The following is a 123,935-nucleotide window of genomic DNA, read 5'->3' as shown; positions in this document are numbered from 1 at the left end:
AAACGTCAAACTCCGTGACACATCGACCATGTATATAAGTACTCGTACTTCTTCTTTATAAAAATCATCTAGTTGCTATACTTTACTAGTTACCACATGCACATGTGTAACACTGCGTGAGATATGGACTACGAAAGAGCCTTTTGGTAGCTAGCACCCAAGTGTGTCAATTGGAAATGAGAGGAAATCCAATACTTTGTCGATCATGTTCTTTTTCTTTAACCGTGTAGCATGAGGTTCATGTATTCAAAGTCTGCGATCATTAAGAACTTTAGCATGGGCCTCTATATGGACAACCTGTGGAAACAACTTTGACAGTGTACATATGCTAATTTTTTATTAATATGAAAATATAGTCTTCGTTCAATTTAATTAAGGATCATAACAGTATAGTGCATGCCAGCATTTACAATCCATAATCAACAGACTTTTTATTTTTGGCCAAACTCCAACTAATGTAAACGGGCTCTACAAATATGTATCTCAGTGTGAGTTTCATTTGCATTTAGTACCTATGACATGTCAGCAAAAATGATAACTTGACAGGTTAATTATGAAGAAAGATATATGGATCTAGTTTCATCTAGATGAAACCCGTTGACATGGTTATCAACACAAATTCTGATGTGACAGTCTTAATAACTGTAATATGGAATTCTTAACTGAGACTAACCTAATCGTTGACAATGAGTATCTAATTCATGTCTTCGGTTGTTCGGAGCACAAGGACACATCCTGATGAATGCATGGCCGGCATTTGTTCTTTCAATGTTAATTTTCTTTTTGAATTAATACGTACGATCTAAACTTGCATTAAACGATTTTGTAACGTACATGGTTTGAAAAGCGAAAATTATAGTAGCTAGCATATGTGCTACAATGATCTGGCGATCAGGCGATACGGCAACAATGGCGGGCGGACGGTACCACGTTGTTGAACAAAAAATACGGTGAATGATTTCTAACCCGCCGTACTGTAGTCTGTTACGAACAGCCATACTCCGTGTGCAAAAGCTGTGTGGTGGCAGCGGTGGACACATGCTCCACGGGAACCGGAGGACTTTGCGATGCATTTTTTTTTTTTGCGCGATTCCTTTGCGATGCATACATGGCAGCTCTCTGCGTACGTACGAGCACGGCCACAGCCACAAATTAACACGATGCATGTCAGGTGGAGTAGACCACGATTCACACGAGAGGAGTAGTGTACCAGTACCGCACCTGCCGGCCGGCTTTGCTAGCCTGGCACGGCTGCAATAAACAAACAAACCGCCCGGGCGGGCTCGGCTGGTCTTCCAGAAAAACTGGCGAGTGGAGTGATCGTCAGTTGTGACGGTGATAAGCGGACTTTGTTGCGCCGCGCCCGTTGATAGCTGGTGGGTCGGCGGCAGATAGTAGCCGTATCCGGGTTCCAGGTGCGGACGCCGAGGAGGGCCGGCCGGCAGTTGCCGACTTGCTGTACTCCTACAGTAGATGCGCGCCGATGCTTCCAGAAAAAGGCAAAGCGGCAGCAGAAAGATCTCTCAAAGCTGACGCGACGCGTGGGGGTGTTGCTGTTGCTGCCACGTGACGGCGGGCGGGCGGCCAGCCAGTGGGGCTCCATCCAACCGACCCGCGTTCCGACTCCCGCGCGACTCGGCAGTTTCACAGGACTTGTTTCGTTACGAAAAAGTTTTAGGAAATCGACACCGTAGCACTTTCGTTTGTATTTGACAAATCTATACCTACTACTAAATTGTGAAAATTTCAGTCTGCCTAAAAGTTTTCTGCCTGCCTCCGTCTGTCTCGGCCCAACTCCGTCCGGAACCGGTGGAAGAGCCAATCTGAAATCAAATAGTTTTTCTCAGATCTCCCAATATAAAATCAAATAGGTTTTCTCAGATCTCCCAATATAACATCAAATAGGTTTTCTCAGATCTTCAAGATTTTCTCAAGTTAGGCGCGGGCAGGGACATACCTCATGGCTGGAGGAGGAGAGCGCGGCGGAGGAGGCCCTATCGCCGTCCTTAACCCCATCGCCGGGCGCCACCAGCGACTCGGACACACCGCGAGACGGAGAGCATGCTGGAGGCGCCGGAGACGACGTAGGAGATGACGATGGCGAGGCCGACGTCCTCCTTGGCCTCCCGACCCGTGAGCACGAAGATCCCGACACCGATGACGGTGCCGACGCCGAACCATGCGAGGTCCCACCATGTGAGGTCGCGCTTCATGTCGGCGCCGCTGCGAGCGCGCACCTCCTGCAGCTCCATCGTCTCCAGGGACAGATCTTGCTGCTGGCGCGGGGTGTGCGAAGGGGTCGGAGGGCCGTCCGCTCGGCGCTCGCACAGATGAGGCTCGCAGTGGGGGAACGGATGAGCTCGCGTGGGAACAGATGAGCTTGCGGTGGGGAACAGATGAATGAGTGATGGCTTTTTTTTTTTCTGCCCGCTCCTACCTGTCCATCTTCGATCCGAAATCGAATAGATCACGACCTAGGAACGGGTCGGTCGTGAACGGGTCGCACCCGCCCACGCGACCCCATCGACACCTCTAGAACGGGCGCCGCAGATCAAGAAGAAGCCGTGGCCCGAGGTTGGTTCTGTTTGGAAAAAGCTGAAAGATTCTTGAATGAGGTGTAGCCTGTGGCCTGTGGGCGCTGGCCGAATTCCTCCTTGGTGCTTGAGCTCCAACAATAGCTTTGAGCTCCCTGTGGCTGGCTGCAGGACGGCAGCAGCAGAGCACTACTGTACACAACACACGATGAGAGAGAGATGTGGAAGGGTAGAGGCGGGGCGGTGTGCCGCTTGTGCTTGCTTGCTGAAGTTACTTTTCCGTGGAGCTGCTGTCACTCGAGTGCAGCTGCGTTCCACTTCCCCCACTGGGCGCTCGCTCATGCCGGTTTTTAGGCCTCGTTTACTTCTAAAAATTTATGTAAAATAGAAAAATTATCACTTTCATTGGTAGTCTAACTATGATCAAAAGATTTGTCTCGTAAATTACAGATAAATTGTGTAATTAGTTATTTCTTTTATCTATATTTAGTGCTCTATGCATGTGCTGCAGGATTCGATGTGATGTGAAATGTTGTTCTTCATTTTATGATGAATGTGATACTCATAATATAGATTAAGTCCGTACCGTATTAAAAATCATTTTTTTCATAGTCTTTTTCTTCTGTTATAAAACAAAAGTTTAAGACCCACTAAAAGAAGCTCATAGAATTCTATAGACATATATGTATATATTATATGTAAAATTTGATATATTTTTTCTCCCGTTGCAACGCACGGGCATGTTTTGCTAGTATTATTTAATTATAGACTAATTAGTTTCAAAAAAATTATCTCATTAATTCCGACCAAACTGTATAATTAGTTTTTATTTTCATCTATATTTAATACTTCATGCATGCATCTAAAGATTCGATGTGATGGAGAATGTGAAAAATTTTACAAAATTTTGTAGGAACTAAACAAGACCTGAACGTTACGGGTACTCCTAGCGGAACACACGTGACAGCGGACCAAGTGCTTCGACAAGTCCTAGGAGTACAGTACACCGCGTGGGGCTGGCAACTGTGTTGGGTGAACCTGGTCGTGCTGGTGAATGCGCTGGCACTGGCAGGCGAGATCCCTGTGGGGAGGATCCATCTCTCACGGCCGGCGTCGTCGACGGTTCCGGTCGAGAACGTCCTAGATCTTGACTGCTGTCATGCACGGGAGGAGTGTGACTTTGTAAGCTGTGAAGATCGCCGATCGGTTGAGCAGTGATTAGTGAATCGTGCATTCCCTGTCGCTGCCAAGTGCCAATAATAGCAGCGTCACCGGCCAGTCACAGCTAATCACGGGGTCAAAGCGAAGGAGAGCACCGAGTCCGACTTGCGCTGAGCTATCCAGGAAAGTGTTTAGTTCCCCATAAAATACAAAATAATATTTATTTTAAATAATAAAATGTCACCATGAGGATTTTAAAATATGGAATTTATTGTCACCATGAGGATTTATTAAGGCTCTTTTGAAGTTGTTTTTGGCATCTAGAGATCAAATTCCAAAATAAAAAAATAATTATTTTTTACCAAAAAATTTGTATGTTATTTAGTTTTATTATGTAAAATGATAAACTAAGACTAAATCTTTTTAAATAGAAAGAGAACTAAACACCCTCTTACACTCCTCGTTTTCGCGAGACCAAAAAGGGCGTGCATTATTAGTGCATAATAGGCGCCATTAAAAGCCAGACGTGCGCTGTTTCGCTTTACAGACGGCGGCTCGCCGGGGGTGGTCGGGTCCGGCCGGCGGATGAGGGATGCATGATGTTACATGATCGACGAAGAAAAGGCGCGTCCAACACACACGAATACGAACGGAGCACGGGACCAGCACGATTGCATACATGCACTCCAATGTTCCTTTTCCGAACGAGACAGGCCAGTGACGTTGGATCCCGGTGAATTTACAAATCTGGACAAAAAAAAAAATAGGAGTACTCCCTCAATCCCACAAATAATTATATTTCTTTGATTTTCTATGATTCATGTTTGACCGTTCGTCTTATTCAAAAAAGTTTAATTAATATTATTTATTTTTTCATGACTTATTTTATTGTTATATATATTTTTATAATAATTTTATTTATTTTATTATTTATAAAAAAATTTAAATAAGACAAATGGTTATGAATCATAGCCGTCAAAGAAATACATTTTTATAATTTTTTTAGAATTAAACAATGCCTAGTTAGTAGAGGAGACCAGGAGGAACCGAACTGTACGCGCACACTAGATTCGTAATCTGGCACGGCTACTTTGAATTTGAATAAAATAAAGCGTGAGTAGTCTTCCAGATTCCCCGTGATGCCGGACCCGCTGTGCCGATGATAAGCGGACTTTTTTTTTGCGCGCGAAGGCTGATAGGCCCAGCGGACACGCTGAGCGGCGAGCTGGCGGCAGATATTCGGTAGCGTGGCCGGATGCCCCGACCCCAAGCAGACAGCTGCCGCGCACCCACCGGTGCTCCGGCCGCGCAGCGCACTCGCATCGCGCATGCAACGGAGCAGGCAAAGGTCACCACCGCCGCGACGGCAACGTCAGTGCTGGCGTGACGCGGTGGGCTGGGCGGCTCCCGTCCCGTGAGGCCGTGACCACGGCCACGAAGGCAGGCAGATTCGCCGATGGGGCTCCAGCCGACCCGCGCGAATCCGCTGCATTTTGCGTTGCGTTCCAGCAGCCGGTTTTGCGGCTCCAGGGGCCCGCTGAGCACAATGCAACTTGGCCACGATCTCTTTTTGCCACCGGATATCATCGGCATTACGGCAGCGTGGTTTTCCCCAGCTGACGACTTGTCGTGCTCCGTGACCGTGTGCGGGCGCGAGACCGGCTGCGAGTCGGAGTCAGCAGCTGGACGTGTTCGCCGAACCGAACCCAACGTGCACGGAGTGCGACGGTATCCGATCCAGAAAGTGCTAGAACATGAGTTGCTGGGAGTTGTACTTATCACGGCTCACGGGGACTCGGGGAGGTGCCACCACGGCCGTCCTCCCGGCCACCTGTGCCCACCACGACCGAGTGGGCGCGTTACGCGTGTCGCCTCCGGCAGGCGTCGGTGCGCCGGCCGGCCGGTCGCCGCTCACGAGTCCGACGAGGAATGCGGCTCGATCTGTGGGCCGCTGTGGCAGACTTTTTATTTTGCCCGTTGCGTGTGGGGAACGCCGGCTGTGGACAGGAGAACGACGTTCCCTGCTGCTGTGCTGTGCGCGCGACGGCGAGAGCGCTCGCAGTCGCAGGGTGGCTCACACAGGCTCAGCACAGCCTACAGAATACGAGTATTTCTGATCTTTTTGGTCGACTCATGAGTTGGTGCGGCGAGGAGACGAAAGCGACTGCCTGGTCTGCTGCATCCAAACGTGTGTTCGGATCGGACCGTTCCCTGGGCAAGCGTGTCATTACAGGAGAAACGGCATCATCCCTGGGCTGGACATCAGGACATTGGCCTTTTACTTACAGCTTACGGAAATCAGGTCGGAACGTAGTAGTACAGTGGAGTGACCTGCGCGCGCTAGCTGCACGTCTTCGACGAGGCCGGCTGGGCCGTGACGGCCGCACGTACAACTGATGCCGTGCACTCGCGACTATTCCGACTTCCCAACGCAATGATCCCTGGCCGCAGGTCCACTCCACCACCTTATCCGTGTGCCGTGGACGAGCAGTAGAAATGTGGTGTGGCACCGGCATGCACGTTACGGGTAACTGATTGCGTCTACTTGATGCGGACACCACCATTCACCAGTCAGCAGGCGTTGGCCGAACTGATGAAACGAGGAATATACGTAGTAAGTACTCTTCTTCGTTGTTTTAAAAGGAATGGTATATCTATCGATTGTATTAAAACAAAAGCCTACTTGTGTTTTTAGATTCATCTATGAGACATATTTTTTCTAACATACTATTAAAATGTTGTGAAATTAATACTTATACAACTGTTGATCGGCTCTAGAAAAAAAAAATGGCTGTAAAAGAAAGAATTCTTGAAAAGTGCCCCCTCTTGTTTGGGTTTCTTCTCCCACCACGTTCTTAGGGCACTCACAATACAGACTCTATCATAGAGTCTAAAGTTATTTATTACCTCGAATAATGTGGACTTAGAGTCTAAATAAGACTTGAAGTCTTGTTTTCTATATCTCTTTCTTCAATAAATATGCTGCCACATCAGCAAAATACAATAAATAATATGTAATTAATTGTCTTGAACTCTGTGATGGAGTCTTACATTGTGAGTGTCCTTACATAAAATCCGTTGGTAGTTTGAAACACAGATAACAAACGTGCGTGGTAGTAGCGACGGCCGACTTGACCAGCAACCACACCATAACAGCGCCACATGGCCGTATTCAACGAAATTTGACGGTCACTCACTGTAGAACCTATTGCTGGTACGCACGAGTCGCTAGGACGGCGGTGCAAGGTGCGGTGTACGTATGGTGGTAACAACTAACGGTGGACAACATAGCCTCTACAGGTGGCATAGCGAAAAAAAAGATCCAAAAACGTGTCAGGTTGTTAATCTTGGCATCTAGCACTACTAGTACACGGCAATGGCCAATCATCCATCAAAGTACTGCACACCCCGCGAAGTCTTGCATACTCCGGCCGGTAACTCCGGCGCAGCTCGCAGCTGCGATGATAAGCGGACTTTTTGGCGCGCCACCTTGATAGGTTGTTGTGCACCCAGGAGTACTCGTGGACACGTGTGTCGAGGCGGGCCCGGGGTACGTGGCCGAGTGGACAGGTGCTGCATGCCGATGGATGGCCGCTGCAACGAACGTCAAAGCTGACGCGACCGGGAGACATTGCCCCGTGACGACTGCCCTGGCGTGAGCGAGTCGCCGGCCGGTGGCTGTGGTGGGGGTCCAGCCGGATCCGGTCTCGCTGCACGGAGAGGAGACACACAACTTGGCATTGGCCATTGGGTGCGAGTGCGACGAGTATTCTACAGCTGGGCACCGTGTCCGTGTGCAGTGCGAGTGCGAATGCCTTCGCCGAACCTGATCGATCCAGCGCGGTTGCCCGCAGGGGGGCCGGCCGGGCTAACCAACCAGCCGTACCGGGTCGGTGAAGACCACACGGACAGCGACGGTTCGGTCGAGAAAGTCTCCCCGGGTTCGACCGCTATCACGGGGAGGCGCAACCAGCCTGCCCCTACTCGGCGGACTGCCATGTTTCTCAAAAAAAAAAAAAAAAGCTCGACGGACTGCCGATTGCTCCGGAGCAGAACTCTGACCGCGTCGCTCCCAACAAACGACAGACGGTCGCAGCTCACGAGTTCTAGGAATGGGGCACACTGTGCGTGCCGGTCGCCAGCGAGCGCAGAGGGCGACGCCGACGGCACGGCGGTGTGGACATCGCAACGTTCTGAGCACCTGCACGGCGGCGGAGAGCCAGAACGGAGAACCCAGGGAACGCACTAGTAATACTACTCGTTGGTCAATTGTCGTCGATAAAGTTTTATCTGCATCGTGTAGCTATTGCGACATCGAGCAGACGATGGAGGAAAAGTCTTGCACAGGTTCTCACAACAAGCAACTTATTGGGCAAGTTCTGTCCACTGATTTGTTAAGAAAAAAAATATTATTAAATAACTAACAGATTTAGTAGATAAACCCAATCGTGAGGAAAAAGCTGCGTCCGTCGAGAACATGGTATCTGGAAAGATAAGGTCCACAACAACGACATGCGCTGCACTGCAGCGTCTGCACGGCATCGACGAGACCGACAGATCCAAGCTTTGAAGGTTAGTCAGACACCTCCACTGACCCAGGCACTCAGGCAGAGTGACCTGTGGCGGCCACTTGATCTTGATGCGAATGGCGAACAGCACCAATCAGCAGTAGGTGAGTTGGAAGCCTATTCAGAACAACACGGTCCAACATGGCAAGGGAGATGATTGTCAGGGAACCAAAATTTCCATGAGAATTCCTGTTCATGGACCACGAACGCAACGCATCAGGAGCATACAGCAAGGGTAAATGATCACATGCGGGAAGAAAGTTCAGCTCCTGGAAGTGAAACGGTACCATTTGTAACACAGCATGCCTGAACAAAAATGTAGCAGCTCAAAACAGACATCAGACGCAAACTACAAATACCCCATTACTACTTGATAGAATTTTCACTCCGATTCTGATTCTGACTGGCAAGCAGGGAGGTAGTAGGTATCCAGTTGCCAGTATTTCTGCTTCACGCCCTTCCAAACTTCTTCCGCTAGGCAATCTTTGACCGGCAGAGGGATGAACTGTGTGGAATACCCCAGATTCGCGAGCTCTAATGCGACAAGCTGGCAGTACACAGCGTGGAAGAATGCATTGTCGCCACAGAGGCCATTGAAGTATGAGTAGATGCCTCCAGGTTTCAGTAGCTTAGGAAGGTGTTGGTGGAACTCTCTCATGTCCTCGTAGTATTCCCCATATGTGTCGAAAAATATGCCTGCACATGTAAGAAAACAATGGCATTATAGAAGATTCCCCTACAATGGTTTTCATTGTACTCAAGGAAAGTCAAGTTATTTTATGGTAGTATCCATTCTGAGCGTGAATTCATACTTGTCTCTGACGGTAAATCGATGATAATTTTTGCTTGATTATAAAATCAAAAGGAGGTTATCACATTGGCAGTTAGTCAGTTACATATCGATTTCAGCTATCATAGCAAATACTGTAGCATAGTTGGTTGCGGGTTCCTTCCTTCCTTTGATATTTCCAAAGGAAAAAAAAAGTAAATGGTCTATGTGGCATGTGCAGTCCAAAGTCTCAGAAATGGCAAACTGCACATGGTTTGACATATCCTAAACTAGATTATAGACATATATGCCCATAATTCAACAATTTATCCACAGAGGATGGTGACTAGGGTTTGAAATCAATCAATTGTCATGCACTGGTCTACTTCTATTTAAACATATATCAATCATCACTCAAGCAACCATAACAATAATTGACAAGCAAGATTTACATCTTCCATGGCATTGTTATCTATGCTCATAAACAAAGTATGAAAAAAAACATGATGTTGAAATATGCATCCACATCGTAGAATGGACCAAGAAGATGCAAATCACTTATTTAGAACAGGCCTGCTACACTTGAACAAATAAATCACTGTATGACACTTGAAGAAAGGATTAAAAACACGGTGAAGACAAAGGGTTTTGATTATTATAAGGAATGCTTGGGTGTTGACGGGTTGAGTTGTTTTGTAGGAAGCAATGCTGGTCCAGATGCTTGTGCTCTTAATATAGAAGAGCAACAAGGAAAAAGGAGGAGAAAGAGACATGGACAAAGCATAGACAGATTTCCAGGTTTTGTTTTCACAGTTTCCCATTGCATGTTGACTAAAATGTATATACAATTATACATCACATTTGTTTATAAGTATTGCAGTCTCTTCTAAGTTCCTATGTTTTCTCAACTACCAATTGCAGCGTTTTTGTATTCTTTTTGGCCTAAACACTAACCAATTACTTTCCTTATTTGGACTAGCACAACCACCACCACCACCATGCCAAAAAACAAAATGGTTACTTCAATGGATGAAGAAAGATGAAAATAAGAGTTAGATATTGCTAAAATAAACGAAGGTTCACCTTAAATAAATTTCATTAAAAGAAAACAGTAGCTGTGTGCATACTGTTGCAAATTGCCCCACCTGAGTGAAGCTAAACAAGGTTTCCAAGTGCCACACAGAGCCACGAAATGACTGTTTGCAACATAATACTCATGTGGTAAGTGGTAAGCATTTCCATAGACGCCTTCCAATGTAAACATGTATTCAGAAACTATCTAGAGATTCTAGACGTACACTTTTCCTGACAAAAGGTCCAAAATTACCTACTCCGAACACTTTTAGAAGCACTAGCTTGAAAACTTTGAATATACTCCCTCCAGTCAATATAGCTGATGTTTGTGAGATTCTAGAAAAGTGCACCAATACTTGTCACTGGATAAAATTTGGCCTAATTAAACGCATCAGATCCATTCATGCCCTGCGTCCCTATTACCTAGCAACAATAATGGTGGAGGAGCAGAGGCACCCCCATGAGCTCCATGTCCCATCCTGTGACAGCCACCATCTCCACGGCTGGCAGCGGAGTCCCTCTCCTCCGAACATGCTCCTCTCAGTATCCTCAGGTACAGCTCAGAATGAGCAGTAGTTGGCTAGCGCAGCCTGTGGGGTTCACACAAAGATTGCCTGGATGAGGCCGCTTGTGGACACAGCTGAATATTGTCACCCAGAATGTCCTGCTTCCATCTCAGGTATAAGCTTACTGGTGGAAGCCTTTATCTTGAGTATCCCACTCTTCATTAATTCGTCTTTCCTCCTCTCCTTTCAGATCTGAGGTCCAGCCATGATGGAGGTCCGAGCTTCAGTGAGGGCATCGATGGAGGCCAAGGTGTAGGTGTTCTTAACGGTGGTGAACATGAGAGTCATCCAGAAAGGATCCATGGTCTCCGCAACTCAGTAACTCTCTCAAATCAACGTTAGATGGCCATCCCTTTGGCTGAGCACAACAGCATCAGCGGAGGAGGCGAACACTGGGAACCAGCAACATTAGTGGATGCGGTCACTGGGCAGTGGGCACCAGTACTGGTGGAGTCATGAGGGTTGATGGCGGGAACAGCGATGTGAGAAGTAACATTCAACGGGGAAGATCAGGGAGAGTAATTGCGGAACGGTCAGATGAACAGGGTACACTGATTGATTGCTTTCTCGTCAGCAGTTAGCAGGGGTAAAAGAGTAAATTTACCAATTCTTTTTCCAGTCCTGTCATCTACTCCCTCTGTTTCAAATTATATTATATGCCACTTTGACTTTTTTGGTACATAGAAATTTTCTATGTATCTAGACATACATTATATCTAGATACATAACAAAATGGTGACTTATAATTTAGAATGGAGGGAGTACTATTGTAGTTCTCTGAATTTTTTCAATCCTGCCATCTACTATTGATGACCAGAGGGTTAGTATTGTAGATCTCTGAACACCTGTGTACTCAAGTTCTGACTAACTTGTATGCAAACTAAGCAATAGAACCAACTGGAAAACTAAAGCTTCTTTATCATCCATTGAAAACATTGAATCTTAACATGACCAAATCCTATGTCATTCCACAGAACATTACTCCAGGAAGGTCACAACCCACAAACACAGACAAAACTATTGTTAGGCCAGTCTCAATGCATAGTTTCATGGCACAGTTACCAAGACTATAAACTAGGTAACCGAGCCACATGAGTTTCATGGAGATGAAACTCCTCTCTCATCTGATGAAACTCCTTCATTTAATGACCCTGCCAACTCAGCAATTTTGCTTATGTGGTATCCTATTTAATGTGCATGACACTGTCATGAAACATGCATTGAGACTAGCCTTAGATACTACCAACAATTTTGTATCCTTCAGCTGTTGCCCAACTTCTTCATGCTCCTGAATTCCTGCTAGAGCATGCCAAGGATAATGCAACCTATGGAAATTTCACCAGAGACATACTCCAGAAATTTTCTATCTTCAGCATTTCCCAACTTCTCCATGCTCCTGAATCTCTACTAGGGCATGCCAAGGATAATATAACCTATGAAATTTCACCTGAGACATACTTCAATCCCCCCCCTCCCCCACCCCCCACCCCCACTATATCCATCAGCGTTTGCACAACTTGTCCGTACTCCAGAATACCTACTAGGGCATGCCAAGGATAATGCAACCTACAGAAATTTCACCTAGGACACACCTAGAACTAAGACATTTCCCAACAGAAAACTTACCCCCGAGACAAGGAAGCATTTAGCATTACAACATCGATAACCAAATATGACAACAATGAAATGAACAAGCAAAGCTAAAAGCTAAGTTATTATACCGTCATAAGATCCGAGCTGTGGCATCACGTCCTGCCATCGCCCGAACACGATTCTGACGTTCTTCTTCTCGCCCCACCCGAGCTTGAGCATCCGCTCGTACACCTGTGGGTGGGCCTCGACGATGGTGTGCTCCTCGGGCTCGTACCTCTGTATCGCCTCGTCCACCAGCCCCATCCCGAACCCCACGTTGAGCACCTTACCACCGCCTTGGCACACCGCCCGCGCGTGCGCCTCCATCAGCGGCCGCTCCCACGCCATCATCACTGCCTTGCTCTCCGCGTCCATCACCCTCTCCTCGCTGAACGAGACTCTGGATTCGAGGTAGCTCTCGGCCGGGGCACCGTCCGAGGCGTTCGCGGGGGCCGCTTGCCGCCGCGCGACGGTGCCAAGGACGAGCTCGGAGCGGAGGGCGTGGTCGAGGAGGAGGTCGTAGGTGTCGGGGTCGGAGGTTAAGTCCCCTGCTGAGAGGCCCGAGGGGGAGAGCGCGTTCCAGGGCGCACCGCAGTCGAGGAGGAGGCGCGCAACGGCGGCGTGCCCCCCCGCGGCCGCGTGCATGAGCGGGGTCAAGCCGTCGGCATCGAAGTGGGTCGCATCAGCTCCTGAGGCAAGGAGTTTAGCGACTTCCTCCTCTTCACCGGACTTCGCCGCCGCGCAGAGCAGCTCCTCCGGCGACTTGCTCTCCGGCGCCGCCGCCATTTTTTTGGGTCGAGCAGTGGAGTCTCCCCTTTTCTCGCTTTCTGAGGTTTTAGCTCACCAGTATTGGGCCTTATGATTTCTCATTAAATCTATGTAGGCCCAATCAGTTCACCAGGCTTAAAGCCCATATGCCTCTCTGCCTTGTCTTCGAGGTCACCACCCCACGAAACGGACCGGATCGCACTCACACAGGCACAGTCGCGCCTGTTCCTCTCTTCCATTTAGCGGTAGCTGCATAGCGCCGCTCAGTCGCTGCCGATCACGGCGAAGCAATTACGCCTTCGCCTCGCCTGTGTGTCCGGATTCAGCGAGGCCTCGACTGGCTAAGCTTAGCAACAATCTCGGCTACAGCGGTCTCGGTCGGTGCCGGAAGAGAAATGGGTGACCTCCACCACACCTGGTTGAAGGCACGCAAGGTGTTTGTAAGAATGCTTAGTAGTGGAGGCGGGGCCAGTGTGGGCTGTGATACCCTGCTGGACGCCTCAGACCTCGCCAAGCGCCTCTGCAAGCTCATCATCTCCTGCCGAAAGGCCTCAGCCGTCGAGCATGAGCTCGACCATAGCGGCGTCCGCGTCACGCCGGAGGTCGCAGAGCGCGTCCTCGAGCGCCTCGACAACGCCGGCATGCTCGCGTACCGCTTCTTTGAGTGGGCGCGCAGGCAGAAGCGCGGCGGGTGTGCCCATACCGTGCGCTCCTACCACACGGTGGTCGCGTCCCTAGCCAAGATCAGGCAGTACCAACTCATGTGGGACGTCGTGGCCGTCATGCGCAAGGAGGGCGTGGCCAATGTTGAGACGTTCAGCATCATCATGCGCAAATATGCCCGGGCACAGAAGTTTGATGAGGCAGTTTACACGTTCAACATCATGGAGAGGTATGGTGTTGCCCACAACCTAGCTGCCTTTAACAGCTTGCTCGGTGCACTGTGCAAGTCTAAGAACGTGCGTAAGGCGCAGGAGATCTTTGACAAGATGAATAATCGGTTCAGTCCTGATGCCAAGACCTATAGCATCTTGCTTGAGGGTTGGGGGAGAGCACCCAACCTCCCAAAGATGCGAGAGGTTTATAGTGATATGCTTGCCGCTGGTTGCCAACCTGACATTGTCACATATGGTATCATGGTTGATGCACTCTGCAAGACAGGCCGAGTCGAAGAGGCTGTCTGTGTCGTGCAGGACATGAGCTCCAGGGGATGCCAACCGACAACCTTCATATACAGCGTCTTAGTGCATACTTATGGAGTTGATATGAGGATTGAGGATGCTGTTGCAACATTTTTGGATATGGAGAAGGATGGGATTGTGCCTGATGTTGTTGTGTACAATGCGCTCGTCACTGCCTTCTGCAAAGTGAAGAAGTTTGACAATGCCTTCAGAGTCATGGATGACATGGAAGGCCATGGAATCTCCCCGAATTCAAGGACCTGGAACATCATCCTAAATACTTTGATTAGCCTTGGAAAGGATGATGAGGCATATAGGGTCTTCCGCAACATGATTAAGCGCTGCAAACCAGATTCTGATACTTACACCATGATGATAAAGATGTTCTGTGAGAATGATAAGATAGAGATGGCACTGAAGGTATGGAAGTATATGCGGTTGAAGCAGTTCTTGCCGAGCATGCACACATTCTCTGTGCTGATCAATGGTCTCTGTGACAAGGGTGAGGTTAGCCAAGCTTGTGTCCTGCTTGAAGATATGATAGAGAAGGGCATTAGACCTCCTGGTTCAACTTTTGGCAAGCTGAGGCAGCTACTTTTGAAAGAAGGAAGGAAGGATGTGCTTGACTTCCTTGTCGAGAAAATGAAGATGCTCATTCAAGAACCTTTGTTTGATTGACCCTTCACTCCTCCATTGGTATGAATGCTTACTCCTGTCATCTATTTGGATATACGTGGTTAACATGGAGTGGATGCTCCAAATGTCTGATCTTATTTCTTCATTCTTAATTTGCAGTGCTATTTATGAATCTTTATCTGAGTTTCTGTTGGTGATACTCTTCATGGTTCATGTGCCACTCCAGCTGCTGAGTATATGCAGTTATCGTTTAGGTTTTATGAACAGATGCTCCCAGTTCAAGGATGAATGGATGCCCAACCAAGCTATGGCTGTGTTATTAACGTCTCACTCAACCATTACTACTATCAATTATCAAACATCTCATGGCCAAAATGCTTAACTGCTGATATATTAGCTCACCAGAAACTTTTGTGTTGTAAGACTCAGACTTGAGTCCTCCAAAAGCAATGAACTACATGTGGTCAATCGATCAAGAGGAGCTGTTCAGCGCAAGAATCCTACAAGGACTGGTGTCAGTCACAAGTGTCCATGTTCTAAACTCGAGAACTTTGAGCCAAACTGCCAATTTGTTCAGGCACAAGTCACTACTATATTGAAATTGATACTGGTTTGAGCATTTGATCTATGAAAAGGGGCACCACATTTCTCGAGGATTTAAAACGATGGCTGGAATTGCTCTTACCTGCAGTACAACTAGCTCCATGCTTTACTTTCGAAAGGATAAGTTGTGATGTTCAAGAAAAGTACCAAGGAAATTACTGAGCTCAAGAAGACTTGATAAGAAAGGTAACATAAACGACTTGCTAATGTTTTTTCCCTGCTGAACTGTATTTTTCCTGTTACATGTGATAGACAATACTTTTTTTTTCTCTTCTCTTTTGTCAAACCAATTGGCAATGCCCTGTGCCCCTGTGTGAAGCTACATAACAGGCATGAAAAGGTGAATAACGCTTTGGTGTCGTACAAGTAGCCAAGTAGTTGATCTTAGACTCTTAGCATTAGATGTGCCGCTATCGAGTGGCCTTGTATCTCTGTACTTATATATAGAATTTAACAGCTCTTTCGATCCAGTAGGGTTGTACATCATATATAGCTATATTAAATTCAGAGGATGTGAAGATGCTATTTCAACTCAAAGGATTGGAGAAGCACCTTTTTCGTACAATCAATAACTCTATGATATTGTGGTCATTAAACAGAATTAATGTTACACAAGCCTCTTAAAGTCTTAAGTACTCCCTCCGTGTAGGATTTAGAAGTCGTTAGGACAGCGACACAATCTCCAAAACACAATTGTTACCTCTTATTCTTATAAAAATATTTAGAAAAAATGATATATGTATACTTTTATGAAAATATTTTTCAAGATAAAACTATTCATATAATTTTCACATTTGTAAACTCAACAATTTAAAGTTATTGATTTACATTTTAAATGTTTGACCCAAACTTTTCTAAAACGATTTCTAAATCGGAAGTACCTGGCTACAGTAACGCTCTGACTATAAGAAAAATTAGTGGTCAAAAGAAACAGGGAAGGCAGTCAACATAAAATACTAGCTAATCGTCACATCACAAGAAAGGGCACAAAAAGGTTGCTACACTACTTAGTCGTGGACGTGTTTAACGACAAGCCCTATCACAGCAAATTACCACCACTAACAAAAGGTTACGGTCGAGGATGTCCCTCTAAATAGATATCCGCAGTTTTTCTCTAATATAATTAAATAAACTAAATATACAATTTCTTTTTTTATTTTTTTATCTAGTTATACTAGAGAAGAACTGCGGTGCCCATTTAGAGCACCGTCCCCATCCTTAACCGTTACGGAGGAAAGGAACTAGATGCCAAAAGTCACTGTAAACATGAACTGTCCAGGGCTTAGATATTACATCCTAATCTAAGCGCTGGAGAGTTCATGTTTATGTCTTTTATCCAGCGGAAGCGTAAGCAAAGTGCGCACGAAGATTCATGACTGAAGCCATTGTTCTTCCCATCAGGGATCAGGGCAGGTCAATTTCACCCTTTCGTCCATGAATCTAGGCCAGACTATTAATACAAAAAAAAAAGGGACAAACCTGGCAACCTGCTGACAACTATAGTAGAATACATCAAACGTTCCCAGTTGCCACCATCTGAATCTGAATGCCAATGCCACCATAAAATGCATGTGGTGGATAGCCGGACTTGAAAAAAAATACTAGTGACATAACTTAGCAGCACAGCATACATAACTGGAATATGTTACGAATACATGCAGTAACTGACTAAACTACAACCTGCATTACATTCGTGAACTCTGCAAAACATCCCTAGTTGTACAACAGCGTAGAATAATAAAACCCAGAGCCTATGCATTTCCTCTCTACACAAACAAGGATATCTCTGGTGGTTGGACAAAGGAGAAGATGGCTTCACCGAAGACCTCATACAGAGACCCCAAGAGATGACCAGTGTCCTGATCCTCCTTCCAAGCTTGCCTAAGCACTGCAGAAACTCTCTGTGCGAGATCACTTCCCTGATCTCTCCGGATTGCAGCTGATGGGATGCTCTCCACCATCTGCCCAGAGGACGAGGCCTGCATCATGCCAGGGTTGGCTAACTGGTTGGAAAAGCCATCCATGGCACCTTGCATGTTTCCTCCCATGGAAGCTGAGGCCATGGAGTTGGCTGTTGCGTCTGTTGCCATCTTCTTCAGAGGTGGCTGAGTTGCAGAGAGATCTGTGCTAGATCTTCGCTTATCTGAAATTTGCAGCGCAACATACTCTTTACTTTCGAACTCTACTAATTCAACTGCTGACAGCAAGGGCCATTTGGCACTTAATTGCCAGTCAACATGTGTCTAGTGGCATATTTCAACTGATAGTGTGCTTATATTCAACACTTACTTGGGTTGTTGGTTAAGACCCTTTTGTTGCTCCGTAAAAGAGGCCGCTTCGATGGAGAAAGCAAACCAGGAAATAATTTCAACCGATCATACAAGCATTTTCCTGCAGCACACTAAAAAATGTATCCCACTGGTAAGAAACCTAGCTTGGTATTAGTTGGTGAACCAAAATACAGTTAACATTATTGTCTGAGGACTCTAAACTGACCAGCAAGGCACCATAAACACGCCAAGCTTCCTTCCTTTTCATCTCGTTTTTCTGCTCCTCAAGGTGTAGTTCCGGCTCCAGAAGTTGCATATATGTCACAAGGTTGGGCAAAAGAAGAAGTCTAATCTGGTAAGCAGAAAAACAATCAGCCAGTGCACAACTAAAACAAAAAATGAGTTTCGAATGGGATCTACCGCGCTGGGCCCCAATGCAGATATCCCTTGAACAGCACCATAATGTTGTGTCAATGATTTGGCAGGATCAAGAAATGCATGGATCAATGTTTTAGTTAACCGATTCTGAAGGTTGTGATAGACATGACAAAACCTGAAACCATCATCTTCAGTTGATCAACAATATCATGAGAAAATTATTAAGGCAATTAGCCAATTACTACATACAGAAAAGACCAATTAGCAAAGAGAGCTAGAGATCATCATTCAGAAAAGGACTCACGCTCCATGAGCAGAGTATGCAAAAGGTTATGGATCTATCAATTCCAAAAGAAAAATGGATTTATGGGGAATACACAAGACACGAACAAGTCATGACCCACCCAACAAATGCATGAAGATAGAACTAAAATAAAACCTCTGTCCACACACAGCATATATAGTGAAAATATTTATTTACCAGTTGGTCTCTAAAAGGAACACAATATGTAGTGTACTCAGTAGCAGAGCCATGCAATGGTTTATTGGTATGTTTTCCGCTAAACAAGATGTAAACTGCCATGAAACTGATCATGTCACATATAACATGATCCCACAAAATAGTAAAATCTTATATATATGAAAGAAAGAGTATGAAATAGTGATCAAACTATTATTGACTTGACCTTCATCTTAAAACTGTTGAAAAGATAGCATATTAGCATAACTCAGATAAAACACTTTCATGAGCACATTTTGTATGAACTGCTCTTTAAGATCATAATATGGGAATCGAGTTGAAATCATAAATGTAATTGAATTAATTTTTTGTAATTATACAAAGGACTTGCTGACACCCTTCAAATATCACTCACCTCCGACATAAGGAAGCAACCAAATTGGCAGAGAAGTCTCTAAGTTCCCAGTGGTTATCTGAGAGCCTATGCCCTAACCTTTTTGCAACAATGCAAGTGATCATTGATGGCATCAGCTGGTGCAACTACAAATCAAAACAAATATTGCTAATTTAGGACTAAAATGATGAAAGGAATATACAAAATGACTAAAAAAACAAGCCACACATATGAACTATCAAAACTTTATGGTTTACCACTTACATAAGGTTCAATATGAATATGTGGATTACGGAGAAGACTTTGGACTACTCTCATTAGAGCAAATAAAACAGGAAGATCACCCAAACTCTGGGTAACCTGAAATTCAGATGGATACACACTTTAAGTAATGCCATCTCAAAAAAATAACACCAAAAGAAAGGTATTGTACAACCTCATCTACAATGAAGTAGGAAAAATAAGGAACCAAAGGATGAAGACCAGAATCTTTTGCCAGGCTCACTAAAGCTTCTTTAAAAAGGGACGTATCAGATCTACTCATAGTAAGCTCAGCTATTTTATCAAAGTACATCTGCAAAACAACAGCGAAGAGGTGTATAAGTTTCTTGGAAATATATGACTAATATACAATGCACGGTATCATAATCAAAGTACCTGTAATTCTCTAGATAATACATGCTTAACAGGAAGCTTGACATCAATTGTAAGTCCATCATCCTTCCCATGCTCAGACCTTTTATTTTCAGTTGATGGTACAATTGCTGAAATAAAAATGCTATTTGTCACAACTCACAACAAGTGTTTTTTCTCTCAATATTAGAGAAGAATGTGACTACATCTTGCCAAGGAGAAAAGTAAGGACTATAAATGTCTGGACAAAAAGAGCGAACCGTCAATAGCAGGATTCTCTGGTATTGCAGGCTGTACCCCCTCAATCGCTAGCCAATGGGCTACAACTGATGTGTCCAGGGGGGCTTTAGGCAGAGGAGCTTCAATAATCTGCATGACACCAACCAGGAAGAAACATTTCAAATGAATGGTTTTGAAATAAGTGGTACGAAAATTTAATTATCATTAATGTTGCCCCTACCTCTTTGAAGTCTACCTCCCGATCATCAAGATAGAAGAGATCCTTATGCCCAACAGCTCTCTTAAAACGCAATGGATCACCAGAAGCAAATCCATACACAGGCTGATTGAGAACCCATAGTAATGAAACAGCAGAGTTAGTTCAAACAAAATAAGGTGTAACAAAGGATTTAGACACTCTTCAATATAAAAGTATGACGAAAGATTGCATAAGGCAGGCAGTCTCACACAAACAGAAGCTAATCAAAGAGCTTCACATGCTGAGAAAATACTAGTCAGAAAATCACATCTATGAACTGAGGAACCAATATTCTACAACTGTAGTAAAAACAACTATGTACCAGTAAACCAAACCATTTTTCGCTAAAGATTTCAGAAATGGAATTTCGAGATAACAAATATATGGAATCATCCTTCAAAAACTACTTGTTCGATTGTTTACTGAATCAAATATGCAAGTGGAGAGCGTAAGTTGAATATTCATTTACATATCATAAAGACACTAATCAAAATCTAAAAGTTGATTGTAGTTACACGTTTTGGAAGTTCTGAACATGATTCGGAAAAACAATACGACGAAAAAAGGATCCTAAATTTATTAGCTACCGATTCACAAGTGCATAGTGGACCTACAAACATACATTGCAGGTATCCAGAAATTTTAGCATAGGAAAGGTAATTCACCTCAACATTCCTGAGGCCCAGGGCACTGTCAACATCATCCGCCGTCAGAACAGTCCGCTTTGCATGCCGCATACATTTAATGGATTCCTGAGGCAAAAAACAGAAAATGGGGTCATCACAATGGCAAAAGAAGTAGTAAAACTGCAAGGTTTCATGAAGACTTGTGTGCTTATAATTTAGCATAAATTAGCGCAAGTGGCAGAAGGGGAACAGACAGTATCCACAAGAAGTGAATTATGAAAAACAGTAGCTAATGAAATATCTGGGCGTAGGACACTCTTCTATTATCAAACCCCACTAGTAATTTGACAAAATTTTGATATCTATCTAAGTTCTACATCCCTAAAGGGAAATAATGGACCACAGTTATCAATTCCATTCCAGTACCGGCCGGAATGACTAGAACGCCCCATTTCAGCAGACAAAACGAGATGCAAAGAGCTCCATCCTGTATCGGTAATAATGCCGGCCGTTCCGGCCACTCTAGTTTGTACTGGCTGGAATTCACGTTCCATTTGTTCCGGTACCGGCCTGTAAGGAGCTGTGCACGTGATGATTGACTGTCTGCTTCCTTCTGTCTATAGTCTATACTGAGTACTACTACTATCTCTCTCCTTGACATTAAAGCCACTGTAGAAAACGTTTTCCTCTCTCCTCTTAATGCATGCAGACACTGCAAAATCATCAAATAATTAATTGACTCGATTTGTTTTTTGCCAATTCGTGGTCAGGCTTGTATCATGTACCGTATTATGTTGCATTTTTGTTCTTTTGCGCTATGCAACTATAATAAATGTTTATTAGATGTTAACAATTGTAAGAATTCTAAAAATGGCAATATATTTATCTTTAATTTTATTTTTATAACAATCCGAGATGGTACACTGGTATGACCCGGTACCGAAACATTGTGTTTCAATGACCAAACCGGAATGAGCTCCGGAATGGAATTAACAAGTATGGTATGGACTCAACTAATTAAGCAGCATAACTCGAATTATCAGTTGAAAGAAAATAAAAAATGACTTTTCCAGCAGTTGTACCAGTGGAAAAACAAACACCATCTCACTTGACAAGTTTATCCCATTATGCAGCCCTCAAAATTCATACTCACATCATAAACAAGCACACCCTAGAACTAAAGGTACTGATTTCATACAGTTGCTCAGGAGATGGACCCAAACAAATAGCATGTGCTTAGTTGGGACAACGGTGACAATCCAAGCAATCTTGATGAGAACCTACGGAAAAAGGGATGCTTCTATTGCCCTACACCATTACACAACCAGTAAATTTTGGATAACTGGGAGCAATTCCAGCCCACAGACTCGTAGCATCCCCCAAAAGCAAATGATGCACACCGCATACACTCATTAATTTGGCCAAAGCACACAACCTGCACTTAGCTCAGATGTAGCAAATCAGCAAAACTATGAGGCCCCAAAAATATCGCTTACTGAGCCCCAAATCAACCGCGACTGATAACGATTCCAAGGACATCCCTAGGGCCACGGAACAGAATTCAACCCTCCCAATTCCTGAAAAATAGCGCCGGAATCAAACAAAACCTAGGCAGAGGGGGGAGGGTCTGACCTGCATGATCTCGCGGAGGCGGTATTCGACGTCAGGGGCGAGCGCGACGGCGACATCGGCGCCGAGGCTGGGGATGCCGACGCTCTGAGCGATGACCTCAATCGTCTCCTTGGGCACAATGCTCATCGCTCCTCTCGGCCCCGAATTCCCTGAACCCTAGTTTAGCTCTCTCCCCCTCGCTTCTTCTACACCCAAAAATTTCCCCCGAGAGGAAAGCACTGTCAGTCTCTGGCTGTTTGAATTTGAATTCCGTAAGGGGCTCAAGCGGCTCTCCGAAACCAGCTAGGGTTTCGGTGGGTTCTCTTCCACAAACCTCCCGCAAATCTCCACAAATCCAATGCGTTCCTGAGCTCCCCCGCGCTCTAGGTCGGCAGTGTGCAGGGCTGGGTGAGGCGGGCGCTGCTGTGGTTGCGCGAGAGCGGGTACAAGGAGCTTGGCGGGTGGTGAGGGCCCGAGTGGAGGTGGGGGGCGGCGGTGGTGTAGTTTCCGGTGTTGTGTCGGGCCCACCACTCCGATTCTGTAAAAATCAGCTGACCACAGGACTCGGATGCCCCGCCCCCAGCACCACCGGCCGCCGCCCGCCCGCCCCACTGCTGCACAGCCGCGAGCTCCGAGACTCCGCGCCTCCACCAGTCGTCCAGTCCGCCGGCGGCCGTCCGCCCGTCCCCGGTCCAGTCCCCGTGCGCCGCCCTGGTGGCCTGTTGACTACTTGACTGGTGAGTGCATCTGAGTATGACTTCTCAGCTTGGACTATAAATAGGGATTGGAGAAAATACTACTGGACTGGATTTTGACATTGGAGAATAGAGATTGGACTATAAATTGGACTCGTGTACATGTGACGTCGTGTTCATGTTCTGAAGTTCTGAACTCGTGAACTTCGTGCCAAACTGCCAACATGTCCGGGCACAGGTCACTACTTGGCCTTGTTTGGCACAGCTCAACTTCACTAGTAAAGCTGTTTTTTTAGAAAATAGCTTTATGAGTGACTTTCTAGATAAAGCTGAGCTGTTTTGGAAAAAGTGTTTGGCAAAATAGCTTCACCAACTACTTCATGCATAGTTGAGAGACAGAGAAATGGGAGAAGCTGCAATAAGCTACTTTTTTTCCAGCTTCATCCAACTTATGTCTTTGTGAGAGGAGGGAAAAACAGCTTCACCCATGAAGCTGTTTTGGAAATAAGGGTTTGGCAAAAAAAAAAGCTCATAACAGCTCATGAAGCTATTGTGAGCTGTAACAGACGCTTGATATATGAAAGGGCGCACCACATTTCTAGAGTATTAAAAGCGATGGGACTTGATCTTACCTGCAGTACAACTAGCTTCATGCTTTTCTTCCGAAAGAGCAAGTTGCGATGTTCAAGAAGAATACCAAGGAACTGAGCTCAAGAAGACGGTGGATTGTGTGTTTGGTGCCCCTGTGCTGATAAGAAAGGTAGCATAGACGACCTGCTCATGTTTTTCCCTGCTGAACTTAAATTTTCCTGACAGACATCTTTTTTTTCTCTCTTTTGCCAAACCAATTGGCATTGCCATGTGTCAAGCTACTAGATAACAGGCATGAAAAGGTGAATATCGTTTTGGAGTTGTACAAGTAGTCAAGTAGTTGATCTTGATATGGCATTAGATGTGCAACTACCGAGTGGTCTTGTATCTGTACTTGTGTTATAAAATTCGACAGCTCTTTTGGTCTAGTAAGGCTGTACATCATCTGAGCCTTATAGAAATACAGCTAATATAGCATTGGAGAAGCATTTTGTTTTTCGCAAATATGTGTGCAGTCCATCTATTTCAGTTCTGATAGTCAGTACTCTATGATATTGTGGTCATTAAACAGCACTAATGTGAGAAGCCTAAAGCACTTCTGCTACAATGTGACTCTTATGTTCTACTGTTAGCTTCTACAAGTACCCAAAAGTCAAAAACAACACTTTCATTGGGACGGAGGGAAGCTGCACCAATCATTGAGTGTATAATGGCTATGAAAATATACACTCAGTGATTCAGAAGTGTGATTTTTTTTAAGCTTGCTAGAAGTTCACTAGAAGTGACTCTGGTGTGAAGTTACTTCCTGATTGTCATAGTTTAGTAGTGGTGGTAATTGATGATTCAGAAGAACAGGCTGTTGATGGTTAATGCTTTTGAAGCTTGAAATTTGGTTTAACCGTATACATCTGTATGGCATAGGTGAACAAACTCTTCCTTCTGAGACTTGGTTCTAACTTATTATTTATGTTCAACAATTTTGAGACTTACAGTTGCACTGTGTTTATCTTGTGCCTAGACAGTACCGTTGGCACAAAAACGTGGTGAAAGTGTGAACATCTATTGATGGCACTCACAGGGTACTGTAGGTTGGTTGTGATCATCTGAACCATCATGTATTTTCTAATAAACATTTAAAATTGCTGCACAACTGGAGTGTAGCAATCTGTCTCATTTTTTTTCTTTAAAGTATGGTGGACATGCATACTCTGCAGTACTAAATCTTTGCACGCCTTACTACTGCAGTAAAAAAAATATGAAATTTTCATTTTTACTCTGAAGTACTTCGATCCATTCTTACATCTCCACATCTTCCCTTATATTGTGCCTGGTAGGATAAGATAACATTGTGAAGGTATTCGGTTGCTGTTCTTAGGGGAAGATAATGATTCCTTGTGTATGAATATGTGTGCTGGAGGATTTTGCATAAATGGTGGGGTGCCATACACAGCACTCTTATATGTTTCCTATGGATCCTTTAATTATATGAATTGATAAGATTTAGCTACTTGATCATAATCAATTATGAAGACAATCAAGAAAAAACATTGTAGCCTTGGCAACAATACTAGCTATTCAACTAATCAGCAAGGCAACTTTGGATACGATTACTTGCTTAGGCTATTAGGCATGTCTGTATTTATACACTTCCAACATTTCATGGAAGATATGACTGCATTGCCTATTGAGCTCTAACAAGTAAGGCATGTCCTCACCAGTGGCGGATATAAACCTAGGGCCAATATGGCCATGGCCCTAGGCGTGGGAAAAAAATACTAGAGTATTTTTTTTGTTTTTTTTCAGCTAAATCTATATATTAGCATTACTTTTATTCATTAGCATGTGATCGATGTTGGTGATTCATAGTATTGGCCCTAGTCGTGAAAGTTTCTCAGCTCTGCCACTGGTCCTCACCAAGTTTGTTTATATATATGAATACGCATGAACATTTTGTTTCCTCGTACTTAACTGTCAAATAAATTATGCTGCAGTGTTGTCTAGGAGGCAAAAATAAGCTCGAATTGCGCTGTTGTGGCATACTTGCAGGGAGATTGAACATGGGTATCAACATCTTTCTGCTGAGGCAAGTCAGTTCCAGGAGATTTGTTTTTCTTTTCCTGTTGCATTATTTGAATGAACAAGAAATAAATAACCTATGGTTTATTGGAGTATCTTATTTATCAAAATTACAATTTGGCGCTGCAGATTGACCATTGTGGGCTTGTGCGGCTTATGCCATTCAGAGATTGTGCAATATTCAGTTGCCTTGCTTCTCTGCACACTGCACTGTAAGCATATCCGTGCATTAATCCCTATCTAACCGAACAAGTTTTGGAGGAAGGGAATTAGAGAAATTAAACCCCACAGGGATTGAGTGATAGCAAGGGGTTCCACTCAACCCCTGTCTGGATTAATCCATGTCTGGAAAAATTCCTCTCCAACCGAACATAGCCTTAAAGATCAAAACAATGCGGCATTTGTTTCTCTTGCGTAGCTGGGCCAGGTTGGGTGGAAGTATTTCACCGTAATATGGATGAATTGTAGAATTCGTGTAAAATATATGTGTATTGACTATTGAGGGTTTGTTTGAGCTCTAGGCCTCCATCCAAGGACCTCATATGGAGTTATGGACAACAGAAATTAAATTGACATTAATTTGAAATACCAAAAGAACCGGTTGCAAAGGATAATGTGGTTTATTTATGGTAATTTTCAATGGTGCACATGTTTAATTCACAGAGTATCCATGATACAACTCTAAAAATACACATACTCTCCACAGCAAACTAGAAACACACATCATCCAAAGTAACAATGCAAGCTTGTTTGCTTGAGCTTATCTTCCGAATCTGTTAGTCATTGAGCAGTGCTTTTCTCTGACAACAAATCAGCGAACAGTATTTTTCAGACAAGCGAATTACAAATGTTTCTGCAGCCATCTAGAAAGTGAAATACAATATGTATCTCTACTATCATCACAAGAATGAACTAGTTGCTGCGCTGCAATAGTTCACACCAAGAACCAGGACAGGACTATAGGGACTGGGGGTGGGTGATTACGAATACTACTACCATTTCGTGTATGCCAGCAGCTAAAGCAGGACAGTCCTACCATTTCGAGTATGATGACCACGGCTGTCCTTGCCTCCTTTGGGAGCTAACAATAACACCGCAGCATTTAAGTACATGGCCGTTGCTTAGATTTCAGGCAAAGACGATTGAACGGGTAGAACAATGGCGCCGCGTCATGGGCGCACGGTAGTGCAGTAGAGCCTGGGCGGTACGAGATCGCCGGACGCCGCGCCCCTACCGAGCTGCGAGCTCGCCGCATTAAATTCCGCGCCCGGGAGACGGGATTGGTTGCCCGCTAGGTGGTGGCAGCGGCGGCGGCCCACGCCACCGGCCTGCCGCCCAGTCGCTCACCACGACATGCCCGACCCGAGTACTCATCGGTTTGTTTACCCACCGATCACGCATCACGCTTGCCAATGCGGCAATGCCCCAACGGCTAGTCTGTTCGCGGCACTGCGGACAGGGCGGGGCATAGTGCTCGCGTCTACTCACTGGTCATATTAGACAAGTGAGCCCCGCCATTTGCTGTAGTCACATTTAGGATGATCGTATTCTCTAAAATTTTTAAAATGACTTATAATTTAAAATAGAATGAGCATAATTTTATATTATCTAGAGGATACTCTGTGAGTTTAGAGATACTTTGATTCTTCAAAATTATTAGAATGATTTAGACCTTGTTTAGTTCCCATCAAAAACCAAAAAGTTTTCAAGATTTCCTGTCACATCGAATCTTGCGGCACATGCATGAAGCATTAAATATAGACGAAAACAAAAACTAATTACACAGTTTGTCTGTAAATCACGAGACGAATCTTTTGATCCTAGTTAGTCCATGATTGAACAATATTTACCACAAACAAACAAAAGTGCTACAGTAGCGAAATCCAAAAACATTTCACATCTAAACACTGCCTTATAATTTGGGGTGGAGGGAATACAAAACATAATTAAATAATACTATGAAGCATCTTAGAAAAATTGAGACGTATCTCTCAAGCTGGTTTACGAAATCATCTCAAACATACTAAAATACATATAGAAAATATGAGTACCTATGTCAAATCATGAATTAAGCTAAGTTAGATTTTTTGTTAACCCCCCTATATATAACTGGCTCCGCCATTGCACCCACCGATGGATCACGCCCGTCGAATAGCTGAAGCAAGTCCACGCCACACCATCAGTACGGCGCACCACGCGACTAGACCGTGGAGACGCCGATCCAGTGCCCACTACCGCGACTAGAAGCTAGCTAGGCGGCGGCCGCGCCAGCCGTCAAAATGTCCTATGCAGGCAGCGGTCACGCTCACGCGTCCAAAGGCGAAACGCGAAGAAATATCTACACGACCACCCCTTTCGCAGTGTCGCGTCCGTGATCCAGTTTATCCGCGTGTGACCACGGCACGGAGACACGCATGTGAGCAGAGGCGATGCTGCAGCGGCACGGAGACACGCATGTGGGTGGTAGAAAGCGTGCGGCAGTCCAGCTCCAGCCAGCGCCCAGCGCGCGCATGGTTGCAGGGTTGGGCCTTGTTTAGTTCAAAATATTTTGCAAAATCGACACTTCAGCTCTTTCGTTTGTATTTGACAAATATTATCCAATCATGGACTAACTAGACTCAAAAGATTCATCTCGTCAATTTCGACCAAACTGTATAATTAGTTTTTATTTTTGTCTATATTTAATACTTCATGCATGTGTCTAAAGATTCGATGTGACGGGAAATCTGAAAAATTTTACAAAATTTTTTCGGAACTAGACAAGGTCTTGCAGCACAGCACAGCACACGGCAGCGAGTACAGTACTTGTCCGGGCGGCGGTAATCCAGCGCGGAAACGGCAGCGGATTTCCCATCAGTGGCGCTGATGCATACGGGACGCGGAATTTAAGGATAACGGATCGCGAGATTTTTTTTGTGGCTTCCTTTTTTGATGATGTTGACTTGTTGAGGCTTGAAAAGTGCCATGTCACGGGCTCACGGCTGCCTTGCGTACTTTCGTGTTTCATGCAAGCAGCGTACTGTACTATGCTAGTGCTCTTGACAGTTTGGGCCAGCTTCTTTTGCGTATGGTTTACTCCTGGCCCTTCAAGAGCAAACGGTGTGCTAATCTGGGAATCAAGTGCTTGGGTCCGCCTTAAGACCGACCACTGTCAGCGAGCTGTAGTATACTATTCTCAACATGCTGCTGTGGGTTAGCATGTTCTGCAGGATGCGCTGCACGGCCCAAATACCCAAACGTTGACGAACTTATGACAAAACAAACCGCCGGAGACATTCATGATTATTCTCCTTCAAATTCGGGTCACGTAGAAGTGCTCATTTCATGATCACACACACACTGAAAGCCTGCAAGACTGCAACCCTTTGAGATTAATTGCTGCATCACCACAATCGGGTCAGTTACAGATTACATTACACCGGCAGCTTACACACCGGAGCTAATCAACTGATACAATACAAACAGCACTCCTCGACGATATCCGCCGTCTCTTGCGTTCAAGAATGCCGCTCGCCATTGCCATCCCCAATCGGAGATTTATCTCGCCATTGCTACCGGCCGCTAGCTATTAGGTCCATGTCGCCGCGATCGGGCTGGCGACCACGTGGTGGTCGCTGGACCAGACGAGCCGTCCGAACCCGTTGGTGCCCGACGCCATCCCGCCCGCCGTGAAGCTCACCGTGTAGCTCTGCTTCTCGCCGGCCTTGCTGAAGCTCAGCGTCGACGGCTCCACGGACACCGTCACCGGGGCGCTGCCGGCGGCGGCGCTGGCGGTCACCTTGTACGTTCCAGGCTGCCCGACGTTGGTCACCGTGCGGGTGTGCTTCACCGTGCCGCCGGCGGCCGGGAACGCCACGGAGAAGGACGGGTAGTTGAGCGCGGTCACCGTGTACGTGCGGTTGGCGCTGCACCCCTCGGACGGGTGCTGCCTGGTGAGCGCCGCGATCTGCGCCGGCTCGTAGTTGTTGGCGCAGAGGAAGTCGATGTAGTCCGCCGCGGTGATGTCGTACACCAGCCCCGGGTCCACGGCCTTCGCGGGGTCGACGTGGCCGGCGCCCACGTCCAGCGGCGTGGCCGGCCGGCCCGTGGCCACGTCCAGGATGCCAGCGCCGCCTGGGTAATCGTTGTACGCCGTCGTCATCAGCGCCGACCGGATGGCTGCCGGGCTCCACTCCGGGTGCGCCGCGCGGAGCAGCGCCGCAAGCCCGCTCACGTGCGGGCACGACATGGACGTCCCGGAGATGATGTTGAAGCCCACGCGGCGGCTGTCGCCGGGGAGCCCCGAGGGGCCGACGGACCCCGACCACGCCGCCAGAATGTTCACGCCGGGCGCGATGACGTCCGGCTTCAGGATGCTCGACGTCACAGTGTTGGGGCCCCTGGAGGAGAAGGCCGCAACGACGGGAGACGGCTTGATGCCGACCTTCGTGCCGGCGAACACAATGGTGGCCGTCGCCTTCGGATCCGACATGGCGTAGTCCCTCATGGCGTTGCCGGCTTTCTCCCCCACGCCGGAGCCCGGGAGAACGTGCGCGTCAGCGACGAGCTCCTCGCCGTTGGCGGCGGTGTTGGCGAGAACCATGCCAGCGCCGCCGGCGTCTTTGACGACGAAGCCCTTCTGGACCCTGGCGTTGGTGCCGCGGTCGCAGAGCACGATCTTGCCGGCCACCTTCTCCGGGATGAGGCTGCCGGACATGCAGAGCTGGCCCATGCTGCTGTTGGACGCGTTCCCCGCGTAGATGAAAGGCACCGGCGTGGTGGGCAATAGCTTGCCGCTGTAGAGGGACACGCCCGTGTAGTTCTTGCCGTTGCCGAGCATGACGTAGGCGGGGAAGTCGCGGTCGATGGTGCCGGCGCCCACGGTGGTGATCCACGGCGCGCCGTTCGACAGCGTCGCGGCGCCCGGGCCGGCATTGCCCGCGGAGCAGGACACGAAGATCCCCTTTTCCATGGCGCTGAAAGCGCCCACCGCGATGCTGTCACGGTAGTACTCCGCCGTGCCGCCGCCGAGGGAGAGGGAGAGCACGTCGACGCCGTCCGTCACTGCAACCTCCATGGCCTTGAGGATGTCGGAGCTGAAGCAGCCGCCGACCCAGCACACCTTGTACGTCGCGACGCGAGCGCGGGGCGCCATGCCCTTGGCCGTGCCGGCGGCGTAGCCGAGCAGGTCCGCGCCCTGGACGGCGCCGCCCGCCGCGGTGCTCGACGTGTGCGTCCCGTGGCCGTCGTTGTCCCTCGGCGACCGGGATTCCTTGGACGTGTCCACGGGGCCCTTGGCCGCCTCGTAGCCCGTCAGGAAGAACCTCGCGCCGATGAGCTTCTTGTTGCACGCGGTGGCGTTGAAGTCGTTGCCGTCCTCGCACTTGCCCTTCCAGCCCGCCGGAACGGGGCCGAACCCCGTGTCGTCATAGCTCGGCCTCTCCGGCCACACGCCGGTGTCGAGCACCCCGACGATGACGTCGGACCCGGTGCCCGACTGCGGGAACAGCGCGTCCGTGCCGTCCAGCCCCAGGAACTCCCACGTCCGGGTGGTGTGCAGCTCGTACCGCACCTCCGGGTTGACGACGAGCACGCCGGGCTGCGACTCCAGCGCCGCGGCCTCCGCGCGCGTCAGCCGCGCCGAGTAGCCGTGGAGGAGGGTGTTGTAGGTGTACAGCACGGTGGCGGCGTCCGACACCGCCTGAAGCGACGCGGCGTACCACTCCTCATGCTCCACGAAATCACTCGGCATGGCGGAATGGGACATGTGGACGATGTAGGTCTGCCGATCCTCCCGACCAGCCGCGGCTGGGGTCGCCGCGGCCACCAAGAGGGCGGCGGCGGCCACAGCAAAGATCACGCATACCTCGCCATGGCGCCGCATTCTGAGTGAGCGAGTGAAGGTAGCGGAGTGGCGATTCTTGGCGGTGGAAGTGAGACTGAGGTAGATCGGGACAGTGGATTTATAGAATCAAAGAACGGCGTCTCGAATGATTGCAACAGGACAAAGGGAGCAGATGGACCGATGCTACAGCGGCAGCGATCGGAGGACGGGAAAGCGTGAGGTGCCGGGATGGGGAAGAGAGAGGGAGAGAGAGTGTGGCCACACTGCACATGGCTGGCCGCTTTTAACTTTTCGGTTTTTGGCATCACCACCACATGACCGTTCCAGGAGCCAAAGATGCTGCTCGCAATCCGTGAAAGTATTCACTGGTCAAGAGCGGTTGCACGCCGATCGTGTCGCAGTTGTTAACTTCCCCCGCGACCCGGCCCATGAGCCTGAGGACCGGCCGGGTAGAAACTGATGTCTGCGACCGCGATTAACTTGTTCACCTGCGTCACGGCCTGCGGGTTTCTGCCCAAGCTATCTATCTATCTATCTATCTATCACTAAAGGCACAAAAGAATGATTTCTTGAAGCTTTTCAGATAGATAACGATAGCTTTAGATTAGTAGATAGAACAAGATGATGTCTCATAATGATGCTGCTGCCGCTGTCGGACGTCGATGATGGTGGGTGGTGGAGGTGGAGGTGGCGGCGCCTGCCTGCCGTGGCCATCGAGCCAGACAGTGGGTCGTCACCGGCTTGGATGACGGCATGGCTGTTGGCTGGCCGTGGCCGCAAGCGGAGCTACTGCTAGAAAACAACAATTCCTCTCGCCGAACCCATGTTCGGTTGTTGCCTAGCGGACGGCGAGTTCCACGATTGCATGGGCAACTGCTCGTCCAGATCGACGCGGACGAATGTGGCAAAAGCCAGCCAAAGGCGTCGTGCTTTGGTACGCCGCGTGACGGTTCACACACTCTCCACGGTTCATACACACACCGGGAAGGCTGGAACGTGCGTGGTTCGCGGGAGCCCGGAAGTAACCGGCGACGGCGATTTCCGGGTGCCTGCGGTGGGGAAGGGAGAAAGAAAGGCGGCTGGCTCGTAGGCCCGAGGCTCTTGGTTGGGTGGGCCGCCTGGCAATTGAGCCCGAAGTAGTAGCCGTAAGACATCAGGCGCGGAGGAGCGAGAATCGAGTCTCGTCGACCGTTGCAGACTTGCAGCAGCAGTGGGTTCGGGAAAACCCCTCGATTTTTTTGTGGCCGTTGATCTGCCACCGAAATTGCTTATTAATTACTTCTTGATATGCTAAACCCTATCCAAAATGACTTTATTTTTAAGTGTGGATGGAGTATTTACCAAGCCAAAGCATGCCTCGCCAAAGATTTGTTGAGTAAAAATTATTAAAAATTAGGCAAAAAAAGGCTGGTTGAACGGAGGTATTGGCGAACTTAAGTAGCAAATTAGTGGTTACTAAAATGTTAACCTATAAACCATCATAGTTTTTATAAATATTAATTGTAATGTCACTTAAGCATTTTACTGATGTGGCAATGTAGTTATTGAAGAGAAAGGGAGCACAAATTATAGAAAGTGGGTCCAAGTTAGAAATCATGTCTACATGAGATCTAAGACATGAAGTGATACGGTTGGTTCAGAATGAAGAGAGAATGAATATGATTGGATAAAAAATATTATGTAAAAACTATCCATTGGGACCATAGTTTCTATATATACAGTAGTGTCTATAGAAATTAATAGGTATAGACACTATAGTTTTTAACATTAGAACTACCCTAAAAACGTAGACATGTTTGGATCTCTACAAAACTTAGGGCCTGTTTAGATCTCAAATCTTTACGTCCCAAAACTTTTGGCTGTAAACTTTACATTTCAAATATGTGTTTAGATGTTTTCTAAATTTTTTGGTCTGCAACACATAAGACACGGGCCCCTAAGCAAGTTTACACACAGTTTTGTGGCTCCAAGATCCCAAATTCCAAATCTTTATAACCCAAGTTTTACAGGCCCCTATTTAGATTCATTCTTCCAAAAAGTGCTCATTTCTCCAAAAGTTTTGGCTGTTTGGCTGCATCTAAACAGGGCCTTAGCTGCGAAAAAATTGGATCCTCAACTAAGTTAAGTTAATGCATTAATTAACACCCAGCTAATAGTTATTAGCTAGTTCTCCTAGATAACACAACTGATAGTTAGCTGGAAGAACTATATAGGACTTTTATTGCTATTAAAAATTTGGCTTATTCGTATTTTGACTGCTATCTTTTAGGTTTTAGTCAGACCAATAGTTCCAACATGTAATAATTTTGAGCCGTTGATACAGACTTGTTTAGAATCCTAAGACGATATCCGATGCGTTTTCAACTTTCAGCGGGTCTTCAGGTTATCAACTTTGCACTGCTCCTTCCGTTTTCTAATAAGTGTTATATCTAGTTAGACAATAATTATCAAATAAAAATAAAAATATTAACATAAAATCAAAAAAATTGTTAACTAAACAAGACCTAAGAGCATTGCCACTTGTAACGACGTCCCCTGCTTAAAGCCCACCGCCCCGGGCCTGGAATGCTTCACATGTCGGCGGCAGTAATACCACGATGCCCCCGTGTGGCCATGGCCTTGTTTAGTTCCGAAAAATTTTGGAAAATCGACACTGTAGCACTTTCGTTTGTATTTGACAAATATTGTCCAATTATAGACTAACTAGGCTCAAAAGATTCGTCTCGTCAATTTCGACTAAACTGTGCAATTAGTTTTTATTTTTATCTATATTTAATACTTCATGTATGCGTCTAAATATTCGATTTGACGGAGAATGTGAAAAATTTTGCAAAATTTTCTGGGAACTAAACAAGGCCCATGTGAACACGGGTGGACGGACGCACTGCCGCGTCGGTAGTACGAACGCGGCGCCGGCCGTCGGGCTCGGGCGTCGTACGCCGGGGACCATGGCCAATTGGCCATGGCGACAGCTTTGTTGGGTCGCGTACTCGCGTTGCGTCAGATCGGAGTGGGCGAGCCCGAGTGGACGACACTTCTCAGAGCCCGTGCCCGTGACTGACGACTCTGGCGAGGGAGAGGGCATGCGGGTACGCGCAGTGCGAGCAGCCGTGGCCGTGGGCCGCGGCGGTCGGGCGGGCAGAGCTCGCGCCCCGAGGGACACGGCACGGCAAGGCTCGATTTTTCTTTTCTCTGCGCGGCTGCAGATGACATGGCCCGCACACGTGCTCCAGTGGCCCTGCACCAAACCCAGATTTTTGGCCCAGCCAAAGCGAAAGCAGGACTTGCCCGAGCCAGCACAGACCTGACCAGGGCCATGCTTGGGCCACTCCTCAGACACACGACTAGAACATTGCGCGGCGTTGCCGCGCCAAATGGCCCTCCAGATATGAATAGTCATAATTCTGGATGTTATGTACATAAGATATATGGTACACATGCATATATAAAGTTCTGTCATAGTTGAAAATACACTAAAGCTGAATGGTACAAAAATTGAGAATTTGTGGAGCAATCATAAATTGTTGTAATAGCTTATGTCATGCTATCTATATATGTAGGGGTATTTGTAAAATGATTGTTTAGGGTGCCATAGCGCCTTGAAGGTCGGATCAGTACCCAGACTCAAACTCGCCCAAAGGGGAGCAAGGCCATCAGCAGCCATATTACAAGAATGCCGGCTATGAGCTACACTATACGAAATGAAATTACTTCTTAGCAAACCCCCATCCACCTGATCACGTGCTTGAAGAGAAGGCTCCATCGCAGTTGATGTTAACGGTATTCACCAAAGGTGGTGTCCAAATTTTCCTGGGTTTCGACTGAACATCCACTTCCTTGGACTGCTTGAGTGTCGACCACTCTGCTGCAGAGGAAACGATCAAACATGCCAACCGTCCACTATCTCTCGGCTGCTCACCTTCTGTTAAGTAGTGCTTCTCCTCCCTGCCATCTCTTGACTGTTAAGTAGTGCTTCCCCTCCCTGCCAGATACTTGAAACAAAAGGATGGCAGGGAGGGGAAGCACTACTTAACAGATTCATTAGTACATTTGTCAGTTAATATGTAATAACTTTAGCAGTGAAACCTATTGGGTACACTGCCAGAAATACTTTAGCATGGTGTGTATTGTTTGCATAATGAAGAAACATTAACAGAAAAATATGCAGTTATGGGTAAATGTGATGTATATCTATGTTTAGCATTAATTGATTAATCTATATGAATGGTAAAAGAAAGTGAGCATCGCAGTCGCTGCTTCCAGAAATTGTTGGATTGCTACTAACTTCCTCAAATGGGATAGCAACATGGGGTGGCCTCAGTTTGCCATTTAATAAGGAGCTAAAATGTTCATTGCAATCTGCTCTTTCTTAAAACTCTGAATTCAAATACCTGGACACAGGTTTTAGAAGAACATGTAACTGTGAAATTAACACCTGGCAACCTTTTTATTTTCAGTGGTAGAGTCCAAACGGAGAGACTGCAAAACTTAAATGAGAATATCCCTGGTGGTCGATAATTGGTCAGCAGATCTATCTGTTTCTTAACATGGAAGCGACTTCATTCTAAGTTCCTTGTTGCCCTATAAAGTCTTCAGAAGGAACCAAAGGAGTTATATTACCTCTTGTTTGTCAAGCTATTTGACCTGAAGGTAAAATAAAAAATATGTATGAAGCAAAAATAGAAGAAATGCATATTGTAAATTCAAATAACAACTTTTACAAACTATAAGTTTGATTAGGATGTATAAGAAAGAATGTAATTCTACTGACAAGTAAGGTTTGTCTCTGGCAGATAAATATAAGTTTGTGTTTCAAATGCCTATATGTCACCATGATATTGCTTCATCTACACTATAATCCAACGTTTGCTGTTTTCAAATTAAACCGGCGGGTATCTCGTAGCTGCAACATGCAGCTCACTTGTGTTAATACAAAAATTTATCCTTTAAATGATGAATAGAAAACTAAAACTAAAATTATCTATTAGAGCTAATTTTGTCAGACACATTTTTCCAATTGTCATTATATTTTGTATCTTACTATCGGGCAATTTGGGTTAGTTGTGCATTATCTCAAAGATTGGTTGTGTCGTCTGTAAGCAAGAAAGCAGTTGTATTGTATACCAAATTGCTCATATGTGACCAAATAGGACAATCAAATATTCGTTCTGAAGTTAAGCTTACAGGTATCTCACAACTATTTCATATCATCATGGAACAGGTCAATCTTAAGTAAATTAGTAATTTTAAAACTGGGAAATCATGACCAATATGCAAGTACCCAGACCTATATTTTTCCAACTGCTAAAGAAATGAAAAGCCATATCTATTGCTGAAACAACCTTGTATCCAGACCTACCTTTTCAGTTGCACAAGCGTACAGAGGAAAATCTTTGACAATGCTGATAGCTCAAGTTGCTTTCCTTCCTTGTTGAGGAACTCCAATTGAGCGGATCAGTAGCTTTGCCTGCAATCATGTTATAAATTTGTAATCAAGCATATATCCTATAGAATTAGCACAAACTGAGCACTACTATGATTTTATCATTTATATATACAGCGGATAAGATTGAACTGATTTTTAGAAGCAATACTTATATGAGCAGTGTTAATAATACGGAGTATCTATTGCATTCTTAATTACACATGAATTGAGGTGTGGAGCCTTACATTGTCATTCTCCATCAGCTTGGTGCTGTTGTAAAATTTGAAGCCTGATGGCACTGGTGGCCTGGTGGGTAGGAGAGGACGCGAGGTCTTTCATCTTTGGTGATGGCCTGGGAATGACCCAGCGTGGTCTGCGCTGGCGGCACTCGCACCGGCGGCGGTAGGGATGGGAGCTCCTTAGCGATGCACGGTACATGGAGGGCCGAGGAGAGCAAGGCGCAGATGCCTGTAGGGGAAGCAGGAGGCGCCAACGGAGATGTGGAGGCGGAGGCCAACTGGCCGAGGGACAGGTCCGAGACGTTGTCCGTCGTGTCCGCGTCGAGGAAGAGAAAAGCGCCCTGCTAGGTGTGTAGGTGGGGCCCTCGAGGAAGAGGAGGAGCTGATGGCCTCCTCGGCGCGGGCGATGCCGTTGCCGCGGACTGGGTGGTGGTGTGCGTTCGGAGGGCGGCGGCCAGCAGGGGCATCAGAGGTACGGGGAAGAGGACTGGAAACAAATTAGAAAAAGGACTGTGTTGGAAAGATTTGCGATTGAAATTTTCTCGAAGGATCTAGACAGAAGCGTCGCCATGAGCCAATCCGACGGCTTTCGACTCTCTATCGGGAGATCCGACGGATATCAAGAGATAGATGACGTGGAGGGCTATTTTGCAAAGACCGCGACGCGGTTTCAGTTTTTAAAGATGACCCAGCGCGGTAGACTAGCATCAGCCCGGTGTCGGCCCGCTATAAAGATGTCAATGGGGCCCACGACCCGCGACCCGATGGGTATTTACTCTATTAGGGTATCAATATGGAGTGAAACCAGTACCCATGGGTACACAAACGGAGCAAACCCTTCACCCATTGGGTACGCGGGTATGGGGACGTTCTAATAGTCCCCATACCCATTTACTCATGGGTGAAAAATACCCAGCCTAAAACTAAAGAAGCCCACCAGCCACCAGTCCACCGGCAGCCTATACATTGAAACCCTATGTAGTGCTAGCAAAGTACTACTCTCTACTACGTGATTTGTATGGACAATGAACTATTATGGTGTTGTGACTAGTGGTTGCAGCAGAAATTATTATGTTACTATTTGCTAGGTATATGGTGAGGTGGCTATGTGACGATGCTTGTGAATGGCTATGTGACGATGCTTGTGAATTGCTACTACGTGACTGGTGCTTGTGAATTGTTGATGTTTGGCGAGTATGGGTGACCCGCTGGGTCTAATTTACCCACCCGGGTATGGGTCTGGGGAAATTCTCCCACCCATCACTGTATATGGGGATACCCGTGGTGTCATATTGTTGTCACGGGGATGGGTCTGGGGAGTTCATACCCGATGGGGATTTACCCATTGCCAACACTAGCCCGCTAACACCCATATGACCTCTCTTCTAGCCTACACACACTACTAGGCAGCAGCCCTAGATGCCAAATAAACAGGAGTGTTCACATGTGGAAAGGTGATAATATAGACAAAATATCCTGTGCAAACCACATATTCAGTGCAATCATGAAAACTATTTTCAAAACCATACTTAGGAGTTTTCAAAAAGTTTAAAACTATACACACCAATAGTGCATCTATAGATGTGCACTGTCATAAAATTTGAGATTCTATCTTCTTTTATAGAAACTCATATGTTCCTAGATTTTTGTCCTCTAGTGCATATGTAAATAAAATTTGTTATTTTCATACGAATTTTTATAAAACAAGTTTGAATCTCAATTTTTGTGACAATACACATCTATATATGCACTATTGGCGTGCATAAATTTAATTTTTTAAAAAACTTTTAAGTATGATTTTAATTGGATTTTCATGGATTGTACCGAAGATGTGGTTTGCACTGAATATTTTGCCGATAATATTGCATGCTAAAAGCACAGTCCACATAATAATATCATTCAACGAGTCATGCAGAACGCAGAGACTAGGCAAAGGACATGCATGACAAAGGCAAGGCTGCCAGCAGAGGTTTATTTGAGTAAATTTCCAGCCCAACTGATAATAAAATTTAAAGTTTACTTCCAACAACAATCTACTTATCTTTTGCCTAAAAAAAACAATCTACTTATCAGTAGAGATATAATTTCTTTGCAGCCCTAGCGTGAAACGGGTAAAGGTGTGAACAAAAGCGGCCTGAATTTCTCAAAGTAAGATTTCTGGGCCCATCCGTCGCTCCTCTGCTAGCTCATTGAGCCTTTGAGTCACCTTCTCAGCAATATTTACGTACGCTTGCGCGGATGCAGAGTTCGGTGATGATACAACGATAGGCTGGCCTTCGTCTGAACCTGTTCTGATGCCGATTTCAAGAGGTACCTATTGAAGAAAAACAACCGCTGTGTACCATAAGCTCATATGTATATGTAAATAAAACATATATAAAACTGATGCCAATTATCCATCTGCAGTAAAACCAAATTTGGGTGCTTTCCTAACAGAATGTTCTCTGCATCTGAAATTCATGGAAATTGAAGTAACAGTCTAATCTTTGAAAAAGATTCATCCTTTCTCAGATATAAAAGAGACAAGCATAATCATCACAACTCAAGAATTGGTGCCAAATGAAATCAATTATGACAAGATTCACTCACAGCACCAAGTAATTTCATGTCCATTTCCTCTGCAGTTCTCTGTGCTCCACCTTCCCCGAAGATGTAAGATTTCTCACCACATTTTGGGCACTTAAAGCAACTCATATTCTCTACCAATCCCAGAATCTGTGAAACCAAAATACTCAGTTGTGATGTGAAAACTAGATATAAGGTGGATAAGTGATACCCTTATTTTCAGGGTTGACATACAATCGACTACAAAACAGTAACTGACGAAGTTTAGAAAAAACTAAAAACAAAATTAACAGAATAAACTGAAGAATTATAACTTGAAATAGAAATTTAAAATGTGATACAGACAAACAGTTATGGAGACAAAGAAGATAGACGAAGTTAAACAGACTGTACAGGAACTTGAACTTTGCGGAACATGTTGGCTCCTCTTCTAGCATCAATAAGAGCAATATCTTGAGGAGTTGAAACAATTAAAGCACCTGCAGAAACAATATGTAAAAACTAAAATTTAAAATATGTATCCAATCAGCATTTGCAGCTTCATAGTCAGATGTATAAATACCAGATAACCGAAGCCTTTGGGACATCGATAGTTGAGCATCACCAGTGCCTGGGGGCATATCAACAACAAGAATATCAAGGTCCCCCCAAGCAACTCCCCTTGTCATCTTCTCAAGAGCACTCATTACCTGATATACCAAGATAAAAGTAGTATTACCAACATAGAACTTGACAAACGAACACAAATCGTAAATATGAAACTACAGCATTATATCTATGTAAAATATTACCGATGGCAACTCATTCGAATATAGCAAAAGCCAATTCACCATCATTACATATTTCAATCAGCTGCAAAACTTGTTTTTTTCAAGCAGTAATTCAAAGGAATTTCAAATTAGCCATTTCACCATCTATAAGATTTAATTGTAACATCACATGCATGGAGTGAAAATATAAAACAAAACTGTTCACATACACCAGCCCTTCATGATCCTAACCCTAGACCAGTTTTGTTGCATTAAGGCCTTGTTTAGATGCGAAAAGATTTTGGATTTCGCTACTGTAACACTTTTGTTTGTTTGTGATAAATATTGTCCAATCATAGACTAACTAGGATCAAAAGATTCGTCTCACGATTTACAGGTAAACTGTGCAATTAGTTTTTATTTTTGTTTATATTTAACGCTTCATGCATGTGTCGAAAGATTCGATGTGACGGGGAATCTTGAAAACTTTTTGGTTTTTGGGGTGAACTAAACAAGGCCTTAAAATATGCAAGAACAGAAAGTAACTAAAGCTGCAACAGTCTGTGATTTGTTTCCATATAAACATGTTTTCACAATAATATGCATGTCTACATTTCAGTTTATGTTTTTATGCACTAAACATGCAACAGAAAAGGAAATGTTTCGACATGATAAATGGCCAAAGGGTTTATAGACACTTCAAAGGAGAACTTAAGAGAAGCACATGCAAAGACAAACCATAGGACCTCTCCAAACAATTGGTGCATCTTTGTCTACAAGAAAACCAATGGACATGCATCGCACACCATGGTTCTCAACTGGAATCATCTTCATATCTGCAAAAAAGAAATATGTAATTAAAAAATAATAAACCGACAAAGGAACAGCAAATGCAATTGTAGTTAAAAAAAGGTACCCATATTATAGCCATGGTCCAGGAATTAGTTGACCAGTTAACAGGCTTGGCAGGGTAATCGCTGTACATCTATTAAAGAATAGTGAAGAATTACATTTCCAAATAGCTGTATTTAGCTCACTGCTCAGCTAGACATAGATTAAAATTCTGATCAGTGAAAAACACTTTCCCATGTTAATTTTGGACTGCCTGGTGTTTATCAAACTTGTTCAAAAGGTAATAAGTTTGATGGTTTGCGGTTTCAACTGAACCAAACTAAAACTAGTGCAATGGCCAATCAATTGCTGTTCATTTAATTAAATTAGATCACCTTAAAAAATGAACCTGTCATTGTAGTCTAGCCAAGGCCTTGTTCACTTAATCCCCTCCTCAAGGGGATTGGAGAGGATAAGAGGGTTTTTGGCTTGCAAGGGATTTAATACCCTTTAATCCCCCTCCAACCCCCACCAAACCAAACAAGCCCTAGAGAGTTAAGCACCATTTAATTAAAAAAATGGCGCAGCCATGAAAAGAACATGAATAGTTTTGTTTAACCATGTAGCAAGAGAAAAGATATCAGGGAAAAATGAGCAACCGAGTTCTAAAAACATGCTTATCTTTGGTTTTTACAGCACAGTGTTTTGACTTGTACTTTTCATTTAGCAAGGTTGTGTCCAGTAAACATTTCTTCATTTTTTTCTGATATGATTCAATTCACACAAATCAAATTTTGATATGCAACAGTATCATGATAAAAGATAAATCTAAAAAAATCTAAACAAGACAACCAAGGTCCTAGGTGGATAGCCTGACAAGTTTTAACATATATAAGAATGCATATGGTGTACACCATGGATGTGCTGAAAGAGATCCAACAGGTACCTTCACTTACTTCAGGCTTGGCATGGAGATTCATCATTGTGGGAACGGATGGTCCATAGATGTCGGCATCTAGCAAACCAACCTGAAGCTTAAACTCTTTGGCAAGTGCTACAGCAATGTTAACTGCATGAATACAATTGCCAATATGAAGGAGCAATTTTAACTCTAGTGAACAGAAAGAAACAAAAATGGAGCAGGAACTCAAGAAATATGACTACAAGACAACTGCTAACTTTATATTGCCATCATTGTTTAAAAGTTAAAACAAAAATTATGCACCAAAATCATTGGCATCTATCTCCTCGACTCAAGTTAAGAACCCTTTCTGCTTCAAGATAGCTAATAAGAACTAGGAAGTATCTTTAGCACAACCCAACTTTTGGTTTCAATATACCTCCAAACAGATCTAAAAGATTCAAGCTCCACAATCACAACACATCATCCTTAAAGCCATCTGCACCAATATCAAATCTGAACAAGAATTGGACAAATGCGAGCTATTCTAGTGTTAAGAGAAATGTAGACCTGCAGTGGTGGACTTGCCTACGCCGCCTTTCCCTGATGCGACAGCAATGATGTCGCTTACACCGGCGATCGAAGGGCCCCCCTTCGCAGCAGAGCTGTACCATCCCCTTCCAAGCAAACCCTAGGCAAAAAGGAGCGATAATAAGCTAGAAAACTGGAGGGAAAACACAATTGTTCTGGATTACCGGAACAGTCAGGAGGGATGGGCAAGGAAAAAACTGCAATTTTGCACAGGATAATTAGGGGAGAAGTGGGGGAGAATCCTTGGAAGCAATAAACAATTGAATACCTGATGTCTCACCGAGCGAGAGGCTATCCGGTGCATCGAAAAGAAAATGTGCTCCATTGAGAACGGGGGAGCGCTTCGTTCCTTGCCCACAGCAACAGCGACGGCAGTGGCAGACCTGAAAGCAGCAAGAGGGGGCACTGATTATACTCTTTTCACTTCATAATGCTAAGCCCAAGCAGGGTTCCAAAAAACGGCACTAAGCACCAGTGGCGGACCCAGGGTTTAGCCAAGACTAGGGCCAAATTTTTAGCGGCCAAAAACCAAAACCTACACCATAACCTATATGACCATATACATGTGTGTCACAGAGAAAAACAACTATTCTTATGGAAAGTTTGCAAATCGAGACATGTTCTTCGACTAAATAATACTAGTTCTATAAGTTCTCTCACTAGCATCATCAACAAGAATACAGGCATACAAGCCGCTTGCTTATAAATCATTTCCAAATAGTCATAATATATATCAGTAAAAATATGCAGTTGCTCTGATGCAGCGTTCAGATCAAAGATCATTCATAGCACAGGAAGAGGATGTGAATTACAGAGGACCATCATGGTAAGGGTGCGCACCGGGTTAAGCTGATGGCAGTGCCCAATCCACTCACAGTCAAGAGGGACAACCAATGGCAGGCCTTACGGACGCTTGCTCAGTTGCTCTGCTCTGCTGTCTGCTCACCTGCAACTGCTCGGCCTCGGCTAGTCGGCTTGGCCAGCCAGCGAGGCAGCGACGGAAGCCGAGCAGAGTCGGCCGGTCGGTGTGCCGAGTCGAGCGGGCGGCGCCTGGCTGAGGATTTGAGGAAGGAGCCGAGCCGGCCGCGGAGTGCAGAGCGGAGAGGGCGAGGCCGCGAGGGACAGAACGGCGACGGTCGGACGGCGGCACGGCTCGGCGGCCGGTGGCGCGTTGTAGCCGTGGGGCGACGGCGGCGGCCGCGACTCGCAACGGAGACACGACACGCGAGCGCCGAGCGGCGTCTGTTGACCTACTCCTGGAGTGCTTGATGGGCCAGAAGAGCTGCTCTCATGTTACTTGGGCCACGACGAGAGCCATGGCCTGGGCTGTCCTAGGCCTTCTTTAGTTGAGAAAAATTTATAATTTTTTTATATTCTCTATCACATCAAATTTTACGATATTATACAGTTTATTTGTAATTTGTAAGACAATTTTTTTAAATCTATTTAATCTATAATTAAATAATATTTATCATATATATAAACAAAAGTACTACCGCGTCTATTTTTAAAAGAAAAAATAGAACCAAACATGGCCCTAGTGCGAGGTCTGCCCCTGCTAAGCGCACGCTTCAGCGCGCTAAAGCCTAGCGCTTCACTATGGCGCGGTCCCAAAGCGGCGCGACTGCCTTGGTGGAGCAGCGGCTCCAGCTGCCCACCGGCCGTGCGTGGCACGCGGCGCAGCCGCAGGGGCCAGACGTCGTCGATGGTACGAAGGATCGTTGGCCGGTGTGTGGAGGACGGAGGCAAGCGCGAGGTGACTAGCCAGAGGCAGGAGGGCGAGCCACTGATGCCACCGCTGAGCTTGGGACTGTCCCGCCGTCGGTGAGAGCCTGAGCCTGAGCGCCGCCTTTGTGCTCAGGCCTTGTTAAGGCTCGCGAAAAATTTTGGTTTTGGCTACCGTAACATTTGGATCGTGAAAAATTTTAGTTTTGGTTACCGTAACACTTTTGTTTGTATGTGACAATTATTGTCTAATTACGGAATAAATAGGCTCAAAAGATTCGTCTCGCAAATTACAGACAAACTGTACAATTAATTTTTGTTTTCGTCTATTTTTAACGCTCCATGTATGCGTACAAAGATTCGATGTAATAGAGAATCTTGAAAATTTTTGTAAACTAAACAAGGCCTTAGTTATTTTTCGAAATTTTTTCGCAACACGGTAGCACTTTCGTTTGTTTGTGATAATTATTATCCAATTATAGACTAACTAGGCTCAAAAGATTCGTCTCGTAAATTTCGACCAAACTGTGCAATTAGTTTTTATTTCCGTTTATATTTAATACTCTATGCATGTGTCTAAAAATTCAATATGACAAAAGATCTTAAAAATTTTAGATTTTGGGTAGACTAGGTAGCATGCCCGTGCGTTGCTACGGGATAGCTAATATTTTATATCAAAAACACAAGAAATCACATGATAAGATAACAATATTATAAAACTAAATATCGATGTTAAAATGACTTTACAGAGAGCGTGGAGTTGTAAGCTCACAAACTCTATTGTGTTGACCTTTCTATGATGTGGCTAAGGTAATGTTTTATATCGTTAGAAAAAAATGTCCAATATTCATTTCCTTCGTGCACCAATAAATTTTTGAACAAGTTTCACCGTATCTCTATAACATCCTATGGACATTTTGAGTATAAATGTAAATTGGCAAAAAGCATATCATCAAAAATTTACACCAACTGTATTAATTAAGAACTCTAAAATTCAGATAAAAATTTTCAGAGTAAACTTCAAAAACATATACTCCCTCCATATAGGATTTAGAAGTCGTTTTAGACAAGGTTTGGGTCAAACATTGAGAATATAAATTATTAATAACTTTTAAATTATTGAGTTTGCAAATGTGAAAATTATATAATAGATTTGTCTTGAAAAATACTTTCATAAAAGATACATATATTGATATATATATATATATATCATTTGTTTCCTAATTTTTTATATAAAAATAAGAGGTCAAAATTATGTTTTGGAGACCGTGTCATTATCTTAAACGACTTCTAGGTGCTCTAGGTAAGGTTGGCATAGCACCTCGAGGGACTCTACCACATTCCAGTCAAATTTGCAGTGCTGACGATGTGTAGCCAGAAAATAGAACATATAACAAAATTTGTTTTTTCACCTGTGACACTTCCCTGTCCTGAAGTAAGAACAACAAGCTAGTACTACGTCTATAATTAACTTATTGACCAAACAGTTTTGAACATATAAGAACATATATATTTTTGGCACATTAAGGTTAGGTTGTCAAGAAGAAATAGTGCCTACCTAGTAAGAGGTCCTAAGCAAAACAGGGCATTGCTATTCTGCTTTGAGCATAAATCCCTCTGTATTCTCAAAAATATGTGGAATATGTGTACAATTTTATGAAAGTGGCCAACATTTGTGTTGCAATGGGAAAATATGTCATTTATGTTCCAAAATATACCACTTGAATGCATTTATCACAATTTCTAGATCAAATTGTCCCATCTTCTTCCTCATTCCCTTCCCTCTTTCCTGTTTTGTACAGGCTAGTCACCGCGGGATGCTTGTCCGTGCATAGGTCACCGTCCGACCGTGTGCTTAAGCTTGATGGCCCATGCTTTTGCACTCCTCCGCAGCCATCGTTGCTGTTAAGGCACTCTCAGTTTTCATGTCTGAAAAAATGCAAAGGTCAGCTTAGCGATCGAAGACGAGTACTGAACTGAAGGAAGGAATTGCTCAAGTATAATGTTGTGTTAGGCAGACATGAGGTTCAGTGGAATCCCTGAACCCTGCATAGATCGCTTGAAAAATAAATACATTGCATATTTGTGTCCTAAGAATTCACCATTGATTTGATTGTTTCACTTGTTTCATTCTGGTAGAAGAGTGGGCATCCAATGCTTAATGCTAGATTATAAAGACATCCAATCTATACTTAAAAAAACAAAGAGATCATCTACTATTTTTGAATTTCATGAACATTCTAGATGTTTCTCAGTGTCAATCACAAGGGGCCATAAAGATGTGAGCATTTTATTTCTTCCAAACTTGAAAGCCTAAAAGTATTGAGAAAGAAAATGTAATACAACTAAGCCAAAATGAAACTAAAACCTTCCAGCCTAAAGTCAAATTGAGTTTGAAAATGAAACAATGCATGACGAAATTACCTAATCACCGGAATCATTATAAGTGCTTCAAAAATCACCGAGGCTCCTAATCCCCTGATGCCACTCCTCGACCTTGCCCATCGTGCTCTCTAACGCGTCGTGGTCACTGGAATCAGTTTGAGTGCTTCAAAAATCACCGTGACTGCTAGTTACCTGATGCCAAATGTTGTGCATGAGATGCAGCATGAGACAAAGAGGAGGAGAACCTGCACAAAACACAGAAAATAAAATCAGAACACAACTACTCATTTCCACACCGTCAAGAAAGAATGAAATCATTCAACACACAAAGAAATTTGGAGCCCTGAATCTAAATTGAGAAGCAGAGCTTTGGAAAAAAATTAGAAGCCCTAAAACTAAAATTAAGCAAATCTCTACTGATAGTTGCTAGTTGGCGGCGGCCAACGGCCTTGTTCCTGCACACGTAGGCATGTGCTCACTGCACTCCAGTCCCTGACATGTCTTGTATTTTCATGAAACATAGCAATTCAAAAACCTAGTACAAGTAGGGTAATAATTCAATTGGACCCATGTTTTTTGTTGAAAAAAAACTGGACCCATGTTTAAATTTTGAGATGAATAAAAGCGTGCAACAAGAATTATAAGGCTTAAGTACTTCATCCAACAGAGTTCGAACCTTTTACGGTCTTGTTATGTGAGTATATTTTGCTATTCTAGACACATATTGCTCCCAATCAAGAGGAGGCACCACTTGATGTGATGTAAATGGGTATCTGAAAACCAAAGGAAAAAAAAGAATATGACAATAGTCAGTGTTGACAGGAGGTAAAGATTAACATAACTGCAAAATTAAAGGTGTGAGAAGATGCGGGTTTTCTTCCTTTCCAATGAACTCTAGAACTTGGACAATCTAGGAAGTGAAGAATGGTGTCAGACTTTAAAACCTGAGTTCTGAATTCTGAGTAACTAAAAACTTAGCAAATCATCTATCCTATATTGTGGGATGCAGAGAGGGAGATAATGCTGGGGAGAGAACAAACACACTGCTATTGAGATAAGTGCACATAGCAGCCCGATTTCTCCAAATTGGTTGTGGTTCAATGCAACACTTTGTAGAGCTTGAATTTTCACCTCTGAACCTGCATGCAGGTGTCAAGAATGTGCAAGATATGTATGGTGGTTACCTTGATTATTTCTTTCATTCTGAGGAGCCACAACGAGCAACCAAAGTAAAAGGATCCACTTTTGACTGCAACTTGACGAAACCCAAAAACTATGCCCATCCAATTTGATAGCTGAAAGTGAAGATTCCCATTTTTATACTGTTCACAAATCAACATCTAAGCTGAACCATTCGTGCCTAACTGCAGTATAAAAAGGTTCGATTCCTCAATGTATTCTTTCACAGACATGGTTGCATAACTGCACTAAAAAATCATAACTGACACAAGCCATCAAGGCACTCTAACAATTCTGCAGTGCTAGGTCTCAGAAAACTTTGGTAACTGAGATAAGGGCTAGGAATATTCAGAGCAAAGCAGATCAAAAGAACAAAGAACTGCAGCATGCATACAGTAAATGACATTGGGGTGTGCACATATATTGCTGCTAATCTCTGAAAGCGGTCAAAACAGATACAATAAAGAACATTGGGTGTGCACATGTACGGCTTATAATATTTGAAAGGGATCAAACTATCAAAGTTAGTAGCACCTAGATCCGAATACAATACCTATTGAGTTGCTTGACGAAGGCTCGAGTTAGGGCACTGGCCTGTCCTTGCCGGCCAGGGCTGGAGTCGTTCCTCACCAACCGGCTGTGCGGTGGCTTGGCAGGCAAAGCAGGCCAGGTGGACTCGGGCAGCAGCGAAGCCCGAGATGGCGAGGGCGGGTTGGAGCAACATCCAGTCCTCGCCAAGTTCTTGCTGCCATGGTCGCCTTCCACGACGACGAGCGGATAGGACGACATGCTCATCGCGAGCGCATGGTGAGAACAACGACGCTGGTGCAACGAGCGTGCTGCAGGCATAAGGGGGCGCAAGGCGAGGACTGCGGGCGAGAGGGATTGGTCTTGCCTTTGCGGGGCACCGCATGATTTGGCGTGGGATTATCAGGCGACGTGCGAGGACGGGGACCGGTGACATGTGCGGCCGCAGGTTGCGGGGATGGGCAGCGGCGTGCTCGGCGGCGGACCTGCGTGATTGGAGCAGGATCTTGGGAGGAGATGAGGTGGAATTAGAGGAGATGGTCGCAGGAGCGGATCTTGCGGATGGCGATTTCCTTTTCTGAGCTAGCTATACCACGGGGGAAACGAGGTGAAAGGTCGCAGGGGCAAACCGACGAGGCAGGACGAAAGAGATGTCGCACCAAAAAATGTCCCCTCTTTAGTCTTTTTAGTTGTATTGTAGGAGATTGTAGGAGAAGTAAACAAGGCCTCAGCGTGAGTGGGGGAGAGAGGAGAAGAATAGATGGAGCGCCTGTGCTGCGAAGAGGATGAGAAACTGTGGCGGGTGTTAGGTGCGTGGGTGTGTGGCTCAATGTTAGAGTATCTCCAACAAGTTACGGGTCCAATTTTTCAAACTGAACTTCCGGCTAAAATTCTTCATTCAACTTTTAAAACCATTCATTTTATCTTTTTAATATTTCGTTCAACTTTTAAAACCATTTACTTTATCTCCCTAATTTATAAGCGACTTTGAAGACAATTTTATCTTTTTCCATTTTATTTTATCAGTTGAATGTTTGAAAAAAATCATAGTAAAACATAGAAAAATAATAAATAGAAAATCTAATTTTATTGAACTGTACATGAGTAGATATATACAGTGAACATATAATATGATATGTTTTAGTACATGTTTTTTGTTGTAGTTTTAGATATATGCTTTTCTATAATAAAACAGAAATATAATATTTTATAGATGCAGTTGCTATAGTCCAATTGTGATGAAATCTTTACAGTGAACTAGTTATTGTATGTATAAACTGTGGTAAAAATTTCATACTCATTGGATCATGTATCACTTAGTTATATATTTTATTTAAGTTTATGCTTGTTAGATATAAATAAAATTATAAGTAAGCTATATATGATCCAATGAGTATGAGATTTTTACTACAGTTTAATCATATATTAATTAGCCCATTATAAAAATTTTGCTACAATTGAATCATAGAAACTACAACTATGAATTATTCCAACTAATTATAGGAAAACATATATTTAAAGCCACAACAAAAACTTTGTACTAAGGTCTTGTTTAGTTTCGATTTTTTTTTGGTTTTGGGTACTATAGTATTTTCATTTTTATTTGGCAATTATTGTCTAATCATGAATAAACTAGGCTTAAAAGATTCATCTCATGATTTACAGGTAAATTGTGTAATTAGTTTTTGTTTTTGTCTATATTTAATGCTTCATGTATGTGCCACAAGATTCGATGTGACATGGAATCTTGAAAAGTTTTTGATTTTTGGGGTGAACTAAACAAGGCCTAAAACATACTTCATTCATCCCAGATTATAAGTCATTCCAAGAATCTTGTAGAGTCAAAGAATCTCAAGTTTAACCAAATTTATATGATAGGATAATAATATTTACGATACAAACTAAATATCATTAGGTTCTTCATTAATTATATTTTCATAATATATTTATTTGATGTAACAAAACTTTTTTCTATAGTTTTAGTCAAACTCGACATGCTTTAACTTTCTAAGATTTTTAGAATGACTTATAATTTAGGATGGAGGGAATACTATATTATATGTTCACTTATAAATCTACTTATGTGAAGTTCAACAAAATTAGATTTTTTATTTTTTTATAATTTACATTTTTTTCAAAGATTCGATTGAAATAAATTTAAAAGGAAAAATTAAAATCTTCAAAACTGCTTATAAAGGGTCATATAGAGATTAGAGCAAGTATTATAGCAGGCTGTAAGTCAGCTAAATACTGAGGTAGAGAAAAGAGAAGAGGAGAGAGTAAAAGCGGGCTCTAAGATTACAGGCTGCTCAGACACAAAAATAAAAAAAAAATCTGTGAGACAGATAAGTGTGCTATATATTAATAGTGATGAGCTAACTATTATATTAGTGGCCTGCAAAAAAACTGTAAAGAAATCTTACAGCCAACAACTAACTGTATTATAATACTTGCTCTTAAAATGAACAGTTATTTTGCCACGACAGATTTCTTCTGCGCGCATAGACCACAATCATGCGTGCGAGAGCGAGAGAGCTCGGGATTAGCACATCGTCGAGTCGGGGCGACAGCCATACAATGCTGCTGGAGCCGTCTCTCACCTCGGAGCACGAGTCTTCCCCCTGCAAGCTTGGCCGGGATGTTTTTTACAAAAACGCTTGTGGCGGGGTGTTCTTTTACAAAAACGCTTGGGCGGGGTGTTTTCTAAAAAAACAGCAACGAAGAGACGGGCTGAAAGGACCCGAGTACGTGGCGTCTCCCTCCCGGGGCTCCCCGCCCAGTCGCCCTCTTCCATCCACCACCGCATTGTTGCATCAGTGGCTACGTCACTCGGGCCCACTCCGCAAAACCACGGAAGCAGCAGCGGCAGTCGGCAGCAAACTCAATGGCGCTTCGCGCCGTGGAGCTCCGGCGATTCCTCCTCTCGCGCATCGGCGGCGGCGAGGCGGCCCTTCCTCCTCTTGCGTGGCGCGGCCGGCCGGTGAGCACCTCCGCCCCGGCGGACGACGAGCTCGCGGGGAAGAGTGCCTACGAGGTTCTCGGGGTTGGGGAGTCCAGTTCCAGCGCCGAGATCAAGGCCTCCTTCCATCGCCTAGCCAAAGAGACCCACCCAGACGTCGCCGCGGCTGCTGGTTCCCGACGGTTCCTTCAGATCCTCGCTGCCTACGAGGTATCTAATTAAACTAAGCTGACAGGCTTTTTCTCCGATGATGGGCATTCTAATTTTAACATGAACCCGCTGATTAGTGATTATGAGTGAAGCAATGGATAATTGTCTGAGTTTTAATTATTGAGGATGCGATTGATTTTTTTTAATGTTCACACACCTGGGTGGAAAAAAAAAATTGCTCGTACTTAATTAGCAGGCTTTTGTATTACAGATCCTATCAGATTCACAGAGAAGAGTTCACTATGATAGCTACCTGCGATCACAGAGGCGAGTTGTGCAGAAACATCCCAGGCCATCTCAGTTCGTGTACCCAAGTGGTTCAGGCTCAGGCATTGTGGTACCTCGAGAGAGCAATGTTGTTGAATGGCTGAAATGGTACAGGCTTACCATTGATGACATAGTTACCAAGAAGAGGGTTGCCACTGGCTCTGGTTATTTTGATAGGCTCGAAAGTGAACTGTACACAGCAATCCATGCTGCATACTATGGCCCTGATGTCGACTCCATGGATGTCCTTCCTGATTGCTTTGAAGCTGAGGAGAGGTCCGTGTATGAAACCTCTGAGCTATTACACCTTGTATCAGGCCGTGATCTATTTGGTATTGTTAGTGTAGCTGATAGTGTCAAAGAGCTGTCAGATGTTTGTCGTGAAAAACTGGCACCCTCTGGGTTTAGATCTTCTGAATTTACTCCAAAAGTTTCAAGAAATGTGAATAAGGATTCAATATCTATGAATTTTATATCTATGAATTTTGTTGATATGAACAAGCAAGGGATGCGGCATGAAAATTATATTCCTTCATCAGATGCCTTCAAGGATATCGAGTTGCGGATATTTGGGAAATTAGTTGCTACTGCAACTAGGAGCCCCAAATGCGATTGCATTGACAAATCGGATGTGGAAGATCACATTCATGTGTATCTTGTTCCGAACGCAGATCTATCTGATTTAACGCAAGGGAATCTTCTCCTGGGCACAATTACTGGATTAGCCACCACTGGTGAGGAAGGATCTTGCTGTGTCTATGATGGTCACGGAATAAAGACACATGTCATTATGAAGCACCGGACGTTGATGGTATGAACTATGAAAACATTCCTGTACTATGCACATTGTTTTTTCTACAAAGTTTGCGTACATCATTCAAATACTCATGCAAAATAAATGGTTCCTTTTGTTATGTGACCGCATGATGGTGCAAAAGTAATCTTTGGGCTTCTAAAGGATTGAATGTTGGCTGCATGCATATGTTGCACAGGTTAAACACATGCACTGGTATCAGGTTGGAGATAAAGTTTCACCCTGCGAGTGTCGATGTAGTAGGGCTCGATTGCCACCTAGCAGGTATGCATAATTTACTATGCTGCTTGTGCGCCCATGTTGCACTCCTGTTGGATATGTATATATTTTTCTCTATCAATCGAACCACGCAAATTAGTCATTCCAAACATGATTGAAATGCTGATGAGGTAATGGTGTGAGCACAAGCCTTAAATTTGAAACCTTTAGGTTAAACAATTTAGAAGATCTAATGCTGCCCGACATTACTTTTCTGTTCAACAGAAGTATAGATGCCCTGGAAGACCATGTTTTGTTCAGCTACATATATGATTGGTAGGGACATGGAAGTAAATCTTTGGCTTCCTAAATCTAACTTTCTATGAAGTGAAAGCAAAATGACTTATGATCCGAGACTTCCTTGTTATAGGTCCGGAGAGGGTGTCCTTGTCATTTGAAAAAATATGTATAATTGAGTAATAGATCAATCAGAAGTAGTATTCCGAACCATGGAAAACAACCCCCGTTAGTTTTCCCTAGTCTTGAAGTAACCCAGCAAGTAATGCATGCTAAATTGCATCTGATACAAATTCATTTCAGGACGAAAGACATTCCAAATATGTATCATTGTTGAAGGCAACAGCAACCAGTCCTCTTATATAACTCCTCTTTCGCAGGTATTGGCTTTTTGAGCCTCGTTGTTACATGCATGATACTGGTGGATGGTATATCGAAACATTTGGGAGAGACAAGAAAGGGAGGACAATTCCATCTCAAAGACAGTGGGATGGTTTCAGTGAACATTCTGAAAAGTAAGTTTTTTTAGGGCTTCTGAAAAGTAAGTTTCACAAGTGTTTTATTGACTAAAATTGGTTAGTTTGGTTGATACGCACAAGATCCACAATACTTGTTAGCTCAGATCTTCAATTTGGAATTGCAGGAGATTGCATCCAGCAATGTATCTTGCTGCTCTGGCTTACAGATCTTTGGATCTTGAAGATGCTGGAAGAAGACAATGGAATGTGACTAGTTTCCTGCAATTACCCTTATCTCATATTTGTCAGCTGTTCAAAAAAATTGTTAATGGGGGGAAGGGGATTGACAGGACACAATGACAATAATGTTCTTTCTTGATATGATAGCTGATAAGGACATCTTTCTGAGACTGTTGACTGTTCTGCCTGTTTGATATAGAGCATGATAGCAGTATTTGCAGAGCGTGCGATAAATTATCTGACACTGTTGGTAAGATAGCTAGAACCCTACATTACAATGTCTTTGACTTCAGTTTATGCATATTTCTTAGCTAACAGTGGCATGCAACTTACACATAGATTGGACATCTGGTATATGTTTATAAGAAATTAATAATAATTCAATCCAAACCAACCGAACAACAACTGTGCTCTGTCATCTAAAAGTCTGTTGCAATGTGCAGACTAAGGGAGTGTGTGAAGAACCAATTCGTACTGATTTTACATTGGATCAATAAGAAGGAGGTTACACCTGCTAAATTTGGGCATATAGGAAATGATGGTGCCAAGCTGGCATCCCGTTTTCAGGTAGTGTGCACTTCAAGTTCAGGACTACTTTCATGTTATCTGGTACTTCTTTGAGGGGTGCTTCTTATCCCTTTACACGAATGACTAATAAGGCTTTGTTTATTTTGAAAAGTAAGTCATTCTATACCTGCAGCTGTGTCTCATTTCAGAAAGGTCTAGTTTGGAACTATCCTGCAGAAAGGACTACTTTCATTATTGATATGCACGTGCCCTTTTTTTATGAGTTGCCTACCTATGCTTGTTTGTGGTGACTCGGGCATGCTCGGCAAGCTGGCTGCAGCAGTGCAGCTGCCGCTGCAGCCAACCAGCAGTCCAGCACAGGCAACAGTAAGCAACCAGCGGCAGGAAGCGAGGAGTACAAAAAGCCAGCAGACCCAGGCCTTGTTTAGAATATCGATCCATATATACAACTACCATTAGAGCGGTGAACTTCAGACGCAAATGAGGTTTCATATACATGTAAATCATCACTCCACTGCAACCTTCCGAGGCAAAAGTACCATAACTTTCCTTGCCGATTTGTTATCTTTGACTGCACTGCAGACAAGAGAGGTCAAGATTTATTATGTTTAGAGGGATCAAGGGAAAATGTTATGTATTAAATTTTAGGCCACAAAGCATCGCACATAAAGAGATCTCACTAAGATCAAAGCATTATCAGTAGTACCCGAACAAGATACTTGCAATATACAGATTTTTCAGCTGCTATTAATGTTGATACTGATTTGTTATGAGAGAAAATACTGTTTAGATAAAAGTAGTGCTGAAACCAGCATAGGCAACAGTAAAGCAACCAGCGGCAGGAAGCGAGGAGTAGAAAAGGCCAGCAGACTCGGGCCTTGTTTAGTTGAGGAGGTGAAAAGTTTTTGATACTGGAGCACTTTTATTTTTATTTGGCAATTATTATTCAATCATAGACTAACCAGGCATAAAAGATTCGTTTTGCAAATTACAGACAAACTGTGTAATTAGTTATTTTTTATATATATTTAATGTTCTATACATATGCCGCAAGATTCATTGTGACGGAAAATCTTAAAAAGTTTTTGGGTTTTGGGGTGAACTAAACAAAGCCCCAGTCGTGGCCGGTCAATGTAAACCTGCATTCTTAATTTTAGGCCTTTCCTCCGGTAAACTTTAACTTCTATCATATCGAATGTTTTGATATATGTATGAAGTATTAAATATAGACTATTTACGAAACTAAAAACATAGGTAGAGAGTGATGCGAGACAAATTTTTTAAGCCTAATTAATATATGATTGGACATTAATTGTTAAATAAAACAAACATGCTACAGTAAACTAAACACCCCCACTATCTGCATTTCTTGGCTGCAAGTCTGCAACTACAGGTCTGTTTGATCTGTTACCATCTGAAGTTGCGTTGTACCTCCAACAACGTGATAGCTATGGCTCTGGGAAACAATAACATATGAGGCTTTTAGTACTGCTCCGAGGAATCCGATCTGAGAATATTGAGTAATGGACGTGACAAAAATACAAGAGGGACGGAAAAGATAATAGTGAAACAAGAAACATATTTATTTTATAAAGACCCCACTGATATAGTTGAAGCATTTCCTTTGTAAGCATTTGAACAACTGAAACCTTCTTGTTATGATCTACTTCTCTGTCTCTAAATATCTGTCTTTTTTTTATTTTCATGCCATAAATTTAACTATTTTTTTTAGAAAATACATGTAATATTTATATCTTTAAATAAATTTATTATAAAAATTTATTCAACGATCTATTCAGCGAAAATGATAATTATTTAGTGATGGAGGGAGTAGTTATCAGTCTTGCTAACCATACATTGTCAGTTGATCTTAAATTTGTTCATTAGCACTGGAGTAACTAGTCATGGTTGTTTATGTAATATGAGCTAGTTTTGATGGTTCTCAGAGGTCGGATACCAATTTCAAGTGGTATTTGGCGTGTCCTCGGAAAATCAGAAATACCTCGGACACATGTTGGCTTCCAAATGGTAATCTGGTGTCTCTCCACATATGACTGCTGTTGCACTTATTACGTTCCCATTGATGTTTTGATAAGTAGCTTGCTGTTGCACTCCAGTGTAAATGCCGATAAGTAGCTTGTAGTTGCACTTACGTTCTCATTGATGTTGAATTTACCACCATGTAATGAATGAGGTGGTTCGTCTTGACTTCATCCTACTTCATTAATTTTTATGAAATGATTCTATACTGCACGCTGATTACTACTACTACTTATAAGGGCTGAGATGGTGGTAGATTAATCTATTCCATTTCATCACAAATAAAAAAAAAGTGAAGGATAAGAAGGTGATGGGCCATCATATTTCTTACACCAAACGGCTCTAAGGATTTAACTCTTATATTTTTTCACACTAAATCTTTAGCTTTTCCTCCTACGTATTCCATTTCGCAAAAAGAAAAGAGAACAAATCTTCAACTGTGAAAGTACGAGACGCAGCAGCAGTTGTAGTCTTGTAGACTTCATGAGTGTGCCTGGGCCCACCGTAACTGACTGCGTGTTCTTTACAGGCACAGGCACGTGACGTCGCGCCCCGGGCCACGTCTATCGAGTATTCGGTCCCACCCGTCAGTCCTCAGACACCTGACGAACAAAAAAAAATAAACTCGCTCCATTCAGAGATTCATTCAGAGAAGACCCGCCTCCTCCCGTGACGCGACGCGACGCGAGCAACCTCTCCTCTCGTCGCCGGATCGTCCTCGTCTCCATTAGCGCGTTCCGGAATGAAGGGAGGTGGCGTCATCCGGGCCGCCGGCGGAGGTGCCGGCGGCTCGGGTCTGATGCGAACGCGACTGCGGCTCCCCGTGGTGCTCCTCTCCTGCTCCCTCTTCTTCCTCGCCGGCTTCTTCGGCTCGCTGCTCTTCACCCAGGTACGCGACGGCGAGCCCCCGCGCCACGTTCCGATTCGTAACTGCCTTGTAGCGCCGCTCCTGATCTGGGTGGGCTTGGCTGCGGTGCGGCGGGTGGCGCGGTGCAGGATCCGGAGGAGGCGGACATGCCGGTGCCGAGGGAGCGGCTGCTGGAGACGGCGTGGCCTGAGATGCCTTACGGCGAGTCCGGCGAGGCTGCGCCGTCCTTAATCCCATACCAGGTGATGTCTCGTTCCGGTTCCATCTCCGCGAGGGGCGGTTGCTCCGTCTTCGCGTGCCCATTGTTTTGTCAAACATTCGGCGTGATGAGCATTGGTGCGGGCACGTGTGTGTTCGTGAATTCTAAGCTAGCTCATGAATGAAGTGACTTTGGTAACGACATTCCTCGGTTGGTAGAATTCATCTTTTGGGTATTTGATGTGAATGATAGTATCATGCAGCGATGCACTTTGGGGTGAAACTAACTTGTCAGTGTAATGTATCCCCAATTTCGACTGTACCTGTGGGCAATGGTTTTGCTGTGATGCTCTGATAACTAGCATGTGATTGTAGGGGAGTTTGGGGGTCAGTTGCGTGCATGCAATTTTCGTGGCCTAGTGGTCTTGCGTGTCGGGAATATTGATTGGCATTTCAAATTTAGCAGGCTTCCTGACATATAAGAGGAAAATGCATGAAGTGCGGGTGTTGTGGGACTTTCGTGGCACCCTCACCAATTGCAGTTGTATCTCTGTTTCTGCCATCGTGCGGCTAATGTAGGTTCGTATTACTCAAGAACAGTAGTTGGAATAAATGGATATTGCACATTCAGATTTTATTGTGTTTATGCGTTGAACGGTTCTGCAGAGTATTGGCTACATTGAGGATAATAGATATATTGGTTTGATATCGTGTGAATAATTTATGCACCCTAGCGTTTAGCTTGCTGTTGTGTATCCTATATTCTAGCGCTAGTTTGCAGGGTAAGAATTCAGTAATATCTTTAATTGTATTTCTTCTGTTACATAATACACTAGCTTCACTAGAAATTGCTGGAGTTTTTTCCATGTCATTATGTTCCTGAAACCCACCTGTGCTGCTTTAATAATGTATTCTGAACTCTTGAACAGATTTTGAGCTGGCAGCCTCGTGCTTTGTACTTTCCTCAATTTGCAACATCAGAACAGTGTGAAAATATAGTAAAAACTGCAAAGGAGAGACTTAAGCCATCAACATTAGCCCTGAGGAAAGGTGAAACCGCGGAGAGTACAAAAGGAATCAGGACAAGGTAACCTTAAATTCCAAGTGTAGGTGCAGTAAAGGAATAACCAAATAGGTTGACAAATCAGTCTGCATTTATTACTGCGGAGAGATTGTGCAGTAGCTTTTTCTGTGGATTGTACTTATGCTGCAATGCCATCTCAGAACTGCTGATTTTGAGGATCATGTGTTGGATTATTAGTATTCTTGATCTTTAGAGTTTTCATGAACTATATTTTCAGACATTTTTAAACCCAATTTGTCTTCCATACACAATCATGAAAATAACTAGCTTGTGGCATTATCTCAGTCTCATTGAGCTAATGGATCCTTATGCCATACAGTTCGGGAACATTCCTCAGTGCTAATGAAGACCCAACTAGAACCCTTGCAGAAATCGAGAAGAAGATTGCAAGAGCTACCATGATACCCAGAAATCATGGGGAGGTACTACATAGTATTTGCAATTGTATACCATATTTTGTGCTTTAATTATTCCAATTTAGTCAAAGAATTGATTAGCTCTAGGAATCTACATGTGCCCTTTTTCTCTGTTCTCTTTTCTGAACTTTTTTTTTGTCCTGATGAAAACCAGCACACTGGGGAACAAACCAACTCAGTAGTTATAGTATGAAAATAACAAGGGATATAGTAAACGTTAAACAATATAGTCACAACCTAAAAGCAGAAGTTATAATCCATGTTAATTTATCATTTCTGCTAAGTGCTATCAATCTATCATGCTTTGGCTGCTAAAGTAAAGTGCATTCAATCCTTCCATGGCATACTAGATTTCACTTGAAGTATAAGTTTTGCAGCTTTGGTAGTTTCCTGATTTGGTACTGGCATATGAAGTGTCGCTTAATAAAAACATGGTAGTATTATCTTCCACATATGCAAATATAACTTTGAAAGTAATATTATTGTTCATTAGGATCTAACAGGAAGTTTCTATAGTGTCTTTGATTTTACTATTTTAGATATTAATCTTTGCACTAACTTAATCTTTCTACTGCTACACTTTGTACTTTTCGCCTATATGGATGTTATATTCTTTTGTGCAAATTTTGGCCTTGTTTAGTTCCAAAAAATTTCCAAGATTTCCCATCACATCAAATCTTTGGATACATGCATGGAGTATTCATTCAATATAGATAAACAAATAACTAATTACCCAATTTACCTGTAATTTGTAAGACGAATCTTTTGAGCCTAGTTACTCCATGGTTGGACAATAATTGTCAAATACAAACGAAAGTGCTACCAAAACCAAAAAAAACACGAACTAAACAAGTTCTTTGAGTACCGCCATTGAAAAGGTCAATTTTGGGGATCGTTCAGAATCTATTAGAAAAGGGCATGAAAACTAAGCATTTATAACGTTTCATTGATTAACTATTTGCTTTTACTGTATGTTGCAGCCATTTAATGTCCTGCGGTATAATATTGGACAAAGGTATGCTTCACATTATGACGCATTTGACCCAGTCCAGTATGGTCCACAAAAAAGTCAAAGGGTATGTGGCAATTTGCTTGCTCCAGGCTTGTGATGTGCGAACTGAATTACTTTGACTCTTTCAAGAATAAGTGCAGTAGAAAATGCTAGTTGTCAGTAACAATTTTCCTACAGGGAATCCTACATCTGATACAACAAACATTTACTCCCTCTGTCCCTGAAAGCTTCAATTCTTAGAATCCGTGTCAGTCAAACTTGTTTAATTTTGACCAACTTTATAGAAAAGAGCATCAATATGTATAACATAAAATGAGTATCTTATGAAAATATATTCAATGATAAATCTAATGGTATTAATTTGGTACTATAAATATTAGTGTTTTTTTCTATAAATTTGGTCAAAGTTTTAAAAATTTGACTTAGGACAACTCTAGAAGTTGCAGCTTTCAGGGACGGAGGGAGTAGTACTTTAGTTTATACCTTGGGTTTGTGTTTGCTTTTGTCTTGAAATTATTCAAATAAGCTGTGTAACTAACGAGCTATTGAAATGCAATTTCCCAGGTGGCGTCTTTCTTGCTTTATCTCACGAATGTCGAAGAAGGGGGAGAAACTATGTTCCCATACGAGGTGAGTGCAAGAAAAAAAAAAGTTATATGTATTTTTGCTAGCAGATTGTAATGGGTACTGCTGATTTACAGAATGGTGAGAATATGGATATAGGCTATGACTATGAGAAGTGCATTGGCCTAAAGGTAAAGCCAAGGAAGGGTGATGGACTCTTGTTTTACTCCCTTATGGTAAATGGAACCATTGACCGGGTACGTGCTGGCCTATCAAATTGGTCCTGAACTTGTGTTTCTCGTTCTCTAAGTTGTACACGAAGTAGGACCCACGTTCGTTTCTGTGCGATGGAAATCAATCTAGAGTTACAAATGAGAAGTCTGGACATTGGATAGTTTATGCTGCTAACTTGCATTTGCACTATGCTGTCGCAGACTTCACTTCATGGTAGCTGCCCCGTCATCAAGGGCGAGAAATGGGTCGCCACAAAATGGATCAGAGACAATATAGTGTAGAAATCGAAAGGCTCAGGGGTCATGTGTCCCTCCAAAATAGATCAAGCGCACATATACTGACCATATACTTTAGTATTTGTTCAATTGGCGTGGACTCAAACCAACGGAAGGAAAGTGTAACCAAATCTATTTGCATCGTGTCAATATAGTATAGCGCTATAACTTACAAGTGGGCAAGTGGCATTCCATGATCTCTTTCCTTTTCCGAGTTCGTGCTGTATTGCCACGCCGTTCCCTCTGCACATAAACAGCAGAAACATTCGATTGCATTGCGACTGGAAAAGTGGAAAGTGAAAATGATGAGACTATACAACGTTGAAGCGCTACAAAGTGTTTGATCAAACTAGATCCCCGAACTATTTATTGCATACATGGATGGTCCACAAACTTACTAGCTGGTTCACTCAAATTCAAACATCTCGTGTTATTTAGGTTCCCGAACTATGCATATATAATCATTTGGAGTTCAAACCTCTCTATTGTTTATTTAAATCACCGAGCTATTAATTTGCATATATAATGATAATGAGTGGTTTGCATATATGGATGGTCACCCTAGATTCAAATCTGTCGTTATTTAAGTTCCCGAACTATTATTTGCATATATAATCATTCAGGATTCAAACCTCTAGTTATTTAAGTTTCCTAACTATTAATTTGCATATATAATGAGTGATTCACTGAATGTTCAAACCTCTCTAATCAGTGGTGATACGTTTACTTAACATACACGTGGCCGCAATGTTATATACTCATGTTATGTATCCCTCCGTTCCTTTTAACTGAGAAGTACTTAATTTTGACTAAATATATACAACAAATACATAATTAGTATCATTAGATAGACTGTTAAATCTATTTTCATAATAAACTTATTTGGAGATACTAATATTTTTACAATGCTAATCAAACTTAAAAACTCTGACCAACATGATTACCATATCAAACTTAAAAACTTTGACCAAAATGATTACCATAGCGACACTTGTCACAGGGATAGAGAGTATCTCAGCCTGGGGTTGCACAAGAATACAAGGTATACCCAATAAAAAAACAGAAAATCTAATGAGGCTCACACTCATCGTCTAAGACTAAAATGGCATGGTATCCATCAAATGGGCAAATGGCCACGCTACTTTGCTGGTCCAGATATGGAAGTTACAGACATGGAGATTAATGACACCGCCAGCGGTACACTTACCCTATCTATATAAATAAGCTCAAGGACTAGCTGTGCTCTTACTCTATAAATTGTAAAACATTGGAGAGCTCATCCTTTCATTAGATGCAACTCATATTTTCATCTGTGAGATCCACAAAAGTATTTCACCGCAATGACTATCACCCGAAATATAAATAAGAATCATACATACATAATAGCACACCATAATACAAGCAGTATGATTAGGGTTGTATTGTACTCTTCACTTTGTCTAAAAAGATCACATACAATTCCATATTTCATTCCATTCAAGCACAACCTGCAGGTTTAAAGCTACAGTCCCAAGATTAAGACAATAATAACAAGCTCTGCCAAGGTTGCCAACATGATGCGACTCATACTATTTGATTCACTGCCATGGAGTCATGGCCCAGATTCCAAGAGCGAAATGCTTGTTGAACATGGTTTTAGCCTATGGTACTCAGGAATTAGCAACAACTCCATCGCGAGGGTGTAGACCATGATTATTGTGGTCTCGACCTACTGTTCTCCACAGCTCTGACTTGGAGGAAGTAGGGATGTGCCTACATTTATTCATGTGTCGAGCCATTAGTGCAACAAATCCAAGTATCATATAAGAAACCTTATTCTTTTCAAACTTGACGTTAGGAAATTGTTCATTGAAAGCCAGATGAGACCGAGCATCAAATATCTAGTAACATGCATGCAAACTGATGCGGTACAAAATATTGCTCGCACTATTTTTGCATAAATGGCATCAAGATTATTGGATTAAAATGTCAAAGTACAGAATATTTTGCTCAAAAAACAATAAAGTATGAGTGAACACACATTAAGTGCAGCTTAAACACCTAAAACTCGAATGTGATTGCAAGGTAAAATTACTACAAGTTACCAAATGACAGTACATTTAGTTAATCAATTATAATGCAAGTATGCAACAGGTTGTGATAATGTGTGATAGGAAGATCTAAATAAGCAACACCGTTATCTGCAAAGGTAGCTTATCTGTCTGGCTTACCATAGCTTCACGTGCAGTAAGCCTATCTTGGTGATCATAGCGCAGAAGCTTATCGAGAAAATCAATGGCCTATAAATATATACAGAATCATACTGAGCAATAACCATTTACAGTACAAATAACAGAAATACCAAGCGCTAATAACAAACCTCAGGCGATACTAGATGTTGGTTATCAGCATTGATGAATTTCGCCCAGGGTTTTCTACTATGCCTGCATATGATATACAAGGAAGGGTTATAACCCATCTAAACAAAAGGATCCAACATCTCAATGAATGGAAATTTACCTTCCAACAAGAGCTTCAAGTTGAGGGTCCAGCTCAATGTGATACTTGTTCAAATAAGCATTCAGCCCATCTGTTCCAAGGACCTGCAAAATAATGGGAGGGTGACAGAATTAGATACTGCACCAGACTGTCTTGTGTTTAATGCCTCACACCTATTGCTGCATATCAGATAAGCATCAAATAAATAAGCACAGCAAGCTCTTTAGAACTTCCTGAGGATTTTTCAGTTTTTCGTAGTCTAAGTACACACAAATCGGTGACTTGCTATCTATGAGATCAGGCAGATGCTGAGTGCTGCATTAAGCACGAGGTACAATATACTTCCTCCGTCCCAAATTATGTCATTCCAACTTTTTTGGAGTCAAAGTATCTCAAGTTTGATCAAATTTATATAATAAAATAATAACATTTATGATACCACATAAATATCATTAGATTCTTCATTAATTATATTTTCATAGTACACCTGTTTGATGTCATAAATCTTTGTAATCTCTATAATTTTGCTCAAACTTGAGGTGCTTTGACTCTCCAAGAAAGTTGGAATAACTTATAATTTGGAATGCAGAGAGTATTAACATTATAGCTTTGCAATATTAAGGTCTGGTGCAAGGACTCCATATCATATTACGAAGGCCAAAGGAAACAAGAGACCAAATACTGACTTTCTGTAAACATGCAGGCATGACTTTGCTGTGAGTTTAATTTCAATGTTTCAAAGTTCAAAAGTGATTAAATCAGGTAAGTACCATCGACAACAAACAATACATGCTTCATGTTGAGATAGAGTGGGAGTTGATCTGGTGCTGTATCATTTATCTGCTAAGGACCTTTAACTGAACTTATTTCTATGATGGCAGGTTGTTCCATAAGCTTTATCCAACTTTGATATGGATAATTATATCACATAAATCACAACACATAATAAACCTACAAACATACCGAACATGGGTGCAGTTTCAGGTTAAAAAAGCGATCATATACTTTCTTACAGAACATCAACTATAAGGAGCCGTTGATAATTACAATAGCAAAAGAACCAAGTATAACATCAGAGAATACATTCATAATTTGAACCCTCAGTTCTAAACTAACAGTCAAACCACGAGTTGCATACTAAGGTTCATACCAAAACATCTACTCTATCCCAGAAACATGTGGAATGAACAATCAAACTAACACTTACCTTTGCAATCTTCACAAGTTGGTCATGGTTGTCATGGCCATAAAAGAATGGTTCCTTGCGAAATATCTGCAGCCATCAGTCAGCAAACATATTACAAAATGTCAATGCCCATTGTGTGATTGTGTCCAATAGTATTAACACAAGGACAGGATTTTTACAGTCGTACATACCATTCCAGCAAACATGCAACCAAGACTCCACATGTCCAAAGAATAATCATAGTCTTGTAAATCAACAAGGAGTTCAGGTCCCTTGAAATACCTGAATCAAAGTGGGAAAATATGCCCAGGTCAGATGTCAAAAAGAAAGCATGAACCAATATTGAGAATTAGATGTGATTTGTTAATTCATACAAATAAATTGCAGCGCATAAGGATAGCATTCTAGCATAGAAGTATACAGAGTAATTATAGTGGGCTTTTACGCCATTAACTCGATTTGCTTGTTTCTTAAGATCCATTAACTTTATTACTTAACTTTCAGAACTACAATCACATAAAAGTGAACTCAAATCAACTGAGCCTCTCTGCTATGTTGCTTATAGACTCTAATATAGCAAATCTACATCCAAACAAAAAAAGCGCAACTAAACCAGTTCTGCTCTTCACTTGTTATATTTCAAAAATGTAAGTGATTAGAAGGATGGAAGTCAATCTAAGTTTCCGAAGCTGGCGGCCCTCTTCTTCCACAGACAGGATGTGCAGATGTGTCATCAAGAAGAGCGTCAGTTGATCCCTTATGCCGGTTGAGCTAAACGCCCAGCAATGTTTTCAAGTCAACGATTAATCGCGATTAATCGCCCTGGTCGGTCAGGAGTGCTCGATTAGGAGGTTCGACCCGACCAGGTCGACCAGAAACCTGGTCGTCCGATTAGTCGTCCACTTATCGCGATTAATCGTCCGATTAGGACATGGACGACCAGGTTTTGTGCTCTGTTTTTGGGCTTTTTTGACTGGGCAGATATGTGGGGGGTATGGAGATGCTGTTGGTTGTCCCAGTTCTCCAGAAATAGTTAAGAAGGAGATGTTGGTTTACATCAAAAAGAGTTCAAGGACTGTTCTAGAGGCGCCAGCACAAGTTGAAGATGAAGAGGAATGTTGGTTTACACTAATGCAGTCTTAATGCTTCCTTTATTTGTGTATAATATAGTGTATATATAGAGGTATATATATAGGTCGACCAGCTGATATGCCTGGACGACCAGGGACGACCAGGGGACGACCAGGGTCGATTAATCGACCTGGTCGCTGATTAATCGCGATTAATCGCCTGGTCGGTCTCAGGTCGACCAGGATCGACCAGCCGACCAGAAAACATTGACGCCCAGTGGATGTAGTCTGCGAGCTGCGTTGATGAACATATGAAGGGTCTTTGGGGGCACTCTGTTAAAAAGTGTGATATTGTTTTTTGGTCAGACGTTGCGTGTTTAGATCTTAAGGGTAGTGGTTCTTTGTTCATGCATATGTTCCCTTTGTGATCATGTGCATGAATGCACCTTTTTGGTAATGTCTGTGTTGCGTAGTTACTGAACTGATACTATATGTAAATTCGTTGCTATGGTAATGAAATTCAGTTTTACCATTGTGGAAAAAGAAGGATGGAATCCAATCTAAGTACAATTAAGAAAAGCATCAAATTGTTCAGTCATGTCTCAACCTACCTCGATGCAACACGGACATTATATTCCTTGCCTGGATGGTAGAACTCAGCTAAGCCCCAGTCTATCAAGCGAAGTTTCCGGAGCTCGTGATCTATCATTACATTGTGGGGCTTGACATCTCGATGCATGATACCTTGAGAATGGCAGTAATCTAGAGCCTGGAATTAAAAGAAATAATTATCACATAACAAGTAGTGGTTGAAAAAAGAAGTTAAGGACAGGCAGCCACAAGATCTGAAGCACATTGGAGCTCTCTTTTTTTTCTCAAACATGCAGGAGAGCTACATATACATTGGTGGTCTCACTTTATACTCAAAATAAAGCAGATCTTTAAAACACAAAAGTGTGAGTATGTTAAAAAAACTATTTTTCAGAACAAAAACAGTAGAAACATGAAATACTGAATCAGATACTCAGATTCTTAAACATTACATTTGTGTTTCTCAATGATAATATTGTCAACAGCATTGCAACAAATTTACAACTCCATAAGATAGTGTTTTCAGAAATCCCTAGGCATACAACACATGCAAGCGTGTAACTGTGAAACATTCATGGGCAGAGATCAGAGACATGGGAGAGGAAGAATTTCAAACAATCAGATTGATTCAAACTAGGGTATACTACATGAAAACTGTGTCTAGTGAGGCTTAAACAAATAAGAAAGAAACTACTTGAAACTATTTCCACAAGAAAAATAATGTAATGTCTAAATGACAGTGTGCCAAATAATTCAGATGGCAACCATTACCTTGAGTAGCTCATATATGTAGTAGCGGATGTCATAATCCGTCAATGTGGGGTACAAAACTTTGAAGTCTGTGTTGTTGACAAATTCAAATATCAAACTGGGAGTCTTTGAATGCTGATCTCTGACAATATCGAGCAACTTCACAATGTTTGGACCTCCACAGAGATTCTGAAGTATTTTGATCTCCCTCTTGATCTGCCAAAACATACGAAGGGTATGTTAAGAGACCCACCATGGAAATGACTATTTTCATAAGCAGTAACTCTTCGGCACTCAACTCCTATCACCAAAACTGTGAGTTCACTAGAAAAGAGAATGTGCAAGGAAAACTGTTGCAATGAACAGCCAGAATATTCCTTTAAGTACCTTCTTTTTCTTGACAGGCTTAAGGATCTTAATGATGCATTTCTCATTATTGTTAACATTGATGCCTTCAAAGACCTCACTATATTTACCTCTTCCAACTTTCCTGACAACTTCATAGTCATCCTGCTCACTGGTCAAAGAGATACACAATGGTTAGGAAAACATTACTTCGAAAGATATAAAGAACTTGTAATATGCTAACAGATGCTCTGAAAATATTGAGTGCTCCGGAAATATTGAAGAATTAAACAGACCAAAAAGATGGATTTAAATTATCATTATTAGAGTTTGGAGAATAGAAATTGAATCTGAAATGTCCGTGCAAGTTATGGTATAAGACCTGCATTCTAAGGCCTTGTTTAGTTGGCGAATTTTTTTGGTTTTGGGTACTGTAGCACTTTCGTTTGTATTTGATAATTGTTGATTTATTGTCCAACCATGGACTAACTAGGCTCAAAAGATTCGTCTCGCAAATTACAGGTAAAGTGTGCAGTTAGTTATTTTTTTATCTATATTTAATGCTCCATGCATGTGCAGCAAGATTCAATGTGGCGGGGAATCTTGAAAAATTTGGGAACTAAACCAGGCCTAAACTAAAATTACTGAAATAAAAGTTTTTATTTTTTTTTCCAACAGTTCTCCACAAGTATCATAACTTCATAAGAAAGAAGACAGCGAATAAGTAGCCACCTCTTTCAGTTTTTTTTATCAAGACACTACTACAGTAATACTTCACCACAAACTAGGAAAACCATTTGCAAGAACTGTAGCTCATTACATACTCAAATAAAGTTCTGCACCAAGAGAAAAACAGTTCACTTTCTCGGTGTCACTAAACAGAAAAGTGCTTCCACCAAGTCTCAGATCTCAACTACCTACTCAATGTCATGGTATAGATGATTTCCAGTAGGAATGAGACAATAAGCTACATGTTTTTGGTAGCTGCTTAAGGTGTTACCGCATAAATTTGTGACATCCACAGACATTTAGTTACTGAAATTAGCATGTTTGGTGATCCACATGCCTCGTACTCTCGATTTGGTGAAAAGTTCAGATGTGCCTTAATTCTAAAAAGAAAAAGGTTTAAACCCAGTCCTATCAACGAGAATCAACAGATGCGCTGTTACATTTAATACATTTTTTACGGGTCAATACACAATAATTGCAACCTCGAAACATAAGGAACTATTCAGCCAAATCATAACAAAGGCTAAAAAGGAACATGCACCTTAACCAACCAGACAAAATAGCGAAAGAATTAAATTTTCCTGATAGAGATAAACACCATGCCACCAGTACACGGTCAACACTGAAAAAATCTGGGTTATGTTGCAGCTACATAAGCAGCAAGTCACTTCAGTTTTCAAAATATGGGCACTATTGTGATATTGCATCAATATTAGGATCTTATGCTCCTAACAAAACATTCATACAGCCCTAACAGTGCCCAGATAATATGATGCTCACCCATGCCATCTAGCCAAGATGAACCAAAAGCAGCTAAGCAGGCCAGCCAATACTAACGATCTCACCTAATCCCCCGCACAATCAACCGAAGCTTAAACTCGAACGTGCAAACTGCGCCAAGTGGTGTCAGAATGTGACGTGACGTAAGCGCTTACCCCCATTGGACGGTGAGCGCCTCGTAGTCCCAGTACTCCTTGGGGCGCAGGACGTTGACGTCGGTGTAGACCCTCGCCTTCGACATGAGGGGCCCGGATCCCGCGGGGGGCGGAGCGGCGGCGCGTGGGCGCGGGAGGGCGAGGAAGGAGGACGCGAGCGCCGCTACGACGACGGCAGCCGCGGCGGCGGGCTTGGCGATGCCGGTAGGCAGGCGGTTCCAAGGGGGCGGCGCACCGATCATGCAGCGCCCATCGCCGGCGGCGAGGCGGGACGGGGAGGGCTAGGGTTTCGGCGGGCGGAAGTGGGGACGGAGACGAGGGAGGAGGAGGTGGACACGAATCTCTCGTCGGGCTTTGTTTAATTTAGCGTGGCTGGGTTTGGATACCGTACCGGTGGACTGGGACGGGCGGGCGCTGGAATCTGCTGGCTTTTCGTCGCTATACGTGGATTGTTCGCTGACCCCCTTGGAATGTTTTGAATCAACATTCCACAACTTTTAACCAAATCTAGGCCTTGTTTACTTTTCAAAAAAATTACAAAATTTTCAAGATTTTCTTTCACATTGAATCTTATGAGGCTAGTTATTTGTAATTTACAAGATGAATCTTGTGAGGCTAGATTTGGTTACATACATGAGTTTATTTGTAATTTGCAAAACTAGGTACATACATGAGTTTATTTGTAATTTGCAAGATGAATCTTGTGAGGCTAGTTATTTCATGATTGGACAATATTTGTCAAATACAAAAAAATGCTACATTGTCCATTTTACAAAAAAAAAGTGCAACTAAACAAGGCCCTGAAATTTACATAAATATGTACGACATCAAATTAGTTTTATTAAATCTACCATGAAATATTTTTTACACTGCATTTACTTGATACTATAAATGTTAATATATTTTTATAAACTTAAGTAAAAAGCTGGCTTATGATAAAATTAAAACAACTTATATATTTAGGAAAACTAGTGTTTTAACATGTTTTCAGCGGTAAGTGACAAAGATTTACAGAGTTAGGGATATCATACATTCAATTCAAAGCACCTTCAAGTTTGCAACAAGTCAAGGTTTTATCCGTTCATTCGTTCAATTTGGAGATAAATGCACACCATAGATCCATAAACTTGTTTCGTTGCGCCATTTAGGTCCACCTATTCTAAAACTGTAGATTTAAGTCCATAAACTTTAAAACTCGTTTCATTGTAGGTCTATACCCCTTCTTTTAGGAAATAGGTCAAACGTGGTAGTGGCATGTGGATCATGTGCGCTTCATGTGAGGACCGAGTCAACATTGTTTTTTGGCCGATACCCCTGTGCCCCCCTTTGACCTCTCTCTCTCTCTCTCTCTCTCTCTCTCCCTTCTTCCCAACTATCTCTCTCATTTGGGACATCGCCGCTACTACCACACCACCCACAATTCGACATCAACATCCGAATAAACCATCTCCTCGACTCTATAGCAGTAGTTTTGGTGGTGTTCCACTCATTTGATACATGGATTACAAGAAAAATGATAGATGGTTCAATACATATTGAAGTATATCGTGAATGTAGCTCCTCCGCTTTGGTATGTGCTGCCCACCTGCTGCTTCTTGCAACCTAGGCATCTAACCAGTGGAAAACCATTAGAGCTACTAAAATATACTCCTTATGTCCCTGAAAGCTGCATTTTTTAGAGTTGTCATAAATTAAACTTTTAAAACTTTGACCAAATTTATAGAAAAATCATTAAGATTTATAGTACTAAATTAATATCATTAGATTTATCATAGAATATATTTTCATAAGATATTCATTATGTCATAGATATTGATGCTCTTTTCTATAAAATTAGTCAAAGTTAAAAAATTTGACAGATACGGATTCTAGAAGTTGAAGCTTTTATAGACGGAGGGAGCACAATGGAGGAGCTGGACTTTTGACCCATTGCCATCGATGTGAGGGAGATGCGGGGGCAACAATGATGTCCAAAACGGGAGAGAGCGAGTGAGGAAGGAGGAAGTGGGAGGGAGAGGAAACCATTGGGGATTATTGGCAAAAAAAATGATGCCTATGGCGTAGCCAGGGGGGCTAGCAGGGCCAAGGCCCCCTTTATGGTCTACAACTCTTTGTATATATTTCTACTTTAACCATTAGTATTAATAGTTATTTTAAAAAAAATAAGTTCTTTAAAATTATATTTTTTTTCATGCCTTTTCTTTGTCTTGCCCCCCCCCCCCTAATTTATTTCTCTGGCTCCGCCTCTGCTACTGAGTCCTCCCTTGACCCATGTGCGTACACTGGATGATGATATATGGACTATCACGTTGGATCTATTCCACAAATGGAGTGTACGGACATCCAATGAACTATTTAAAATATTTATGAACTCAAGTCTGCAGTTTTGGAGTTGATGAATTTGAATGACACGTTTTAAAAGTTAGTGATCCTATGATCTGTAAAAACTATCAGAAAGTTCGTTTTTCCTTTTCTACCGAACTCTTGCAGTATCACGAATTCACGGCCGTCGATGAAAATGTTAGAAGCTAACACTTGCAGATTGCAGTAGGCAGAAAGGCAGCACACACAGTACACAGCTCCATCTGAAAAGCCCCCACATTCTCCTTATGCGTTGGAAGACTCTCCTACATATTCTCCTGAACAACCAGTCAATTATTGATTTCTAGACTTGATCCACCTCTAAACCTGAACACACAGAAAGCATTCAACTGAAGAACAGTAGCAAGTCAACACCCTGACACTACAAGCAGCAACTAACACATGCAATGTGCTCTTGCTTCCTCTCATCGCGTCATGCCATCTTGAGGCTGAGCCAGTGGAACAGCAGCGGCGGCGGTGGCTGCACCCCGACGCCGTCCTCCACCTGAACCACGTCCAGCCCGGTCGCCGGCCTCCTCTTGTGATACGGCGTGCCGCGCGCCTGGCGCCACTCACGGCCGGAGACGGTGAGCACGTCGGATTCCGTGGACGACGACGAGAGGCTCTCCCCACCGGACGGGTACTCGCCGTACCTCTTCTTGGCCCCGGCTCCGCCCACGGCGAGCGTGAGCTCCAGCTCCGCGTCGTCGTCGGTTTCCTCCGCCTCGTCGTCGTCCTCCTCCTCCGCGCTCCGCACGTACTCGATGACTGGCGCCACGACGTCGAGGCTGAGAGCGGTGCGCGGCGTCGGCGTCGCTGCTGCGACGTGTCCGCCGCGGCCGCGAGCGGCGTAGCGGTGCTCATAGGTGCACATGCCGAGAGCTCCTATGTTGTACTCGGTGCAGCTTCCGTTCGGCGAGGTGGACAGGTTCCTCTGGCTCTTGAGCTCCCGTTTGAGGTCTCGCATCAGAAGCTTTTGAATCCTGTATAGGCGATGGAGCTCGTGAACCTGTGGCATCAGAGAAGAAGATGTCGATCAGTGTCCTGTGCTTCAATTTCTTCTGAAGGCTAGTAGCTTCAAATGCTGGAAGCCTCTCTAATCTTTTGAGCTTACTTGCTGTCTGAAAGTCTCTTCATGTTTCAGCATGGCCATCTTCAGCGTGTCTTTATCGCAGTGCCTGAATGCTTGCTCCATGGGCATTCTGACAGTAGTGCTTCTCACTCCTATCCCTCTCAACCTGCAATGAAGTGAATTTAAACAAGAGGTGAATACTATGCAACTTTAAGAACGGAAGTTTCTGAACTGGAATCGAGAAATGCAACATTACATTCAGAGGAAGGAAAAGAAAGAGAGAAGAATAACTGTACACAAGGCTAAAATCTGCCTATAGCAGCTTTCTGAAAATAGAAGGCTGAAATCATTGTGACTGTTATTTGAATGTGTCATGAAAAACTATGCTTTCTACAATGAGAAGCAAGGCTAGGTAAGCCTGAAAGCACCTCACTCCTAGCTTCCAGAGCTTAAGAATGATTGAAGGGAGCATTGAAACTTGATGAGCAAATCAGAGTGGAATCAAAAGGAAGGAGTTCATTCCTCACCTAGTGTAAACTGGTACCCGTGGATGTCAGAGAAGTGACTCACAAACTGTATCCCTACTGAGCTCTAACTACTCCTTGGCGCTTGCCACTCTCAGTTTCTGATCATTGTATGGCTCCAAAGGCCACAGGCTTTGCCTTATATACACATCCATATCCACTCCACTCCACAAGCAGAGCAAGCATGCAGTGCAGCTCCTGCCTCTCTCTGTCTCTCTGAACCGGGCTCTCTCTGGACTCTGAAGAAAAGAGCAGCAGGGGACAAGACACGAATGATGTAAGATTCCTTTCACAGTGGCCGTATTTTTAACTAGGCATGCCGAAGCCGAACGATAAAGCCTACATCACTGTGACCCTGTTCTTGCAGAGGTTCACTCCTACAGGGTTAAGAAATGGACCACCACGGCCTAAATTACATGTGCCTTTGCGTAATCATGCAGCCGTAATAGAAAATTACTGTCAAAGATTGTCTGGTAAAAAGGGTGATGAATGCAAGCTTTTGGAGCCAAATGTAAGGTGAAAGATAAGCTTTTGGACGACAGCAATACGTCAGTGGACCTCTATTCTTTCAATGTGTATACAAGGCGTCAACAGCAGCTTTAAATCATTTTACACCGGACAGTCCTTTTTTCCTCTACCGTCGCACTTGTTTTCATTTCGAAGTTAGGGTTTTGGTAGGTACAGCAGGGGACGCTCCAGAATACCATCATCATGATCCAAGCGATAGAATAAGAGTTTTTTTTACCATGATCATGTTCTTTCCTCTGAAGCGGTTAATATGTTCCTTTAGATAGATAAAGGAAGAAGCTGTTAACATGTCAAGCTCAGATCATTGGATGTGTGAAAATGCCTAATCAGACACATGGGATCAGGGGCATGAAATGCAGTATTAGCCGAGTGATGAAGATTTCCATTCTTCTCAGTGCACGCCAGATTGACTCCGGTTTGACTGCTTTTATTTTAAGCAGATCATGATGATGCAAGAAACAGTCCTGAAACATTTTGATATGCTACATGCTGTACAAATTCCCCATTCATGGACCAGTCAGTGCTCATTATCATGCATGATTTTGGGGCAAGGACTGGGTACTCTCCTTCTGGTCAGTGCAGTACAGTGCTCTGTGGGAGGGCCGGGCCCCGGGCCGGCAAGTGGTCCAGTCCAGCCATTGCCGTTCTTCCTGTTCCTCCGTCCTCCGTCCTCACTCCTCAGCCCCCACTCCCCAGACCCCATGCATAGGGTACACTCCTACCCAGCTAATTGCAGTGGGAAGCTAGTAATAATCTAGTGTTAGCAGAAGGAGATGGGTGCTGAACCAGACAAATTGTGTGTTAAAAAGGACTAACCCACCGCAAAAAGTGTCTTTCTCATTTGAACCACCAGTCCATCATGTCACTCACGCAGTCACGCTCCACAGCTCCACATGCTGCCTAGAGGAGGTAGCCATGCCCAAGTGCGGTTCCAAGAAAAGATGAGCTGAAAGGGCAGCACCATGCAATGCAAGAGCCTGTGTCCTGTGGAGCAAGTAAATTAACAATGCCCCAGATGAGTAGTGATCCCTCCAGCAGTTTTTTTTTTATATATGCAGTAGCAACTAGTAGCAAGCAGGCTTCACCCAATTGGTTAACAGATGAGTAGTGGCCACACCTGCAGAAAGATGCATAATTCTATGGGTTAATTAACAGATGCTAACCTTGCTTATATCAGTTAACTTCTGGTTCTGGAACCCAGACCCAGAGCAGCAGGGTAGGGTTAGAAATGGTCTTTTCAATCAGCGGCGCTGTGGAGCGTGGGGAACGGGGTTGAAGAACGGAGGGCGAGGCGGCCGACAGCCGCGCACGCGCTGCCGCGGGAGGGAGGAGCAGCAGGGCCAGGTGGCGGGACCCGCAGCGTCATTGGGCCCACCTGGCATCAACGGCCCATGGGCCCGGCCCGGTCGTCCTGGGCCACTGCAGATTCTCAGTGACGCTTCGCGTGGTGCTACTTCGTGTGGCTTGCGGTCTTGCGGAGACTGAGTATTCAGAGACCAGGCCTTGTTTAATTCACCCAAAAACTAAAAACTTTTTAAGATTCTCCGTTATATCTAATCTTACGGCACATACATGAAGTATTAAATATAGTTGAAAACAAAAACTAATTACACAGTTTGCCTGTAAATCACGAGACGAATCTTTTAAGCCTAGTTACTTCATGATTGGATAATGTTTGTCAAATAAAAACGAAAGTAATACAATGTCAAAATCCAAAAACTTTTTGGATCTAAACAAGGCCTAAACCCTCTAGGAAAAACTATATATGCTGGTAATAAAAAGATTGCTGTATATGATAAGAGAACTGTAGAATCAGGAAAGTATATATCTAATGGAATATTAAAATTAGTATTATTCATCTCTCACTCTTCTGATAATAACCTTCTTAGTTTGGTGCTTTCTCTTGTGTTGGTATGCCCCTCGCTCTCACAGCTCTTCTTCTGTCCCTCGAATCATCATTTTCACGAGTGACAAACATATATCCACAACAGGAATCCAAGGCCTAGGCGTGGTAACATAATCTCATGGGAGGAGGGTCCATTAGATTGTATCCTCTTTCAACATAGTGGTGATTACAATTTAGAGTGGCAAAAACATTGCTGGTACGGTGTTGCTCAACCTGAGCTTGTGCTGTGTCGTACGTGTGCGTCCACATGTAGTTTGCCTTCCACTTTTTCAAACTCAAAACAAGTGAATAAAATAGCTACTCGTTAGGCTGAGGCAATTTTCATCAATCAATTTACCATGCCGAATCAATTAAATATTTCTTTTTTGAGGAAACAATTAAATATTTCTTACACTTAGCATTTATTATGGACCTTGAAATTTTCTAATTAAGTTGAAATAAGGTTGGTCAAGCCCAATTAAATCTGAAAAAGATAGCTAGCTCATTATTGGTGTGCTTTTCTGACCATGTAACAAGTTGTATATTTCTACTATAACGCACGAAGATATTTGCTAATAGCTATTATATGAAAAATAAAATCTGTCACCGAGTCTGGCACATCAGAGATGCAAATTTTCAGACGCATGCCTTAGTCGTCTCTAAGAGGCTTTGACAACTGTCTGAATAGTGCTTTCCTGCACTAGTTCTAGTAGCTATTAAGAAAAATAAAACACATTGTACGTATCTTGCTTGAAGTGATGACGACCAAACATGCAGGTGAGCGCACGTTAATCTCCTAGTATTTACTAACATTATCCACTTGCAGCTATTATAGAGGATCCATCATGGCGACAAGCTTTGACTGAAAAAAAGAAGTTGTGGAACGGGAAATGGAAGGTTGACAAGCTTAAAGGGATCAAAAGGAGCAAAACGGCAGAAAGCTTGTGGAAGGGTGTGAAAGCCGCTGTCACGTACTCCAGTGTCATCCGTGTCCTTTCGCCGTAACACATATCCCTTTGCGAGAGGAAACAAGTAGTCACTTTGGCACGTAATAGCCGGGCACGAAAGGCTCCTTCGCTTTTTACGTGCTGCTGTCTCATGAATTCAGTGCGCCGTTCAATCATGCACGAGCTTGCACGCATAGCTCCGACGACGCTATTACAATTTGGAACCATCTCTCTGGACAAGCTTGCTCGACCGGCCGGTCGCTGAAAAGGCAGTAGAGCTTCAACAAATTAAGCAATGCGCTAGGTTCAATTTGGGATAGCCTAGTGAGTAGTAGTTAGTGGTTACACTATATCACTACTGAAGTGCTGACAGTGTGAGTGTCACAATATGCAACATTGCATTGACACTGCCATCTCTGTAAGACTGTAACACATGGACTCTGAAATGGACTAATCCGGAAGTGCTATTGTCCGAGACAAATTAAGAAGGGTAGATTGTTACACTTATACCATGCAAGTACTAGTTAAAAAGAGCCCAGTTAAAATGTAAAAACGCCAAAGCAGTAAGTTAGGATAGATGCCATTGGAAAAGTCCATCAGCTTATTAGGGCGCACCTGATCGATACTAGCTGCGACACAGCGACAGAACTAAAATGGTAGGAATGATAAGAGTGAAGCATGCTTGGCAGCAATCCAGGAGCTAAGCCTAGCCTACTTAAATTCAGTGCTGAACTTTCCCCGAAAGCGCATTGGTTCCAGTAACTTAATTGCCTGCAGGTTTCTGTTAAACAAACCACCAAGCCAGCTGCCTTCCATGTGTTCCGTCCATCACATGAGCAGCGTGTGACCTCATCATGCCTTGTAAAACCCTAACATTCCACTCGTGCCTTGCGCCAAGTCTATCGTGCTCGTGCCGTTAGGGATCATCATGAAAATGGGTCAGGAACCAGGGTGAGAACAATAGTTTCTTAATTACTGATACGTCCTTCTGAGCAATAATATAAACCTGATGATCTTGCTTTGATTCTACGTTGGCAAGAGGCTTCTTTTGGTTCTCCTACTATCCACCCCTCATTGCATTGGAAGTACTTGTAAGAGCAAGTCCTTGTCCATGCTTAACAATAAAACGTGAGGAGAAGAAATGGTAGTTTGCATTGTGTATTTTCATTGTCAATTTTCAGAAATTAGCCATGAGCTCTGATGCTCATCATTGGTTGGGCAGTATAAGATTAACTACTCTCTCTATCAAGAACCATCAGACATTGGCATATGCTCTCTTTTTTCTCCCCACGCCACACTTCTGCTGTTTCCTCTCTTTTCAGTAAAGCTTACCAAGAGCTTCTTTCTTGACCTCAGAATGTTCCTTAAAGCAGCCACATTCGTAGCCTCATTGGACAAGGGAAAAAAATGGAAGTTCAAAAAGACAATGTTATGTGGCTACAGTATGGCAGCATGTGTTCTTGTTGGAGATGAAAATAAACACAGAAATCAACCATATATAGAGGGGGGGGGGGGGGGGGGGATACTAGAAAAGCAGTCATGAATCATACTGAAAACAAAACAGCAGTTTGGTCAAAAACCGAAAGGCTCATTTCAGGCCTACCCATACACATGATCTACATGCACAAGCAGTGTTCAAGAATCAAAAGGGCATACACATTCCAGAGACCAGCATAAAAGTTGCCCAGCCAGCAAAAGCGCCATGGAACATGCGTCTTGTAGCCGTCGGCCCCCTCGCAGAGCGCAGCGCCCGAGATCAGAGCGCCGGATGGATCGATGCACAGAGGATGGCCAGGCAGGCCCGGTGTCGATGAGGCATTCGACCGCTTTGGTCAGGAAAGAGACGGCCCACACACAAGCAGCTGTTCATGCATGGGCCCTTGTGCTGTGCTTTCTTTGCCGGATGCTGAGACATGGAACCCAAAAAGGCTGGGCACTTCGATCTTGACATCACAAAGGCATGGTTGGTCTGGTTCATCTGTTGGACGCCGAGACCTCTCTGATCCATGCACATGCCAAGCTATCAAGTTGTGACATGGAGAAGGGCCCGTCTGTTTATGAGACAGCAGTTCATGATCGAAACCTGCAACTGATGAAGACGGCCGCAAACTGTTTCTCAAGTGCCATGCACATATGTGGTAGTTATGCATAATTTCGAGATGGAACTTGCTTGGCTACATTTAGTTCAGGTTCAAGCTGCGTATTTGTTTTCAAAATGCAAATTCAGACACTGAACACCACCCCCTCCCCCGTGTTCTCAAGAGTCAATGAAGACCATTCTACTCAGGCCTTGTTTAGTTTCGAAAAGTGAAAAGTTTTCGGTACTGTAGCACTTTCGTTTGTTTGTGACAAATATTATCTAATCATGGACTAACTAGGACCAAAAGATTCGTCTCGTGATTTACAGCTAAACTGTGTAATTAGTTTTTGTTTTCGTCTATATTTAATGTTTCATGCATGTGCCACAAGATTCGATGTGACGGGGAATCTTGAAAGCTTTTTGGTTTTCAGGGTGAACTAAACAAGGCCTCACACGTGACCACTAAGTATTCCCTTTGTTCTAAATTATAAGCCATTCTAACTTCCTTTGATAATAAAAAATCTCAAATATAACCAAATCATTAAAAAAAAAGTTAATCAATTTTGCTCAAATTTGTAAGCGTGAACACAAGGTTTTAAATTTTGAGGTCTAGCTTTTGACGTGGGTCCAACATGTAGATCTAGACTTGTTAATTTGTACAAAATTGCAGACTGTTATAGTAAGTCATTTTTAGCAAATATAAGACAATTTCACTAAAATGTTAATGGGTGAACGTGAGGTTTTCATCTTAGGGGTCAAGCTTTGACGTGCAGTCTATAACATGGATATATGTGTAAAATAGTAATAGTAAGAGAAACTAGTAGTTCAACTCAAAACAATGAGTATATATACAAGATTGAGGAGGGTGAGAAATGGATAATGATGATGATATGGATTTGGATGCAGCTTGTGAGCATTTTTGGATTTTTTTTTTCTATATATAAGGTGGCTTGTGAGAAATGAGAATTAATGTAAAAACTTAGTTTTTTTAGAGAATGCACCTAAGGGTGTGCATTTCATTAAGGGAAGTGAGAAGTAACAAAGAGACGCCCAAGATGATGGCGAGTTGCCAGCAGAAAAGACCACCGTACCAACGCACAAACAAGTCGAGAAAACGAAAAACACACGCGCTGGCTGCTGGACCTATTACATACACTAGATGAGAGCGAGGAGCAGCGCCAAGCTGTTGAAGCCGGCGGCTATCCAGGAGTCGGCCTCTTCGGCAATTTGCTCCAGTACGTAGCGCTATTGCCTGCTTCTGCTTCTTGTCAAAGACCCTCCCTGTTGCCCGCTCTCCTTCCATAAGCTCCAGGTGATAAGAAGGATGAGGGAGTCGAACGCTCTGGACAGGCTGGCTGGGATCCTGGATCGTTCACGCAGCCACCAATTGTCGAAGCTGATCATCCCCTGATGGAGCCAGGTGCTGCAGATGGATGTGCTGTGTAGAGCCCTCCACCAAACTTCTTCCCGGACAAAGACGCAGGCGAGAAGGAGGTGCGCAGTGGTCTGTGGTTTCCGGGAGCTGTCCACAGAGCGCACACACGCAACAGTCCATGGCGCTTCCTGCGGTCTGCCGTGTCCAAAGCCTGCCGTGGATCGCCAACCACGAGAAGAACTTCACCTTTGGTGGTGGTTGTCCGACCGACAAAGAACGAGCGGTGTGCCAAAGAAGCCGTGCACTGCCTCGACTCCATCCATTTCTAGACAAACCTATCGGTGAGTAAAGGTTGAAGCTCACATCCTCGAGTTTATCCCATAGATTGACATGAGCCTATTTACTCTTTTAGCCATAGCTTTTCAGTCACTCACAAAGGACTTACATGGTTGGTGCACCCTGGATCTCACGGGCCCAGCGATGTTGAAGGAGCTGGTCGCACATGGACCGCGTCTTTCCTCTGTTGGAGACTCAAATTAGTATTATAGTAATATTTCCTCTGTTCTGAAATATTTTAGAAATTTTAGAATAGATTATGAGGTAAAACAAATAATGATATACATAACTCTCTCTCTTAATTATAGAGACCTTGCTGTGTACCATATTTTGAGCACCATGATGAACACTAATAAAATGGTATATATCTTTCCCTTAAGGGAGGTGAAGGACTGAAGGTAGAACTTGTACTTTTTCATATGTGAATCAGTAAAACCGTGTGTGTGTGTGTGCATGTCAAACACTCAAACACTTCGCAAAGCAAAGTGGAAATGGTTCTTGGCGAACACCACTGGCAATTACAGCTTGCAAAACATGTAATTGGGCCCTATTGGATAGACCGGGCCAGATTACTAATTTGGACTTTGGATTCATGCTGGATTACCTTGGCCACCACGTTTGGGTTTCATCCACTAAAAAAAATAATTTTGGGTTTCGACTTGCGATTGTTAACGCTTTACTACTAACATATAAAATGTCATTCAAACATTTTTTTAAAAAAACTATACAGTACAATGCAGACACTCACAACACACGTAGGGCCTGTTTGGATCATGGCCATACAAAGCCACGCCATGCATCTGCAAAGTGCGGCTCGCCACAGGTTGCGGCGAAGAAATTGGCCGCCACGCCCGCCACAAGTTTGCCACAGTCTACATGCACTAAACGACATGCGATGGGAGGAAAACGACATGGCAGAATTTTATGGCTGCCTAAGGTTAAAAATAGAACCAAACAACTGCCAAGATAGTGTGGCTGCCAAACTTTACTCTTGGCGAGTTGTGGCCGTGATCCAAACAGGCCCGTACACTTACCTCTATGAACACACGCACGTCCTATCTCTATGAGTATCTCTGAAGAACTAAGCCGACAGATCGTCTTTATAATTCCATGCATTCGTACTTTGCTTTTTTTTTTCTCAAATACGCAAAAGGTTTGCGCATCATTGTATTAAGTAGAAGGGGCGTTTACAAGTGCGCTTTGGCGCTGAGTACAGACGGCAAGGGTGGAGGGTGGTTTAACAGCAACCTACAGTACAATTCTCACCTCCCCCCCTCGCAAAGAAAGCGGACTACTCACGAATCAAACAACGAAGGTGCCGGGTTCCTCCTTCGATCCAAAGGTCGGCGTTGGCCCTGATGATGCTCAGCAGCTGGGTAATGTTGGAGGATGTGTTACGAAAGCACCGAGCGTTACGCTCCTTCCAAATCTCCCAGGCTACTAACGCAAAGAGGGTGTCGGCTCCTTTCTGACGTTCACCGTGCCAGCGCACCCTCCAACGGTCCCACCATGCAAGAAGGGTCTCATCGCCGACCAGGGACGCGTCGGTTCCAAGGACGGAGAGAATGGTCCACCAGACCTGACGCGAGAACGAGCAAGAAGCCACGATGTGGTCGATAGTCTCTGGTTCTTGGTCGCATAGGTAGCAACTGTCGACGGCTTGCAGACCGTGGCGTCGCCTCCTGTCCGCGGTCCAGTGCCGACCTCTGATGGCAAGCCAAAGGAAGATCTTAACTCGGAGCGAAGCCCAAGTTTTTCAAATCCTCGAGCAGCCACGCACCGGGAGGGAGGCCGCGAGGAGAGCACGATAGGCTGACTTAGCAGAGTATTGGCCGTCTGGCGTCCATCTCCAGACGAGAGAGTCCTCCCCGTCACCCAACTGGCATTGGGAGACCGCATCCCACAACTTCAAGTAATCCGGGATGGCCGCGGAGGTGATCCTCCCCAAATCTGGCGAACCCACGCACGCTCTGAGAGTCCAACGGCGACCGTTGTAGACTTGATATCCCTCTGACTGACGAAGGCCAAGAGAGCGGGTGCGATGTCCTTGACTGACTGTTTCTGGATCCATTTCCCCGTCCAGAAGGCTGTTGTACGCCCATTACCGAGCACTGTGTACGTCGAGGCGTTGAAGAAAGCTCGGACTTCGTTGGAGGATGCAATGGGTAGACTGGACCACGCCCTGTCTTGATCCACCTTCTGCAGCCAAAGCCATCTGGCTTGTAGGGCGATGGATGTGAGTCGCAGATCCGGGATGCCCAGACCCCCTAGGTCCGTTGGTCGACAAACAGTGGGCCACGCGACCATGCACTTCCCCCTAACTGAGCCCTCTTTTCCGGTCCATAGAAACCTGCGGCATATGCTGTTGATTTCGTCTAACGCCCAGGGTGGGAGGCCGTCCGCGATGATGGTGTAAATGGGAATGGCGGAGAGGACGGACTTGATCCAGATGAGCCTGCCGCTCCTGGCCATGAGCGGCCCATGGCAGCTGGGAAGCCTTCTTTCGATGACGTCTATGGTGGACTGAATCCGCGCTCTTGGGATTTTTTTGGTACTCAGCGGCAAACCAAGGTACGTGATGGGGAAGTCAGCTCGGCGGCAGCCCAGCACCACCTGCAGCTGCGGCAGGGTGTCCTCTGTCATGTGGATCGGCGTGATGGAGCATTTGGCAAGGTTGGTCTGCAGACCAGACGCTTCCCCAAAAATTCTTAGTATTTCCTTGACCGCCCTCGCCTCCGTCACATCCGGGTATATGAACATGATGACGTCGTCGGCGTACAGGCTGCAGTGGTGCCTGATCACCGGCACTCCGATGGGCCTCAGCAAATTCTCCGCGGCAGCCGTGGCGACCAGCCTGGTGAACACCTCCATGGCGATTATGAAAAGCATCGGCGATAGCGAATCCCCTTGGCGGACACCTCTCCTGTGGCTGATGGCGTTATCCGGTCGACCATTGAGAATTATGCGCGAAGTGGCCGTGGACAGTAGAGTGGCTACCCAGCGGCGCCAACGGTCGCCGAAGCCGAACGCCTGCAAGGTGTTCAGCAGGAAGGGCCAAGCCACGGTGTCGAAAGCTTTGGAAATATCAAGCTTCAGCAGCGCCATGGGGGTCTTTTTTTCCTGAGGTAAACGGCCGCACGCTGGACGAATTTGAAGTTATCGTGAATTGTCCTTCCACGGATGAAGGCGTTCTGATTCGGCGAGATCATGTTTTGTAGCAAAGGCGCTAGACGCGAAGCGAGGAGCTTGGACACCAGCTTCCCAAAGCTGTGAATCATCGAAATTGGCCGGTAGTCCCCCGGAGTGGCGGCGTCTGGCCTTTTGGGCAGCAGGATGATCAAGGCGTTGTTCAGCCTTTTGAATGCGCGGCTATCTCCGAAAAGGAACGCGTTGACGGCAGCCAGTACGTCCAGTTTGATGTGCGCCCACGAAGATTTGTAGAACAAACCGGTAAAACCATCGGCCCCGGAGCCCTATCGGAAGGCATCTCACGCACGGCCACCTCAATCTCCTCCTCAGAGAAGGGCAGGTCCAACGCGGACAGGTCCGAGGGCGAGATCCCAATCGCTTGGAAGTCGATCGTGAAAGAAGCAGGACCGGCTTGACCAAACATGCCTCGGAAGTGGTCGAAGATGGCCGCTTCCATTTCATCGTGTGAACTGCAGACCGCGCCGGTGTCATCTCTACTGCGTTTCCTGCCCCTGGCCAGCAAGTGGAAGTATTTTGTGTTGGCGTCCCCGTCACCGAGGAAACGAACCCTTGCCCTCTGGCGCGCCATAGTCCGTTCCAGGGACGCGAGGCCTAGGACCTTGAGCTTCAGGTCCTTCCGCAGCTGGTGCTCGCTGTCTGACAGCGCCCGGCGTTCAGCGGTCTGATCCAAGCAAAGGATGATGGAGCGTGCCATCAGCAGCTGTTTCCGTATATTTCCGATCCTGGACGCCGCCCACCGCTGCAACTCAATCTTTAAATTCCTGAGCATCTCGTCAAGGCGGCGCAGCGGGTCTGTGGTGTTCGGCGCACATGTCCAGCCTCTAACTACGGCGTCCTGGTACCCCGGCATTTTAGGCCAGAAAGCTTAATTACTCAAAGCGAGGCCAAGAACTAGTCCGAAAATTGGAACTTGCTCATGTTGAACAGATGGCACATGGCAACTTGCCTAAACAAATTGCCCAGAAAACTTCGATGATTTCATAAAATCGCGCTGAGGTATTTTGCAATTTTCTCACAAAGGCCTAGTTGTCAACTGGCTGGTTTGATTGAACTTTTTTTAGGGGGTGATTGATTTGATTGAGTCAGATGATCGTTCATTCATTTTTCAACGCCGTCCATGGCTCACGCGTGGCGTGCCATCGATGTCGAACAGCTGGTGATAAATTCAAATTCTTGTTTTTGTGTTAAAGATAAAATCAGGAATAGCTCAGTATGGTTAATGCTTAACAGTGCTGCAATTTTGGATGTGATCGTCAAACCTGAGAAGTTAAAACACTTATATAGCTTGAGAATTGAGTGTTCAGTCATATCCGTTTCAAAAAAAAAGTGTTCGGATGTTTTAAAAGAGGTCATAATCGGATTCAAATTAGCAGCCCTATGAAAAAAAAAAACTGACTTGCCCCCGTTCGATTAGGAAAATAATTCTAACCCGGAATCATTCCTGCTAACAAGATCTTATAATTGCAATCTTGGACCCAAATTGTTTCTGGGAGTTTTTTTTGCTAAGGGCACGCTCGGTTTAAGGGGAACTACTCCATGAAAATATTCCAGACTAGATTCATTATCTAATTTGAATTAGCTTGGTGAACCGGAATCGTTCTTGACCAGGTTTCAACTAAACCAAACGAGCCTAAACGAGCATAGTATGAAAAAACAGGGGTCGAAGTACTAGTAACTAAATCGTGTGTGATTTATTTATTTGATCGGAGAAAGATGTTGCATGATTCAACCCCCAAGATGCCTTTGAAATTTTATAAAGTATGGAGTTTATATGTGTGAGAAGCGTGTATCCGCATCCATCCTTCTAATGGGCACACATATTAATAATTTACGAAATTTGCAACGAAGCTTCTCGTAATGATCAAATGATTCAGTGGAATAAAGTAGATTAAACAAGTAGCGTTGATATGAGACAACAACACCATGTGCTAGCATAGTTTGAAAAGGACAAACCGTTAGACTTGCACAAAAACCAGGCGAGATATATAAGGTAATAATATTGGCACTTTTCCTATTTATCAATCGTCATTTTTTATCTATTTCAGGCAACGTGTGCTCCGTCTATATTGCTTTATAAGATTTTGTGGATCCGTTTTAAATGTCATTGATCAGAGAGCTGTGCAAATACATGTCGCCTGAACAGAAGCCTAATTTCAGGTGCCTGATGAAGTATAGGGAGGTCCCTAATATTGGATTTGACATTGACAGAGAACTTAATGAAGTTCAAGCAGTGAGTTGAAAACCAGTCTACAGTAAATAGTCTCCAGTCGAGACTAATTAAGAGGAAATAAAGCCCTTTTTAATCATGCCCGATCATTCAGAATCAGGTTTCAATACTAAACCACTCATGTGTCTTGATGTTCAGTCACTATGTGAAAAAAGCTTATTACAGACGTGTGTTCAGGTATTTCACAGATGCTCCAAGGAGCGTCTGCAATACTACGTCTGTAATAAGGATTTATTACAGACGTGCATGTAAGCGTCTGTAATTGTAATTTGTTAGAGACACGCTGTACTGACAAGTGTCTGTGGTAAAATAACGCTCGTCTGTGTACATTCTTTATTACTGACGCGTGTTAATAACACACGTCTGTACAATGCTGATAATCACAAAAAAAGTACTGTTCCTATATAATCCAAACTCGCCCATAATACATCAACACAACACAGATCAACTAAATTAAGTTCAAATTTTCAAATATGTCAACACAAAGTTCAAATTTTCAGTTGTTTACACAATTAACAGTACACAATTATGCATATATGCATAGGAGCAGCTAGCTAGGACAAATGCACCCTTACAATAGCATCACAGATCATCAATATAACTATTGTTGTTGTGATCATCAATATAACTATTGTTCATGAGGCCACCAGCAGGGTCATGAAACGGACCATCTGGGTGGATGATCCACTCCAGAATGAATTTGGAGATCCTCTCTCTAATCTCGCCCAAGCGGATAATTAACCGTTGTGTTCAAGTCAAGGCCCTGCAAAACACGACCAGTAGCCAAAAGATATAAGGTTTTCCTTACAAATAAAAGCATGCAATATAACAAAAAGATTTTAGTTCAAGAGTGTATAAAGTTCATAGCATGTCACTAAAAAGTTTAAAATGAGATAGTACGTATAAAGGTTTTAAAATTAGGTGTAAAAGTTCCAATTCTATTACTACAAAGTTTATAATGTGATAGTTTAAAGTTTATAGAACTATAAGTATAGAAGTAGTTTAAATACTATTAATAATTGTAAGCGACAAATTTGAAATTAGCAGTAGGTATATATTTTTGGATGTGATTGTTCAAAGTTTGATAATTTCTTTAATGTAAAGTTTTGAAGCCTTAGTAATATTTCTTGTAATGTTGTATTTTAAAGATTCTTAACATAGAGTACAAAGTTTGTTATGTTTTGATTTTAGAGTGTAAAGTTTTGAACCTAAAGACAAAACATTTATAAAATCGAAGTTTAAAGCTTTGTACTAAAACTATAAATTTTATAATGTTACAGTTTAAAGTTTACATCTATATAGATCGTTCTTTTTTCATCGCCCTAATCTGCTTTGTTATGACGAGATATATAAATGGAGAGAAGGTAAAACATTGAACAAGGTTCCTCCTTATTCTAAGCCCTTCAGGGCATCAATGGGTGCTAGAAGATTGCCGAAGATAGGCAAGATATGCAGCCTGTGCCAGCGTGTGCCAGAAGGCAGCCAATATGCGTCCTCCTTATGTTAATCCAAATTTTGAAAAAAGCATGCAGATGAAGGTGCAAATGGTTACAAGCATAGTAGTGGTGCTGATCAAGAAATAAGGCACCAGAAACGTGAACCATTTTATGACCCTGTTTGGGTAAAAAGTAGGATTCCAAAACCACCTGCACTACACATGCATGTTGATGATTATGCTGGAATGGCTATTGAGAAGATGGCAAACCAAGCACCTGATGGACAAAGGTGTATGGAGATGACAAAACAGAGGTCACATCTCTCATTGCAATGGGCAAAGGATGAATTTGGGACTCATTGAATAATATTTACTAGCACACAATTCAGTTGTAAAAGATAATAATAAAAATTACATGTCATGTATTTTAGGTATCTATTTAGACGGCACTAATATGCTTGCCTTGTTGACACTTTATTATTCAAACATTATATAGACTTTGTCGAAGAAAATCATGTGGATGCAAAGATGATTAACAAATCAAAAGGGGATGCTTGTTGTTCACCTCCTCCATGGTTCCCCACCGGCCGGGCTTGCCACCACAAGTCTCCATGGAGCCTCACCCTACATCTCGCCGGCATCAGAATCAAAGCAAATGTGTCATGTGAGTTCACACGACCGGCTGAAGAACTACAGTGATATTTCACATGCATGCACTCTTCTACGAGGTGCAAGAAATTGAAGTAAAGACAAATACATTAACTTATATGTGAAGGCGTGTCTCAATGGCCGAATAAATTCAACATCACATGCATTGGATGCTGGATTAAGTAATCAAAATCAGCCGGGGGCCCTATCTAGTAGCGCCCTTATCCTAAAACAAAACGGTAGATTCAAGAGCACACGAGCAGTGCATAATGGTTGAGGGAATATTCTGTATAAGTTATTATCAATCAATCATACACTCCTAGGTGGTGGCGCAAGGCGCAAGGCGCAACGCATAATAGATGCATGGTCGCCGGGTAGTATAACACTGGCCACTGCTAAATTCCACTGACGGATGCATGTTGCATAATGGAGACACTGCAAGTGGCAAGTGCAGTCCTTGATGGTGATAACGATGCCATTAAGCCAAGGTTGGACGCCATGATTTGAGAGGTCGCACAATGGTGCCATATATTCGACTCACAAGACAAGATGCTGAACCTTGGGGTTTCAACCATTAGAGAAGCATCACATTCAACTAATCACAACAACTAATAAGTAAATAGATCTCGCGTACCTTAGAGTCAACCGCCTTTGTAAACGACAGCATACACAGCAAGTGGTGGGCCGCATAGAACCCACAAGTGTTGTCCATACCTTGTTGTAGGCACTGCGATCATATGATCAAACATGGTTACTAATATAAATAAAACACTAATTAACAACTAGAAGTGAAGCACTACTAACTGGAAATTTGGGGACATGAGTCAACTTGAATTCTGTCTTCCTTGTCTTGGCCTGATAGTTGGCATAGGCCCTTCACATACAAGAGTTGTTACAACATTAGTTGGACTCAATAACATATTTATAAGAAAGGGGCAATAATAGGTTAGAAAGTACTCACTCATCTATCACAGAGACCAACGGACTCAAATTTGTCTTCCCGCCTCTATTGGAGTCAAGGTACAACACCTTGTGCCAGCTAGGAACGATGACGACAGCAATCCAGTGATTACCAGAGTTATATGCAAAACCCACATATTTTTTTGGTTATATTCCATTAGGCATCTTTCCAGTACGCCACACTGTAATCCCTATTACTTCTCAGGGTATCAATTCTCAATGGCTCTGGATCAAGAAGCGCAACTGGCAGAGATTTCTTTGTAGCTACCGCAATGAGGTATCTAGGAATAAAGAAGCATAGAAAATCAATTTAGCAAGCAATGCTAACACATGAAGAGCATTCCTAGCTACAAAAATGAACATGTCTAAAAGAGAAGAAATTGTACGCACAATGTTATCACGCGAAGAATTGCTACATCCAATGAATCGAACGTGAGGAGGTCAAACACATCTTCAAATCCCACAGTGAGAGGCACATATTGGCCGTCAAGCAAGAAAAAATGGCTCTTCACCCTACCTATTATCCCGATGTTTCTCCCCATTGCACATGCATTCATGTAGTAGATATGAAGTTCAGCACACTTAGGACCTGCCTGCAAAATTTCTTCTTCTGATAGCATTGGCTGTCCAAAATTGAACTTGGAGTTGGGACGTATCAATAAGGAATCCTCAGGCGTACTCCTAGACGATTTGGTCGGTTCCGCCTGCTGCTGCTGCTTGCCACCCACCTGCTGGTCCCGTTTGGTATTTTTACTCTTGTGTGCTCTAGAGGATGCGACAGATACAGCTGGACCATGTGTGGAATTGTTAGTTTTTTTCTTTCCTTCTGCAAGCTCCTTGGAAGCACATTTTCCTACAATAGGGGCACTCTCATATTTCTCGTCGTGTGAGGATGAAACTTTGCATGCCAAGTCCTTTAGAGTGACTTTGGCTGACCTCCCAGGCCGTGTAGGTTCTAAAGAGCTTTTACTAGGGGCCTCCTTCGGTGATATCACAATGCCACTCTTACTCCACTGGATCCAGGTGAACAAAGCTTCTCCAAGAGTTGTTATCTCATCATTTGGTGGCGGAGTCAACACAAAGCTCTCATGGCCCGGATGTACAAAATCAACTAATACAACAACATATCCATCCTGTATAGGAACTGAATGTAACACAGTTCGGTTTGGGAATACTTGACCCTTTGCTACCTCCACCGCATAACCTCCAGAGTTGCTTACAAGTGTACAATATGTTGGCTCTGTGAGAAGATCCATAGGATTTGGATATGAATTGCCATTTCCACCAGGTCCGTCCAACTGTACATTGTTGCAGACCGCATCAGCGCCTGAGGCAAAGCTGTTGTCCTTAGCACCCATAGAGGGAAGGGTGTTGGAGGGCAGGTCGGGCAAATTAGTGTTGGAGGGCAGGTCAGGCAAATTAGTGTTGGAGGGCAGGTCAGGCAAATTAACTCCTTGTGCACGTAGCATGGCAATGACATCTCTAAGTACCTCCCCGCGAATTTCTTCTTTAATGGCATCCGTATCCACATCTGAACGCTTCCTCTTCCTATACATGTCCTCGTAATTCGGCCAAAACTTCCAACCAAAATAACTAGAAACACCGCGCATGCGCCCTGTCTGTTCTTTGCCCAAGACCTGTGAGAGCACATCTTTATCCCTGACCAACTTGTTTGTGAGCCCTAAAGACTCAAGTTCTGCTTGTTTCTCTACAACTTGCTGAGAGACCGCTTCAGCTGACTTAGACAACCATTGAATCTTAGGGAAACCTTCAGGCGTCATAACCAACTTACCATGTGCACGCAGATAATTCCTAGGGCGACCCTCAGGATATTTGTGCCAAGGATTACTGAGGCCTTTGGCGGCTAATTCCAAATCCTCTTTCCTCCACTTTCGAAGTGCTGTAGCATATCCTCCTGTCCCCAGGCAGTGGTCATTCTTGTTCTTCGCCCGAAGCTTCTTGTAAAACTCACTTCTTTCTTTTGCTTCATCGGTCTCCTGTAGGCTCACAAATGTTTCCCAATCTTCAAGCTGAATGTATGGGTGCTTCTTCAAGGGATCCAACCCTGTATTGACAAAATTGCGTACTAGGTCACTTTTGTGGGTTCTCCAAGATTTGTTTACCATCCTCATCAGCATGTTACTCGCCTTAGCCTGCAATGGTTCTTCAAACTCCAACCAAGGTTGGACATAATCCTGAAATAATTTCTCCCTTTGTGTTTCAGTTAGGGCATCAAATGAAAGCAAGGTCAAGGGCAACCTTTGTCTAGCAATCAAACCAGCAAGCCTCTTCATCCTCCTCTCGGCCCTCAGCTCAGTGGGCATCCCATTCTCTGTGATCTCTCTAACGACTATCTTGTCGGTTGGCCACTGTGCCGGTTTCCTGTTTCTCCGGCGGCAACCTGGAGGTTGAGATGCCTGCACCTCACTCTCTTGCTCCCCTGCAGTATCATGTCCATATTGGCCCTCTGCATTAGCATCACTACTCCCTCCCTCATCTGATGCATTGTAATTAGATTCTACGTCGGCAGATGATGGTGCGCGCCCGTTATCAAAATCCTACAAAATAAATTTTAGTAAGGTTTTTAGGGACCATGATACAGCTCGATCGGCCATGTAAGAGTACCTAGCTAGTCACGTATATCACAAAGCAAAAGCATACCATTCAGAAAGGGCTCTCTGTGCGTAGGCAACAACCACCACTAACACCAATAACCACCGCCTTTTGTTCGTTGCCGTAGATTGCTACAAATAGCGAGCAAATTGAGTAACTTAGTTGTAAAAACAGTGGTACTACTTGGTAAAACAGGGAGATGCCGATGCTGCGTACTTTGGAGCCGCTCGGTGTTCTGCGTCGTGACGACAACGGCGATGTCGGAGCAGGCAAAGAACAAGGCAGTTTCCTCGTCCCTGATGCTCGTGTACTGCTGCGGGCGAGGGCGGACAGCGGTTCCACGGAGGGCGAGTGTGAGATCCAGAAGTGGGCGGCGTGGGCGGATGTCGGTTCGTGGAGGGCGACGGCGAGCTGCAGAGGCAGGCGCGCGGATGGCTGTTCGCGAGGGCGCAGGCCGGGGCAGGCGTGGAATCTTTAGGCCGGATGCAAAATTTTTTAGATTCTCCGTCACATCGAATCTTTAGACGTATGCATGAGGTATTAAATATAGACGAAAATAAAAACTAATTGTACAGTTTACCTGTAAATTGTGAGACGAATTTTTTGATTCTAGTTAGTCTATAATTGAACAATATTTATTACAAATAAACGAAAGTACTACACTAGCGAAAACTAAAATCTTTTCGCGTCTAAACAAGGCCTTGGTTTTTGGCTAAGATCCCTTCTTGCGGTCGTGCCCCCTTGGATGGCTGCGATGAAAGTGCCCCCTTGGATGGCTGAGATGAAAGCATGAGATACTGGCTTCTCTATTTATATGGCCCCTTTCTCACTGACCATCACACGTCCAGTACCTCCCCTCGTCAATCGTCATGGACCAATACCCACGACCCGGATATCCCTTCGCGGCCAACTACGCCGTCCCACAGCAGGGGCAGTGGCCGCAGGGCCCCTTCGCCGGCCACGCCCCCCAGCAGGGGCAGTGGCCGCAGGGCCCCTTCGCCGGCCACGCCCCACAGCAGGGGCCGCTGGTTCCGCCGGCTGTCCAACCGCAGCCACTAGCCGTAGTCCCGTACGATGACCAGTTCCAGCAGAGGCCGCCGGTCCCATTCGAGGGTGCCGGCCACGTCCTGCTCCCGCAGCAGCAGCAGCAGCCGGTGAACCCGGGCGCAAGCAACGTCCGGCCTCAGCAGGTAGCCTTTTCGAATTTTTTTTTGGTTTTGGGGACCGTACTTTTTTGTTTTTATTTGACAAACTGTGTAATTAGTTTTTATTTTAATCTATATTTAGTGCCTCGTACATGTGCGTCAAGATTCGATATGACGGGAAATCTTGAATTTTTTTTTTATTTTTGGAGGGAACTAAACAGGGCCTATATTGCTCCTAATCACAAAACAATTAAAATATCAAACTTGTGCAATGCTTCGGCACGTCTTTTACTTGTTAGACTGTCTCCAACGGCCAAGCCATTACATACCCAAATCCAAAAATAGGTTATCCTCGTTGCTTGAGGTGAAAAACTCATGGTCCAACAGGGTAGTCAAACCAAATTCATGGTCCAACAGGGTAGTCAAACCAAAGATGCAATTTGCGTTGGAGTCCACTGGGAACCCAAAAATGTGTCCTCACACTCCATCTCTCTCCTTGACCCAAATCAATCATGGAAAAGCTTTGTCGTCGGCACCGCGTCGTCCAGTCTTCGCAAGTATAGAATTGTAATACATAAGAATATCATTTTGAAACATATACTGCCTAAGGAAGGGGGCTTTAGAAGGAAGGGGTTAACTAATGGGGAGGTGCCTATGTTATTAATTTTTTAACAACATTGAAAAATGCCTCAAAAAGCTAAGCTATTTAAAGACTTTTTTTAGGAAAATGCCTCCAATGCTACATATAATCAAAACCGTTTTTTATATTCTGTGTATTTTCGTATTATTGCAGCACAAAGCAGTTTTTTTAGAAATGACCTAAATAATCGTTTAAGCTTGCTTTTCAGGGCAGGGGCAGGGGCAGGGGCAGGGGCAGGGCCAGCTCCTCCCATAGGAGCTACGGCTCAATCCTTTCTAACGCCGAGCGAATCACAAGGTTCGCTCGGCGGATGAACATCACCAGCGAGACGATGCCTGGTGAGTATGCCGCTTTATGCGACATACTCCTCAACTCATTATCGTCTCATTTCTTTTGGGAGTCTGATGATGAGGGGCGGATGACCATTCTTCAGCGTGACGCAGCGAGGCTTGGTTTCATCACACAGCGGCGGCGGCGCCTCCACTGATTTTTTTTTCTGGTCTTTTTTGGATCCAAACAGGAGCGATCAGCCCCTTTTGTCTCAATCTGGATCCGCCACTATGTATAATTTAAGCATTTTAATATGTTGTTTGTGTTGTTGGTAAGCTCTACAAATTCACATGCAATTGGAATGCACCACGACCCCTTGCGGACCGAACCTGTCAAACCGGCCACAATGTAGCGTGGCCAAAAATGGCAGAATTATGAAAATGGCCTAAAAAAGTTGCTCTTAGGAAATTGGCCTCTTTCTTGAATTTAGAAATCTGGCCTCAAATCCAAAATTTCTGAGTTTTTCCTGTTCTTGCACTCCTACAGTCCAAACGAGTGCACTTTACATCGCAAGTGACCGCATGTTGGACCTTCCCTGCTGTTATTATTTTGGGAGAATTAGCGTTTAGTTTCCACCGAAGTTTTCAAGATTCTCTGTTATGTCGAATCTTGTCTGTATAAATTGTGAGACGAATATTTTGACTCTATTTAGTCTATGATTGAACAATATTTGCGAAATATAAAAATGTTTCGCATCTGCCTAGGTATAAGGCCCTCAAAAAAGTTGACTTAGGTATTAGGCCTCTATTTTTTTTAGAATTTAGGTGTATGACCTCCAAACAAAAAAAATGAATTATTGCGCCTTCACCGTTCCTTTCCTCTCCCTCTACTCACCGTCTTCTCTCTTCTCCTTCCCTGCCCCGTGTTGCGCGAGTCGGCTCAGGAGGTGAAGGAGGAGCTAACGGCGGCGGTGAGCGTCTCGCTCCACCCCGCGTGGCCCTGGCGGGGCGCCCCCGCGCATGGACGCGATAGCGGCGACGGGGACCGTGGCGAGGGCGACCCTGGCCGCACGACCGCACGCCCACGAGCATGGACACGGCGGCGACCGCCCTGGCAGCGCATCCCCGCACAAGGACGCGGGCGTGCCTCGTCCGCCGACGAGGCTACTCGCAGGGCTGGAGAGGGACTGGGGGGGTCGGCGCCCTATCCTCTGATGAATCCACGCTCTGTGCAGCCACCAGCGTAGGGAGGAATTAAGACAGGGCGCCGGGTGGGGGAGTCGCGCCGCGTGGGGAATGGGGGGGGGCCGGACTGCGAGCGGCGGCGGCGGCAGGCGACGAAGGATGAGGGGCGGAGCCGTCGATACCGATACGACGCGTTGCGGCGGAGCGGGTGGGAAGCAAATGAGAAAAATAACATGGGGGCATTTTGGACATTTTGCTGCTTAGGCAGGCCACCCAAACGGAGCACTTTCACACAATATGGAGGGAACACAGGTAAAAATAAAGTTGAGAGATGGCACACTAGTCGGATTGATCTTTCCGATGGCAGTTCAGTGTATTTTTTTTGACACATAGGTAAAAGGCTCTAATAGAAGAGACAAATGATAATAAATAAACAAAACTTTTATTTTTTTTTACTTTTTCTTCTTATGGGTAAAACTATCTTTTTAGCCCTTACCTAAACAAACTTTTTTAGACCTCATCATCTCTTTTTTTTTCTCCCCGCCCGCCGGGCTATTTAAATTCATTGCACCCACCCTCGATACCCTTTGAGCAATACCCTCCAGATGACGGGCCCAGAGACGGTGGGGGGGGGGGTGAACTGCCCACGCAGATGTACCCCTACCGATGCGTCCTCGGCCGCGCCCCCATTGACGGAGGTGAAGCAGGAGGTGTCGGCGCCCTCTTCTTCAGCATTGAAGAAGAAACGCCTTCCCTGGGCAGCGTCACCGCCCCACTTCACGCCAACGAGGGGCGCGGCGAAGAAGCTTGAGGTGAGGAAGGAGAAGAATTCGACAGCGCCGGTGCCAGCAGGGACCTCTTCCAGGACGTTGGCGCCACCAGTGGAGAAGTGCATCCACTCCACCGTGGGCAACGAGAACAGCAACCGTCCATGCCTCCACACAACATATACCTGCGCCGAAACCTTGGAGGTATGATTCCCCTGATCTGCGCGGAAACCCCCTACCCCACCCCAATCGCTCGTGCTTCCTTTGGGGATGAGTGTCTTCTGTGGCTTCCTAGCTTCAAAGCCTTTGGCGCGATGGAGCTTACCCGATCTTGTCGTCGGCCGTGATTGCCGGAGCCTGTGATCCCTGGTGATGGGGATTTCTGGAGTGTCTTCTGCTGGAAAGGGTCTAGGGATCTGTTTGTATTTTCTGTCCGCCCGGAGGCCCCTTGCGCAGAGGGACGGGCGTCGGGCGGAACCGCGGGGAAGACCGGAGGCCCATGCCCTTCTCGCGCGCCGCCACGGCCGGCCTGACGCTCGGGGACCTGTTCCTCGGGCCGGGGTTGGACCCTGCTGCTGGAGTACCTGGCCGAGACCGACCCCATCTGGCAGAACACGCACGCCGCCGGCAGGAAGGAGGCCGTGGTCGTGCTGCCCACGGGTCGGGTGCGCGAGGGCTTCATCTGCTACCTGGACGTGGTCGCGGTCGGCAGACAACGACGTACACTGGACCCATTGCCGAACTGGTTCACTGACTAGCTAGTCCAGATCGAATCAATGCACTGACCTTACCCTGTTTTCACCCAAATCGTGAAGACCCAAATGAAAACCAAACTAAAAACCCAGTTTTAGCCCAAACCATTCCCAGGTTTACTGATCTGTTATTGCTTCTGATCCTATTGTTTCGTGTTTTGCAGAACAAGCCAGAAGATGAGAACAAGCCAGAAGATGAGGATGGTGACCACCTAACCCCGCTCAGCACTGGGAGCAATGTCGGTAGGAGCAGCGGCAGCGCACGCTGCACTGGATCCTACCCGAACGAGAAGTCAATGAGCCCAGAAGAAGTTACGTCCATTGACAAGAGAATAAAAGAACTTCTGGAGATTATGCAGAGCAGCTGGGAATCTAGGCAGGAATTTCTCCATCGTAAGCAGAAGAAACTGGAAAGCAGGATTGAGCAAGTGCAGCAGATGGCTAGGGCGTGTGGTGCAAGTGAACAAACCGATTTGTGGCCATACGTGATGGATATCGCCTGTTCCAAAAGTGCGACCAAGTTCTTCATGGCGTCCGACCCGGCTGGAAGGTTGAAACTCGTTAAGCACTATGCCGAGTTCGAGGATTTTGGTGGATCACAGCCACGTGGCATCCGACGCAAACCACTCCTAAAGGTATGTTCTTGGCCATTCTCTCGATGCGATCCTTTTCAAACATCCAAGTTCCTTCCTGGCCAAATCAATGCTGTCCTAACTGAATTATTGCCTTTGAAACACTTCCATTGGCCATTAGGCCCTTCTATCCATGCAATGAAATGATGTATTAGGTAAATTCCAGTGCGTTGCAACTGGAAAGCATAATGTCATGATACTATAGTTATGAGTGTGTTATATTGTTACCCCAAAAGATATTGCAATCTTGATGTTTGGTGACCAATCATAAGTCTTCATACCATATTCGATGCAAAGTCAGATATGAAATTAGAAATTGCCTCATGTCATATCTTATTGTGAATTTTAAACTGCAAAGCACTTATGACCTTGCAACTAATTATCAAGTTTCAGCTAGTCTCCGTTAAAATCAATATTGCAAGAATCATTGATTTGGAATACAGTGAAAATAAAATCTAAGCTCTACAATGAGATATAAGCATGAGAAGCTTAGTAAATACACATTACGTATTTTCGAATAACACTAATTAAACACTGTCCATCACCGATTTCACCCCCTTCTCATTTCGAGGCACATGCTGCCATTTCTATTATAACAAACCAACTTGAACCATAGGACACGCACACAAAACCACAGGCATATGCTGTCATTCCCATATGACTCGCGAAGGCAACTTTGGCAGGGAGAGGGTATAGTCCGGCTCTTCCAAGCCCAACACCGCCATCCTTGCAAGGAGGCAAATGGGCGGTGGCTATGTTGTCACTGCACACACATCATAACAGCCACAAAACCTTAAAAGAAGACCACCGGTGTTGCTTTGCAAGTAGTTGCCCTAAATCTCCATTTACACATCATTGATCTGTAAACATGGTGCCAAAACTAATTAGTCTGATAAGGGTAACATACTAAGCAAAAGGAAGATTAGTTTTTCTGTTGGAGTTGATAAGTGAAACACAACTAACTACACAAGCAAATTACTAAGCAGCATCGATGCATGAAAAGAAATGCATATGTAGCAGCATAGTGCCATCTTTGTTTTGGCAGTGCACAGTTTGTTCCTCTTTTTTGGTTTCAAATCCATGGCACTTATTTTTCTTCTAAAAAATCAGAGACTAAGGCAGCGGCCTACAGGTAGATTCAGACAATGATACAAGGGGGTACGCCTGCTAGTGGGGGCAAACCCTCCCCAGACTCAACCCACCGCGCAATTGACGAGTCGTCCACCCGCCCTGCCACTGCCCACAAAAACAATCCAGTGAACCTGCCCCAACCTGCCCTGATATTGGTTGGTTAACCCAAAGCTACCCGCCCGCCCCGCCCTGCCCCATTGTCACTGCGCAGATGCAGTTGTCCACGCCGGCTCCATGTGCTCGCGGCCCTGCGCAGATGCAGCACAGCTAGGAAAGCCAGTCTGCACCATTCAGCTACGAAACAGCAAAATGACGTACATAGCAGTTCATTGTATTTTCAAAACACAATAAAACATAGAAGCTAAGAGACATTCATAAATCAACTTAATTGTACAGCAGTTTAATTACGTAGCACAACACAGTTACTTCCATCAACTACTTTCAAGTGTTGCTGCTCCTATAGAACTCAGTCAAGTGCTTATGCTTACAAAGCTTCCATCCACTACTTCCAGCAACCATATTGACAACCATAACCACACAATGAATTCTGCACACCAGTATATAGCTTCTTTTTCCATACTGATTTTTGCACACCAAAAGGGCAAAAGAGAGGGCCAAGCAAGCCTAAGTCACTGCAAAAGGGGCAAAAAAGATTCATTCAGTGATTGATCCGATGATTGCAGTTCACCCGAAGTCACCATCACAACTTGATAAGAGGAATACAGCATGGATCAGAAATTCGAAACAAACAGAAAGCCTATACAGAAATTTGAAACAAACTCTCGAGTCTCGACAGTCCAAGGCCTATACATAAGTAGGTTTCTGTTCTCACCTATACATTAGTCGGTTTCTAGTCCTAAGAGCTCAGCCTATCACTGATCGTTGTGTTTTTCTTAGGACTCAATTTGGGTGCCTAGTTTATTCTTAACATTATGCCACATATTTCCAAGTTTGGTCCATTTTTCTTTTCAAAGAAACTATAGAACAAATTGATCACATATAGAACTGCATGTTTGATTCATCAAAAGAGATGTTCAGGAAATAGTGTTATTATTATATCAGTAGTTCAGTACCAAAACCATGATGATAATGAGCTATAAGAGCATCCACAAATATAGATGTTTTTAACACGGATACGGAACTATATGAACTACAGTCACAAATTCCAAAGCATATACAAATTCGAGCTTTCCTATCTGTTTGGAGAAACATGCACTGTAGCCTGGTCTAGGCATTTGTTCACTGCAGGTCTAGTTCTGACATGTCTTGTATTATTGTCATGGGCAGCCAACAGGCTGCCAGGGCCGATGGGCTGAAAGTTCGGCCCAGTTATCTTTATAAGTTTAGTTATCTTTGTATTTACAATTTATATTAGTCCCAGATAGGTTATCCAGTAAAACTCTAGTCTGGAAATGAAAGGAGAGTTCAGCTGCTGCTACTACTTTTCTGTACTCCAACTAAATTCCTGAATGAAAACAGAAATATGCAAGATGACTATTGATCGAAATATGTGCGTTTATTGAATGTGAGTTGTTGCCATATATATAGAGTTGAAGAAGTGCTGACTGTTTTTTTTTTAATTTGTGCAGAGGGATGCAGAACTTGATGAGGTTGTTTCTGAAGATGAATGGGAGGACCAATTTTTTAAACTGGTCCTAGATAAAATTAACAATGCAGTTGGTTTCAGCCACGGTATGTATGAGTATCCTATGCATCTGGACAAGTACTGTAATGGGGCTGAGTATAGGAAACCACTCTTGACTGGGTTGGAATGGGTAGAGAGGAAGTTGGCCAATAGTACTGCATAACATGTTTAGAATGAGCCCAACTATGTTCTATAGGCTGCATGACTCTTTTTGACCTTGAAAATATGGCCTTAAATGTACAACCAATTAAGTTAGGCTGCATGACTATGTTCTATAGCTGGTAGTTATAACAGTTTTGTAATTGAAACACTCTACACTTGCAGGTACTTCATGTAGGGAAGTACCACCTGGTGGACCGGTCCGGTTACCTTACTCAAAAGGGAAGCAAGTATCATCTTCAAGACCTCCAAAACGCAGCAAAAGCACATCGTAGAAAGGAGATATTCAACTATGCTCATTCGTAATCGCATAGAAATGTCATCGAAAGGGCCTGCCACCATGTTTTTCTGCGCCTACTATTGCCCTTGGGCTAATGAATAAGTCTTGACAAACGTGTGAGTCAAAGTATGCATGCTTTATGTAGATGTTGTAATATTTTTCAGCTTTGTATGTTTGAGGACATTTATTTTTACTCGTTGAGGACATGTAATGATTTTTTGAATGGTTCCATGATGTTTTTAGCACCATTTGCACTGAATAAAATATTGAGTTGATTATGCAAGATTTGTCAGTTAATGAATCAGCTGTGCATGCTGATTCAGTTATGGACGGTGATTATGCAGTCCAAATTAGAGCTCATGTCAAGTAGTTAAGGAAGAAATTCAATGCCAAAGGATTGGTGGTAGTTTGATGAAGGACATGAAGTCAATGTTGAGCATCCAATCCATGTCCTACTAGTCTTAATGAGGAATGTGATTCTAGTGTGGCATCACCGATGAATGTGATGATTAATATGATGAAACATCTGGTGTAGTGGTGTGTATGGTATTCCTAAGATTTGATGGTAGTACTTCAGTACCAAATTTCAGTGTAGGCATGAAATTTATCGATAAATCAACATTCAGAGAAGTTCAGCTTGCTACATAGTGTGATGTAGGTGTGGGAGATATGAATGTTCAACAGCAAATTGGAGATGTCATGACTTGGAGTAGGTCTGGCCTTGATGGGGTTACTGTTCAAGCTTCTATTATTGAGCATGCTCTTGCAACAGCAATGTCTGTACCTGAACACGATTTCCTTGATGAAGACGAAGACCCAGGTGACACTTATATAAGTGATGGAGTCGTCCCTCCTTTCAGTGTTTTGAGAGATGATTCAGATGATGTTCTTTTTTGATAAATGATTTAGCTTTTTCTATTTCTTTGATCCCTATGTGGATGCTTTCAGTGTTTTGAGAGAAATTTGTATTTCAGTAGACACGAACTATCATTTTTTTATTAAGCACTATTATTTCTGAGTATGCCAACAGTAAAGTCTAAACCTCACAAAAACTAACATCCAAAACTTTGAGCAAGTCAGACACATAGGCAACACACAAAGCAAAGAAATATTAGGTCTAAGCAACTCATTTGCCTTATATATATTAGGTCCAAGCAGTTAAACGACATAGTTCTACTGATTCCCATCAGACAAGTCTTTTCATTTCCTAACATTTATTTATTTACACCAAAAGATAAGTCTGCATCACCATGCACCAGGAACTACACTAAAAGAGAATGCACTATCTGCATCACCAGGAACCAGCATAGCCTAACTTAGCATGCACTACTACACCATGCATGCACTAGCTGGACATGTTGCGCTTTACAATGCAGTCTAGTCATTTGGAAAAAACCTCTTCTTGACAGTACGGTACAGCTTATCGATCCTCTTGTCAATGTCCTCCATTGCCTTCTCAAATAAGTCAGCCAGGTCATCGGAGCTGTCATCGCTTGGGTCGGTGTAGAAACCATAAGACGATGTATCACTGTTGAAAGATGATGGCTTGCTGGTCTGTTTGGAATAAATTAGTAAGAATGGATCAGTAAAGTGTAAATCTAAAAAATGATGTAAGCAAATGCTAACCATTTGGCCTATCTCCTTAATTATCACTACATGCTTAAATACGTAGAGGAGTCTTAGCAGCAAATTAAAATTTCTTCTACAGATTTTACCCCTTTGGCCTTCTTGACAACGGACACTGCAGCCTTCTTGTTGGCGGTGCGGCATGCCCTTTTGGACCCAGACGCCGCTCCTGGAGCCTTCTTATTGGTGTTGCAGCATGCCCTTTTGGAGCCGGACGCCGCTCCTGGAGCCTTGAAATTAGAAGGAATAAATCTGTTAAGTACATTTGTGTACCATGTGTAACCCTAAATCATATTTACGGAAACACCAGTTCAATTTTACAAGCATTCACAACATGCGAGTCTCCCTAGTTCATAACTGTCTGGTACCATATAGTGCAAACATGCAAGAACAGGAATACAGCATCCCAGTGATACATAGTTGTGATAGATGTTGAAGCTTTCGGTAATTTGTTACAAGATTTAGAGCTTCACAAGATTTCTAAATGAAGGAAGCTGATAAGAGCTAATCACATTGTTAGTTACAGTCAATTTGTTTCGAGTTCACAAATAAACTTCTTCATTGCTTCTAATTTATTAGCCAGTGGTCATCTAATTTTGTATAAGTACTAGATACAATAAGTTTCTACATTTGGTTCAATGTCCTTAGGCTATTAAATGAAATGTTCTCTTGTCAATGAACTTGTGAGATGAATATGTCCCTGTGCTCTAACTCTTTTTTTTCCTAATCCTATCATGCAGTCTGCTACCAAGGAGCGTTCTTATTGACAATAACACATACTTTGAAATCATTAAAATCATTCAGAAATTATATTAACCAGTCGGTCAAGCAAAAAGAACTAGGCTAAATCCACTGGCTGGTTTGTCCAACAAGAGTGCGGCAACGCCGCGCTTGGCTTTCTAGTATTTCCCGATGATGTTGTCCCTAAATCCCCCATTCAAACCAATTTTGTCCCTAAATCCCCCATTCAAACCCTAAATCCCAACTAGGCCGACAAATGTGTAACCCTAAATCATACCAATGGCTTCACAGCTGTTGTCTCTGTCGCCTCATTGACGTTGAGGTCACGGTCGAAGTCGGAGTCAAGGTACGAGCCAGAGTCGTTGTTGGAGTCGGAGTCCGTGACCGTGACCACGACCGGCTCGGGGGAGAACTGGCCGAGCTTGTTCCGCGCTTGGGTCCGAGAGTTGTGGCCGCGCCTGCCGCTGGCCATCTTCGACGCCGGCGAGTCCGCCGTCACCGCCGCGCCTCTCTTTGCTGGCTCTTGCAAATGGTCAACTCGATGGGAAGGGGAATGGGAAGCGGAAGGGAAGGGGATGGGGTCACGGGTGCTCGTTAGGTTATAGGCGAATCGAACTGGGCCGGCCCATTTGCAAAATACTGATGGTACACACCACCAAGGGGTCACAGGCGCTCATTCCTTGCCAATTTTATATCCCACCTCGCTAGTTCAGGGACAGAACAATCAACTTAAAAAGCGAAGCTCTCCTATCCACATTGAACTCCTTCTCACAGAATCCTAAGGCATACGTGAACTATATTGGGCCTGTTGGGCCAATAGCTCTGCCCGCTCCCTTTCGGTTGAGTGTGGCGAGGCTGATGGCCTTTGATGGGCCCATATGGTTCACAATTTTTTGTCTTTATTTGTTATACTTTTAAATATCCTTTTAACAATTTTTTGTCTTTATTTGTTATACTTTTTTAAATATCCTTTTAAACAGTACCAATTCTAGACTAAAATAAAATAAAAATTCTATACATATGATTTTCAAATTCATAGAATTATAAATTCTTTTTACTCCTTAATATATTTTTGTATACTCTTTGTCGACATACATTTTAATATTTAACAATGCCAAATTTCAAAAAAGAATTAAACTACTACTACTACTACTACTACTACTACTACTACCCCTAACATTTGTCATCAAACATTTTTATTAGTATATTATTAGTATAAATTTATGGTTTTTATTTATATTAAGAGAAAACCATAAATTTTTGTTATATATACTTATAAGTATCCTTTACATAGTAAAATTATACTCCCTCCATTCTAAATTATAAGTCATTCTATGAATTATAAATTCCAAACATCCTAAATTTGACCAAATTTATATAATAAGATAGTACTCCCTCCATCCCAAATTGAAAATCGTTTGACTTTTTTTACTCCAGTCAAACTTGGTATTAAAAAAGTTAAACCAATACCTATTTGATGACATAAATCTTTGTGATTCTTTTAATTTGGGATGGAGGAAATACAAAACATCTTTCTGTTAAGGGTGTGTCATTTACCACCAGAAGAATAACATATTTGATCCTAAAATATATATATAGAAAATACGAGCACCTACGTCAAGTCGATAAATGCGAGCACCTCGTAAAGGCGAGCAGGGAGCAGTGATTCATGTTGTGCTGCTTGATGCGAACACTGGACATGTTGTCACTTTAGGACCCGAGTCATCTGTGAAATTGGACATTCTGGTACTTGAGGGTGTATTTAATAAAGAGGAAGACGAGGGTTGGACCGAATAAGACTTTGAAGTCACATTGTTAAAGAACGAGAAGGCAGGAGACCTCTTTTATATAACGGAAAAAGTCTACATAACCCCCCAAACTATTTAGGGTGGAATTCCTCACCCCCCAAACTATAAAACCAGATATTCTACCCTCTGAACTTTCAAAACTGGTCAAATAATCCCCTTGAGTGGTTCTAGAGGGTGGTTTTGTCTTTTTCTTTTTTATTTATTTCCGTTTAATCTTTAAAAAATCATAATAAATCAAAAAAGTCATAAAATAAAAGATTCAATTTTGTTGGACTACTGAGTAGGTCTAAATAGTGAATATATAATATGATATACTTTAGTACAAAGTTTTTTTTAGCTTTAAATCTATGTTTTTATGTAATTAATTAGAATAATTCATATATGTAGTTCCTATGGTCCAATTGTGGTAAAATTTTTATGGTAGGCTCATTATTGTATGCTTGAACTATGGTAAAAATTTTATACTCATTGGATCACATATAACTTAGTTATAGTTATAGATAAAGCATAGATTTAACAAGAATAAAGTTAAATAAATCTATAACTAAATTATACTTGATCCAATGGATACAAAACTTTTACCATAGTTCAGGCATACAATAATGAGCCCACCATAAAAAATTTACCACAATTGAACCATAGGAACTACATATATGAATTATTCTTTTTAATTATAGAAAAATATAGATTTAAATATACAACAAAAACTTTGTACTAAAGTATACCATATTATATATTCATTGTGTAGATCTACTCATCATAAGTCCAACAAAATTGAATTTTTCATTTTATGATTTTTCTGTGATTTATTATGTTTTTTCAAAGATTCAGCGGAAATAAATAAAAAAGAAAAAGACAAAATCATCCTCTAAAACCACTTTAGGGGGTTATTTGATCGGTTTTGAAAGTTCAGGGGTAGAATATCCGTTTTTATACTTTGGAGGATGAAGTATTCCACCTTAGATAGTTTGGAGGATTATGTAGACCTTTTCTTTTATATAATTACTAGAGACTAAAAGAAGGTTTTGGGACTGTTCCTATTATGATACAAAATGTCTAGTATAAAAGAATATCAACTGGACACTAGGCCCAACTCAAACAGGCCCAATTCGGCTAGAGGCCCACAGCTCCAAAACAATAGTACAGACACCTCTTTAAACGCACGTCTGAGGAAAGAATATTGCAGACGTGTACACCAAACAAACGTCTGTATTTTCGCCTGTGCAATGCGCGTCTGTGTTCATGATAATCAGAGACGGGTGTTTATTGAGACTCTTATTACAGATGCTTGTGATTCAACAGACGTCTGTGTTAATTCTTATTACATACGCATGTTTAACAGTTCTTATACATGACATGCAGATTTAAGCTTTTTTCACATAGTGCGATTATTGCTTGCTTTCTGTGTTGTGTAGAGCGATATCCTATAGTTGTTGCATACGAGGATCATTGGGTTTTGTGTTTCTTGCGACAATAGTTTTATTTTATTTTCTAAAATGCTTCTCTCTATTAATATATATATGTCCGCATATTTATATCGGTGGCTCTTAAAAAAAATAAGAAAATCTCCTTTTGACTTGAAACAGTGAGAGCCATCGGTCGCCATTCTCAATCGGTTGTGTCTAAGCTCGCACTTGCTCTGGAAGCAACTTAGCCAGAGACTGACATTTGGTTCGTTCCTTACTGGTAAGTGGCGTAACTAATCAGATCCTTCCACAATGGAAAAAAGAAAGTGAAGAAACTAATCAGTTATCGCGCGTTATTCCTCGCATGAGCTAAGCAGCAAGCACCACACACGGCCTATATATTTCCAACCATGCATGTCTCATTCAAGGAAGTCGTCCATGTTCCACGAGCATCCATTTTAACACATCGAGAATCAGTCCTTAAGAGAGCACAGTGCAAAACACACGAACAATAGACTATCGTGGTCGGACCATGACATAGCTCTGTGCCGTGTCACAAATGTCAACCCTTCTCGGTTTCGTGCCAGTGTCCGTCAGAGTCTTGTATTTCACGATCGACACTTCATCACTTCACAAAATTCACGTCACATCGATCCTTGGGTGTACACGGTCACACGGACACCCCATAATATATATAACCACCAGTTTTGCACCATCTAGTAGTAGATAGTACACATAGCTAGAACACGAGCAGCAAATTAAGGCAACCAATTAAAGATGGCTAGGCCGTCGGCAAGCAGCAAGGCGTCGTCGTCGTCGCTGGTGATCCTCGCGATCGTCGTCGCCGCCGCGTCCCTCGCGCAGCCCGGCGCGGCCGACCTGAAGCTGAACTACTACGCGAGCACCTGCCCCAACGTGGAGACCATCGTGCGCGGCGCGGTGCAGCAGAGGGTGCAGGCCACCATCCGCACCGTCGGCTCCACCGTCCGCCTCTTCTTCCACGACTGCTTCGTCGAGGGCTGCGACGCCTCGGTGCTCATCGACTCCACGCCCGGCAACCAGGCCGAGAAGGACGCCTCCGACAACAAGTCCCTCGCGCCCGAAGGCTTCGACACCGTGCGCAGCGCCAAGGCCGCCGTCGAGGCCGCCTGCCCTGGCACGGTCTCCTGCGCCGACGTGCTCGCCCTCGCCACTCGGGACGCCATCTCCATGGTATATATATGGCATATCTAACTATATAGTTCCAGGCCCGATACAGCATAATCGTACTAGTATATAACCTATCGTGCATGTGCATGCAGAGTGGCGGGCCTTTCTTCCAAGTGGAGCTGGGCAGGCTGGACGGCCTGAGCTCCAGGGCCAGCAGCGTGCCAGGCCAGCTGCCCGAGCCGAACCAGACCATGGACCAGCTGCTGGCGGTCTTCAAGGCACACGGGCTCGACATGTCCGACCTCGTCGCGCTCTCAGCGGCGCACAGCGTGGGTCTGGCGCACTGCAGCAAGTTCGCGAACCGGCTGTACAGCTTCCAGCCGGGGCAGCCGACGGACCCGACGCTGAACCCCAAGTACGCGCAGTTCCTGCAGAGCAAGTGCCCCAACGGCGGCGCCGACAACCTGGTGCTCATGGACCAGGCCTCGCCGGCACAGTTCGACAACCAGTACTACCGGAACCTCCAGGACGGCGGCGGCCTGCTGGGCTCCGACGAGCTGCTCTACACCGACAACCGCACGCGCCCCATGGTGGACTCGCTGGCCAACAGCACCGCCGCCTTCAACCAGGCCTTCGCCGACGCCATCGTCAGGCTCGGCCGCGTCGGGGTCAAGTCCGGCAGGCGGGGCAACATCCGCAAGCAGTGCCACGTCTTCAACTGATGGCACAAAAATTGCATTTGCATCGTTGCATGAGTGCACGCGCACGAAATTGTGTGCGCGTTGACATGCATATATATTCGTTCCTGGGAGAGGGAGAAGATTCATTTCATTTGGGTGTATTGTTCTGTTTTGTTTGTAGTTGATTGTCCTGTTTGATTCGTTGCATGCATGCGTTGATTGTTGAAGATGTGTGTAATAGTAAATTAGTAATGCACATAGGATGTTCGGTGTTCCGCAATGCAATTAGTTGTACAAAGTACGTGACGAATAAAACATTCTCCAGAATAAGCGCTCCGTATTGATTATTTAGGCACGTTGTTGTCACAGTGTCGGTTTTTTTTTGTGTGCCAACTGTCAACTGAATTACCTGAAATTTGCCGCACACAGATACTGTAGGCGGTACCATATATACTCCTAGTTTTTTGTCCATACATGCAGCACTCCGGCAGGCGGCACCGCAGTTTGACTGTGTAATTTGTGTTAGATTATCTAGGCAGTTTGGTGATGGAACCATGATCGATCGCTCCCAAGTCTCAAACATTCCTTCGAAACCACTTGCGGTCACAGTAACCTCCGTGCTGAACCTTCTATCTTCGAGAGGAATTATTGGTAGGGGCCTGGATTTGTCAAACTTATGAGCAATTATTGTGCCGAAAGTCGATGTCCAACAACACGGTGTTTCGTCATCATAGGTAAATCGCCCTAAAATATACTATAGTACTCAACACTTGTTGGTGTCTTTTTCTTTAGGTAGTCTCAATGCATGTTTCATAAGAGTATCGTACATATTAAATAGGGTGTCACATAAGCAAAATTGCTGACTTGACAGGGTTATTAAATAAAGGAGTTTCATCGAGTTTCATCCCCATGAAACTTATGTGGCTCGGTTACCTAGTTTATAGTCTTGGTAACTGTGTCATAAAACTATACATTGAGACTGGCCTTACAACCCACACAAGGTTAAGGATGGCAACGGGTCGGGTTTGGACCGGGTGGAGTCTCCGTGCACCCAAAACCGAAACCCGAAGTCAAAACCCGAAACCGGTTCGGGTAGAAATTCAGCACCAAAACCAAACCCGCAAATACCTGAAACTCGAACAGATACCCGAAACCCGAATGGTTATCTGAAACCCGCGGGTATATAGACACATATTCATATGTATAAACAAGATGCAACAAATAATAAATATTTTCATGAGTTAACTTTGAATAAAATTAATAATCTAAGTAAATAAAATTATTATTGTCATATTATAAAATATAAATTTTAATTTCAAATGATATATTTCGGATATTCATTGGATATCTACGGGTGGAAACCAAACCCGATCAGTTTCGGGGCCCCGAACCTAAAAACCGTGGACGAAAAACTACCACCAAAACCAAAACCGCTGGACCCGAAACCCACGGATATCCAAACCAAAACCGACCCACTGCCATCCTTACACAAGGTACACCTATTAGACCAGTCTCAACGAAAGTTTAAAGTAAGTTTTATTTATATTAAATAAATTACAACATAAGTATTTTTGAGGACATAATAATGTATTTAAGAAAAAAAGAGAAGAAATGAGTTTTATCTAGATAAGATTCTCTTGGCACAGTTAATAACTCTCTATGAGTTTTGAAATTAAATATTTTTAAAATCATAGAATAAAACTCTCCATCGAGAGTGAGTGTTTCGTCTCAATTTTATTTCATTTTATATAACATGACGATCTTGAAAAACAACAACATGAAATTCACCATTGAGACAGACCTTAATAATATTATTACCACTATTAATTAGACTCATCTTTTGGAGCCTTGCCATTAATTCTTACACCAGTCTCAGTGGCAACTTCACATCATAGTTTCCAACGTATCTAGATTTTGAAAACATTGCTCCATCTCCATAAAACTCTCTGCTTTCATAAAACTGTTATCATCTTTCTTTCAATTAATAATGTGCCACATCATCATAACTAATACCCACGAAATTCTGATAAAATTTCATTAAAACTAGCCTTACGAGGTACGATTGAAGGAAGGATAAATCTTATAATTCTGAAAGAAGAAACATAAACATTTGCTATCAATTCAGTGCACCCTAACCAAAACTGATAATATGGCTATTGGAATTTGGAAAAGTGATTCTTGCATGATCCACACCAAAATCTAGCTGTATTTTACTGGTTTAGCTTTCCATGAGCGGTTCTCACGGAGAATCTAGAACTGAGAGCTTTCCCAAACTTAATTTAAGTCATGTACTCCCTCGATACTGGTATTAGAAGTCGTTTAGGACATGATTGCGCATACCAAGGAGTGCCAAAGAGTGATTAATTGTGGGGGAGTTTTCCTTCTTTGCCCTTATTCAATACGCCTATGGTGTCTCCTATACATCAATTCTTTGTTGCCTGATTGGTAAGTGCGCCATGGCCCGAAGCTGGAGGTCCAGCGTTCGAAAACTTCGGCCGCAATGTTTTTTTGACCTCTACGTCGCTACGCCGCATGATTCTTTTCCGATGGCGCGTGGCCGCAGGGATTTGTTTTATTCGCTCGATTGTTTCGCTTGGGCGCGGCAGTTTCGTTCGTTTCGCGCTCACCAAGCAGCAGGTCCGACGGCTCGACTGCCCTGTTGTATTAACGCGCGGCGTGGGAGCCGAAGCGCGAGGAGCAGTGGCGTCCAATTCTTCACTCGGACGCCAGAAACGACTTCCTTTCATTCATTTTCTATGGACGCCAGAACGACCTCTAATACCAGTACGGAGGGAGTACGATACATCCATGTATACAAGGTAAGGCTAGAATGTCTAAATAAGGGGGGGGGGGGGGGATGGACACCGATGTAATATTGAAGCTTAGAACTGTTTACTAGGAGCTGACTGTAAGACCTTTTAGGGCGCTTGTCATGGTCGATTTTTTTCTCAATTACAATAATACATAAATCTTTTGTTATATTTCAGATTCTTGTTGTAGCCCTTGTTTGATTGAGGCCTTGTTTAGTTGTTGGTGTAATTTTTTTTGGTACTATAGCAATTTCATTTGTATTTGGATAAAACTAAATATAAACAAAAATAAAAACTAATTGTATAATTTACTATAATTTGCGAGATAAATCATTTAATCTTATTTAGTCTGCGATTAAACAATAATTATCAAATACAAACGAAAAATACTACAATAGACAAAATCAAAAAATCCCACGAACTAAACAAGCCGGAGACCAGGACCAGGATCATAGGCTCATAGCACACGCGCGCATCCGCTGAAACAAAAAAGGGCGACTGCGAGAGCAGGCAGGCAGACCCTGCGGTGCCGTGGCAGACCTGGCACGTACTCTGACCCCTCGCGAGTTCACGGCAAGACGGGATTTGGGACTTGGGAGCCGCCCCCCATGGCCATGCCTAGCCGCTTGGTAGGGACACTGCAACTACCCGAGAAATCGACAGCTGAACCGAAGCATCAGGAGTCGTCAGTCGCCCCCATTTGATTAGCCTTATCTCGTCCTGGACAAACTTCCTAGGCAATGCAATTGCAAGGTCACATCCACATCCATCGCGTACGTAACGATCACACGCACACAGCCCGTGACGTGTTAATCCAGTTAAGCAACTTGTGTTTGTTATATACGACGACAAGGATGCAGCTGATCCTAATGTGCGCTCGTGATGATTCATGAAAAAACTGAAGTCGATTCGTTTAGGAAAAGGCCGGATTAGTAAACTGCTGGATTGTTTGCCTACTTATTATTTTTGGGGTTACAATAATGATTCCGCAAAACCATGATCCGGCCCATCAACAACAGCAATTTAAAGCCCATTTCAAGAGGATTCCTCGCGTTTTCTGTCGCCAGCTGGCGCCGGCGAACCGCGGTTGAAATTGTCCTCTCAGAGCTACTTGGGCCGTGGGCCTGGTGGAGACGCCGTTACTGATGGGTCCCCATTTTGAGCGTGGCCGATCAGAGGAGGCGGGACCGATCAGGAACGACGGCTCAGGGAGTGATACGGTGTGGGGCTGGGCCGCTGACGTTAGCTACCGGTTAATCGGCACCAAAGATACAATCCACTGACAGTGAAAGACAGCGACTGCAGGTGGCCGCTAGGGCTAACAAAAAAGCCGACACAATCGCTGCCGTTGACGCCTTGGATTGGGGTCTCGGATAAGTGTATGTTAACATCAACAAACACCAACGTTCAAAAAGACCGTCATTTTCAAATCCTTCGACCGTTGCACGGAAATTACCATCCTCAGTAGTGCGCCCGGCGCTGCTGCTAATGAATTTTAAGAAGAAGCATACGTCGTCGCCAAGGACATTTAGTAATTAACTAGTGTAAATTGGTGGCTATGGGAAAAGGACGCTGATCGGCTGATGCTACGATCCAAGGCACCCAGGCCCCAGGGCCAGCACAATGGCGGCTACGGGGGCTGGAAGGTTGAAGAAGCAACGGAACTCTTTCGGGTACATGCCATTTTTTTTTGCCGTGCATGCATGACCCATAGTGGATAGTGCACACCAATTATCGTCTCTACTACTGTACTAGCACTAGCAGCTAGCAGCGGCGGATTCTGGACGTCTCCAAATCCAATCATAAAACCTGCCCCGGGATGCAGGCCAAACGCCTCACCTTGGACGCACTCGTGTTTCCAGAGGAGCAGAGACTCTCACGGTCTCACCTGCTGCTGCATCGAGCCATCGAGCCACGCATCTGCCTAATAACGAACGTGCACGGGACCGCAGCGGCGCGGCGGAGGCGGCGACGACCATCCGTCGCGTGATACACATGTGCAGTCTCTTGCGCCCGCCCCGTGTTACCGCGAGGCCCCATAATCTACAGTAACGGTAGTGCACAATCCCAGCAAGTGTACTCCTGGCCGGTCTGATATTATTATAGTATAGGTCCGTGACACACATTCCACCATTGGTTAGAGAAAACAGTTCCGGTCAAGGAGCGAACCTTGATTTTGAACTCTGTTGTCTGTTCTGTTGCTTGCTCTTCTCGTGAGATCTCTGTGAATCTCTGAACAAGCATGGCCTTCTCATTTGTAAATTGTAATATTAGCAGTATGCTGTCTACTTGTGCCACGGGAGTACTGACGAGTACAGTAATGGCATTGTTACTTGTGCCTCTTGGCTCTGGCGCCACCGCGCCACCACTCCTGCAAAATGCAGACCTCGCGAGCACAGCGCGCATAGCTCCAGTGGCGCACCAACCGCGCCATGTGGAGGTTGCGATGGCACACATGTTCGCATCGCCGGCGGCCAGCTAGCCATACCGCATCCGCCCACCGGACCGGACGGATAGATACGCAACGGGCGCGCATGTGTCCGCACGGCCACCCGCCCTTACCCCGCCCACGCTTCTAGATCCTCGCCTCGCCATCCACCCCCCTCCCGCGCACGCATCTCGGCGCGTCTCCCCAGCCGTCCATGACGTACGGCGCGCCGCCGCGCCTCCGCCTCCGCCTCCGCGCCGCGCGCATTAAAACTCTCCTCGCTCATCACTGACTCCCGTGGAGACTTGGCTTCTACTGCATCGCAAACGCAATCGCACGCGGCACTTGCCACCCGATCATTACCTCACCACCGGTCGCCACCAGCTGCAGCCACAAGCGCAGCGCTCGACAGCCTCACCAGCTGCCATCACTCGCGGCAGTACCCGGCCGCCTGCCCCTGGGAGAGTGGGAGTGTGATAAGCCGCCGCCGCCGCTGGCCTGCTGCCACGGGCGCCCGAGTGCGAGGAGACATTCACTCAGCAGCAGCAGCAGCAGCAGCAGAGGTGACCGATCTCTGCGTGCGGGGGGGAGAAGACAGCAGAGGAGGGAGCGCGAGGTCAGGATGGGCGCCGGGATCAGGATCCTGGCGGCGTTCTTGGCGGTGCTCGCGGCCGCGGCCGCCGGCGGTGTGACGGCGCAGCTGCGGCAGGACTACTACGCGGCGGTGTGCCCGGACCTGGAGAGCATCGTGCGCGACGCGGTGTCCAAGAAGGTGCAGGCGCAGCCCGTCGCCGTCGGCGCCACCATCCGCCTCTTCTTCCACGATTGCTTCGTCGAGGTGCGCGCCCGCCCCCGCCTTCGTTCCTTGCTCCATTTCCTTCCCAGAGCTTCGATTGGAGATCCCGGGCGGGCTAGCGAGCGTGCCGGGCTGCGCGCGCTCTGTCCCATCGCATGTGCGCTTAATTGCTTGCCATGTGAGTGTGTGAGTGTGACTGTGACTGACTGAGGCTGCGATGAATGAGCTTTTGCAGGGCTGCGACGCGTCTGTGATCCTGGTGTCGACGGGGAACAACACGGCGGAGAAGGACCACCCGAGCAACCTCTCCCTGGCCGGCGACGGCTTCGACACCGTCATCCAGGCCAAGGCGGCCGTCGACGCCGTGCCGGCGTGCACCAACCAGGTGTCGTGCGCCGACATCCTGGCCCTGGCCACCCGGGACGTCATTGCCCTGGTACGTCGTGCTACCTCCTTGCTCGTAGCACGCACGCGGCGCAAATCAATGCCGCACGAATCGCACCTTTCCGGCCCGAACCAAATCTCCCGAACTTTTGAGGATTCCCTGCGAAGTAAAGCGTAGTAGTGTAGTACAGCACTACGGCTACAGGCTTTGGAAGTGACGGTTCTCGATTTTTGCAGGCTGGCGGGCCGTCGTACGCGGTGGAGCTGGGGAGGCTGGACGGGCTGGTGTCCATGTCCACCAACGTCGACGGCAAGCTGCCGCCGCCGTCGTTCAACCTGGACCAGCTGACGAGCATGTTCGCCGTCAACAACCTGTCGCAGGCCGACATGATTGCTCTATCCGGTGAGTAAATTATTACTGCTCCAACCAAATTACTACTCCAAGTCTCCAGTCAGTGCTTTCTTTCTTCTAAAGAAAAGTTCTAGTCCAACTGCTGTACCAGCATTAGCGAAGTACTCCCTCCGTCCACGAAAGAGTCAATTTCTAGAGTTGTCCTAAGTCAAACTTTTTAAACTTTGACCAAATTTCTAGAAAAAAATGCTAAGATTTATAGTATCAAATTAGTATTATTAGATTCATCATAGAATATATTTTCATATAATGTGTATTTTATATTATAGATGTTGTTACTCTTTTTTATAAAGTTAGTCAAACTTTAAAAAGTTTGACTGGCACGAATCCTAGGAATTGATTCTTTCGGGGACGGAGGGAGTACGTACTTACACAGGCTAGATTTCCATGTGCTCCCGTTCCATGTCTTTCAAGTCAAGCAAAGGGCCCAACCCAACCAAACCAAGGCCAACGCCGCCCACCTCTGCAATTAAAACTGTAACATTTTGTGTGGTCTCGAGGGATCCGTAGCACGATAGAAAATGCATTATCCCCCTAGGTTAGAACAGCAGAGTGCAGAGTTGATCAGTTTTATTATCACAGACGAATAGTAGTAGAGTGTGTGGCACTGCAGCTGAGTAGTAGATCTGAAATGGGTCAACTGTGGCGACTGTCTCTGTCTGGAATGCTTGGTGGCCGTTCTTGCTTGCACAGTTGCACGTGAAAGAAAGATCAGCATCGCATTATTGTATTGTACTCATACCATGGCCTCCACTGCTTAGGTAGGCATAATCCGACCCAGAGACCGTTTGCTACTGAGACAGCGCCCAGCTACATTATTCGGCCCATTGATTGAGGCACATACAGGCCTGCCAAATGAGCTGTCCAAGGCCTTGTTTAGTTCCAAAATATTTTGCAAAATCGACACTGTAGTTTTTTCGTTTGTATTTGACAAATATTGTCCAATTATAGACTAACTGGGCTCAAAAGATTCATCTCGTCAATTTCGACCAAACTGTTTAATTAGTTTTTATTTTTGTCTATATTTAATACTTCATGCATGTGTCTAAAGATTCGATGTGACGGGGAATCTGAAAAATTTTGCAAATTTTTTTGGACTAAACAAGGCCCAAAAAAGAAACAAAAACTCGTGGCATCACGAAGCAGGACTGCAGGAACACACCGCAGAGAAACATATTTTTTAAATTGAAAAGAAAAGGTTTCTGCACTGCAATCTGCATACATGATGATCCACTGAAAACTCTGAGAAACAGCGTGAAATTTGTATGCGTGTTGGTTCCGAGTGGCACGTTGTTGAACTGTTTGTTCCTGTTGCAATCCTTGCAGCGGCGCACACGGTGGGGTTCGGGCACTGCAGCACGTTCGCGGACCGGATCCAGCCGCAGAAGGAGGACCCGACGATGAACGCGACGTACGCGGTGGACCTGCAGGCGGCGTGCCCGACGGGTGTGGACCCCAACATCGCGCTGCAGCTGGACCCCGTCACGCCGCAGGCCTTCGACAACCAGTACTTCGTCAACCTGGTGAACGGCCGCGGGCTCCTCACCTCCGACCAGGTGCTCTACTCCGACGCCCGGTCGCAGCCCACCGTGGTGGCGTGGGCGCAGAACGCCACCGACTTCGAGCTCGCCTTCGTCGACGCCATCACCAGGCTCGGCCGCGTCGGCGTCAAGACCGACCCGTCGCAGGGGAACATCCGCCGCGACTGCGCCTTCCTCAACTGATTCTCGTCTGGGTGGATCCGCCGCCGACTCTGAAGCTCTAAACCGTGAACATACGAGGGCTGGTTATATCTCAAAAGTGTTCATATAGAAGCTAGAGTAAAGTTTTATTAATCATATCAGCATCAGGTTAAGTGGTTAATGCTAAGAAGATTGCTTGATTCAGCGATTGATATGTAGTGGCACTTAGCTTGCTTGGTAGGGCAAATGTACTCCTTTTTCCTTCTTAATTTGTTCAGTCTCGGAGCAATATTTGTTTGAATGTTTTCTTCTTGTGTGTGTGGGTGGGATGGGTGTTTTAGCCTGTAAGGGTTGGTTCATGGATAACAGTTGACAGGATGACGAGTGATCATTTCTGTAGTTACTTTTTTTTTCCTGAAACAGCCGGCATTCAAGCCTTCATCATTCCGTGGTGCGTAGCAGAATGGACTGGAAATGCGCGTATGCTTGATCCAGATAGGCGACAACTACTATAGCAGAAGTGCAGAGCAATCATTCTTGTGATGGATCCTCCACGCGCGTGCACAATCGTGTGGAAATGACTTTCTTGTGGAATTCTTCAGCACAGCTGCACTGCACAAGGATGCTCCATATATAAAAACAGGCCACATTCAACTCCAAGAAATTTTAGCCGTGAGCAAAATGCGGAAAGCAATGCGTTTTTCTGGATAAAATAAAACACAAATGGCAGTCAGACTACTATCGCATCAATCACCATTACTGGTCTGTTTGACAAGGGAGCAAAGGCCAGTTCGCAAAAATTTTTGGTTCGGTACTGTAGCACTTTCGTTTTTATTTGACAAACATTGTCCAATCATGGAGTAACTAGACTCAAAAGATTCATTTCGCGGTTTTCAGGCAAACTGTGTAATTAGTTTTTATTTTTATCTGTATTTAATACTCCATGCATGTACCATAAAATTCGATGTGACGGGGAATCTTGAAAATTTTTGGAGTTTTGGGTGAACTGAACAAGGCCTTAGTTCATGCATGAATCTTGTAGTACATGCATGAAACATTAAATATAGACGAAAACAAAACTAATTATACAGTTTAGCTGTAAATCACGAAACGAATCTTTTAATCCTAGTTAGTCCATGATTGGATAATATTTGTCACAAACAAACGAAAGTGCTACAGTACCGAAAACTTTTCACTTTTCGGAACTAATCAAGGCCAAAGAATCCATACCAGCAGTGTCTATATCAGTTCAGGAACCACGAGGATATATACTGTGTCAGCACTCAGCAGTAACCTTTCCATCATCAGCTAGACAAAACAGATTACTACTCTACGATATACATCGACATGGCATCCACAATCAATACAATATAATTAGGCCTTGTTTAGTTCCCAGAAAAGTTTGCAAAATTTTTCACATTTCCCGTCACATCAAATCTTTAGACGCATGCATGGATTATTAAATATAGACGAAAATAAAAACTAATTGCACAGTTTGGTCGGAATTGACGAGACGAATCTTTTGAGCCTAGTTAGTCTATAATTGGACAATATTTGTCAAATACAAACGAAAATGCTACAGTGTCCATTTTCCAAAAATTTTCGGAACTAAACAAGGCCTTAATATAAGTTGATCTCTCAACAAAAATAATTAATACGGAGTATAATTATACAACCCTGTAACTATATACAAAGCATGGATACTGTCGTTACGACTCACAAACGAAAGGCAACCAAAAAGATTTAAGAAGCAGAGAACGGGAGAGAACATGCGTACACATTACAAAAGGGCCATCTCAAGTGTTCATATAGAATTCAGAGTACGATGTTAATCATCATTGAAAGGCTAAATGGCTAATGCCAGCAAATGCTCATGTACACACACATACCACACCTATGAATGTATACACACATGCAGCCTATTCGTTTGAGCTTATCAGCTGAATCAGTATTTTTCTTTCACAACAAATCAACCAACAGTACTTTCTACCATGAATTATCAGTCAAACAAACAAGACGTATAATGACCATCTCCTAGTCCTAGGAGTGTCTCCACGGTTCATGAACAAATGATTATTTTAATTGCTATGGCAGATGTATTTGTGTTCTATTTTTCTCTATCTTGGATCTAGATCTTTCAATGTTTTCTTCTTCGGGTTTTGAATGCTTGTAATGTTTCTCTCTTGGGGATTGGTTATCACTTAGCCTCACCCTCCCCCCTCTCTTGTGGGCCGCGGCAACTCAAGTCATTCTTGTCGTTGTTAGATTGGCCCAATAGTTAAGGCAGTTGTGGGTGAGGAGACCAGGAGTCCACCAATGGGGTGGAGGATGGTAAGTAGCAAAGAGTTTGTGTAAGGCAATTTGCTACAACTGTTAGCCCAATAACAAATCCAACACCTAGAATCGCCATAAATGGGAGTAGCATGAGGCATGAAAGTGAAGCATTGCTTGGGAGCCATGGCCAGAAGGAGAAAGTTACCTTGAGGAGAAAGAAGTCCGGAGGTAGAATTAACAAAAAAACAGTTGTTAGATGAAATGGTAACGGAAATACCATTGTGCAAAAAGTTAGATGTAAGAGAGGCAATAAATAATATATATATGGTGCGTATATCTTTTGTTAATCATGGCTATTTAAGCCTTTTCTTCAAATAATAGGACTTAGGAGTACGAAATAGTTTGATGTAAGAACCCATGCTATGTGTTAGATGTTACGTTAACATATTTAATCCATAAACATGATCTTAGCTTATCTAAAACATGATCACTAGCATTACTTGTACATGATTAGATGATTAGGGTCTAACCAGAACCAGCTAGGTGAACACGAATGCCTTTGTAGTTGATGCCGAACACAATATTAATGATGCACTCCCTCTGTTCCGAATTATAAATCGCTTTAACCTTTCTTTTTACATTTATTTTACTATGCACCGTCAAGCGAATTATAATTTGGAATGGAGGGAGTACTCCTAGGTCCTTAGCCATCATCAGATTAAGGTTTCTTTTTTTAATCAAACATCATATTAAGGTTTGATGCTCCTATTTGGTGAAGAACTTGAAGTGTACATCTACAACGGCATCCTATTGGTCATCAAGATGTGGGAGTCGAGCTTATGGACTCTCCGGCGCCTAACTAGATCAATTCCGGTGGTTTAGTCGATCTTATGTGGGAGTCGAGCTCAGGAGCCAATTAACCTAGTAGGCTTAGAGTTGCTGATGATGACAGCAAAGATCTTGAGATCAAGTTCGAACAAGATGATCCACACGTCAACTAGAGCAGAATAATTATTTGGATGGCTGATCCATCACGCCATGCACAATTGGATCCAGTGGAACTGGGGCTCCTTTGTGCTCTCCAGCACAACTGCACAGGGATGCTGTATATAAAAACAAAGGCATATATTGAACTAAAAAGAAAATCAGTAACAACAGAGAACGTGGAAAGCGATGCATTTTTCTGAACCAGTAAAACGCAAGTGGCGGCGAAACCATCGCATCGCATCAACCAATATCAGAGGATTGACAAAGAAAGCAACGTTTCCCTTAAAAAAAAAATAAAGAAAGCAACGTCCTCTATCAATTGATCTTTCAACAAAAGCATTCTCTGAAGTTCAAAAATCACGAGGTATATGCCAACGGTAGTAGTATCCTTTTTGTCATCCGCTACACACAAAGAAGCACTATTATATACCGACTCCCATCGACATGAGATCCCACGATCGATTTCTTTTTTTTTTAAAAAAAAACAGAGATACATACATCCACGATCGATACCATGCATACAGCAGGAAAATAACTAAAGTATGGATAAGGCTTCAGATCGACCATCGTCACAAACAAAAGGCAGCGAAAGGAAGATGAAAAGGCCAAAAGGGTGACAAAAGAACACAGAAAGAGCATTCCTACCCTTCATCAGTGGGCGCCCTAACAATCTGCAGATTGGTTATTTAATCGCGCAAAGTCGATGGCCGGCCTGCTGCACCTTATTAGTTCATGCTGTCATGTGCCTTTGCTCTGAACCTCTAATCAGGCTGCCTACCAGCAGTTATATTTCGCTTTTCGATGATACCAACAATGGTTAAGTTAGTGGACGATAAGCACTCCCATTTTCCAAAGATTAAAGCAGGTTCAGGTCATCAGGTGGCGCACGCAGCTCGCAGCACTACTAGTAGCTGTAGCCTGCGTATCCTGTAGAGGCATCCACCACCCGCATTCACCCGGAGGAAGAACCGAAGAAGCCAGCTTTTGGTCAGTGGTGACATCTGAATGTTCAAGCAGGATGCCAAAAGTCCAAAAGGCCACGCATACGTACGTACCTAGTACGTTCGGATACATGGGAATATTCCTTCAGATAAACTCGATAACAGTTTGGGGAGGTTGAGCATCCGTAACTCGAAGCACTCGCATGGATGCCATTGCTGAAATGGGAAAAATTAATCCATTGATAGATGGACAACATTATTGCCATCCATCTTGTTGGCGCCCATCTGAAGGTGTATGAACCTGACAAATCAGCGTCAAAAGCTGCATGCGTTCCGACCACTGTGACAGTGGGACTCCCCGTTGGCCGTTGCCGGATGAGTTCAGTCAGTAGTGGGGTATGACTGTTCAGTGTTCACATATTCGCTACGCGTGACGACGGCGCCGACGCGGACAGGGCGCGTCCAAGGAGGACTCACCTTGTTGGCGGTTAGCGCCGTGCCCGTGCGTGCAATTGGCAAGCAGCTTTACCCTGAGGCTGAGGAGGGAGACGCAGCGAGCCCAGCGATTGCGGGCCGATGATGTGTGACAGCCGGTGCCCGCGGTGCATGCACGACGACGACAGCGGCCGCCAGCCGGCTTAGCCACACAGCTACAGCGCCATGTATTCACACATCGACATCAGGGGATGGGGATCGCGACGCCTGATGGCGACGCACTCGCGGCGCAACTGGCACCATGATCGGCCGCGCAAACGACGACGCACTCATGGAAAGGGTACGGTGGAGTGGGCAGTACGGCTCCGTCCCACGCTGTTCAAGGTGCTCTCATCAGCAACAGAGGTAATACGACAGTCGGCAGCTGAGATATATACAACAACAAGATGTGGCACTTTCCATGATCTATGGAAAATCAATTTTTTTTTTCTAGTGGAAGGTGAAGGTTTATACGCGTACAATCGTAGGTACATGCCATCCGACCACGCCGTGAGCCCGTGTGAACAGCCTTATCTCCGTTCAACATGAGCAAGAATCGACCATGGTCAAGTCCTGCTCTAGTGTGCATTATGCTATAGGGAGCCCACAACTTGCAAGTCGACCGAGGCAGCCATTCGTAGCAGTAGGGAATGCAGCGTGCCCTAGCCATCCTCCTCCATTTCCTGTCGGTTTCCTTGTGAGTGTGTGGTTGCACTTGCAGTGCCAGTGTTGCATCGTCATCGTGCAGTGGTGCGGCCGTACAAAAAGGTGAACGACGATGGAACGGAAAGCGAGCGGGCGGGAGTCTCATCGGAGTGGGACATCATGGTGTTGGATCACGAGTCGGCGCCGATGCAAGCTGACCAGTCACCACTATAACAAACAAAGGCATGCAACCCCACGCTCACCAGCACATTCACTCACCATGGAATCTTTTTGGAGCCTCTGAATAATTCCCACGGACTGGCTTTATTACTTGCGGTGCAAATGTTGTAGAGTACCTTCTAGAAAAAAATATATATATATTATAGGATCTCACACAGGTTAAAAATGTGATTGTAAGCTAACTTAAATATATACCTAATAATAATATCAAATAGCAAAAAATGTTCTCGCTTGATCTATCATCCCCGGCCTAGATCTCACCATTTTCACTTCCTTGTCCGTGGTCTCTCACTCTGTACCTTTTTGACCATCTCTCACTTTCACCCTTCTCACTTTGAGTTATGAAGTTGCAAAAACTTTGTTGGCGCCACACCACTTGTGCCATGGCTTTGCCACCCGAGCCCGATCGTGTTGCTGAGTGCATGCGGACGTGTATCTCACTCCAACTTTCTTACAGTCACAACATATAGACACAATAGTTACACATTTAAATTGAGTCGATCTTCTATCAATTTATCATATCAAATTAATCCTTTTGACCATCTCTCATTTTCACCCTTCTCACTTTGAGTTATGAAGTTGCAAAAACTTTGTTGGCGCCACACCACTTGTGCCATGGCTTTGCCACCCGAGCCCGTTCGTGTTGCTGAGTGCATGCGGAAGTGTATCTCACTCCAACTTTCTTACACTCACAACATATAGACACAATAGTTACACATTTAAATTGAGTCGATTCTTCTATCAATTTCTCATATCAAATTAATCCTTTACTGCACAAACATTTATTATGGGCCTTAAAGTTTATTTGATTTAAGGTTGTACCAAGCAGAATTATATCCAACAGAAATAGCTACCTCATTATTTTTGGCATGAGCATCACGACAAATTATATGTCCCACAACAGATTATACATCTTGTTAAAACGCATGGATATATTTGCTAATAAATAAAATAGTAAAAAAGAGAAAAATATCTGAGGGAAGTAAATTGCATCATTTTGGGTTTTATTATTACAACTATTCACAGGGCTTAGAGTTGTTTTGGCAAAATAGTCAATTTGGTCTCTCAAATAGCGTGTGAGGCTCAATTTCGTCCTTGTACTTTATGGTTTTTTCGATCCCAAACTTTACTTTTGAGTTCAGTTTCATTTTATAAGGTGAATTTCTTAGTCCTAAAACTTTGCATTTTAGACTCAATTTCAACTACAAATATCAAAGTTCACGGAATATACAGAAATGCACTTTAATTTGATAGTTTATGGATGAAATTATATCCGAAGTGCAAAGTTCGAGGACTGAAACAATCATTTTGATAGCCTAAAATAAAGCTAAGTCCAAAATTAAAGAGTAAGGACTAAAATAGTCATTTTAAAAGTTTTTAAGGATACAACTAAACCTTGGACGATGATAGTTGAGGCACCAAAATGGCTATTTTGTCTTTAACAAAAGAACTGTGTTACCCCTTGAGTCTTCACATGCGTGAGTTAGGGAGGATAAGTTTGTTGAATCGAAGTAGTAAAAGAGCTGATTGTATTTGCCGGTTGAATCAAATTTGAACAAAAACACCATTGGCTTGGCTTTCATATACTCATAACCTATCCTAGGCTCCTAGTATCATAGCCCACATGACCACGACCTTCCCTGTGATCCCTATGGTTACCTAGCTCCCCCAATTTTTTTTTCGAAAGATCAGGAGAGGCAAGAAGCCCTACTGTAGCATGTATTGAAAATAAAACCCAGGTACAGTGGTAAGTCTTAGGCCCTGTTTAGATTGGAGATGAAAATTTTTTGGATGTCACATCAGGGTCTGAAGGATGTCGGGAGGGGTTTTTAGAAACTAATAAAAAAACAAATTACATAACTCGTCAGAAAACTGCAGGACAAATCTATTAAGTATAATTAATATGTCATTAGCACATGTGGGTTACTGTAGCACTTAAGGCTAATCATAGAGTAACTAGGCTTAAAAGATTCGTCTCGTGATTTTCAACCAAACTGTGTAATTAGTTTATTTTTTATGTATATTTAATGTTCTATACATGTGTCCAAAGATTCGATGTGATGGATGAAAAAATTTTGGGTGGGAAACTAAACAGGGCCTTAGCCAGGCAAGAAGCTCCCCCAATTGAGAGTCTTAGCGGAATAGCGTGTTTTTGTGTTTTATGCAAAAGGGAAATTCTAAACATAAAGTCTATATTCATAAATATTAATATTTCGTGAAATATTAATAAGTATATCCAACCATACTCGGCAAA

The 123,935-nt window shown here is 44.0% G+C and overlaps 13 protein-coding genes and 2 long non-coding RNA genes across 18 annotated transcripts; 7 read left to right on the top strand and 8 right to left on the bottom strand.

Annotated features, from left to right (window-relative positions):
• Positions 8,406 to 13,134, bottom strand: LOC8062466 (protein arginine N-methyltransferase 2). The gene is made up of 2 exons (XM_002464154.2): positions 12,394 to 13,134; positions 8,406 to 8,959 (listed from the first exon to the last, which is right to left on the bottom strand). Exons 1-2 carry the CDS (start codon positions 13,088 to 13,090, stop codon positions 8,646 to 8,648), a joined length of 1,011 nt encoding a protein of 336 aa, XP_002464199.2. The 5' UTR covers positions 13,091 to 13,134; the 3' UTR covers positions 8,406 to 8,645.
• On the top strand, positions 13,253 to 16,043 carry LOC8062236 (pentatricopeptide repeat-containing protein At1g77360, mitochondrial). The gene is made up of 2 exons (XM_002466728.2): positions 13,253 to 14,949; positions 15,049 to 16,043. The coding sequence occupies exon 1, from the start codon at positions 13,468 to 13,470 to the stop codon at positions 14,929 to 14,931; it is 1,464 nt and encodes a 487-aa protein (XP_002466773.1). The 5' UTR covers positions 13,253 to 13,467; the 3' UTR covers positions 14,932 to 14,949; positions 15,049 to 16,043.
• On the bottom strand, positions 16,981 to 23,284 carry LOC110431610 (transcription initiation factor TFIID subunit 6-like). 2 transcript variants are annotated; one of them, XM_021450762.1, is made up of 13 exons: positions 22,677 to 23,284; positions 22,364 to 22,548; positions 20,771 to 20,857; positions 20,088 to 20,189; positions 19,888 to 19,996; positions 19,652 to 19,758; positions 19,431 to 19,568; positions 19,259 to 19,354; positions 19,016 to 19,140; positions 18,183 to 18,315; positions 17,989 to 18,114; positions 17,782 to 17,893; positions 16,981 to 17,635 (listed from the first exon to the last, which is right to left on the bottom strand). In XM_021450762.1, exons 2-13 carry the CDS (start codon positions 22,487 to 22,489, stop codon positions 17,259 to 17,261), a joined length of 1,638 nt encoding a protein of 545 aa, XP_021306437.1. In that variant the 5' UTR covers positions 22,490 to 22,548; positions 22,677 to 23,284; the 3' UTR covers positions 16,981 to 17,258. The 2 variants fall into 2 exon arrangements, with proteins under 2 accessions (XP_021306437.1, XP_021306436.1); XM_021450761.1 differs by having other exon boundaries at positions 17,030 to 17,635; positions 22,364 to 22,949.
• Positions 22,911 to 26,218, top strand: LOC110434957. Its single transcript, XM_021460072.1, has 4 exons — positions 22,911 to 23,079; positions 23,676 to 23,797; positions 25,620 to 25,711; positions 25,834 to 26,218. Exons 1-4 carry the CDS (start codon positions 22,911 to 22,913, stop codon positions 25,946 to 25,948), a joined length of 498 nt encoding a protein of 165 aa, XP_021315747.1. The 3' UTR covers positions 25,949 to 26,218.
• On the bottom strand, positions 29,045 to 31,865 carry LOC8085905 (subtilisin-like protease SBT1.7). Its single transcript, XM_002463799.2, has one exon. The coding sequence runs from the start codon at positions 31,565 to 31,567 to the stop codon at positions 29,273 to 29,275; it is 2,295 nt and encodes a 764-aa protein (XP_002463844.1). The 5' UTR covers positions 31,568 to 31,865; the 3' UTR covers positions 29,045 to 29,272.
• LOC110431827 lies at positions 35,343 to 37,669 on the bottom strand. Its single transcript, XR_002449292.1, has 3 exons — positions 37,199 to 37,669; positions 36,888 to 36,995; positions 35,343 to 36,172 (listed from the first exon to the last, which is right to left on the bottom strand). It is a non-coding gene; the product is annotated as an uncharacterized LOC110431827 (long non-coding RNA).
• Positions 39,088 to 44,086, bottom strand: LOC8086203 (iron-sulfur protein NUBPL). 2 transcript variants are annotated; one of them, XM_021451564.1, is made up of 9 exons: positions 43,670 to 44,086; positions 43,098 to 43,212; positions 42,809 to 42,929; positions 42,284 to 42,406; positions 41,245 to 41,342; positions 40,320 to 40,446; positions 40,151 to 40,236; positions 39,782 to 39,907; positions 39,088 to 39,506 (listed from the first exon to the last, which is right to left on the bottom strand). In XM_021451564.1, the coding sequence occupies exons 2-9, from the start codon at positions 43,152 to 43,154 to the stop codon at positions 39,336 to 39,338; spliced, it is 909 nt and encodes a 302-aa protein (XP_021307239.1). In that variant the 5' UTR covers positions 43,155 to 43,212; positions 43,670 to 44,086; the 3' UTR covers positions 39,088 to 39,335. The 2 variants fall into 2 exon arrangements, with proteins under 2 accessions (XP_021307239.1, XP_021307240.1); XM_021451565.1 differs by having other exon boundaries at positions 43,776 to 44,086.
• On the bottom strand, positions 46,129 to 48,230 carry LOC110432057. The gene is made up of 3 exons (XR_002449542.1): positions 47,616 to 48,230; positions 46,979 to 47,184; positions 46,129 to 46,483 (listed from the first exon to the last, which is right to left on the bottom strand). It is a non-coding gene; the product is annotated as an uncharacterized LOC110432057 (long non-coding RNA).
• Positions 51,391 to 55,368, top strand: LOC8086202. 2 transcript variants are annotated; one of them, XM_021460262.1, is made up of 7 exons: positions 51,391 to 51,815; positions 52,027 to 52,893; positions 53,075 to 53,160; positions 53,772 to 53,906; positions 54,035 to 54,339; positions 54,533 to 54,656; positions 54,790 to 55,368. In XM_021460262.1, exons 1-5 carry the CDS (start codon positions 51,531 to 51,533, stop codon positions 54,207 to 54,209), a joined length of 1,548 nt encoding a protein of 515 aa, XP_021315937.1. In that variant the 5' UTR covers positions 51,391 to 51,530; the 3' UTR covers positions 54,210 to 54,339; positions 54,533 to 54,656; positions 54,790 to 55,368. The 2 variants fall into 2 exon arrangements, with proteins under 2 accessions (XP_021315937.1, XP_021315898.1); XM_021460223.1 differs by having other exon boundaries at positions 54,533 to 55,368.
• On the top strand, positions 57,211 to 61,639 carry LOC8085904 (probable prolyl 4-hydroxylase 9). The gene is made up of 8 exons (XM_002466365.2): positions 57,211 to 57,546; positions 57,654 to 57,767; positions 58,653 to 58,810; positions 59,127 to 59,229; positions 60,204 to 60,299; positions 60,800 to 60,865; positions 60,937 to 61,056; positions 61,234 to 61,639. The coding sequence occupies exons 1-8, from the start codon at positions 57,400 to 57,402 to the stop codon at positions 61,312 to 61,314; spliced, it is 885 nt and encodes a 294-aa protein (XP_002466410.1). The 5' UTR covers positions 57,211 to 57,399; the 3' UTR covers positions 61,315 to 61,639.
• LOC8085835 (casein kinase II subunit alpha-2) lies at positions 62,627 to 69,787 on the bottom strand. The gene is made up of 10 exons (XM_002463797.2): positions 69,393 to 69,787; positions 67,771 to 67,900; positions 67,405 to 67,599; positions 66,654 to 66,811; positions 65,164 to 65,254; positions 64,994 to 65,059; positions 63,808 to 63,890; positions 63,668 to 63,731; positions 63,519 to 63,587; positions 62,627 to 63,060 (listed from the first exon to the last, which is right to left on the bottom strand). Exons 1-10 carry the CDS (start codon positions 69,632 to 69,634, stop codon positions 63,001 to 63,003), a joined length of 1,158 nt encoding a protein of 385 aa, XP_002463842.1. The 5' UTR covers positions 69,635 to 69,787; the 3' UTR covers positions 62,627 to 63,000.
• On the bottom strand, positions 71,906 to 73,573 carry LOC8083980. The gene is made up of 3 exons (XM_021463592.1): positions 73,353 to 73,573; positions 72,868 to 72,991; positions 71,906 to 72,762 (listed from the first exon to the last, which is right to left on the bottom strand). Exons 2-3 carry the CDS (start codon positions 72,952 to 72,954, stop codon positions 72,187 to 72,189), a joined length of 663 nt encoding a protein of 220 aa, XP_021319267.1. The 5' UTR covers positions 72,955 to 72,991; positions 73,353 to 73,573; the 3' UTR covers positions 71,906 to 72,186.
• LOC8086200 lies at positions 96,843 to 100,476 on the top strand. Its single transcript, XM_021462446.1, has 3 exons — positions 96,843 to 96,986; positions 99,704 to 99,806; positions 100,084 to 100,476. The coding sequence occupies exons 1-3, from the start codon at positions 96,879 to 96,881 to the stop codon at positions 100,191 to 100,193; spliced, it is 321 nt and encodes a 106-aa protein (XP_021318121.1). The 5' UTR covers positions 96,843 to 96,878; the 3' UTR covers positions 100,194 to 100,476.
• On the top strand, positions 106,484 to 107,959 carry LOC8086199 (peroxidase 50). Its single transcript, XM_002466363.2, has 2 exons — positions 106,484 to 106,991; positions 107,081 to 107,959. The coding sequence occupies exons 1-2, from the start codon at positions 106,557 to 106,559 to the stop codon at positions 107,648 to 107,650; spliced, it is 1,005 nt and encodes a 334-aa protein (XP_002466408.1). The 5' UTR covers positions 106,484 to 106,556; the 3' UTR covers positions 107,651 to 107,959.
• On the top strand, positions 112,998 to 116,540 carry LOC8086198 (peroxidase 35). The gene is made up of 4 exons (XM_002466362.2): positions 112,998 to 113,684; positions 113,878 to 114,078; positions 114,264 to 114,429; positions 115,765 to 116,540. Exons 1-4 carry the CDS (start codon positions 113,469 to 113,471, stop codon positions 116,160 to 116,162), a joined length of 981 nt encoding a protein of 326 aa, XP_002466407.1. The 5' UTR covers positions 112,998 to 113,468; the 3' UTR covers positions 116,163 to 116,540.

Source organism: Sorghum bicolor, chromosome 1 (genome assembly GCF_000003195.3).
Source record: "Sorghum bicolor cultivar BTx623 chromosome 1, Sorghum_bicolor_NCBIv3, whole genome shotgun sequence".
NCBI classification, from domain to species: Eukaryota; Viridiplantae; Streptophyta; class Magnoliopsida; order Poales; family Poaceae; genus Sorghum; species Sorghum bicolor.
This window is presented reverse-complemented; position numbering and strand designations above follow the sequence as displayed.

Coding starts and splice junctions, on each gene's coding strand:
- LOC8062466 (XM_002464154.2), bottom strand. CDS start 13,090: ATGGCGGCGGCGCCGGAGAGCAAGTCGCCGGAGGAGCTGCTCTGCGCG. Junction 8,960..12,393: donor ACAGCTCGGATCTTATGACG/GTATAATAACTT, acceptor TTACATGTGCAG/GCATATTTTTCGACACATAT.
- LOC8062236 (XM_002466728.2), top strand. CDS start 13,468: ATGGGTGACCTCCACCACACCTGGTTGAAGGCACGCAAGGTGTTTGTA.
- LOC110431610 (XM_021450762.1), bottom strand. CDS start 22,489: ATGAGCATTGTGCCCAAGGAGACGATTGAGGTCATCGCTCAGAGCGTC. Junction 20,858..22,363: donor GCCTCCGCGAGATCATGCAG/GTCAGACCCTCC, acceptor TTTTTGCCTCAG/GAATCCATTAAATGTATGCG. Junction 19,141..19,258: donor ATATTCATATTGAACCTTAT/GTAAGTGGTAAA, acceptor TTTGATTTGTAG/TTGCACCAGCTGATGCCATC.
- LOC110434957 (XM_021460072.1), top strand. CDS start 22,911: ATGCCCCGCCCCCAGCACCACCGGCCGCCGCCCGCCCGCCCCACTGCT. Junction 23,080..23,675: donor GCCTGTTGACTACTTGACTG/GTGAGTGCATCT, acceptor TCTTACCTGCAG/TACAACTAGCTTCATGCTTT. Junction 25,712..25,833: donor ATCAACATCTTTCTGCTGAG/GCAAGTCAGTTC, acceptor TTGGCGCTGCAG/ATTGACCATTGTGGGCTTGT.
- LOC8085905 (XM_002463799.2), bottom strand. CDS start 31,567: ATGCGGCGCCATGGCGAGGTATGCGTGATCTTTGCTGTGGCCGCCGCC.
- LOC8086203 (XM_021451564.1), bottom strand. CDS start 43,154: ATGGAGCACATTTTCTTTTCGATGCACCGGATAGCCTCTCGCTCGGTG. Junction 42,930..43,097: donor CTCGCTCGGTGAGACATCAG/GTATTCAATTGT, acceptor CTTTTTGCCTAG/GGTTTGCTTGGAAGGGGATG. Junction 41,343..42,283: donor CAAGCCTGAAGTAAGTGAAG/GTACCTGTTGGA, acceptor TCTTTTTTGCAG/ATATGAAGATGATTCCAGTT.
- LOC8086202 (XM_021460262.1), top strand. CDS start 51,531: ATGGCGCTTCGCGCCGTGGAGCTCCGGCGATTCCTCCTCTCGCGCATC. Junction 51,816..52,026: donor AGATCCTCGCTGCCTACGAG/GTATCTAATTAA, acceptor TTTGTATTACAG/ATCCTATCAGATTCACAGAG. Junction 53,161..53,771: donor GCTCGATTGCCACCTAGCAG/GTATGCATAATT, acceptor CCTCTTTCGCAG/GTATTGGCTTTTTGAGCCTC.
- LOC8085904 (XM_002466365.2), top strand. CDS start 57,400: ATGAAGGGAGGTGGCGTCATCCGGGCCGCCGGCGGAGGTGCCGGCGGC. Junction 57,547..57,653: donor GCTCGCTGCTCTTCACCCAG/GTACGCGACGGC, acceptor GGCGCGGTGCAG/GATCCGGAGGAGGCGGACAT. Junction 59,230..60,203: donor TACCCAGAAATCATGGGGAG/GTACTACATAGT, acceptor TGTATGTTGCAG/CCATTTAATGTCCTGCGGTA.
- LOC8085835 (XM_002463797.2), bottom strand. CDS start 69,634: ATGATCGGTGCGCCGCCCCCTTGGAACCGCCTGCCTACCGGCATCGCC. Junction 65,255..66,653: donor AATGTCCGTGTTGCATCGAG/GTAGGTTGAGAC, acceptor ACTTTGATTCAG/GTATTTCAAGGGACCTGAAC. Junction 63,732..63,807: donor CTTGAAGCTCTTGTTGGAAG/GTAAATTTCCAT, acceptor TATCATATGCAG/GCATAGTAGAAAACCCTGGG.
- LOC8083980 (XM_021463592.1), bottom strand. CDS start 72,954: ATGCCCATGGAGCAAGCATTCAGGCACTGCGATAAAGACACGCTGAAG. Junction 72,763..72,867: donor AAGAGACTTTCAGACAGCAA/GTAAGCTCAAAA, acceptor CTGATGCCACAG/GTTCACGAGCTCCATCGCCT.
- LOC8086200 (XM_021462446.1), top strand. CDS start 96,879: ATGGCGTCCGACCCGGCTGGAAGGTTGAAACTCGTTAAGCACTATGCC. Junction 96,987..99,703: donor GACGCAAACCACTCCTAAAG/GTATGTTCTTGG, acceptor TAATTTGTGCAG/AGGGATGCAGAACTTGATGA. Junction 99,807..100,083: donor TGCAGTTGGTTTCAGCCACG/GTATGTATGAGT, acceptor CTACACTTGCAG/GTACTTCATGTAGGGAAGTA.
- LOC8086199 (XM_002466363.2), top strand. CDS start 106,557: ATGGCTAGGCCGTCGGCAAGCAGCAAGGCGTCGTCGTCGTCGCTGGTG. Junction 106,992..107,080: donor CTCGGGACGCCATCTCCATG/GTATATATATGG, acceptor ATGTGCATGCAG/AGTGGCGGGCCTTTCTTCCA.
- LOC8086198 (XM_002466362.2), top strand. CDS start 113,469: ATGGGCGCCGGGATCAGGATCCTGGCGGCGTTCTTGGCGGTGCTCGCG. Junction 113,685..113,877: donor TCCACGATTGCTTCGTCGAG/GTGCGCGCCCGC, acceptor GAGCTTTTGCAG/GGCTGCGACGCGTCTGTGAT. Junction 114,079..114,263: donor CCCGGGACGTCATTGCCCTG/GTACGTCGTGCT, acceptor CGATTTTTGCAG/GCTGGCGGGCCGTCGTACGC.